The sequence below is a fragment of the Toxorhynchites rutilus genome, chromosome 2 (genome assembly GCF_029784135.1).
Source record: "Toxorhynchites rutilus septentrionalis strain SRP chromosome 2, ASM2978413v1, whole genome shotgun sequence".
Taxonomy (NCBI): domain Eukaryota; kingdom Metazoa; phylum Arthropoda; class Insecta; order Diptera; family Culicidae; genus Toxorhynchites; species Toxorhynchites rutilus.
The window spans coordinates 162,389,207-162,533,385 of NC_073745.1; the positions used below are offsets into that span (position 1 = coordinate 162,389,207).

A 144,179-nucleotide genomic window follows, 5' to 3' on the forward strand; every position below is an offset into this window, starting at 1 on the left:
AATACACATTGCGTATTTGAAACAGAAATGCCAGCAAAGAATCAATTTTCTCCAAACAATAACCGGAACATGGTGGGGTGCCCATCCAGGAGACCTCATTCAGTTATACAAAACAACGATATTATCAGTGTTAGAATATGGCAGTTTTTGCTTCCGATCAGCTGCCAGGATTCATATTCTCAAGCTGGAGAGAATACAATATCGTTGCTTGCGTATAGCCATGGGGTGTTTGCATTCGACACATACGATGAATCTCGAAGTTTTGGCAGGAGTACCCCCGCTTACTCTTCGGTTCACAGAATTATCCTACAGATTTCTCATCCGTTGCAAGATCATGAATCCATTGGTGATTGATAACTTCGAAAATCTACTCCAACTGACTCCTCAGTCAAGTTTTATGTCTCTATACCATGAGTACCTTATCCATGAAGTGCACCCTTCACCGGGCATCTCCAACCAAGTTTGCTTCCCATACTTTTGCAATTCCTCTGTCAATTCTGATCTGTCCATGCGACAAAAGATCCATGGAATCCCAGATCATCTACGCTCCGATTACATTTCGGAGATATTTTCGGCAGAATATGGGAAAGTTAGATCTGATAAAATGTTCTTTACTGACGGTTCATGCATAAACGGGTCCACTGGCTTCGGCATCTTCAATGAAAATTCCAGTGCCTCTTTCAAACTCAAAGATCCTTGTTCCGTGTATGTCGCTGAACTGGGTGCGATATATTACGCATTAGGGATCATTGAAACATTGCCCATCGACCACTATTTTATTTTTTCAGACAGTCTCAGCTCAATAGAGGCAATCCGCTCAATGAAAGTTGATAAACGCTCATCTTATTTCCTAACAAGAATAAGACATCTATTGAGTGTTTTGGTCGAAAAATTATTCAAGATTACCTTAGCATGGGTTCCCTCTCATTGCTCGATTCCGGGGAATGAGAAAGCGGACTCGCTAGCTAAGGTGGGCGCTTCAGAAGGCACACTTTTTGAAAGGCAAATTACTTATAACGAATTTTTTCACATTCCTCGTCAGGACACACTCGTTAGTTGGCAGCGCATGTGGAGTGAAGATGAGTTCGGTCGTTGGTTACACACGATTATCCCTAAGGTTTCGACGAAAGCTTGGTTTAAGGGATTGAATGTCGGTCGTGATTTCATTCGCGTGATATCTCGGCTTATGTCCAATCACTACAACCTAAACGCGCATCTCTATCGAATTGGGCTCGCAGCAAACAATCTTTGTGATTGTGGCGATGGCTACCACGACATCGAGCATATTGTCTGGTCGTGTATCCGGTTCCATGCTGCTCGCTCTCAGCTCTCTAGAGCACTGAGAGCAAAAGGCAGACAATCGGATATCCCCGTCCGGGATATCTTAGGTAGCCGTGATCCTGATCTTCTGCTTCATCTATACCTGTTCCTCAGAAACGCCGATGTCAACGTTTAATGATGTTTCCTTCTTTGTGTCCCTGTTTCGTATCCCTCCTATCCGATCTATAAACTTTTACTTAGTCGCGGCAATACATACACACACTCTTTACAGATACACGGGCCAAAGGTTGTGCAGTCCACTGATGATTCAACAAAAGCCAAAGGTTGTACCGCTCATGACAACTCTACACGAGCTGATGATTGCGCCGGCTAGTGACCATTCTATCCTGGATTCCTCGAGAAGACGCACCACGCTAGATATGGGGTACAGACTAGGGGGGCGTTGCTGATTAATGGTCAGCTGCATCCCAATAGGAAGTATCCCGTGTCGGGCACAGGTACAGATAATTGAAGACAGCAACATCACAATTACGAAAACACTTGTAATACTAACCTCGAGCCAACCGCGAGTAATCGGTTACATATTACTAACATAGTTATAAGGCAAACATTGTCGAAATATTGAACTCCCGGCCCCGTCAGGTTGACGCCATATGAGCCTTAATAAAAATATATATTTTGGATAAAAAAAAAAAAGTATGTAAAGCTTTGACTCTCGGATCAAAGGAGAAAAAAATCATTTTTCGGACCAACCTAAAATGAAAATTGTTACCCTGATGGGGAAAATACGGGTCTAATGTTTTTCCATTAAAAACAAAATTACCACTTTTCACGAAAATCTGAGAACCACTATATCTGTTTGACATTGAATGGCTGAAATGCTAAGCAATTGACTATGCCATTAGTATCTGATTGCAGGAACAAAAAAGGATGCATCTTGACGAACGGACGCGAGTGATCGAAAGTTGAAGGCAGTACTACGATGAACACCTGAACAGCGCACAGACTGAAGATCAAGACAGTGTTGGAGAGGACTGCACCGGTGCACTGAACAACGACAACGTACCATCCCTGACGGCGGGTGACGTTAACAAATCCATCAATCAGCTAAAGAACCCCAAACAGTTGGTAAGGATGACCTCACAGCGGAGCTCTTCAAAGGAAATAGTCAGGATCTGGGACATAGCACAGCTATTGAAGAAGTAGTAATCTGCTCCATCCATAAAAAGGAGGACAAACTGGCTTCTGAGGACTATCGTGCAATCACGATCCTATATGGCGCCTACAAAATTTTCTCCCAGATCCTCATCCGCCGTCTATCGCCAATAGTGGCAGATTTCTGGGAAGTTGTGAGGCCAGACTCAAGATCGACCGACGACCGACCAGTTTTTTGCGCTGCGGCAAATTCCTCGAAAATGCCGCGTATATCAAGTCCTTACGCACCACGTCTGCGGCTTTAAACGTATATGATACAATCGACCAACGACAGCTATGGAGAATCATGGACGAACACGGCTTTCCCCGAAAGCTGGCAATACCGATTTAGGCAACGATAACCGATGTACGGTGCAGTGTGCGCATCTCAGGCGATCTGTCGAAATCGTTTAAGATTGAAAGGGGACTTGGACGGGGCAATGAATTCTCCTGTCTGCTCTTCAACGTGGCTCCGGGAGGTGTTATGTGGAATGCGGGCTTCAACTGACTGATAATCCAATTAGTTCATCTGCTTCGCCGATGACGTGTACATAATTGGAAGGAAACATGGGACGATTGCGAACTTGTGTACCATACTGAAACACGACGCAGGCCTGATTAGGTTTGGGATAAATGCGTCTGAGACTAAATACATGCCAGTTATGACTGGGACTGTGATCGTAACAAAATCTTTCTTGGTAGTAGCGTCGTAGTCAACAACGACGAGCTGAAGAGTTTATCTACATACCTTGGCTCGTTGATAACTACTGACAACAACAACAGCCGTGAAATTTGAAGAAGCATAATCAAAGGAAGTCGTGGGCTCCATATATCCCTAAGATCCAGCAAACTCCGACCCCGTACACCATGTATACCCTAACTAGCGTTGCCAGAAAACATTTCATCTCCGACAGAAAAAATGCCTTTTCGTGCCCTGAAATGAATAAATAAAATCATCTGTCTCTAAAGCTTTAAAATGTTTGTATGTATGGCACCCATTTCTTTCTTTTTTTTATCTCTTTTGGGATTGCGACGGGGATCGAACCAAGGCCGGCTAGAATGCAAGGCTTTACACGATCACGCTATCCACATAGCTACTGGTGCTGTTGCGTAAATGTGTGAACCTCATTATAAAATTAAGTGAAAAGTGTTTTCTAAGAGTAAAAAGCAGAGCATAAAGGAGATACTATACGAACTATATGAAAAGCTTTCATATGCTTTCATTTCAATGTGTCTCCTGTTTTGCTTGCTCATATTGGCTCTAGCATATATATTATACAAATGATATACACGTATTGGGGAGTAGCGCATTTTTCTGTTATTTGTAGGTTCATTTAATGGAATAAATCGGGATGACAAAACCTGCGCTAAAAATAATTTTGGGTGTACAATGTAAAAATCTCTTATACGACTGGCAGTCCTCTACCGATACGAAGCATGAACCATACTCGAAGGGAACATGCAAACACTTGGTGTTTTCGAACGCCGAATGTTCAGAACAATATATGGCGGTGTACAGAAAAACGGAATTTGGTGAAGGAGAATGAACTACGAACTAGCACAACTCTACGGCGAACCCAACATTCAGATGGTCGCCAAGGCTGGACGAGTGTGATGGGCGGGGCATGTTGTTAAAATGCCGCACAGCAGCCCCGGAAAGATGGTGGTCTCATCGAATCTGATGAATCTGGGACTAGAGGAAGTGAATCTTAGCTAGCGAGGTGGTTGGACCAGATGGAGCAAGACTTGGGAAAAATAAGTGTCGTGCAGAGTTGGAGGACTGCAGCCATGGACCTGGTTTATTGGCGAAACGTTGTCTTATCTCAATTCTATCTTATCTCAATGGGATGTAGAATCATTATAATTGAACAAAATAATAGTTTTCGGTTGAAACCCATATTTAGGATCAAGTTGTCACACGTTTCAAGTACAACACATTCAAAAAAGCTGATGCTGGGACCGACACTGATATTGAAAAAGAATTTTTTTTAACGAAAGCAATTCTTAATCATTGGCTTAAAGTAACCTCAATGTTTAAGAATTATTTTTCCAACCTTCCATGTTACGGGAAATGACGAAAAGTCTAAAAATATAGAAATCGAGAATTGGCCAAAACGTGCATTTTTATTTTCTGTAGGAGGTTCAATCGACTGTTTTTTTTCCTTAAATCACATTGTGTGTTTTTTTAGACGTGGGACTACGTCAATGGGGTGTTCGAATCAAAAAGTGGTCAACATTTTTTCTAATCATTCATATAAAAAACCTGATCACCCCTCATTTTGTAGGTGTGTGTGTAGAATGATGCCTCTATTTGGATTTTGACATTAGATTTTGAGTTATCAAAATGGCATCAAAGCAAGAGGAGCGACGAATCAAAATTTTGTACATGCGTCGTGAAAATCCAAACTACACGCACGCATAAATAGTAAAATCGTTGAATGTGGCCAAATCAACCGTCACCAAAGTAATAAAAGTGTTCGGGGAACGTTTGTCGACAACTAGAAAGCCTGGATCTGGGGGAAATCGAAAGCCGGAAGCCGCAGTGAGAAGAGTGCATAAATGTCTAGCGAGTGGCTAGCGCTTTCAAGCACAACCCCAACCTCTCCGTTCGAGATGTCGCAAATAAGTTGGGAATATCGTCTACAACCAGGCATGAAGCTAAAAAACGATCCGGACTATCGACTTATAAGAAGGTAGTGACTCCAAATCGCAACGATAAGCAAAACCTCACCGCAAAACAAGATCTCGGAAGCTGTATACGACATTGTTGACAAAGTTTGATTGCGTGGTAATGGACGACGAAACCTACGTCAAGGCAGACTTCAGACAGTAACCGGAAGGGGAAAGGTGGCAGACATTTTCAAGCGTATTAAATTATCAAAGTTTGCCAAGAAATATCTCGTTTGGCAAGCTATCTGTACCTGTGGCTTGAAAAGCGACATTTTCGTTGCAACCGGGACCGTCAACCAGGAAATTTACGTGAAAGAGTGTCTTCAAAAGCGTTTGCTGCCTTTCCTGAAGAAACATGACATGTCTGTGCTGTTTTGGCCGGATTTGGCATCCTGCTATTATGGAAAAAAGGCCATGGAGTGGTATGCCGCTAACAAGATGCAGGTTGTACCCAAGGATAAGAACCCTCCCAACACACCAGAACTTCGCCCAATCGAAAAATATTGGGCGATAGTTAAGCAGAACCTTAAGAAGACCCAAAAAACTGTTAGCAGCGAGGAGCAGTTCAAAGCTAACTGGCGTTCTGCGGCGAAGAAAGTGGATAAGGTGACTGTACAAAATCTGATGGCAGGCGTCAAACGAAAGGCTCGCCAATTTGGCCAAGGTCGACCGGAATCTTAACTGAGTATTTTTTCCGTCTTTTTTACATATTGAACTTCAAAAAGAAAGATATTTTGATTTTTTTAATAAACAAATAATCGATTTACACGCAATTTAGTTTGACCACTTTTTGATCCCTTTATACGGGGGGACACAGAACAAACACAGAACATGCAGGAAAAAATTAAAGATTTCGAATGCTTATTACTCGAACATTTCTTTCTGGATCGGAAAGATGTTTGCATCAATTGATAGGGAATGTTTCTACGCATCTATCGCAATTAATAAAATGTTATTTTTCATTAGAAACAATTGAATAACTGTAAAATGTTAAAAGTTATCTAAACGCCCTAACTGCCTCGTTTTGGTTGGCCCAATTTACGGTTTCCCTAACAAAGCCATCTAAACCAAGCAGCCTTGGGGAAATCGGCATTGCAAATACATGAAAGTAGGGGTAACACAGACCAAGGTGTCTGGGGAAATCGGCTTTGCAAATAAATGCAAACTGCGGGTACTTTTGTACTCGCTTGCCTTTGTGCAGACTAGAATATGTTTCCCTAAAACTGTCTTCTAAACTTAGGAGCCTGAGAAAATCGTGCAGCCACTAGAGGCGAGTGAACTTTCAAGTTTAATGTCTCTATAGTATAAAAAGTAGAAGTTGAAGTTGTTGATTCAGCAAGCCGGGGGTACTTCTGCACCCGCATGTTTTTTGCACTCCGAAAAGTGTTTACCTAACACGGGTTACAAAAGCGGGTACGAAAACAATGTGTTCGGTTGGGTTAAGAAAAACGTCCAGATAGCAGCTAACTCGCAGCTTCAAAGCTGTAATGTATTCGTTTAAATTCATGGTTCACAATATACAAAGTTTTCACTTACATTTTCGTTTTGTTCTTCGTTTTATCCGAACACCTCTTTTATAAATCCTCTTGATTAGTGACTACTAAATGACCGTACTATTAGTTATAAGTCTAGCTAAGTTTATAAATTCATTTACCTTTAAGGTCACTCTTGATTATAGAAGATATATTAGGAAAAGGTTTTTATTCTAGGATAACTAATTATTTTTCTTCTCAACTCGTTTGCCACTCTTTTGCCGTATCACGTGAGATTGTTTTGTTTTTGCTACTGTGTTTTGCTGTCTGACGTTTCTCGTTATTTATTTGTTGTTTTTACGTTGGCTGCTACGGACGGGCTGAGCTCACCCTCCTACTGCACGAAACTGCCCTGTGGTTTCGTAACATCCCCCTGCCCGTGTAGTTCCGGACCGTCCCCAGGTTTCTGAAGATCCAGAAGTGCCAATTTCACTGCAGGTCTGTTGAGTATTCCGTTTTTAGTCCGCACAACTGCTCGTCGAACTTGCCCATCCGCTGCCTTAACCACATCTAGAATTCTGCCTCTCAACCATCCGTTCCGTTTACTCTCTTCTACCACGAGTACCAGGTCCCCAACTTCCAACGGCTTAGCCGGTTCGAACCACTTGGTGCGTCTGGTTATAGTTGGAAGGTACTCTCGAATCCAACGGTTCCAAAAATGATCCACCAGGCATTGCGCTAGACGCCAGCTGTCACGCAGGATTCCTCCTTCCAGCCTTGTCGACATCTCCGGCTGTGTGATACCCTTGGTGCCAAAGAGCAGGAAATGATTCGGCGTAAGCGACTCCTGCTCAATCGATTCCAAAGGGATGTAAGTTAGCGGCCTGGAGTTGACAATGGCCTCAGCCTCCAGCACTACCGTCTCCAGAACTTCATCGTTCGGATGATGTGGATGGTCCGCAATTGCTGACATGGCAGCCTTTACGGAGCGCACCATACGCTCCCATGAACCGCCCATATGAGGTGCTGATGGTGGATTGAAAATCCAGTTGGTCTTGCTGTTCGTAAACGTGACCGCACAGTCCTCATGGATATTCTGTATCTGATTCTTCAATATGTTGCTCGCTCCCAAGAAATTTGTGCCGTTGTCACTATAAAAATTCTCCGGGGAACCACGACGAGCCACAAAACGTCTGATGGCCATTATACATGACTGGGTGGACAGACTGTGCACCACTTCTAGATGTACAGCACGTATAGTCAAGCAGGTAAACAATGCCACCCACCTCTTTACCAAGCTGCGACCTTGCTTGACCTGTATTGGTCCTAGATAGTCCACTCCAGTGAACGTAAACGGTCTGATCATTCCTGTAACACGAACTGCAGGCAGAGCTGACATCAGAGGAGGATTTGGAACAACCTTTCGAATACGACACGTCACGCACTGCTTTGCCACCTGCCGAATCAGAATTAGAAGTCCGGGTACGAAGAATCGTTGACGCATTTCATTGCAGACTGTCTCCCCGTTCCTGTGAAGAAACCTCCGGTGATAGCTCTCCGTTAGAAGATAGACTGCATATTCTTTCCTTGGCAGCACAATCGGAAATTTCGTGTCATACGATACAGACGGCGAAGTAGATATTCTACTGTTCATTCGGACGACACCTCGTTCATCCAAGAATACCGAAAGTCGATAGAGTGGACTAGATTTCGGGAATGGAGCTAAACTTGTGGGATTCGTCAGGTTATGCTCCAGAATCGCGTACTCGTCTGAATAGGTTCCAGCTTGCACCTGCTTCCATATCACTATTTCCGCATCACACAACTCTTTTTGAGATAGAAAATCCGACTGGGACGCCGGTTCCCCTCTAAATCTGCGTACAGCACGCAAAGCGTAAACGGTCGCCCGCAATAGACGATTCCAGTTTGAAAACCTGGAACAATCAACAACGGCTTTCGGCATCATGCCGTGGAATAAAAATGCAGAACGCAGTTCGACTTCTGTTTCTGCTTGTTTCCGCGGGGGTTCTGAAGGCCACTGCTCCTGTTCTTGGTATAAAAATTCTGGAGCATTGTACCACGGACTGGTCGGATCGAAGCTTGGCCCCTCCTTCCATTTCGTGGCTACGTCGGCTATGTTCATTTTTGATGGTACATAGTGCCATTCATCCACTGTAGTTGTTGAGAGGATCTCTCCTACACGAAAGGCAACAAATTGATGATACCGCCGGCTATCAGACCGCAACCAGCAGAGAACAGTTGAGGAATCTGTCCACAAGAAGCGTTTCTTTATTTGGACATCCAGGGATTTCAGGACGAAGTCCATCAACCTTGTCCCGATCATCGCTGCTTGAAGCTCAAGACGTGGAATGGAGAGAGGTTTTAGTGGGGCCACTTTAGTTTTAGCGGCTACCAGAGCACACCTGGGCTTACCGCTGTCGAGGACTCGGAGATAAAGAACCGCCGCGCATGCCAATTCACTCGCATCCACAAATAGATGAACTTCCGCCTCTTTGAGTGCAGAGATGTTCACCCCTTTAAAGAAACAGCGTGGTACTCTCACTTCATCCAAACGCTGCATGTATTGGCACCACTGCTTCCATTGATCCCACAATTCCTCCACAATGAGTTCGTCCCAGTCCGTTCCGGTTCTCCAAATCTGTTGCATGAGAATCTTCCCATGCACCACGAAGTGTGAAATGAGTCCCAATGGGTCAAATAGGGACATTACAGTTCGCAGAACCTGTCGTTTGCTAGGAACGGTTCTACTCTCGACAAGTTCCCTAATCTCCTCCTTCATATTGCTCAAGTCAAAGCTAAAGACATCGTCTGCTGGCCTCCAGATCAATCCCAGCACCCGTTCAGACTCTGGTGATTTGTCCAGGTTCATGGATACCTGCTGGCGTTCTGTCGTTTCTCCGATTCTCGCTAGGACTTCGACTGAATTAGAGCAGAAGTTACGGATATCGAATCCTGCTTGAGAATGGACGAATTTCACTTCGTTAACCAACTGGACGGCCTCCTTTTCTGTGTCTACGCTGTCCAGAAAATCATCCACGTAGTGGTTATCTGTTATGGCTTTCACCGCTCTCGGAAATGATCTCGCGAACTCCGTTGCATTTTTGTTCTTTACGTACTGTGCCAGACTCGGCGAGCATGTCGCTCCAAACGTCGCAACGTCCATAGTATATATCTGGGGTTCTGACCCAGGGCATGATCGATAAATGAATCGCTGGGCCTGCTTGTCTTCGTCTCGAATCCAAATCTGATGGAACATCTCTCTTATGTCGCCTACTATTGCGATGTTCCCTTGTCTGAACCGTAGTAATACCTCCATCAGGGCTACCAGCAGATCAGGACCTTTTAATAGCATGTCGTTGAACGACACTCCTCCTGCTCGTGCTTTAGCGTCCCATATCAACCGCAACTTATTCGGTTTCTTCGGGTTCTGTATGACTCCCAAAGGTAGATACCAGACCTTATTTGGGTTCGTAGATCGAAGTTCTTCTGGCGTAGTTCGATGAGCATAACCCTTCACTTCATATTCCATTATCTGGTTTCTCACCTTTGCTTCAAGAACTGGATCTCGACTTAGTCGTTTCTCCAACGCATGCAATCGCCGCAATGCCATCGGATAGCTATCGGGAAAGCAGATGTTGTTGAACCTCCAAAGCAGCCCTGTCTCGAAACCACCTTTGACACGTCGTGTGGTTGCTTCCATTATTTTCCGCGCTCGTTTGTCTTCTTCCGGTTCGGGTTTAACCGTTACACTCGACTCTTCAACGGCAAAAAATTGCTTCATCCACTGATGCAGATCGCGATTTTGCACCTCATCAGCTAGATGTAGGTTCAACTGCTCCATCGTTGTTCCGCTGTCGGAGTTTTTCCCGAATATGCACCATCCGAGACGTGTCTTTGTTGCTACCGGTTCATTGTCTTTTCCTTCTCGTGTTCGCAATGCAGTTAATAGTCGTATGTGTTCTATACCGATGATGATGCCCGGGATCGCACCCTCGTAACTGCGAACCGGAAGTCCCTTCAGATGATGGTAGGTTTGGACTAGATCCTCATAGCGCATCGTTTGCGCAGGTAACTGGAGCTGCTGAACCGTTCTCACGTTATGGAGTTTAAACTTCTTGCCATCCCCGCAGATTACTATACTGATTCGTTGAGATTCTTTTTCTTCCCGCGAGATATTGCCTGTCCAACTCAGACAGAAACCGTCGGTTGGCCCCTTGATGCCTAGAGCGGACGCGATTTTGTTTTCCAGAAGGGTAGAATTCGATCCATCGTCCAGGAACGCGTAAGTACTGACATGTTTTCCATTTCCATGTATAGTAACTGGCAAATAACGGAATAAAGAATAAGACCTAGAGCGATGTAGATTTTGATGTACAACAGTGTCTGTATTCCCTGTAGTTCTCGCTGTGTTCGTCTTTTCCGAACTACTCGTTGGATGTAGAAGACTGTTGTGATATATTCTACATCCGTTAATGCCACACTCCTTTTTGGTACGACATGGCCATTTGCGGTGTGGTACAAGGCAACTCCTACACAGGTTCTTCTCTTTAACTGCCTTCCACCTACCGTCAACATCGAGCGCTTTGAATTGGATGCAGTTCGCGATCTCGTGACGTTCTTTACCGCAATACACACAAAGCTTCTTTGCCTGTTCCATTGGCGTCTTCATTTTCTCGGCAAATTCAGAGTTCTTCTCCCGCTGATCCTCAGTATGCATGTACAGCTTCGGTTTTTCTTTAATCGATTTACCAGTCTTCGAGTTCAGTGCGAGGGCGTCCATCGGAAGCGTAACGTCAGAGGCCATCATCACAAGCTCGGACATGAAAGCACTAAAGGTCGTTAGGTTGACACAAGAGAATCTGCTCTTGTAGTAAGACCACTGCATCTTGATTTGAGGTGGCAATTTCTCTACCAATTCGTGGAGCAGCGTCGGATTCCACAGATGATCAGGAAGATTGGCGATAGTCATATGATCTACGACGTTTTGTACCGCGAGACCGAAGTTAATCTGCGACTGCAGGTTATCAAATTTTGGAGAAGGTACCGTTCGCAACTTTTGGAGGAGAGAATGTATTAAAATTTCTGGTCGACCATACAACCTTCTAAGTATATCGATAACGAAAGGCACAGACTGTGGCATCAGCAAACGACTCCGAACTGCTTCTAACGCACTATCCTTTATACAACGCTGCAATCTTGCCAGGTTTTCCGAATCCGTATATCCACATGCTTCTGTGGAGTTGCAGAACGAGCTGTAGAACAACGGCCAGTCCTGCGGATCGCCAGAGAAGTTTGGCAACTCCCGTGGCATCACTTGCCTCGCCGCCATTTGTTCATTAGATGGCCCATTTCGGACTGGAGTAACGGATTGTTGCTGAGTCCCAAACTGGGGAAAGGTTACACTGGATGTAGGTGGCATCGATACATTGGTGAGTCCTGGAACTTCGCCGACACTGTTCAGAATCAACCTTCTCTGCGATGAAACCGGAATGTGCTTCATGGAGACCGACTCTATTCCACCGTTCGTCCCAGCGACGCTCGTACTGGTAATATTCGCGTTGCTCCACGTTGGTTGACATCCGAAATTCAGCATAGATCGAGAAATTCCCATCGTTATTGATGAAGCAGGATTTTGTGAACTTACTGGATACCCGTTTGTCAAGCATCCAGCGCCCCCATTGAGAAACGACATTGTTGGATTAGTAGCGACGATGTTGTGGAAGTTTTGCATTAAACTGTTTGTGTTATAATTCTGACCCAGCCTTGGATTGGAAGTTGAGAACATAGGATTACAACTGGGCATAGGTATGTGACTGGGCCCGTAGTAGACGGGAAAAACTTCTGGTACACTTTTCTCGGTGACCGGAATAAATCGCCACAGTAAACAACTGCAACAGAAACAACCGCTTAGAAAAAGTGTAGTAGGCTAGAAATATTTGGCGCGGGAAAAACATCATGTGCCTCACATTTCTATTATAAATTTATTCTCTTGTTCTCGTTTTTCGAAATTTATTCTGAGGACAATGTAATGGGGACGAAGTCCCCATTTGGCGAGGATAAGGAATCGAGGCGGCCCATGCCGCCAAGATGACGCAATCCGAGTCCACCGCCGACCCGCCGTCGGAAGCGGCGGTGTCTCGCACGCAAACCTGGGATCCACTGATTGCCCGGTTAGTTTGAAACATAGGATACGATCCTTTAGCAATGTCCGACCGAGCTCTAGCGAGCGTCGGACGGTATACGTCTGCCCGGGGCGTTACGTTTGCCTGGGGCGATACGTTTGCCCGGTTAATTCTTGTTTTGAAATACAATACCGCGCCACAATATTTATAGCCTACTACACATTTTATAAGCGGTGGTTTCTGTTGCAGTCGTTTTCTGTGGCGATTTATTCCGGGAACCACTTTTCTCTACTAATCTATCGTGTAACATTGGCCCTACACTAGTCGAAGACGCGATCACATTATCACATCCCGATGACCTCATATTTATTTGATTATTATTTTCTGGTAGACGATTGCGACCAGCTACAGAAGAAAAGTCGACAATCGAAGGTGGAGCACTTTTATTTAGTGGAGCCCTTTCTTCATCCATTGGCCCGCGGGAGTTGATCCCGATAGAAGAGAACCATCTAGTCATCGACGAACTTACTTGCGATCGAGGGGTAGTTTCGATGTGTTGTCTTGACATCACCGGAGTTTGCACTTGAGGAACGATTGTTCCATCAGCACACTCGACGCTCCTGGAAACGTCCATCGAAATTGGCGTAGAAGTTGACGCTGGGACAGAAGTTGCCGAAACAGGGATGTTCGACACGATGGGACTTGAAGTAGCAGGAACAGGAACGATAGACTGCTGAGCTGCTTCTGAGACTACGACCGTTGGCATGATGCTACTGGATGGCACTACTTCCACTTTATGTGTTGTGCCGACTTCCTGGTTGCTCAGCCACGATTGGACCCTCTCCCGACTAGCTCGACTGCTCAGTCTCGATCTCCTACTGGCTCCATCTTCCGAATCCTCCGTCTCTGCTAGAAGAATCTCATACTTCTTCTTGAGAAACTCCTCCTCCTCCACAGCTAACTTCTTCCTTGTAGCAGCCCGAGCTGCTTCTTCTTCCAGAATTCTCCTCATTCGCATGGCCTTTTGTTCCTCCATCATCCTCAGGTTGAGGTCTACCCTGGACGAGCGCTTGCTCGAGGTGGAACGAGTAACCGACCCTTGTGGTTGGATTATGGAATGCAGCACGACATTGATCGCATTTCCAACTGCGATTGACGATCGAATCGCTCACTTGTGCACATCCGAAGTGTACCCACGTCTCGCATGTATCGCACCCGACTAAGTTGTCGGCCGAGTCCGGTCGGTCACACTTAGCGCAATGACTCACGATCTGCATTTCTGGATTCATAGCACCAGAAAATCTTTGAAGAATGTTCGGATGGGTTAAGAAAAACGTCCAGATAGCAGCTAACTCGCAGCTTCAAAGCTGTAATGTATTCGTTTAAATTCATGGTTCACAATATACAAAGTTTTCACTTACATTTTCGTTTTGTTCTTCGTTTTATCCGAACACCTCTTTTATAAATCCTCTTGATTAGTGACTACTAAATGACCGTACTATTAGTTATAAGTCTAGCTAAGTTTATAAATTCATTTACCTTTAAGTTCACTCTTGATTATAGAAATAGGTTAAGATTTGTTGTAGGAATGTAAATGTAAATAGCGTAGGATATAGATATATTAGGAAAAGGTTTTTATTCTAGGATAACAAATTATTTTTCTTCTCAACTCGTTTGCCACTCTTTTGCCGTATCACGTGAGATTGTTTTGTTTTTGCTACTGTGTTTTGCTGTCTGACGTTTCTCGTTATTTATTTGTTGTTTTTACGTTGGCTGCTACGGACGGGCTGAGCTCACCCTCCTACTGCACGAAACTGCCCTGTGGTTTCGTAACACAATGCTTTGGCTCGGTTATTCAAGATTGAATTGAAAGATATGCCTTCATATCTTCTGCTCACCGAATTTCTACGCATATCATTTGATGATCAGGCAAAATGTTGATAACGATTTGCTGCGATTGATTAAACAATATGCGTTCGACATATATGTCAAAATCGAAACTGGGTGCCTGGAGTTCATCAAATCAAGCAAATTCGCGGTTCGAGAAGTACGTACACTTGAGAGATGGAAAATTCAGAGAGAAATGTAAAATAAAATAATCGTTTGATAATTCTTCCGTTCACATATTTTTTTGCATCATACCTAACGTAATAGGAATGTCATTGAATTCATTTGTAACGAAGAACATAATCTATCTCAATGCATGAATTGACCTTACATGGCATTTGTCCAATCTTTTTACTCACAAAGCAATTATATTGAATTCAATTGATTCGGAAATTGTTTCATTCAATCCATAATTTAATCAATACAAACAAATGATTGTTAAGCTAAGGTAGACCCACGTCAACTTTGCGGTAATATAGATATAACCCACCCATTTTTTATCAAAGTATTTGTGTCGAAAAGTTCACATGTTTTTGAATTTCATTAGGAGTTGTTATTCGATAGGTAATGTTAGGTTATGCACTTTTCGCACATAGTTGCTTCAAACTGAATTTATTGCCCAATAGAGTTATACAACATTGAATGAATTTGATGGCAAGTGGTAACTAATAAACTAAGCTATCATTTGATGCCAATATACAGGGAAACTTCGATATAAGGTACATTTCACGAATTTTACGTTATATCGAAGCATAACAAAGAACTCAGTAGCATAGATCATATTACAGGGTCTTTCAGATTAAACGCTCACGCAAAAAAAAACCGGATAGCTCCTTATATTTTTTTTTCGCTCCGTCGATGGTAACACTGAATTTCCCACTTGGGGACGATAAACGGCTACTCGTTCAGTCTGATCGGTTGACTTTTAGTGTCAAGATGTACAATTTACAAGAACGTGTATTTTTAGTGAAATCGTATTACGAAGTTTTAATGAAACTTTGTCCTCTTATGGTAAGATTTTCAACATTTCTCGTCGTCGATTACTTCCACTGGGGGTACTTTAGGACCGTTGCTATGTTAATAAGCCACAAAATTTGGAGGAACTTCTAGAAGAAATAACTCGGATTTTCAACAGCATCAGGCGCCTTGAACACATTGATACAGAGCAAAGAAAATAGAATACCAGGTATGTTATATCGCATGTGTCAAAGAAACAGAAGAATCTAATTTGAAAAAAATCTCAGTGTGTCCGACGTCGTAAAGTTTTTCAAATATTGTGCTTTATCACTTGTTTGAAAATTAAGGAAAAGTGACACACTTCAAGCTGATCTGACGACAAATACGATAGTCAGATTTCATTGCAGGTAAGATTTTATGTGATCTTTCCTTAATATCATAGTGATCCCTTTTTGTTTACTTCCGCAAGATAACGAAATGCAACGTCCCACGATGCCGGAACAATAGCAGAACTCAAAGTGACGAAGGAATCAGGATATCTTTTCATCGTTTCATCGAGATGCATTCAATCGATGGTCAGATGATTCAATTGCTTTTTGATTTCCTCCTTCGCCTACCACTACATAAACAAAGCAGGGAGTAATATACCTGGTATTCTATTAACTTCGGATACAGAGTTCTTCCTCTTCTTCGAGGCTGTTGTAGTGAATACGAATGAAAATACGCAGCCATTTTGCAATATATTCCATTCTTTCCATTCCTGTATCTGTGTGTGTATGTATGTGATATCAGCATTGGGAATTGATGTTGTCCATTCGTTGTGCTGTGCTTGTTTGTTCGCTCGAGACTGATATTTCATATCGCCGATGTCTTATTTATACCAAACTATCTAACCCGGCAAACTTCGTCCCGCCCACATTTTTTTTTTGTTATCAATATCTTCAAACATTCACGTTTTTTACTAAGCGCAAATTCAGTCCAATCGCAGAACTTTTTTTTCGTTATCACATCCACGTTTTCTTACTAAGCACACGTTCATGGGTCCTATTGCAAAACTGTTCATTGATTCAGACACAATTCTCGGTCAAGATTTTTCATCCACTGGCAAATAACATGTTTCTCCGTTACATGGAATAAATGTTTGATACAGAAAATATGATAGAATGAAGACAGCCCTAAATCGGACAATTCCTTTCTCGAGTTTTGCTCTTATCAATACATCAAAACATCCATTTTCATTTATATAGATAGAACAATACATAGGAGTGCGTTCACATTAAAATCCTTTTCCACTTTCGAACGAGATCAATTTCGTTAGCGCAAACATCAAATGGACTAACAACGCTTGTCAATATGTAATTGTAGAACACATGCGAATTGTATTTTTCGAATTTTCCCATTTTCCTTCAGAGTTTTCCGAAAATTCTCAATTGTCATGTTTGGTTGGAATAAGTTTGGTTGAAATATGTGCATTATTTTTATGGGACCCCCTCTCCTTTCCAGAGGAGGAAGAGGTGTCATACCATCATAGAAACATTTCTCGTACCCAAAAACCCTCACATCCCAAATTTGGCTCAATTGGCTTGATTAATTCTCGAGTTATGCAGAAATTTGTGTTTCATTTATATGAGAGCCCCGCTTCAGAGAGGGGCAGGTGTGTTCATCTGCCATAGAAACATCTATTGTGCCCTAAAACGTTCACACGCCAAATTTGGGTTCGTTTGCTTGATTAATTCTCGAGTTATAAAGAAATTTGTGATTCCTTTTTATGGAAGACCCCCTGAAAGAGGAGGGAGGAGTGTCTATCCAACATAGAATCATTTATTGCACCCTAAAACCTCCACATCCCAAAATTGGGTTCGTTTGCTTGATTAATTCTCGAGTTCTACTAAAATTTGTGTTTCATTTCTATAGCAGCCCCCCTTAGAGAGGGGATGTGTCTATCCACCATTGATACATTTATTGCACCCTAAAACCTTCACACACTGAATTAAGTTCTGTTTGCTTGATTAATTCTTGAGTTATGCTGAAATTTGTGTTTTATTTGTATGGCAGCCCCCAATTTTCATGTCGATCGGTTCAGTAGTTTCCGAGTCCAGAGGAATCAGACAGACAGAAATCCATTTTATATATATAGATAATAGATAGATATGTTAGGAACGGGGTGAAACGAATGTATTAGTTGCTCGTTATTGACGGTACGGGTAGGTAAGCACACAAATTGGCAAAACAAATGTATGGGAAAATGGCAATGCTTCCGGTTTTCATTAATTTAAACCATTTAGGGATTAGGGAATTGTATATCAAACAAATCTTAGAGAATTGGTACGCAAATCATCAAAATTCGTTCGTAGTGAAAATAGTTATTAACGTTAACTTTATTTCATAAAACGTGACTTGTGTTCTGATTTTGTACCCTTCCTGAAAGACGTAGTCCTTTGTCAAAAACTGGCTCTTCTCAAAAAGTAGTCTAAGTAGTATTTTTTTCAGAATATCAAGTATGCAGAGTTGCTCAAATGACCAATGTCTTTACACCCACAAAGTTTCCCTGCAATCTGAGGTGGTGTTGCTAACTCCTAAAACGAGTTAGCATGAAATGCGTCCATTGAAAATGTGTACGTTATAACGAGGGTACGATATATCGAAGTTCTCCTGTTTTATCATATATATGCCTTCCCAAAGCTATAATAAATTATCAAAGTTCGATTTTTCGGACACCCTGTACGATATGGGTTAAATGAGTTTTGCACTTACCTCACAGCCTATTTCTAGCTCTCGTAGAGGACATAATTTCGATGAAAAATTTAACTGCTCGAAACAGCATGCATAAAACTATGTTCATCTATCATATGACTAGTCAGTTTCGGATAACACCAATAAAATCTCATTGTAATTCTCACATTAATTTTCCTGTTTTATTATTTCAATAGTGTCTTTCCCTATATAAATATTAACACGATTTTCCTTTTTGTATTATTCTCTCCTCAGTGACGCTTCTTTTCACCATCGTTCGACATATAAATACATAACCAAATTTCTTTCCATTTTAGTTGTTCGCTCTAATAAGATTCATCCTTCTTTTATTTACAACCGCCTTCAGTGGTACATTACAAATACTCACTGCCTACCACACTTCAAATACACACGTATTTTTGATGATGGTCTTACTACTCTGTCAAAATAAGTCAAAATGAAGAAGAAGCAGCTTTTTATGGGCTTTCTATTTTTCCTTTCAATAATTCTCTATATTTTTTCAGGTTATTATCGATTCTATTATCATGGGCCGATATTTTTTTCGCTTCAGATTTATCTAATTTAAACTAATTTCTCAAACATCTCGTTTAGGCTCCGTTATCGCTATTGGGTCGCAATTTTCTCATTCACTCACGTTGTGTTTTGTGTTGGTTTCTGTTTTCCGCTTACAGGCTTAACTCTTTTTACATCCGTTTTTTCAGTTCCTCTCTTTTTTGTCACGAAAGGTGTACTATTAAAATACTATTTACAGATATGATTCTATAAACATAAAACGTAAAGTTTGTTCGAAACATTCATGAGTGTTTTGTGGACGGAGCTGCGGGGGGTGTTGCCCCCACAGTTCCCCGTCTCCAAACCATGATGGATTGATTTACGGGTTCTGTACATTCATAGGATGGCTAGCCTTCGGGTTTTTTTTCAACTAGCATACTGTTTGTGTTAGAAAGTGCCACTTTCTCCTTCGCTTTGGAAGATGTGTTGGTTCTGTTTATATTTTCAACAAATAGCTAATAAAACTTGAAGCTGGTCTGAAAAAAATGAAATGAAAAAATAACAAAAAAGACAAGATTTTAAAATTTGCTTCTCGAAATCTCCCCATCGAGTTTCTGTTACAATATTCTAAAACTGTTCTCTAGAATTGTAGTTTTTTTTTGTTTCTTATTTAATAATACTGATACGAGGACTGATTTCAATAATAGCCTTGTCGGAGAAACCGTAAGTAGGAACAGACTGTTGGTTGGAAAAAGTGAAATCAAGAGATTCATCACCATGAATGTTGTTGTTCAAAAGGATAACTGAAATCCTCGTAAACAATTCTCGAATGTCTGAAAATAATTCGTAAAGGCAGGACCTTATGACATAATTTCGAATCATTTTAACAATAATACCAGCGTTCATCATTGGCACGAGCATATTCGAATCCATCTAAGACGACATCTTCTCAGCTTTCAGTATTTTGCGTGATGTTCAACGAAAACATATCAGCAAACAAACACTTTCTGGTGATAGAGCATAACATAGCAATGTCAAAACTTACGAAAGAAATAAAATGCAATATTGAGCTTGACGCCAGATTGTTTTGGTCTCCTTTGCTGTTGCGGTCATATGTCTGCGGCAAACAATAAACAAACCAACATTTGAAAACAACATTATGGTGCTGTCTGATAGTTGTTGTAATGGCAGCTCCAAATACAAAATTCGTTTAAATGCAAATATTCGAGGACAATTTGCTCTAAATCGATTCACTCTGTTGTCTTGACTTATTAAGAAATAGTTAACAAAAACAAATAAATTACTTAAATTTAACTATCATTTAACAATGCTAAAATAATTCAGTAATTTTTACCAAACTAATCCTTCGTTTTGCATGTTCTGAGGTTCGGAGAAATTTCCAGAGGTCATGAATTCGGGGCTACCGGGTCGTGGACCGCCAATCATATTTTCAGGTGTGTTTCCAGCGGCAGCATTGCCCGGCGGTGCATTCGATTGGTTGAGGAAGTTGGCAGCCTCTGGTGTCATACCACCAAAGTCACTCACCATGGGGATCGGTCCGGAGTGGTCCATGGGTCCTCCTGCATAGAAGAAAAAGCTAAGCGTTAATCGTGAATTGATTGCGTCCACTTCGGTTGATTTTCGTCTTACCCGGAGCGTTGAAAGGCATTGGTCCAGCGCCAGGGTGACCGGGGAAAAAGGGCGCATCATGGGGATGAAACGGTGGGCCACCGTAACCAAAGTCGAATTTACCATCGGTTGCGAAGTAGGGAAATCCTGGCTCATCCAATCCACCGGGCGACAGATTCATTGGAAAACCTCGCATCTTCCGAGCACCACCAAAGAATGGCCCTCTACCCATGCTTGTCAGCTGCTTTAATCTTCGTTCCTTCGAGCGTTTGTTTTGGAACCATACCTATGAAGAAAAAACGAACAAAACTTGAATCAAAATTTTTACCCAAAACTCGGCTCTGCTGCTCATTCTAAGTTAGCATATCTCTGTCTTGCGGCACACTTAAATTAGAACACGACACTCCAGCAACGATTCTCTAAATTGTCGCACAAATCAAACTTTTTTATTGTTATTTTAATAATTTTATCGACAACCGACCGGTGAATCAACCCGCCATGAATCGCCGTCGGCTAAGACTCTTTGAACATGCCTTCCTTCGTATTCTCTGCATACGAGGCACCCAAACCCAAACCCCGTACGTTTTACGTTTCGCTCGAGATAGCGTGTGAATAATTTTGTCTCCTTCACACTTGTTTTTCTCATGGCCTGGAGCTGCCTGTGGGTTCGGGGGCTTTTATGATGTTGCCTCTCGAAACCCAACAGCGAGAGAAATGAATAACAATTGGAAAAAGTAGTTATGAGCGATTTCCCCCTCGCTTCTTCTTCAATGACCGCTTCAACAGATCGCCGAATGCCCGAGTGGAACTGATTTTTACGACCCATCACAGATTGGATCCAAAGATATTTATGTACCATGTCCCGCTCGATCGGGCGCAATATTAGCATTCGTGAAATGTTAATAAAATTTCATGAAATGATCTATTCAGACGAATTTTGATGGTTTTATGGGTGCTGGATTTCGTCGTTCCCGAATCATAATCTGGTGGTAAAGTCGTTAGCGAACATTTCAAACATCAGAAGCTCAACCTAAACCGGTAATCGGTACCCGGCGAGCGGTGGTCGAACAATATCGTTGTTTGAATCCAAGGTCGACAATAGCAAGCTATTAGGATTATGAGATGCGTGTAAAAGGTGAGGTTCGAAGGGTACGATCAGCATAGGTAGAGAACGCGTCTGATAGAAAAGGAATCAACGAAAGCTGACAACCTGTCGGAATCTCAAACAGAGAGGATCTCCTGTCGCGTTGCGATCGTGTGTCGGTGTTTGACTTTAGTGAGCTGCTTTGATTATAGTTTTCAGTGCGGCTAGCGCCCTACGGTGAAATTAGGCTCTAATCTGTATGTTTTACGAGTTCCCGGTTGGTTCAGGAGTTCTCGCTTTCCGCTTTGGGTAAGCATTTGACAACATGCAATAACGATCACACGATTATGCTGATTATTTCGGTGATGACGACGGTAATGATGCTAATGACGCGATGGTTTGAATTGGTCTTTTCCATCTAAATCAACTTCAGGAATGGATATCGGAGCACTTTGAATATCTGTTTTACGGAAGAAACTGGCCGACTAATTGGCAAATTTCCACGTCGTAACACTTGCACCTTCAAATGGAGCGCTCTTGAATATAACACATGTTTTTTTACCGATGAATATAATTGTGTAAAACTCGTTACTGTATCTTTGTAAATAAATCACCAAAAGTAAAGTCGCCAATTGTCTTGCTAACCATAGAACTCTAGAGCGAATAGTCCAATTCTAGCTGTCTCTAGTGCGTTACAAAAAATTCGAGGGGTTGTATCCGAGATACGACCGCTTAGGACGTAGGACTACGCAATCTTTTTTGTTGGATTATTATTTCGGATATTATTTGCGAATATGTCGAAATTTCATAAATAATTCTATAGTAAAAAGTTCCGGGAACCCTGATAAGGTTTGATGGCTCGCGTGGTTTTGTAGAATCATTTCGAGAAGTAACGATTCTTTCTTACCTTTGCGAGAACAATACACTAATTGGTCATACGTTGCAGTTTGTTTCTTTATATCAATGCACACATTGCACTGAGTATTTAACGAGAGGCATCTTCCGTGCTTCGCCATTCAACAAGCATTAAACACGTGTCTAACAGGTGCACATAGTTGCAGCGATAAAAATGTAACATCCAAACACACTTCATGTGAAATATTCGCTAGCGTTCACAGCTCGAGGGGAAACATGACTTATACGCTAGCGACAGCTTACTTATCATACAAGGGTGGAGTTTACTTCGCAAGTATTCTATTTTCGCTATCCCCCTTCGTTGTTTCTATTCTAGCGGCTGCATAATTTGCTTGATATTGACAGCTCTGTTCGGGAAGGCACACAAATGGACAGAACAGATGTACGGGGAAATGGGAATGATTCCAATTTTCATAAATTTAAACCATATTCAGACTATGTGATTGTAATGTATAGCATATCAAACTAATCTTAGACAATTTCCGATTCGATTGGTATGCAAATAATTTAAATCCGTTCGCAGCAAAAATAGTTATTAAACTTAACTTTATTTCATAAAAACGTGACCTGTTTTTTGATTTGGCACCATTAATGTAAGACGAAGTCCAACGTTAAAATGTTATGGCTGAAAAATTGGAGATTTTTTAAGCGAAATAGGGAAATTCCGAAAAAAACAAAATCTCATATGGTCAGCTAAAACGAATCAGGCGGTTTTTTTTAAATGATTTTGTTTTTGAATTTACGCCACTGGATGCAAAAACTGAATTTATATATTATAAAATGACCATGTGATTCGGACAGTAGACAATGGTTCCAGACATAAATTATGCGTAGCAGACGGAACCATTAACCAACCAAATGGCATCGGATGAAAGTGATCGTTTTCACCAAACGATTTATTGGAATCTAAATCAGATTTTCCAGTTTTGGACAGCTGTTGGACACATTGGTTTTTGGTTTTTAAATCAATTTATCTTCGTTAATTACTACATTATCTTTTATAACCAGCAAAAGCGAGACAATACTTTATTATTTATGAAATTAGTCAAGAGCCGTTACAAAAAATAACTAATGTGTTTTATAATTATATTACGTTGATTGTTAGCATGTACTTGGTTCACTCTGGCTGAAAAGAGTACAAAGTTTTGCTTGTCTACACCCAAACTAGCATTGGCAGAGAAAAATGCTTTTTTCGGGAGATGAAGGGTGAAATGCACAAATAAAAACACCTTTTTGAATAGTGTGAAAATGTTTGTATATATGAAGTAGACTTCTTATACTCTCAGACTGAACGTCAGCTTGGAATTATACCCAAAAAAACGATTCCAAATATGGATCGAACCAAGGCTGACTGGAATGTAGAGTTGTTTTACACGATCACGCTATCCACATAACCACATGTGCTGTTACATAAATACGTGAGAATACGAGGTATGGCTATTAAATAACGGGACTGGTTACGAAAAAGGGTTATATTTTAAAAATTACGGTACAACGATATGCTCCCCTTCAATATACTCCCCTTGGCTCCTCACACACCTTTCCATACGTTTTTTTCATTGTTCGCAGCAGTGTTAAAACTCTTCTTTTGTGATGGCGTTCAAAAGCCGCGTCGCTTTTTCCTTCGCCCCTTCTACGGACTGAAATCGGGTATCTTCCGAGCAACGTATTTGATCTTGGGGAATAGAAAAAAGTCGCATGGGGCTAGATTTGGTGAGTACGGGACATGTTCGAGCACTGGAATGCCCTTATAGGCTAAAAATTGCTTCACCGACAGCGCGTTATGGGCAGGTGCGTTGTTGTTCGTGTTTTTCGTCACACATGATTTCCGACGCGCACTACAAACCACGTTCCATTCAAACCACTGCTGCTCGCAAACTACTATAGTGACAAAAACGTGTTTTCGTACGTTTATAGCAGACACTTCAAGCTACCGAACGCACTATTCGTTTTTCTCCCCACCCCTCTAGGGCGCCCTCCAGGCGTGCAGTCTCTTTATTTAATAGCCATACCTCGTATTACACCACATTATAAATGAAGTTGAATCTCAAAAGTATACATGGAAAGTGTTTTGTAATAGTGAAAAGAAGAGCATAAACAACGTTTCGCGACGGGAGCCGTGTATGTGGGAAAATATGCGGAAAGGGTTAATGCGTGCTTATTTGCAATGTGTCTCTTGTTTTGCTCTCTCATATTGCTCTTATATTGCTATATATTATACACAAACTCACCTCTCGCTTGAGTAAATGCTGTACCAGTATTAAAGAGAAGCACATTTTTTCGTTATTTTAAAGCTCATTTAATATTATAAATGAGGATGCCAAAAGATTTGCTAGAAATTAATTTTGTATGTAGATGCTACATAACTTTTTTTCATTTTTTAAAGATTCTGAATCCGAAATTATCGAAGATGTAAGCTAACAGCACCGAAAATTGAAGAAGCAATAGTACTTTAGATAATTTTTCTTTGTACCTGGCTCAGTTTGGCTGAACTTTTTTTTTAATTTTTGCCGACCATAACATTTTAGAACAGAATAATTTTGAATCTATAAAATAAATTTCTGATTCTCATAAAAAATATGTTGTAACAAAATATCTTTTGAGCAACGTGTGTCAATTTTTTATGAGAAGCTTCATGGGAAACACAAATCATTGTCAAATCAACCTCTGTTTCAATAGTTCTTTTTTAGATGGCGAAGCAGGAAGCGTGCCACAACATTTGTTTTAATCTACAGAAAACCTATCTTCTGGCAAAACTAAATACAGGATCAGCATACTAGAAACGCCAATTGCCTGTTTGTGATTTTACACCACATAATTCAGCAAGGATTTAGAAGTGGATCCCAATTGAATATTCTTGAAATGTTTCGGTATTTGGATACGCTTTTCCAACTCAGATCTACACATAACTTATTGCACAGTACCGTATTCGTATTGAATGAGCAAGTAGGAGAGCACCGAATGCGTGTACCAATTGACCAATGAGGAATATTCGTTATTTACTGCTTGAAATTTTTCAATATTCGATTGGTAGTTTTATAAAATATATAATTTTTTTCATTATATTAAATTATTGAGGACTGCCTAAATCGATTATATAATTGAATTAGGCGCTTGAAATAGGATATGGCAGATTTTTCGTTTTCCCATTTGTACCCCAATATGTTCCCGCAAGACGTAATCCTACATCAAAAAGTTTTAAGTCAAAAGCAAAATACAAAAAAAAAATTAATGAAAATGTGTCAACAAAATTGAATTTCTTATGAAAATCATTAAAAATGCTAGAATATGAAACAATAAATCAGGACGCCCCAAAAGTATCACAAAATCAGGAAATAACGGAAATAACGGATGAGAAATTCTGGTTCATCCGCCTTATAGCCCAGATCTCACCCTTCCGATGATCGATAAAGAACGCTTTGAGTGCAACACGCTTTACTTAAGGACAGAGTATCAAATAATTGGATGGATTGTTTTTTGGCTTCAAAAGATGAACGCAACGAAATCCGTAAATTGGCCAATAGTTTGAATAATATTAATTCATGTTCTTATTTAAATAAATGTATTTTTCATGCAAACAAACCGAACAAATTAAGTTAAATACCCAATAAATCGCATGACTATTATTTGAATTTACCATTACTGATAGGAAAATAAACATCACTTTGATGAAGTATATTGTAAGCAGGGTTTGGGAATATTGAGCTTGTTAAGTAATATTACAAATATATTTTTATCAGTGTAACACGTTTATTTTGCTTGTCGATGCTGCTATCACTCACTCGACGTCAAACAAATTTACAACTATGTTCATTCATATTAATGCTGTGCTATCTAAGCTTTCCTTGAAGCTCGAGTCATGAGAATTCATTCACATTTATTCTTCATTGACATTGAAATGTCAGGAATGTTGTGACTGTTCATTTTCAATATCCCGATAAGTTTGTGATTTTCTCATTGAGTCAGTTACTACGAAAGCGCAACGCAAATCGGTGGCGCAAGCGGAAATGCCAACAAAAGAGCAAGATCTGCACACACACACAGCTAAGGATTGCATAGGCTTGGACGGCGAGGAAGCATTCTGCAGAATCGATCCGAGTAGTGAATGCAAACTTCGTCAGCCAAAGCTGAATTTCATCCGATAATTCTATAGCACAGTTTGATCCGTTTGCAAAAGAAAGCTCGAAATATTCTCATTGCGGTAGTGTCTAGGACACCACCATTTTATGTTCGTGTGTTCGGAATTTGAATATTATTATTAATTATTACATGCTTCCATTTAATTTCTTGTCACTATGATGAGCATTCTGTACTTTGTTATCTTTCTCAACGAATTTCTCCGTTTCGTCAGTGTCCGAGAACGATGCTGGTAGTAAATGAACTGGTATATTAATACCAATGAATGAGAAAACCTGATATGATATTTCCTTTTGCTCACATTTCGTGAACGAAGAGCAGAACGAAAAAGAGAATGAACGAAACTGGATGAATCAACTGTGAGTGGCTTGCTGTGATTGTGAGATTTGGCGTTGGTTCATTTTCGGTATCCCGAATGCAATGGTATAATGACCGAATGTGGTCGGAAATTCAGCTGAAAAGATTGATGTGAAACAGATATTTCCAAGCACTGATTGTAAGTATAATGACCAGGGATGGATAATTTTGTTTACATGATGTATGTAAACTTGTTAAAATTGAGACGATCTGGCGTATTGGTAACATCCATACCTCTCACGCTAAAGGTCACGAGTTCAATTCTCACTCCCGACATTCTTCCAGAAATGACGAACCAGCTAAAATGTATTGAAAGTCACTATAATAGAGAAAAAAAACTTGTTCAATTGAATTTTAAAGGTTAAATATGTGCTTGATACATGATATCAATTTCACAAAACCAGATGCCGAGACGAATGTATAGATTAAGGTTTAAGGATTAAGGCGCTATTATTGAATAACTTTGTAGATCCGAAAGTACGCGTTCGTTTGTACATCATCATAGTGGCCGAAATTGACTGGCATTCAAGGCGTTAGGCTTATGCTAACAAAAAGAAACCCGTAGGAAAGTTCAAAGACAAAATTAAATCTGAAATTTCAGCGACATCGTCGGAGATTGAGATTTCGATATTAAACACGATGCAAAATGTTAGCTCGCTTCTGTCTCAGCAATAACGGCGTGCGTTTGATGGATAAAGTTTTTGGAAAATAAGTTAGAAAATCGTGAAACTCAATATTTGCCTCGAATTATCATTGTCCAGATTTAGCTGGTTCACCCTCTACATTACTTGACCGCTGAGTTATTTCAGTGGAAAAGTATATTTATGTTAGATTTTATTCAGTTCTATATGAAACATGTAGATAATGTTTTTCTCGCAACAATGTATTTTTTTTTTTTAAACAAACGTAAGCGTAAAAAACTAATGAAACTAACAATTCAATTGATCGGTGATAAGTCATTTTTTACTGGAACTCGTAAAAATTTCGTCCCAAATACGCATTGTAAACCGTGTTTTTGATCACCACTAGTTTTGTTACTCTGCACTTGGCACTGCAGTCGTTGCCGTAACTTTGTTGTCGGTGAATAGATCGTTGGAACAACTGAAGAAAACAAAAAAAAAACACCAACAAACCAACTATAAAAATCCCATGCAGAAGAAAAACAGCCTTTGGTCGAGAAGGCACATACACATTTCGCCCAGTCATCGAAACATGATTAGATTCGACTATGACTGCCGATTGAACTCGACGCCATCGTCATCATTATCAGAGCTAGGTTTGCGGTCCTTGGAAGGGTGCCCAAGAGAAACCGTCGTCGTGGTGGACCAAGCAAGAGCGCGGTAGGGGTGGATACGGTTACCATTCCGACCAGCCAGTCAGCCCCGCGTATGGAACATCAGGGTGGAGGTGAGTACAAAAGAAAGCCTTACCAAAAGAGAAACTGACAGTGGCTGCTTTGATGTTTCCTTTCATCAACAATTTATCAGAAAAAGAAGGATTTTTTTGCCGCCTATGTACAATTGGAGTGAGAAAAGCGAGCTGAAGTTGAAATATCATTCTGCAACCTCAAGAAAGTGCTACTCACTAGAAAGAATGTAAACCAGAAACACCATCGAACAGTGTGCTGTGTTACTATCGATCGCGCAGAGCAGCGTTTTATGCTCACGTAGCGTAACAAATTTTCCGTCAGACCACCTCCCGATGAATACACCGATACAACAATTTTCTCGCTCTCGCTCTGTGGCCGCTAGAGGTTCGTGCTCATTTCGTCGAGCAGCGTGTTGTTTGGGTTGAGTCTTGATGGCCATGACTGCCTTGTCAGAAGCCGTCGGTGAAACAGTATGAAATAGACCACATCCGACAACAGAATAACACGGGCTGTTTCGCGATTGAACACAGAAAACGCGGGGTAATAGTTTTTGATATAGAATTAATTTTGAGAAATTAAGGCTTTTACTACGCTCCTTGAACTGTACACGATAACATTCGTCTACTTGTAGATCTGGGCTACTAAACTCTTCTGTTGTGAACAATGAAGCGCAAACGGATTTCAGAAAAGTTTCGTGCATTCACTGCCCATGTTTGTAAAGGAGACGTAAACGACAAAATATAAAAAAATCGATTTTGAGATCCTTTTGGAACGTCCTGATTTATTTTTCATACTCTAGCATTTGTCCTGATTTTCATAAAAAAAAACATTTTTGTTGGCGAATCACATTTTTTTCAGTGTATTAAGTTTCTTAGTTAAAAAATTTTTATTGACGACTGAAATTTTACGTCTTTGCCTTTGAATGGTGGGGTGAAGCATACATACATAACATTAACTATTTTTTAGCGATAAATAGTGTTATGAAATTGAGTTTATGTGCACCATTTCGACCACTAGACTGAGGAAACTTGTTCACTGGAAGGTGCATTGAGACTTCGCAAACTTGAACCATTAGTTCTGTGTGCAGTTTCTACAATCATAAGAGTAAATAAAATCAAATTTCACGTGCGTGTGAAGAGTGATAAATAGTTGCATCTTTCAGAAAATCAGTACTTGTTTCTCAGAAAGACGTAATGATTATGAGGTTGAATGCTGCATATGTGATTCATACGTGTCAGTGGAGTGTATATTTAAAATATGTATTTTTTTTAACAGAGGTTTGAAATCAACAATAAACCATTATAGGTAAATCTGATTTGCATCCACGTCCAAATCCATGCTGAACTATTTGGTGCATTAATCAAATCCAGCCGCTCAGAAGATTTGGGCTTCAGAAGAAGCTCTTGCATTGCATCATAACAGCTTCAAATCCATGGATTGTACTCTGGCACATGATGTTTGATGACTCGGAAGCAGCCAAAAAAATCTCCTATGCTTGTACAAAAACAAAAGCCATCATCTACGTAATATTTTTCGCGCTTAAATCGTCCGAACAATATGTTAAATAAATAAATTGAGGTACTTTAGTCTCTTGAAGTGTCAATCACATACAATGTGTTTTTATACATATGTAGTGCCATCTGAGATACCGTTGCAGCCCCTGTGTGACATCCGAAGTGCAACACTTTTTGTCGCACACGAAAGTGCTTTAGGTTCCATACGAATGCGAATCAATTTGTTCAAATTGAATATACAATTGTTCTGCCTTACTATAACCCTTTTGATGGTCAGGACTATAGACGAGAATTCCATGATTGTTCCAATTTCTATATAAGAAGAGAGCGTGTAGAAAATAAACCAGTTCTTTTTATCTCGAACATTTACGCGTGTTATTACAAACGATTTCCGATCCCACGAAAGTCTCAATTAAAATAATTGAAGCCACAATTGGTGACCCGAGTTCGCGCAAAATGTCATTGGACAAAAGGGAAGATGAGAACGACCAAGAGATTGGTAACATCGATTCCATTAGCTTGCCTCGTCTGAATCCGCCGATAATGACTGCATCGAACATAGAATCATACTTCTTATCATTGGAGTTCTGGTTCGCCGCATCTGGATTAGGGAATCAATACGACGCCAGAAAGTATAACATCGTGATGGCGCAGGTACCCCCGAATAAGCTCACGGAACTACGGTCCATAATAGACGCCACACCAGCAGATGTTCCGTTCTCAAAGAAACTCGCGGGACCGATCACGCTCGCGTAACCGAAGCAGAACCGATCAACGTTTCCGTAGCGGACCGCCGTATGACATGTGCTGGTACCATCGTACATTCGGAAGAGAAGCACACACATGCCGAAAGCCGTGTTCTTTCAGTCAATCGGGGCAATTATCAAATCCCAATCAGCAATGACGCCATGTTGCACCTGTGTTAGAAATTGGTGATCTTTCCGACACAGCAATGATTTTTCGCCTGAAAATTGCGGATACTATTACGAATAGAAATTTCCTCATCGACACCGGGGCCGATGTATCCGTCATACCAAGAGATTCACGATTAACCCGTATGAAACCTACCAGTATCAAGTTGTTCGCAGCAAATGGAACGCCAATTAAAGTTTATGGAGAAACTCTGTTAAAAGTCAGCCTCGGACTCCGACGAGAATTTTTGTGGCATTTTCTTATTGCAGATGTTACAACAGGCATTATTGGCGCCGATTTCATCTGCTATCACGACCTTCTGATCGATTTGAAACGTCATCGTCTAATCGACAACACAACGAAACTCGAGTCAATGGCTGTTTTAACACAAACCAGTGAGTTTTCGATCAAAACTTTCAGCACGACATCTCCGTACTCCGAGTTGCTGACCGAGTTCCCATCCATCACAATACTAGCACCACCCGGTACGTTAAGCAAAACTTCTACACTTCATCGCATCGAGACAATTGGTCAACCAACATACGCTCGTCCGCGACGACTAGCACCAGAAAAACTCGTGGCAGCTCGTAAAGAGTTTGAGAATCTCATGAAGCTGGGAATTTGTCGACCATCATCTAGTAGCTGGGCTAGTCCGTTACACATGGTAAGGAAAGCTGATGGAACATGGCGCCCCTGCGGGGATTATCGATCACTAAATGCTCAAACAATCCCTGATCGATACCCTTTGCCTTACCTGCAAGATTTTACCGCCATTCTTCAAGGTAAAACGATTTTTTCAAAGGTGGATTTGCAGAAGGCATTCCATCAGGTACCTATTCATCCCGACGACATCTCGAAGACTGCGATCACCACACCGTTTGGATTATTCGAATTTACCCATATGACATTTGGACTTCGCAACGCTGCTCAAACTTTCCAACGTCTGATTCACGAAGTACTTCGGGGACTGGACTTCGTATTCCCATACATAGACGACATTTTTATCGCTTCATCGTCACCAGAGGAACACCGAGATCATCTTCGGCAGCTGTTCATCCGATTACATGAATATCATCTAGCGATCAACGTAGCCAAATGTGAATTCGGTCGGAAAGAAATCGTTTTCGTTGGTCACTCAGTCTCAGCTGCCGGTATTCGTCCTCTGCCTGAGCGAGTAGAAGCAGTACAAAATTACCAACGCCCAACTACAGTGAAGGAACTCAAAAGTTTTCTAGCTGTTATCAATTTTTATCGAAGATTCATCCCTAATGCAATAGAGGCACAAATACCATTACTCAACATGGTTCCTGGAAACAAGCGCAACGACCAATCTGCCTTACTATGGACAAATGATACGATGTCAGCATTCGAGGAGTGCAAACAACAACTCGCAAACGCAGCTCTACTTGCACACCCAGCGCAAAATGCGGAGTTTTCATTGTGGGTTGACGCTTCTGATGTAGCAGCCGGAGCGGTGCTACATCAGGTAATTAATAATGACGTGCAGCCTTTGGGTTTTTTCTCGAAGAAATTCGACAAGACTCAACTGAAATACAGCACATACGATCGAGAGCTCACCGCGATATTCATGGCAGTTCGACACTTTAAATTCATGTTGGAAGGACGGAACTGCCACATATACACCGACCACAAGCCGATCGTGTTTGCATTCCAGCAAAACCCCGACAAAGCCTCGAACCGTCAAGCTCGTCAACTCGATTTCATCGGCCAATTAACCACTGATATCCATCATGTCAGCGGTCAGGAGAATATTGTTGCCGATTTACTCTCTCGTATTGCAACTATTCGTGCTATCCCATCGATGAACTTCGAAACTCTCGCTGCCGATCAAGAAACCGATGATGAATTACGAGCGATACTGGAAGGTAAATTGAAAACGTCGTTAAAATTGAAGGAATTTACTGTTCCAGGTAGTTCACAACAGTTGTATTGCGACTGCTCTGGAGACCGGGTCCGACCATTCATCACGAAAAAATTCCGTGAACAATTTCTTCGAGCAACACACAACCTTGCGCATCCAGGCACTCGTGCGACAGTTAAATTGATGACTCAGCGGTTTGTCTGGCCCAACATACGGAAGGACAGCATCAATTACACCCGAAGATGCTTAGAATGTCAACGCTCGAAAGTTGCTCGTCACACACAATCACCTTTTCGTCGGTACCCTACACCGGATGGTAGATTTTGTCACCTCAACGTCGACATTGTAGGTCCATTTCCACCAAGTAATGGAAACCGGTACTGTTTTACCATTATCGACAGATTTTCGCGCTGGCCGGAGGCAATACCAATTCCAGATATGACAGCCCCTACCATTGCTCAAGCACTAGTTTCTGGGTGGATATCACGTTTTGGTGTACCAACACACATCACCTCTGATCAAGGACAACAATTCCAATCATCGCTTTTTGCAGAGTTGGTTCGCACCTTTGGGATAAGTCATTTTCGAACAACACCATATCATCCGCAGTCCAATGGTATGATCGAGAGATGGCACAGAACATTGAAAGCCGCCATTCTTTGCCATGATCCCGACCGTTGGACCGATCACCTACCGATGATTCTTCTTGGCCTGCGTACAATCCATAAGGAGGACATTGGAGCATCACCTGCAGAAATGGTTTATGGGACAATACTTTGGATTCCGTCTGAATTTTTCTCTGACAATCTTCAAAACAGTACCAGCACAGATTTTGCGAACAATCTTCGAAACGCAATGCGCAAGCTTCGTCCTCCTGATACAGCTTGGCACAAAAAAAGTGATGTATTCATTCACCCGAATCTCAGCACATGTAAGACGGTCTTCGTTCGTAACGATTCAATAAGGCCTTCGTTATCACCGCCATATGCCGGGCCATATCCAGTTTTGGAACGAAGCGACAAATACTACAAAATCAGGGTAAACGGCCGGGAGACTAATATTTCCATCGACAGATTGAAGCCTGCATATACAACAGAAGACTCACAACTATCTCAACCAACCACTTCGGCTACAACTACATCATCAGAGCAGCCAGTAACGATCACCCGATCTGGACGACACGTCAAGATTCCACAACGCTACAAATGATCGTTGCCTTCTCTTGGAGGGGGATACTGTAGTGCCATCTGAGATACCGTTGCAGCCCCTGTGTGACATCCGAAGTCCAACACTTTTTGTCGCACACGAAAGTGCTTTAGGTTCCATACGAATGCGAATCAATTTGTTCAAATTGAATATACAATTGTTCTGCCTTACTATAACCCTTTTGATGGTCAGGACTATAGACGAGAATTCCATGATTGTTCCAATTTCTATATAAGAAGAGAGCGTGTAGAAAATAAACCAGTTCTTTTTATCTCGAACATTTACGCGTGTTATTACAAACGATTTCCGATCCCACGAAAGTCTCAATTAAAATAATTGAAGCCACACATATATTCAAATGTCAGGATATCAGAAAGAATGCAATATTAGAAAGGAAGATGTAATATTCACAAAAATCTCCTATTGAACGTTTATTTTTTCCGAGCATGCCGTATTCCGTGTTGATAATCTCTTTGCACATTTTTTTCATCTAACACAAGTGGTTCCCGTGGCTAATTGGTTAGCGTTACACATATCCTGCCGAAAACATCGGGTTCGATTCCTGTTCTGACCGGGATATTTATCGTTAAGGAAATTTCTCCTTGCTTGGATAAATGGTATTCGCGAACTTGCTACTCAAGATGTAATCAACACGTGTTATTTGGCATTGAAATATGACCTCAACTAATTTAAAAAAAAAAACTAGAAGTGGGTTGGCAAACAGTCAATATGTAACAAGCGTATAACTCTTAGAAATTTCATCTTTCGAATAAAGTGACTATCATACCACTTCGTTTAGCAAGAAAAGAATTATTAACACTCAAAGAAGGAATCGAAAACCTCGAAAACCAATCGCTTCCTAAGTGTCTGGCATAGGCTGACCAAACTTATCGTTTTTAACGGGACAGTATCGTTTTTTGGACCGATTTTGATTGTCCCGTCTTTTTATTTGTACCGTATTTTGAGTATACAGAAAGTTCATATATTCCTCAATATTCCACTATCATTATTTTCAATAATTTTATTCGAATGAACATCTGACGATTGAATTGGGACTCACATTGTTGTATTCGCAGAGATTTTTTGAAGACAGCCTACAACATGCAATCGATATTGAAAGGTCCGTTGTAAAACTTTTAAAATATCTTCGTATTTACATGATTTGTGTACAAAAATTGAAGAGTTTTGTGGTTTTGTCGGTGAACATGCTTTCAACCGGAGATATCAGTTGATAACATTTCAAACATTTATTCGTGGATGTATCTTCCACTGATGTTGCCGTTAATTTTGATGATTTTATTAGAACTCATATGAGCGTCAAATCTTCTTCAACTCGATTATCCCCAAGGTTTGCCTCAAATCATGGTTTAAAGGTCTGTACTTCAGTCGGGGCTTCATTCACAATTTCTCCCGACTCATACCTAATCAGTGTTCGTTAGACGCGCTGTTATTTCGTATCAATCTTGCCAACAACAATCTCTGCGTTTTTGTGCCGGTACGGGATGCGTTGGCTCGATTAGACCAAATCTATTTTTTACTCAAAACTATCGATCTCCGCGAGTAAACATCAAAATTGTCCAAATCTCCTTATGTTCCCTCCTCTCTATGATAAAAGCGTTGGGCATCTCTGTGATGTCGTTGTGGCGAATTTTGCGAAAAGATCTTGGCCTACATCCTTACAAGATCAAATTGACGCCAGAACTGAAGCCGCTTGACCACCAGAAGCAAGAATATGCGTGATTGGTCACGTGCTCCGCCATTGCATCCCGAAAAAAACTACGGTTTGGTGCGATTTATGGTCCTGCGGCGTCATTGGGCCATACTTCTTCCGTGATGATCAAGACCGGTACGTTACTGTGAATAGGAATCGCAACCGCTCAATAAACGATTTATAAAAAATAGAACTCTTCAACATAAAAGGAATGAAATATTTCTGACTAGTGAGTACCAAAGGTCTTGAAAGTTCAGTTGAGTCAAATGAAACACAGTAAACGAAATCTATTAAAACTGTGGATAATTTTACGCTACTGCGTTGGAGTATATTGAAAAATCAAAGGTTAGTCTAGTAAACACATAGATAACGGTACTCGGTATGAACAAAATATTATTAGCGTAGAAAGACAAGAGGATTTTTTTCAAGGTAAAATAATTCCGACCGCAAAGGATTAAAGTAGTGTATGAGGATGTCAAAAAAATGTGTGCATCAAGCTAGGTTTCCTCAGAACAGATTATAATTTTAATTTGTGGATTTTCGGTTTAACCGTCTCCGTGGAATCGTTGTTGGGGAAATGACGCTTGAGGTCATCTTAAAGAATCCGTTTTCCGTCTTCAAACACACAATTTACATTGAAAAGAAATTGAAATGTCTTTCAAACATCCGTTTACAAGCGAAAAAACACCGTTCAACATATCTGCATTTCAACGTGTACAACACCTTGTTCGCAAATTATTCCAACGGCATTGAGATGTTTAAAATGTCTTGGAAGCATATCTTTAATTCTACATCTTCGAAGTCCTTTGCATGACTTTGATCATTTGTATCGTATATTTATAATTTAAATTGAGAACAACATATCCGGGGATGAGAGCAACATGAAAAACGTACTGTTTTGAACGTGAACGGGCAGCACCCATCCACGAGCGGCATCAGAGCTATGTTTCCAAATTCCTCGGCTAAATCTCACGTTTTGATCGGCCCAATTTGTGTTCCTCAAGTTGTACCGACCAGAAGGTGCAACGTGAGTAATAACGAAATAAAATATGAATATATCACTATCACTGAAAAAACAATCGTAGCTATCCACTACCTATCTATCCAAGAAGAATATGAAACAAAACATGAAATTTAATACACGTACAAGCTAGCGAGCTGTTGTCTGCTTTCCTTTACTTTCCTAAAGCTTCTGGCGCATATAGCGGTTTTACTCGATACAATGAAAGCTGAATACAAGCGAAATTTGCGTCGTAAGCCCCACCCCTGTGTGGCTCTTCAGCTAGTTAATTCGGGTAAATTTCTGGCTAAACTCCGAACCGATCTTTGATATTATAACTGAGAAGCAGTTCACACCCGAAGAGGGATAGCAGAGCAGCAGCCCTAATATCGTCAGAAACGGTAACATAGCAGGAGGACAAAATATTCAGCAACGGCAGCAGTAGCATCACCAATATCGATAGCAGGACTAGCAGCAAATGAGTTTCCATTTTCCTGGCATCCAGATGACAACTGCACAATATGAACCACCTGCTTCGTTCCTGTCGCAACGCATCATCACGATTCCGAAAGCCATCCAGCTAGCAACCAGACGACGGCGCATCGAGGTCGTCCAAAATGGCTTTTTCTAAACTGGCTTTTTTCGAGGAGAATCATGACCGGCGAACATAAGTCCATTCATGATTTGATTCGTAAAACTAAAATTTTTATCATCCTATAAAATCTAATATCCGATGCCATGAGAACTACCCATTTAATTAATCCTCTACGAGGATTCTCTTTTCAAATTATTCAGACATTATTTTCAATGTTCACCCCCACTAGAGCGTCTTTAGAATATTTTCATCTATCACACATACACATTGTTTTTATGCTGGCGGCTTTCTGCTAGGAGTATTTTGTGTTGATAGTCGGAAATTCGATAAAAAAGTGGAGTAGGTTTTTTTTAGATAAGTAATAGTTGCAAATGTTTAGAACAGGGTTTCTCAAAGTGGTCGATATCGACCTCCTAGGGTCGATTCCGGTTTCCCAGGGGTCGACAGAAACGTAAATTGATTTTGGGGGTCGACGAGGTCTGAAAATCGACCCCTAGAAAATAACACAAGCTCTTATTTCAATATTTCAGGAAAAAGGAAAAATATTTCAGGAAACTTGAGATGGGTCGCGAATAGGATTGGGCGAACTTGGATCGATATTCAGAAGATCAATATTTTCCTATCCGATTTTTTGGATCGATGCTTTGTTCTTAAAAAAATCGCGAAAATCGATCTTTTCCTCTCGATCTTACCTATCTTTTTGATCAGCGAACATTGATTTTAATCTCTCCCAACAACCTGACGAATTTCATAAACATTGGATCCCTTTCAAGGTTGTCAAATTAGTGGTCGTAAATTTAGCAGAAGCAGATTGGTAAATTTGGTGATACAAACCAAGTGATCATAAGTTATATTTACACCATCACGAGACACATTTACATTCTGACAGTGGAAATTGTGACGAAATTGGATGGTGACGAGGGGCTGGAGATTTCGACTAAATGCCGCCCATATGGCACGGTTGAATTTTATGATATAACAATCATATCATAAAATCCAACCGTGCCATATGATATTCATCCGATTTATTGGAGTTCTGGATGAATATTAGCTGTTGAATTTCTGATAATAATTTTCAATTAATTTATTTAATTGAATAATTCCATGACAATTCAAGATGAATGCCCTAGGAAGTACTGTTTTTCTGAGCTTTCAAGCTTTTTGTGACCTTCATTCTGAGAATTTTCAATTCCCTTGATGTTTCAATAGAAATGTGAAATGTTTATACCATTGTTGAAGAAAATACAACAGTTATATTGAACAAGTAGATAAATTGGAAAAAGGCAGATTTTCTGGTACCAATTTAATCAGTGAATCAATCCTTACTCCGTTTAGAAAATCGATCCGTCAAGATTGATCGCCAAATCCTAGTCGCGAAAAGGGAAAAATGTTATTCAATTTATTATAGACCAACAGATTTTCTCTCCAGCTGGACGAGTCTACATTACCCAACAATGAAAAAAAAACTTAGTTATGTATATGTTGTTGAGGGAATGTTCGAGATGTTAAAGGTGGAGAATCGATCATTCAGGACGTGGAACATTTTTTTGAACCGAGAAAGCTATTCCATGAAAGACTGATTTGGCTTTGGTTGGTCGTTACAGTGGTTTTACAGCTCACGACTGCGTGAGGTACTGGTCTTTCACTGCGTGATTCACAGACAGCATTTAGTACCAAACAATCTGAACCCTAGATCGCATCAGTCTTCACTATACATCTATCCCTCTATACACACTGGAGATAGGTTCCCGATAAAACCGTGTAGAATGAAATCTCCGATTTTGCTATGTAAAACCGTGTAAAACGATATAAGCCCTCCATATATACTCAATTCAATAATTTATTAAGTAAAACAATTATAAAAATCTACTTGTGGAATTCATTATAAATTCTGGATACAAATAAACAAAGAATCGTTCAAGAAGCTAAATTGTAATAAGTTTATTCGCCATCGCCACTTTAAGGAACTACCAGTATTTTTATTCTGATTAGTATAATGTCATCCTTATCACTTGAGCATTCCTGATGCGATTCTGGTTCAACAGTCGACGAAATCGGGAATATCTCAGATTAGACTTCAGACTAAGTGATAGAAGATTCAATTAACAGCTGCGTAGATTTGTTTTGCTTTATTTATCATTAAATTTAATAAAGAGTTTTCCAGTCGAAAGCCGAAGATATAACTTTCCTTTACTTTTAATTTTTGTCGATATTCTTGGCATTCTAAGAGCTTGAAAAATTGACACAAATTACACATCAAGACTCCAAAAATGCTAGTAAATTGATGACTTGCCAGCTCTGGCACATAAAATCGCACTTGTAGTCAAAACTATAATCCTATTTTACTTGCTTACGTATGAACTACAAACATACATTTTTCAAGTTTTTCAAAATTTGTTATTTTGTCGAAATCGTGTAAAACAGGTACCGTGTAAATAGGGGGACTCGATTATTTGCTCTGCTATATGAGAAAAAACGACGAAATCTTTACTCGGTTATTTCTACACGCTGGGGCTCGCTGACTATCCTGAGGCTCTCAGCAAGATTTTCAGCTTTTTTGAACTTGTGTTTCAGTTGCAGGGTGACGATTTCAACACGATTCAAACAATATCGATAATATAGGCCTTTCTGACAAAACTTTAGAAACAAGATTCAAGCAGAAAAGAATATTCACAGTTTTCGCATTTGACAAAATTATCACAAAAACTTCAAGACCATGTTGTATTATCATATGTCACTCACTTGGACGCATTACACAAAGATTTTACTAAGATGTTTCAGGATTCAAAATTTTCATATTAAAATGGAATGGAATGAGTCATAGTGATAATGCAAGAAAAGTTGATTATCATCAGCACAGATTAGGAGCTCAAGCAAGAGCACAGCCAAGATTGTCATAAGTTCTGGTTACAACGCAACATTGAAACACAGTATCCTGCGATGTGGGACATTGCTGAAAAATATCTTCTCGTTTTTCCATCATCATACTTTGTTCATAAAGGCTTCAGTGTAGTTACAAACAACCCGGAACCGGAGGAACTATTTGAATACCAACGAACGTGGAGATTTAAGGCTTTAACTAACCAACATTGAACCGTATTTTGATATTTTAGTGGTTGCGGATAGATTGGTCTGCGATTTGAGTGTTATTATAATTTGTGAGTAATTTATATTAGTAATTATTAATTACACTTGATATATACAAAATTTTATGTACAATTATTTTCTGTATTATAGTGACTTTCAACACTTTTGGCTGGTTTGTCACATTACTTCAAATTTTTGGGAATAATGTCGGGAGTGTGACTTGAACTCTTGACTTTATGCGCCTCCATCAGAAAATAATGTTAAGTTTACTCATTTTACTAACTGCAATGTTTTTAAATTGATAATTATTCAGTAAGAAAAAACTAAAGATAGTGTTTTCGAAGAAACTTGGCTATGGGGGTCTGAGGTACGACTCCATTCTGGAAAAGGGGTCTCTTGCCCAAAATAGTTTGAGAACCCCTGGTTTAGAACATGGGTCGTTTGTCGACATTTAGATTAATTCTGCAAAATTGGTGTTCCGAGAAGTCACGCTAATTTGACAAAACTGCAAAATATTTGAAGTTTGTGGTATTCAAAATTGTTTGCTCTTGAGAGTTTACCAAAATCTAGACGAAGAAAGAGACCAGTGGACCATAGAAACGAAATTGTAGCGATGTGCCTTATGCTATTCATCAAAAACTAAAGCTTGGATGATTCAGAAATAGAACAATTCATTCTGGTGATAGCGACGCTTCCAGTGGTCGAATGTGCAAGCGTTTGACAGCGATGTGTTTTGTGTAAACAGTTCTGCTCGGACAGTTTTTTTCGCAGTATAAAACTCTCGTGGTTCGGATACATATGTACATTAGGAAAAAAAGTGACATACATTAGGAATCACCTGCGACATTGGTCAGAATCGGTTGGCCACGACAGCGATTGAAGAATACGCTGGGTAATCTTCAACAGTGGTATCGATAGTAAAGTGAGTAAACATCAATAAACCATCGATAACTCTTTGATACGAGGTTCATTATTATTATATTTTGAGCAACAGTCACTATCACATATAAGTTGGTGTACAAAAAATGATCCCTTTTCACATATATAATAAATTCCGTTCCAACTAGCTCCCACACACTGCAATATGTACAACAGGTACAGAGGCCAACAAAACGGGACGCTATGCGAAAATCATAAACCAAACATGTATTGCTCTAAAACCAGATATATTGACACCTTATATAGTTCCGCGTTTTATGTGGCGACCCTTTTTATATCCGAGTATTTTTACTAGCAGTGCTTCGGCGAATTATTGCCTGGAATCCTTGACATATTTGACTAAATGGCTCCGCTCCAGGTTCAATGCTGCAGCTCTCTAAAGGATCGCAAAAAGTATCCACGGGAAGACTTCCCCATCACTCGAAGCGGAATTTTGCATGTCTAATGATGATTTAATGCTCGCGCTCTTCCGAGAAAGGAGGCGCGTAAAACTCATATTATTTTGACAGCCTATAATAACGACCGATAAATTATGTGCTCCAGGGGCTACACATCGTCGCCGTCGCACCTCCGCAGGTCTCGTACTATCTCGACACATCTGACCCTCTAGGTCGCTTATCGATTATTTGCTGGTTTCTACCCATCATCACCGGATTACCACTTTTGCGAACTCCGTTCGTCAAAACAAACAGTTCACAGCCGACATCCAAATGTGACCTAGTGGGATAATTATCATACAGTTTTGTTTATTTTGAACAAATTATTGATTTATTGACCTCACCACAATAGACTCGGCCAGAGGGGCTCCAAGTTACTCGAACAGAACGGTAATTTGGTTTGTTCATTTTCGACCGTCGGGCTCAATATGTGCGTGTAGCTCATAATATAATAATTATACTGTTTCTTCGCGCACCTATCTTTGAATAAACCATAGGGACCAACCAAACAGAACACAGGAAACACTACGGCAAACTATATCGCGGGAAGGGGATAGACAGAATGTTTCCCAACCGCGTGTTGTTACCTTGAAGGCATAGCTAGAGACACCTCGGGCGAACCTCAGCGAGCGAGCGGAGTGGGGAATTCAAGCTGCGCAGCGTGATGTTGTCTGGTGAGCTGGAAAGAGTGACATGTGTCGGACCCGCCCCTATCAACAGGATATCGATGTTTCAGTCAGTTTCTTTGCCGACGCTTCAATTTCGTTGGGCTTTACTTAGAGCTTCGCTGGGCACGTTGTATGTATCGAGGCACTGTTTTTTTCGCTACGTGTTGCGAACCGTTTTTATGTTCAATGCTGTCACGACCAATGCCGATCCACATTCACGACAAAATATTTTACCTTGTTTTGGTGATTTCAGGAACAATATATTATTGTAATTTTAAAATTATTCAATATCCTTATAACATTCATTTTAGATAAAAAAAAACAGTGCGTTGTTAAAGTATTCTGAGAACATACTGGTTATAATCTATTTTAATGATTAAAACCTATCCCAAGCGTGACATCTTACTGATTTTCTCGGGAAAATATTCTATTTCTTCCGACACAATTGGGAGTTCGCTATATTGCATGCTGAACAATTTCTCGCGAATGTGGCACCCGTGTTGGTAATCATCGTTGTTTTTGTTTTTGATTCGCAATATTCTCTTTAAGGTTTTTCTTTTTTTTTTTCAATTTGCAACAACACCGCCCATCGCGGCTTCTCTGTGCCAAAGCTATATTATATCCTTATAGGAGCCTTTCACGTTCAGTCTGCCTCTTTCTCTACCGTTGTTTTGCCGTTGCATAGAGTTTGCTTTTTCTTACACCAGTTCAAATTTTTACCACAATCGCTTGCTCTCCTTCATCTGAAGAATAGCGAGTGCCCCATTCCCATTCAACAAGTAAATTGTATTGGTTATACCCCACAAAACCTACAAACCCACCAACCACAACGACGTGGATGAGCATAGAAGCAGAAGCGGATGAAAAAAAAACGCTTCGCAATCTTACTCTCAAGGATCGTCTTCCCCCCTTAAAGGTGGATGCTTTCTGTTGCTTGGGGCAAGTTTTTGCCCATTGAGCTCCACCAGAGCAATGGCAGCCAATACGGTAGTAGTTGGGAGATACGATGCGAAGGATGTAATTATTGGGAAGCCAGCTTTCATTTTGATCGCAAAAAGAATGATTTCTCTCTTTTTTTCTCTATCTCACCAGCGCTTTTCAATCTAATTGACGGCCGGTAGAAGAAATAGTTCCCACTTCTTCGATGGTTATTTGTTTGGTCTACCACCGAGTCACAAGTGAATGTGGGGAAGGATTGTAAGGCTGCTGCTACTGCTGAGGATGCTCTAGAAAGCGCCAGAGCAAGGCATTCAATTATTGCAGCGTGAAGATTCCAAGTTGATCAACCACGGTTCTTTGGGTCATAATGCTCGGGCATTTTCCATAACTTAGATGAAATCAGTTTCAATATTAAAACCATGAAATGGTTTCAATTTTGTAATTTTTCTTTTCCTTTAAATATATTGAATTATATGCATCTCGCAAAGAAGATTTTGATACACGTATATTTATATATTCTGCATATGGTTTAGGGGTAGTGGGGGCAAATTGGTCATGGGGAGCAAAGTGGTCACCTGCTTGTTTGGTAATATAACTATTGACTGTACATGCCGTATTAATAGTCACCTTATGTTTGAAGAATTTATTGACTTTTGAGTCATCCTGTACTTCAATAAAGCTGCCGCATGTCAAAATACAAATAAAAACAGAAATTATTCGCTCGATAGCCATTCGGCCGTAGTTCTGTGCGCATGATATCTATGGTATTTCTCGTGAAATTTAGTTTATTCAATCTGATATGTTGGACAATTCATCACCTTGGACGACTGTTCACACATTCTAGGAGAGGTGAACAGATATTTTGTTTAATCTCAGCGATTAATTAGCATAGAGATTGTTTTCATGTTTTGGGACAAAGTGGTCATAGGTGAATAACAACTTACAATGTTCTGTTTACTAAAGCTGATATACCTCATCACATTCTGCTCTTGAAAAAGATCCTTTTGCAGCTTTGACCCTGGATAAATAGGCCACTCCAAGCCTCATTATGCGGAACGTTATGTGTTTCTTACTACACTTTTGTATGCAAGAGAAAATTTAAATTGAGACTCTAGGTGAATAGGCCAAGCTTATTTCATGCATGTACCTATACTATTTTTTAAAATTTGAACAAATTTGGACGAAAAACCTCTCCTCCTCCTCCTCCAAGCAAAAATAAGTTCGATTTTCACCTTTTTTCTAATGATGAAAAGTGTACTATTTTGAATTTTTATAGTAAAAACCGTTTGCTTTCTTGAAGAACAATGAGTTGAACTATAATATTCTTCGAGAAACGGTAATTAAATCGGTATGTGGGCGCTGGAAATGGGCATATTCCTTAGGGTGACCACTATGCCCCCACTTCCCCTATAACTGATCCGGAATACTTCAGTAGATGATAGAGGATCATATTCGAAAAAAAATCGTTATGTACATATGGTCATAGCTGAGAACTGGGTTATAGAGCATCAATTAGACTAACTTTACTTCCATCAGGAAGATGAGAAAATTTGGGAGTAGATACAGTTATAAACCCTCTAAATTAGTGGAATTAAGTAATATTTCCCTCCAAAATTCATGATAAAACTGATAGTTTCTAATAACAAAATTTATGCTCTCCGCTCTACAATTCCATCTTTGACACCAACTTCTATCTTCGCATCCTGATGACCCTTCAATTGTAATTTCCAAAAACTACGATTTTTACTACACCGTATTCCATCTGCATAGTGGTCACCGTAAGGAATATGCCCATCTCCTGCGTCCACATACTGCTTCAACCCCCGTTTTTCGAAGAATATTGCAGTTCAATTTATTGTTCTTCAAGATAACAAACGGTTTTCATTATAAAAATTTAAAGTGGTACATTTTTTATCATGATAAAAAAAATTGGCAAATCGAACTTTTTTTTATTTGGTCTGGAGGTAAAGTGGTCACTCGCACATATCATGCTAAATAACAGTTCGGCTGAAAAGTTTATAAGATAACACAGCAAAACAATTTTTTTGCAAAATTCAATTTTATTATTCAACATAATTGCCTTCGAGGGCGATACAGCGATTATAGCGATCTTGCAACTTTTCGATACCATTTTTATAGTACTCTTTCGGATTTTCCTCAAAATAGTCCTCAAGTTCGCTGATCGCTTCATCATCGGTCTTAAATTTCTTGTCAGCGAGCATTCTCTTCAGGTCTGCGAACAGAAAATAGTTGCTGGGGGCCAGATCTGGAGAATATGGTGGATGCGGAAGCTATTCGAAGCCTAATTCAGGCAATTTTACAATCCATACACGGAATTCGGATTTTTCCATTTTTTTCACAATAACAAAAGTTGCTTCACTCTCAATGATCTAACTCACGAACCAATCGACCGATTGCTGTCAAATTTTGAGACGCATTCATTAAAAGATGGTGCTTTGTGGTAGTCAAGTAGATTTTTGCAAGAGGTGCCATCTATTTTTTTTATCCAAAATATATATTTTTATTAAGGCTCATATGGCGTCAGCCTGACGGGGCCGGGAGTTCAATATTTCGACAATGTTTGCCTTATAACTATGTTAGTAATATGTAACCGATTACTCGCGGTTGGTTCGAGGTTAGTATTACAACTGTTTTCGTAATTGTGATGTTGCTGTCTCGAATGCTCTGTACGTGTGCCCGACACGGGATACTTCCGCCATCTAGACGTCAACCTTATGAACTTTTCAGCCGAACTGTTAGAATAGATTATTTTGTTCCAATTTGTTTAAATTATTTTTGAAATAGTAGGCAAGGTATGAAATAAGTTGGGCCTATTCACCTAGAATCATTGTAATCAAAATTTTCTCATACACACATAAACGTAGAACACAGAACACACATAAACGTAGAAACACAGAACGTTTCGCATAATATGCCTTATGACATGGCTAGCGTTACAATAAACGACACTTCCTACTATAAAATATCCAAAGGTTATATATTTATTATATATTATATATTTATTATATATTATATATATGTTTAGAAAATAGAGAAAATCAGTCTAGTCTGTGTTAGGAAAGCGTATTGCGGTCTTCTTGTTTATAGTTATCTTTAACCCCAAAGCGCCCAAAGAGCACAAATAAAATTAACTCAATTCAAGGAACATTGGAACCTAGGTTATTGAAAATACTGATGATTTCTAATGATATATCAACATTGTCGAATTCATGACAACTATGCCAATCACTGATACAAAAGCTGAGATTATGCTTCAAAATTGGACTCATAAATTTGATACAAATTTCAATAAAGATTTTCTGAGAAAAAACTGAGATGAAAAAGAATTTTTAGACCAAAAACGCAGATTTTATTGTGGAACTCCTGGTGCAAATATGCTGTTGCTACGCTTTGAGCTCTCTCTCTCTCTATCTCTCTCTCTCTATCTCTCTCTCTCTCTATCTCTCTCTCTCTCTATCTCTCTCTCTCCCTCTCTCTACAAAATCATATTAATAATTTAATGGATGTGAACATGCCAGTCACGTTGTGAAGAAATGCTTTAGACAACCCCTTTACATGTGCTTTCATAAAAATTATGAGGATCTCTTCCACCTGAGGAGGGTTTTAAACAAGCATAACTTTCTGTATTAGGTATCTGTCAATTCAAATGAATCCAATGTACTACATTTACACTTTCAAAAGGTTCCAATTCACAAATTTTGAACCGTTTTAGTATCGGAAACTGATGTAGCGCGTGGAACGATTTCACTTTTGAAGTTTATATCGAGCAAAACCGTATGAGTGAGACTACTGACTGCTCGTTACTTGGAACGAGACTCAGTATTAGAAATCGCGAATGGCTTAGCTAATAATTTATAAACGAACATTCGCATTGGTATATAAAAATCATACCTCACGGCTACACCCATTTTTCGGAATAGAAATTACTCGTAGATAAGGACAGAACCCCCATGCATGCAAATCAAATGTCAATTTGATATGGGTTCGTTCGTAATTCTTCGGATCGTTTGACGTTTACTCGCAACCGAGTAACTAACGACGTATAAGCCCGGCTTTAGTGGAAAAACTTCCTGTTCATATAGATCACAGGAATTATAACTAATGAGATAAAAAATTGGAACAAATAATCCTTACTAGTTGCGAATGGTTTTGTGCAAATATTTTCAGAAATGGAGAACAAATTTCTGGAATGTAAGGAATTCGTGAAGCTTTCCTATTATATTTTTTGTTTACCTGGAAGATGCATTACTGGTGATGGGATGATTCTCAATGATCAATATTTGGACACAATATTGTCGCGACTAAATGTACAAACCATTACCATTTCAACGGTATGTCCTCGGTTATTGTGACAGTTAAGTGCAGTTATATACTCATTCATATAGATGCCACAGCGATGCGTCGTACCGAGAGATTGTTATTATTTTATGGTATTAGGCATTAAGTTTTACTAACTCAGAAAAACTGGAAGCAACTCGCGGTGAAATAATCACATTCAAGATTATGTTCGTATGCAAAATTATCTGTTCGAGCTTGGTATCACAAAGAGTTGCGTCTTGTTATAAATTGAAAAACAATGTTACTAATTTCATTAGAAAAATATCAAGCGAATCTGATATAAGAATGGGAAAATCGCTGATGATTTTCTAACAAGATATATCTAGTAAAAGTTCTTGACTTAATCTGAAACTCTGTTCTGCCGAGAGTGTTCAATTACATCCATGAAATCCTTTACACGATTCCGGTTTTAGCGATTTGAAAAATGTTCGGTTAAACGTTGGCCTATGTGAACGTGACCGCAGCAATGTAATATATTTCAAAGCACCCGGTACACCGAGCTTCGGAGAATAAACTCCCACATCCACGCCCATATGCAGACGACCACATCAGTCACGGTGAGGAAATCCTTGGCGGTGAAATTGCAGCCGCCCACAGTCACAGCATATTCAATTGAAGATGATTTCAGTAGCGACGACGGCTTGCATATGCATATCAACCAGCCGGGACTGTGTCTCAGGTCACAGCGTCACAGTAGAAACGCTTCGCTGCACATCTCCAATGAGGCATGTAAGATTAGAATTGGTTGAAAGTTACCATGCTTTTTTTTACGTTAACCGCGCTGAAATTATTATCCTTCAAACCCTTCGTAATAAAGCACCAACGTGAATTGGAAAGAGGCAGTTGCACATATTTTCCTAATGTTAGCTTGTGATATTGTAAAACGTATTGAATTTGAGAATACAACATATTCGTTGTGAAACATTTAATTATGAAGTAACCATAAAATAGTACGCTTTTTCGCACGTCTGTGCATCGGAGATCAATTAAAACAAGCAGAAAATTCATTGCTATCCAGCGGCATCGTTTCACGAGCATTTAAACAACTAATTATTCATGATCCGCATCGCTCTGTGGTCAGCAAAGAAGCAACGTTTTTTTTTGCCAAACAGGGGAAAAACACGAGAAGCACTGACAAACAAGATTTGGAAGTCAAAATAAAACAAAAAAAAAACTGTTTAAAATTATGTGGGAATGCATAAAAAATTGGAAAACGTGCGTGGCAACAATTATTCATGCGTCTAGTTTCTGACTGACTGGACTGCCCATCAATCTGTGGGCTAGTACAGAAGCAGCAGCAACACCACATCAAGCGAGACGAACCGCTAACCGTGGCAGATGCAGTTGTATGCAGAAATTGTGGCCTTAAGTTCATCGTTTCTTATCTCGACGCCGCGATGGAGAATAAGGAAAAAAAATGTTTCAGTGAACTACAGCATCATTAACGACCAAACTCTTATTGATCAGTTTTGAAACCTTTCCGCACGTACAGACACCGGCGTTTGAAATGAAGACATCTGGTCAGGGGAAAATTTGACCGTTCAAAATTGCGCTAACTGAAAATATATAATTCACATTAGAGGAAGAAGTGGTCTGAGATGAACATTCATGGTTTTGATTGCAACCTTTGTGATTTTGGATGCGTTGAAAATTGTTCCTTTTTCCAAACAACATGACGTTGAATATTTCTCGTTGTCTGTTTTTAAGTGTTGATAGTCATTTAGACAAGAATTTAAAGTGCCATTCCAGATTGCACGAAAATTACAATCATGAATTTTGTTCCCTTTTCGACATTTTATTCACAAATTACATCGTGCAGTATTTCATCCTCCAATTAGCCTGAGAAAGGAGAAACTATCCATAAAAATTGTTATACACTGCGTTTCAGTAAATAATATTCCATCATGACAACGCTAGGTCTAATGTCATGTGTTCGAGTTTAAAACTATTTGGAAAATAGCGGATGGGAAATTATAGCCCAGACCTTGCTCATTCCGACTACCATTGATGTGTAGTATTATATCGTGTATCGTGTTGTCGGTATCGCATTTTTGCCGCAACATATCCCCGAACGTAAGCCCATGTAGAGCAGCAGGATGAATGAATTTCCAGCTACGTGTGAACTAGAATACGGCACGAGATCCTTGAGGTGCAATGAATCGCCAAGCCGACTGTGCACTACCTCCAAGTGTACAACTCGAATGGTGAGGCTGGTGCAAAGACTCACCTAACGTTTGACTTGATTCCTACCAACTATTACGAGCACTGGCCAAAATAATTCAATCCAACAAATGTAAAAGGTCTGACAATGGGCTTACTGGAGCATCTGGAAGTGAATATAGGTCTAGACTTCGGGTTGGTCTTCGGTTCTTTTAAAATGATTTTTTAATTACAATGGTGATGATATCAGTCAACTGTGTAGCACCAATACGATTCCGCACTCCTCGGTCGTCTACAAATGTCCAAGTTCACTATATGGTCCTTGATTTAGCAACGACGCAGGGTACAGCTTGAAGTGACCCTTAGGTCTTCTTCCGAAATTTGACTTCTTCAAAAAACTCTCACCCGCAGAATTTCTTCTGTCCCTTTAATTTCCTCTCGAATCAGCAGCCACCGAAACGTTGAGATTATTCACATATTATGCCGACGCGGGAAAACAGTGGACACGAAAATGGCTACATCCATAACATTAACTGGAGTACTACACCACAGAAAACGCTTAGATTACTGATCTGACTCACTTATTTTCATCGAATGTCTCCACAAACCGCAACGATAAATTGACGAAATTGACTTAGACCTTGCGGAAGCGGCGCCAACAGATCAGGACCTTCCAACAAAAGAGAGTTTAAACAAACTCCATCGGTTTTGGCAGTATCTTCAAATGATCCCCTAAGGCGAGAACCCACGTAGTAACGGGTGTTAAATAAAAAATGAGAATTTTTTCAATCACAAATAAATTTTTTTTTTCATCGATTTCAGTAATTTTTTATTGATAACATAATGGGGTCTATTCTGAGAGTCGCTTCACGAAGTGACAGTCAATTTGCGCACGTGTTTGTATGCTGAAAATCGGCGTAATTAAAAAAATGCCAGGTGCAATGAACTCTTTTCATTTCTCATTGTACTTCCGAGTCACTCGACTCTTAGAATTGGGTGAGAATTGTCATATAACTCCGAAGAGAAAAATGTCACTTATACGTACTTGACTCTCAGAATAACCCTCAATGTATTTTCTTCACAAAAATGTCAGTGAATGTTTGAGTAAGGGCCGTGGTCTGCTGTTCGACGCAACTTTGTCGCGATGCTCTCACAAGAACGTTGTACGGCACTTACGTCCATTTTCCGGATACAATTACGGATTCTTGTAGTCAGTTGCTTCGTGTCCTTGGCCCTCCAATTGTTTTTATACACTAGTGCTGAGTGAGCCAAAGAAATCCTCTATTGGCGGCACTGGGGCAAGTTTGTTGGGTTACGATCTTTCGGCACGAACGGTATCTTTTTCTCCTCAAGATACGCCAGCGTCTTCTTGGCGTAATGGGAAGACGCCTTGTCCGGCCAGAAGACGTACTTCCATCCGCGTGATGCTCGTTCAGGAACGGCAGCAGGTTTTTATCGAGGCACTCTTCTCGATAGATTTGTTGGTTGATAACCAGACCGCTCGGCTTAAACCAAGGCTTTGAAATGCCCCGGTCGGAAATGGCGATGTACAACATAACTTTTTTTTCAAACTTGTGCTTCAACTTGTATTTCACTTCAGGCGGTGTGGATGACTTGTCGCTGGAGTAGTAATTATCATTTCCTGGAATATGCGTTTCAGACAGTGGAAAATAGCTTTCGTCGTCCACAACGAAAGACGTCCCGCGGTATTTTTTGGTCATCCACCGACACTGTGATTTAACCGTCTTAATCTGCTCCTCCGTGTACTTCGGCGACCTCGCCTTCTTCCTGCAGACGATTCCTTCCATCTTGTGGGTCCGATGGATCAATACGTGGGAGCAGCCATATTTCCGACCGGCGTCACGCAGGCTGGTTACGTCCTTGTTGACAAACAGCTTCTTTTTTAACGATGTCTTCCTCTGCTTCGTCATTATCGTCACCGGACGACCACTTCCGACCTTCCGCTCTACGTTCAGGGAACCTAGGATACGATATACCGTACTGACAGGTACATTTTCTTCTTTAAAATGTGCCACAGTGAACTTTTTTCCTTGCTGGAAATGCGTTTCGTAGAACCGTACAACGTTCTTGTGAGAGCATCGCGACAAAGTTGCGTCGAACAACAGACCACGGCCCTTACTCAAACATTCACTACATTTTTTTGAAGAAAATACATTATGTTATTAATAAAGAATACTGAAATCGATGAAAAAGAATTTTTTTTTATATGTGATTGAAAAAATTCTCATTTTTTATTTAACACCCGTTAATTTTGGTTGTATAAACTCGAAGTCTTCTAATGGCAGTTCACGCAGGTGAGGAAATCGCTGTGAGGGTTCACAAAACATAACTGGTTGAGCAGGTAGACACCTATCTGTGAATATTTCCAAAATACTCGACGAGATTTTCTTTCTTCCCGTCTTACATTTCCATTTCCATAGCAATGTTAGTGACTTTAGTATTCCGACCACTCTCCTAAATGTTTAGCAATTTATTTTTCTAGTAGAGTGAGTGATGAACCTCGCCGATGAAGGCAATGATCGCCTTGGTTCATTCGTTACATACTTCAAATGATTATCAAAAATATCGTTCATTTTGCCAATTTTACCAATTTAAATGCAACAGTTAAATTGGGTTGGAAAAATTATCCTCCTGGTTTGCTCCCTCTCGATCAGCGGTATTCAATCTTTTTTTCCACAGGGGCCACAAATACATGTTAATCATGGCGTCGCGGGCTCTGACTAAGTGAGGGTCGCGAAGCAATAAAACCACGCAGAACGGTAACAAAAAATCGGAATCGAATCGGTTGTGTAGTGGTGGTAATGGCAATAGCAACCGCTGCGCATTCTGTTTTCCAGCAAAGAATACAGCTAACAACACTGAAAAATACATTCTTCACATCCGGCTTGAAGTGCGCTACAATTTGACGCCACTTTCAACCAGGAAACAATGCATGAATATACGAAAATATAATTGTTGATCGAATAAGAGCCACCAATGAGTCATCCAGGCAGAAAGGCTTTCCAAACGGCCTTCCACAAAGACGAGTATTTGGTTCATTTTTCCTAATTGGCCTTTCTCAAGGCTAGAGGCGAATGAACTGAGAAATTTTGACAGAACTGATGAACAATGAACTGAAGAAATGTAAAAGTCTCTACAATTCAAAAAATCATGACCATCATTACCAATAAATGCGTACATATACCTAATTTCACGCAAGCACTCTTCCAGCGAAAAAAATATAAACATCAATCCGCGTTTTTTATTTCACGGGATAAATTTTTAAAATAATGATTCAGTCGAATATTTTAGAGGCCCTGAAAAAGATGGGTGCTTCATTGTTGTTCTCTCGAGAAGAATACACGATTGCCAATGCACGTACGGTACTCAATATGCGGTCCAGGCGATTATATGTCTATCCCAAACCACCGTTATCTATTTGATAACGCATAAAATCAACAATTTGTACGTGTGATACAATCATACACAAATAATCTCCAACTAACGGTATAAAAACCAACGCGATCCGTTTTATTCAATATTTCTCTTCTGATTTGCTTCTGGTCATCAGAGCAAGCTCTGCACTACGGTTCCTTTGTGCATATTCTGATAATGAATTCTTAGGCGAAAAACTTTGCACGCCCGTTCAACACAATAACAAAATAGAAACTGAGATTGGTCAAGACGAGCACAATATTTATAGTGCTTTCACTGCCAACCGATGACTATTCTGAAACAAGTTTTAGAGTCAATAAGTAAAAAACATCACTCATAAGTCATTCATATTTTGAATTAACTGATTTTCACACCACTTCGTTCAGTCGATAAAGAGGTATTAACGCTCAAAACCGTGCACCCCAAACGTAACGCTCTCGTTTTCGAATCGTGTATGCAGTGATCTGAAATCGCAAATTGATTGAAAAAACGGGCGGAGCTTAAATTGCAATATTTTATATAAAAACCCGATTTCAATCAGCTAAACAAACAGCCAGAAAAGATCAGCGAAAAAAATTAAAATAATGACCAAAAACATGACAGAAAACGCTCTCATTTTCGAATCGTGAATGCAGTGATCTGAAATCGCAAATTGGTTAAAAAAACGGGCAGAGCTTAAATTACAATATTTTATCTATCCACATCGTCCGTAGAACGAACGCTGAATTTCCATTTCGGGCGAGCAATCCATACACGCCGGATTCACAGCGGTATATAAATAATGTTCCTTGCTGATACATTAATTGCTCCTTATTAACAGCATGGATAGGTAAGAACACCAATGTTATGTAAATGCTTATACAAATGTTATAAAAGTGCAAAAATAGTTATTAACATTAATTCTAATTCATAGAAACGTGCCCTGTTTTCTGATTTGAAACAATAGCTGAAAAACATAATCCTACGTCATGAAACAGGTAATTTACTATATTACACATACAAAATATTTAAAATAAAGTAAAACCAAGTGAAGAACCCAGACGACCGCGCCCGCAGGTTGAGTGTAGCTGCTCTAGGTAGTCTAGAAGATGCTGTACTATCAATCCGAATTGTACCAATGTTTCTAAATGTCTCGAGTTGGAGGTGTGTGTTTCTTGCGCCTTTTCCAATAATACCCGTATCAACAGATCAGGTCGACCATACAGTGTACGAAGAATTATGTACACTCGTAGGTGAAACCAAACACAGGGTTACCATCTGTCCTAATTTATTTGGGGCGTCCTGATTTATTTTTCATGAGAAATTCAATTTGTTGCAGAATCCGAGTTATTTTCAGTATATTGTGTTTTTGAGTGAAACCATTTTCATTGAAGACCAAACTTTTGTGAGTATATAAAGAGTAGCAGTTGGATCGTCCACGAGATCTTTCAACTATTGTCATTAAGAGATTTTGTTTCACTGGCCACGAAGATGTTTTTGTATATTATCTCGATATTCCAAGTTGATTTTTTTCAACAGTCTAAATGAAAGTCAGAAGTACCCTATTTTAAAAAAAGAATTTAAGGATTATGAGGCCAACGCTGCATATGACGTTCATAAGTGTCGGTAGCTCATAGCGGTATTTAGATTAAGCCATTTTGTTGAAACAGAAGTTTGAAATCAACAATGAAAAAATATTCGATTGGCATCCACTTACAAATCCATGCTGAACTATGTGGTGCAGGAATCCAGTCGCTCAGAAAATTTGGGTTGCAGAAGGAGCTTTTGCGTTCCATACCCGTGGAATTATTGCACTTAATATTTGATTACTCTGCAACCGCCAAAAATCTCCTGTGCACGTGAAAAGACAGAAGTCATCATTTCCGAAGTATTTTCACCGCATGGAGCGCCCGAGAAATATGTTAAATCAATAAATTTAACGTATTTTTATTTATTTATATCTCAAAGAATCACAATGGTTTGGTCATAATCGTAGCTGAGACAGGTGTCCTGATTTTCAATTCCGATCAGGTATCCCTAAGCGATTTTCTGCGATCTAAAGCCGATTGTTTAAAACTTGCAATGAACATCGGGCGTTCTTCGGGTTTTCGGGAGAAAATAATTTTTTCCCCATGGATTGACGGGACGCCATTTGAAATGGATTTAATGGAGGACCGGATATAGAAAGACAAAACTGCTGAAGGAATGTCATCGTGGGCTGAGATGGCGTATGGTTTTCTTGTATACATGCTGGGTAACTGGGAACTATAGGAACATTGTTTGAATTCCTCATTTCGAGTTGAAGAGAATGGACCTATGATAACGACCCTGGACAACTCATTAGGCATGGACTTTCTAACTTGAAGTGTCACAGGTTTGTTTTTACAACAGAAAAATAATAATGTGCAGTGTGAAAATCCCAAGTAGGTTCCCAAAACAAATTTATGAACGATTGTTAGAAGTGTACGAAAATTTTTAAGCTTCAATGAGAACAGCATAAACTGTCGGAAAGTTTGAAGTGTACTAGAACATCTGAATATTTTGAACAGGATGTACTTTGGAAGATCGTCAATTGATCCTGAAAGAATTGATAGGATGCGCGAAGGTAACGTGAGCAATATTCTGGCTACAATTTTTATTTCAGAGAAAGTGTTCTTTCACAATGTGTGCTGCGTGTTGTGTGCACATTGGATGACGTAATCGCTAACAATAGACTTTCCCAGTGTTTTATATAGGAAGAACAAACCTAACTCTTTGTTGTCGTATGTCTCCTCTCAGCCATCGAACCTTTTTTACCGTTCTGTTTGTATGGTGACTCTTAGTCACCATAGCAAAGAACTATAATAATCTTATACTTTATTCTACAATGTATCAGTTCACATTCTTTCTAGACGAATTTTATTGTCTAGTGATCCTGTTCACGATTCAAAACGTATTTGATTTCGTGTTTGGGGTTACTATGAATAATAGATAACGGTACTCAGTGAGAATAATAGTCGTCACCCATGCTTGTGGAAAGGATTAATGGAAAACTCAATGATGTTCTGTAGCTTCAAACAGAAAGGTAAAAGACGGAAGAAACCAAACTAATTATTTTCACGATACATGTAGTCAAAAACCTGGACTACATGTTGGGCACTGTTTCGAAAGATACCACACGAAGCAGAATTATAGAACGTATTTTTTATAAAAAAAACGAACACACATTGTTCAGTAGATATGTATCTACAATACACAGAAAAAAATCAATAAATCTGATTTATCATAATCTTACAAATTATGAATCACTGCTCTTTAGAGGAAAAATTCCGACCAGTGCGACCCATGTCCAAATATAATACGACCGCAAAGGGTTAAAATACGAAGCTAATGAATACTGTACTCCCGGCACATTGCTCCCGAAGTGAGTGAAGGTCCAAAAATCCAGCAAGAATGTGTTAGAATCAGTTTTTTGGAATGTCAAAATAATGTTGTTCTTGGATTATCTCTGAACTGACAAAACAGTGAATGTATATTAAAAAATATCTCTATAGAAGAAAATAAACCGATTTCAAACAGCTAAACAAACAGTCAGAAAAGATCAGAGAAATAAATTAAAATAATGACCAAAAAACATATGACAGAAAACGCTATTTATTTTTGAAAAAATAGTAACAACCATGAAAGCGTATTTCGAAAGCCTTCCTGATGCTTGGGGATATAATCCATAAATTACAAGATCACTGAAACAAGTGTATTGATGTTTAGTGAGATTATTTTGAATAATAGAATGTATTGCAAATCACAAAATCGATATTTTCTTGTCAAATGACAAAACTTATTGATCAATCTGGTATATTTTCAAAGTTCAGCAGCAAAAAAAAAACATTTCTCTATAATCAAACTAAACGACTTATATCACTTGTTTAGAAGCTCAGCCTGAAGACAAAGAATAAATGATGAGTTATCTATATAAAAAACGCGTTCATTACCAAAAACTCCAAAAGGTATACAGGTCGGACTCGATTATATATAGTCGACCTTTTTTTTTCAACAATTATTTTCAAATCCTATACATAAGTGAATCTCAAGAAAACAATTTTTTCATTAATGTATGAATGTCAAACATTAATAGCAAAATAGCTTTTTTGTGATTCGATTATGTATTGGATTCGAAAATTAACGTTGAAAGTGAAATTGCAATTATATATATTCGAGTCCGACCTGTACTTGCGAATCGTTCAGTGCCCGAAAGAACTGTATCCCACATATGTTGAACATATATGCAATAAATGAAAAAAACCTCGCACACGTACATTCTCCTCCCTTGGTTACGAGTAATCAATCATATTGAAAACGACACTAGTTGATTATGTTGCGGTGCGTTTCTGTCCGTGGCTATGTTGCCGTAGGTTCACGTATGTACGTATGAGAAGCCAGCTGTAGAAAAAAAAGTATATCGTGTGGTATAATTTCCAACCCACCATCCATTGAAGGTTGTGGCTTAACGTGGTATTCTGATAGGAATGCTTCGATAAACGGGAGAGGCGAAGAGATATTTTTAAATACATCCATCAAGGTCGTTCACGGTGTGTTGACGGCACGGAACGTTTGGAATTTCTCACCAGCAGATCGTCAAAATTTGTAGCTTGTAAAACGTGTGCCCACGAAGTTATGCGCCAATTAGCATGCAATTTGTCTTCATTCACATTGAGCGCGGACTGTACAATTAGCGTACAGGGATCAGGAGCAAAGTACCCCGGCAAAAGGAAAAAATATGAAAAGATAATCTGATGTGAGAAAAACAATTTTATTATGAACGATAGTTTTCACATTGAAGATATTATCACCGCTCTGTAGAAATTATCGGAACAATCGGGATCATATTCAAATGTCAATCGCGGCAGAAACTATAGATACTATAACACTTACAGTATGGGCAGCAAACCAATCGACGACTGTTTGTAACAATATCAAGAACTACGGCGCGCAAAGGTTAGCATTCTGATTGTTATCGAGCGAGAGAAGTGGACCGTACCGACCATTCATTTTGCCCGTTGCCTATTAATCATCGTCAGTTCCAAAGATAACCATAAATCATCCAGCTCTTTCTACAATAGTTTTTTTCGTTTCGAATATTTTCAAAGTTTTTCTTATAGTCGAAGAGTTTGTAAAATGCAGCAATGCAGTTTCTATATTGCCGATTGTTTCTAGAATGAAAGACTGGCACTTGGTAAACAAATGTGGAATATCCCTTGTTGTTTTTGTTACTCGATTAACCTCCACATAACGGTCTATTCAAACATAGAAAATCATTTGTTCTACAATTTCCTACCCTAATTGCCGCCGATTGTAGGGCAGAAGAAAACCATAATTCATATTGATCGACGGACGTTTTCTTTTCGGCCTTTTTCGGCACGATAATGGTCATGTCGAGCACGCACAATATCATGTTGAAAGGTGTAACAAAAAGTTGTCATCATCATTCGTCATTGGCTAGCATCCGAGTTTTTTTCTTCTTTCTTTTCCTTTTTCATTACGCCCATTACCCGGCTCTCGACGTAACAACTCAAGGAAACCGGTACAGTATAACTGAATTACTCCAAACCGCTTTACTCTGCAGTGCAGTCACTAAATAAGCGGAAACTTTGCCACATTTTACGACAATTCTCTTGCGGTTAGATGACCTTTTAAGTATTCCGCCCTAAGCTAGCAAGTGGCAGCCGGTGGCAGCAAAGCAAACTTTTTCGGTGATGTGTAAAATCTTTGTCTTCTTCCCTTTTTGTCTGCCTTCCTACATCGATTTCAGGTAGAAGAAAAGGGAACGCCTTCTGCCTTTTTGTTGAAGGAATAGGACGAAGATAACCATGTCACACGAGAAGGTGTAAACAGTTTGAAGTGTGCTATGCTATAAAGTAGTCACACTTGATTAATATACTCTATCTCTCTTATAAAAAATTTTGGTTGTCGGTTCTAACTTTGCGAAGCACATTTTGAGTGTTATCAAAATAAGGAATTCTCACCTGTATCACACGCATCGGTAGTCCGGTTTCCTTAGCAAGTTGTTCTCTAATGTGTCTCGTTGGCTTAGGCGTTTGGCTAAATGCAGTTTTTAATACTTCTAACTGTTTGGCTTTTATCGTCGTTCGGGGACCCCTCCGTTTCGAGCCTCCGCCATCGTCCGGACTTTTGTTTTCCGCCTGTGAGTCCCCTCTACAATCGGGATCACCGTCTAAGGAGCCCTGATCACTATCGTCGTGTCCTGTTTTACTATCAGTGCTCATACTCTGTACCGACAAATCGGACGCTCCGAGGGGTCCATCGTTTGGCCCGAGTGGGCCTATTCCGATACCAGCCCTTATGTGCTCATCGTCATCTTCATCCTCCGAACCCGATCCCATCAGTGAATCTGCAAAAAAAAGAAAGAAAAATTATTATTCAAAATAAGTTTAACAAATATTTGTCCCAATCGACGCAAGTGGAATCAAGGGTGTCGGGAGAGTAAAATCGTTTTACCACAAGAGCACTTCCTGATCAGGATGCTGAGCACTCTTACAACACCGACTGTTTTTGTCATCCCTTTATTTTTATTTGATATGTTTTCCACTCAGTCGTTTCCCGTTCGCCACCATCCATGTTGTTGCACTTGCCCAAAACCCACCTTCTCGTTTCGGAGCAAACTCAAATAGAAAAACAAAAACCGTTTAAAATCTCTTTACAAACAGCCCCCAGGGCCTACAGGCGCAAGATGTTCTCCCTTTACCGTTGTGCACAACGAACGATTCGGTTCAATTTTCTGTTTTTCCTACGACCCGAATTCTCCCCTTGCTGTGCAAACTTCAATGATACTCCTGACGTATTTCTTACTCGTGCACCCCTCAGCTTCTTTCGGCACACAGCAAGCCATGCACACAGGCAGTCTGGTTACATCAGTTGCGTGCTCTATCAAATGCACATGGCCCACTGCGAATATGGTTCTGTAAATATTACCCTACTCAAACACCCGCTCTCTCTCTAGTGGCGCTCCAGGTTCTCGTTGGTTCCTCTGGGGTAGTGTTTATTTGCACATGAATTGCTTGTATATTTTCTTTGTAATACTACACTATGTTTTGTTAAGGTAATTGTTTAAGTGAACAATAACAGACGACCAGTCAATTGAGAGGAAGCCTTCGTTTCCAATCCTTGATTGAGAAAACCATTCGTTCTTTCTCGCATACACACATGATGTGATATTTGCAGAGTGTTCTTTAAAACCGTTCAAGCTGGTCAGAAAAGATACGTGCACTAAATTTAAGCACATGTTCAGTCACCTGTCAGCGTTCTACTCTGATCGGTAAAGTGCGAAATCGTGAAAAGCAATACAAACAAAACTCTGTATTACTCCTTTTGGTGCATTGATACCTGGAGTCGGACACGAAAACAACAAAAATAGACGGGAGAAACCTGAAAATACTGATATTACACGACGGACACGAAACATTTTTTGACACGTTCCAAATCAACCTACATTAACTGACAGGCTGTCAGTAAAGGTCCGCCTGTACGCGCATAAGTTTTTCTCATCGCTTCAGAACTAGTATGAAATACACACAATCACACGCGGGGAGAGGGAACATAAGCGGGTAAGCATACGAAGCACGTGTGTCTCGAAACTTGCCACAAACACCGGAACGCGGGGGAAGAATGTTTGATAGTACAACATATAGGCAACCTTCAAGAGCTGTCGGTTGCAGTTGAGTAGGATCAAGATATCACTTCGACCATATTGTTGTTGGGGGTAATAAACTGCTCCGATCGAAGTAACCGAAGACTTTAAAGAATATTTTCGAGCAATGCAATGATATGGATTTACGATGCGGTGATTAGGAATAAGTTGACAAGAGTGGTCATGAATCGAACATTGCGGAAAACGAATAGTTCATTTTTCGCTGAGATGGGCATAAACGAGTCGTCTCTGCCAATAAATCACCATTATCCTATCGTTTGAAAGGTAACCCATAAAAAGCTGCTGGTGAACATACATTACACTTCCCAAACCGGTTTCGTTGTTGTTTCTCATGTTCATGACTTCTAGAGCTTGTTATCTATTCTTCACGTTGCGCCAGCAATAACACGTTTCATTGTAGCTCATGAACACACCCTGTTGGAGCAAGCCGTAACATATCGTACACATGCTCATAATCCTGTGCGCGAAATTCTAACTTACAAACATATTTTTCTTCCACCGTGTCAATCGGTTTTTAAGTGGTGTACATACTGTGTTGCATAAAAGGGTTACTGTTTATATTTTATGCTTCATAATAAAAAAAGTATTCTGTCATTGACATTTTTTATTGTTTTAAAAATATTCTCCTGCATGATTCATACTTTTTCGTTGAAGCATTTTCACAACTTCTCTTCTAATACCTTCAAAACAGTATTTTTAATGTATTAACGGCGTCTACGGCCAAAGAAAATCATTGTCCGCGTAATTTTTTTGACATTTGGAATCATTTGGTGCCAATTCAGCACTTTATGGCGGATGGCCCATCAATTTAATTTTGGTCGATTTGTATACTCGTACATTACGCCTGAACTTTTATATTTTGACGTAGGACTACGTCTTTCTATGTAGGGGGGTCACTCTACGAAAAATGTAACGAAAATTAAGAGATTTCAAATACATATTACGCAGAATCGTTCTCACGATATATGTTACATCATACACCATTAGACGACAAATTTATCCAGCAGTTTCTTCACCTGAGACATCTACAGTGGAAATAGTAAATCAAGTGAGCAATTTAACGAGCAAAAGAGGTGTGTTCTACGAGTGAATGCTAAGGTAGATTAAGTATTATTCATTCTTTCTTTCAACTTGGTTCCCGTGAATGTTGTATGCAACACAATATTGAGTGCAATATTTCGTTCTATCAAACAAATTAGACATCAAGTCAATGTGGGTTAGCATAGCAATTCCATGGGAAATCGTTATTTCAGTGATACCAAAGTGATGTTGTCATGGCCCACAGTGAGAGTGTGTATAACGTGAAATATAGTCTACAACAAACGAACATTTTTTCACCGAAAAAGCTACTATTCCTGATGCCTTCGAATAAGACTAATATTAGGAATAAGACAATGGAAAGAACGCACAATACCATCATCCATTAAAAAAATGAACTTTATGATTTCATGTGTACTCTACCTCAAAATATCACGAAATCGCAAGTATTTTTCACATTTCTTTGTTTCTTCCCCATGAACTTAACATTCAATGTAATCAATGACGACATTTTTTTTTTTTGTTTACCGATCCAATTCCACCCTGTTATGTGTCACACTGTTATTTATTAATCATTTTCAGTTAGATAGTTGAACCTCCTGCCAAAAGTTTTGTTTTTTGTTCGTTACAACCTGTTCGACGGCTATGAGTACATATAACAAACAGCATTTTTCATGGCCACCGTTTGGAGTTTCAAAAGAGTTAAAAAAATAGATTTCTGAACAATGAAAAGAATTAAAAAACTGAACAATCACAGTCCTACGTCAAACTTTCGTTCGTGACCGTCCTAGGCTCAGACCCTTCTACTTTTCGACATTGAATTCAAACAGATAACTTTACCAATATACTGAAAATGTTTTTTGGCGATCGACCAATGCTGTTCAAAAGTGTTTGACAGTCTCTCAAAATAAATAACATTTCGGATGTGCACAAGTAACTGATTCAATCGTTGATCGCTGTGGGGAACAAGACAAATCTCGTGCTGTGAAATCCATGATCCGGTCACAAGCGCTCGTCCAGGATAGTACCAAACCTAGGAATGACGGAAGAGAGGAATTATTGAGGAAAAAGCAATTCGGGTGGCTACAAGGAAGAAACAAGCAGAGTAGTAGGAGCATTTGGCATTCTGGCAGAGGCGGAGGATTCGGAGGAAACAGCAAGTAGAGGATTAAATCCGGTCTCGCCAACTTCGGCCCTAGCGTTAACATCTACGCCAATTTCGATGGACTTTTTCAGAAATCTCGAGTGTTACAAACTCCGGGGACATAAACAACGCGTTGAACCTATCCTTAGATCGCAAGTAAGTTCCCCTTCGCTACTTAAAATTCCAGCTTCGGTTGACGCCTTCCTTGTATACTAAATAGCAATCATCTACCATAAATGAGTAATCATATAAATTAAATAAATATGAGTAGGTCAACACGATGTGATAACGCGATCGTTCACACGAAAGCATAGTAAAGAAACGTGGAGTTCTTTCCGCATGTCTAATCCTATTTGAATTCTATGTAATCCTATGTTTTCAACGCCCGATCCAAGCCTGGGTCAAATCAAGTTTGAATGGTTTAATGCAAAATTTCTACAAACATCGTCGCTATTAATCCAGCAATGTAGTTTATAGTAGTTAAAAGGGGCTAAGGATGCCTGGCAAACGAGTATCCAGTAAGCTCATAATGTCCCTCTTTATCTGTAACGATGTGAATGTCTTGATCAATGTTAAATTTTATGTGTCAAGTAATACGGAGAAATGCGAATATAACCAGCACGAGTGTCGCTGGGACGAACGGAGGAATAGATCCGGTCCCTGTAAATCACATTCCGGTTTCATCGCAGTTTCAAGTCCTGAAAAGCGTCGGTAAAGTTCCAGGGACTACCAAGCATCTAGTTTCTGACTGAATAACAACAACACACTTCACCTGTCCGTAGTGGGCCATGTAGTGAACAAATGGGGCGAGACAAGACACGGGAACTTCCAAATTTTCTTGCGATCCGCAAGACTGGCATTCATTCTACAGTTCGTCCTGCAAACCCACGTGAGATGATTTCCAATGAACACTCTTACTCTTAACTAGACGCCTGACAAACCGAGTAAACCGAGAGGAATCGATACTGTGCATGCATAGTAAGAACCTGCGGGGGAGAAAATTTGAGGTTTCCGAGAAAATATAAACGAGGATGATGGGTCAAACTTCCGGAACGGGACAAAATTGCGTCCGCTCGAGGCATCACGGAACCAAGGAACTGTTTCTGTTCTGTAACCTCTTGATATGTTAAATCCAGGATATCTATGGAGACTGTCCACATCAGGAGACAGTCACAGGAATCGCTTACGCCAAACCATTTCCTACTATTCGGTACTATGAGCATTACGCAGGCGAAGATGTCAATCAGGATGAAAAGAGGTACCCTGCGTGACATCCCCATCCCCATCACATCCCCCCAAACCTCATCGGTTTAGTGCAATGTTTGGTGAACCATTTCTGGAGTCGCTGAAGAGTGACTGCCAACAATAATCAGACCTAGCAAGTGGCTTGAACCGTTTAAGCCGTTGGAAGTTGGGGATTTGTTTATTTACGCATTTGGATAAACATCGCATATTTTGCGTCACTACTCATGTTGAAATCATAAGGCATACGATACTGGATACGTAACTTTTCTAGTACGCCTGTTTTTTCAAGAGAAGTTGCAAGAAAAATATTATTTACGAATAAACAAGTCGCTCTAGCCCTAAAATGGCTCGACTGTGTACTTCAAAGTCAAAAGTTCATTAATGAGAACAGAATATCGACATGCGCAGAAACAACTTTCCGGTTCCCGTAATACTTATATAAAAGAAATGCTCTACAGAAATTTTCGAAAATCTTCTTTACTTCTATGACCAATAACCCTACTCTAGAAGGTCGAAAAATAACGGATTTTCGTTAAAAGTTAAGTTACAAATGCTTTGAACGTGAGCATGTTAGTCTTGGTTGAATTCTAAGCAGTTAACTACTTACATTTTCCGGCTCATACACTTTTTTCAAAATTTAATCGGAAAAAAGATCATAATAAATCTTCGCACAAAAATTGCGATTGCATTTTCAGTAATGCACAATTTTTAAATGGCTGTAACATCACCAATCGCGCACGAACATCGAAACATTATGAATGGGATTATGGAAAAATACCAATCTCTCTAATGAAATCAACAAATGGCTCCCAAAAAATACTCAGTCAAGCTCAAAACTCGAAAATAGAGACATTTTTAGAACATTTCCTTCAAATTTCATTCAAATCCAAATCGAATTGGACTCGAATATGTCTAACACGTCGCAAAAGACAGCCAAATGTTGTAATCATGTATATGTGAATCTTGGGACAACCAAATTGTGATTAATGGTGGGTTACACTGACCAGAAAATTAATTTATAATTCCGAAGTTTAGTTTAGCTTTACCAGTTAACTAGAGATGTGCGACAGATTTGGAAAACCACAAAACATTAGATTTAATAAGACTACGGGGGTAAGCAATGTGGTTATATCACACAAGTCAATTTCCAAATCGTCGCTGACTTTTTTGGGTCAAATACACACAGCGTTTCTCGTTCCATTGCCACATACACATTCATTAGAAAGTTAAACCTCTTTCACCCTAGCACCCTAACACCCAAGACTGCTTGACTATTCTACCCTTAGATTTAAAAGATCATTTAAGGAGATATGCTGTGACAATGGTGACTGCATTAAAAAAGGTCCATTGCTGGACGAAAGCAGACTCGTGCCTAACGTAGATAAGGATATTTGCTCTCGTTATCTAACAATGTGGCACAGCCACATTCACACTCAGTAGAGATGCTGTGGGGAGAGAGGTTGGATCTTATCAACACATCACAATATTTTACGTTAGCATTAAAAAAAAACGCGGAATTCGGACGGAAAGAGGGGTTCCTGGTGGTGTCTGGTTTTGCTCGATAGGAGAATTTACCGAAGAGGGTGGCTTATCTCTCTGTGAAGCAATAGCAGAGAGCGGGACGCATGAAAAAAGGTTCACAGTTGGCAGGGATTCCGTTCGATGGATATATAAGCGGGCATCAAGGATGCGACTTAGGAAATTATCTATAGAAGCGATTATTTTATACAGATAGATTGATGGATCTGACAAAACTTATTTTATATTGTTTCTATTCCTCCGATGCGTCCGAACGGATGCTTCGATTGTGGATGACAACCAGATTTTTACTCAGCTCGAACCGTTGATTGTGGGACAATATTAACAATGAACAAACGTGTAACAGGGTTTTCATCATTACCCCTTGCTCTATGATACACCACATCCCGGAATCTCGCCATTTGTGATTTCTATTATAGTGCGAAATTTTCCAAATAAACAAAAGGTACATAACATAAGATCATGACTTAGTCTGGATGGAACACTACCAAAATTTTCAAATTAGAAACAACGTTTATAATTTGGAAAGGTTGATATGAAACTGTAAATATTATCACGACTATAACGTGGAATGATCTCTTAACCCTTTCTCTACGGAAGAGTGCTCCACCGGAGTGCTACCGCTGAACGGATCACTGCGCCGAAAAGTGTGCATATCGCGCTGGTGTGATCGATGTTCAGTATCACCTTGATGTCGTCTAAAGACGACATCTCTTGCTTTCAGGGATCGATTTTAACGTTCCTGTTTTGACAACCATCTGTCCCAAAAAGCGCTATACTCTCGATCTTTTATAGTCTTGTTATTAAAAGTATTAGAAGCAGTGATTTTTTTTATTAATTCATTTATTTTTTCAGGCTCAGTTACTTAAGTTTAAAGGAGCCGAATTCTTAAATATAATTTCAAAACTATATATATGAACAATTTTCTTACAGCTGTGGTTAGTAAGGTGGAAATCCGATTACTCGCGGTGTACTCGAGTTTAGAAGGGTGACATATTTTTAGGAGAAGGTGAACACTAAATTCTTAAATCTATTCGTATATCTATAATGTATTTACATTTCAACTTATTCTACTATGTATAGCTAGGAGACGAGAAGCAGTGATAACATTGGTAAAATAATTGTAAATTCATGATCATTAGGACAAAAATGTTAGGCCTGCTGATATTTGTTCAATATATAAATCGAAATTAGAAACATTATCGTAAGTTACACATATTGTATCATCTAAAATAGTGAACTGGAATATGACTTATAAACTTGTATATAAATCGTATTTCATCACATCCCTCCCTCGTTCGATACAAGCGAATAGTGCTGTTGCATTGAACTGCGTAAAACGAACGTAGCATTTCCACAGATTCTGAGAGTTCCCCATGTATCCAAACATTCAATAGTTCCAGGCAGAAGCGTGAAAAATCGATTGACATCATTTATCCAATTTCCTTCTGAACGTTACTCAGCATTTTAGGTATAACTAAAACTCAAACAAACCTGTACTCGTCTTCCTCCAAGCAGAGTTTCGTTCCCAACAAATAAAAAATTATATACGGTAACGTATCGTAGTTACATTTTGGTTCTTAGATCTTACAATGGCCGTGATCAGCTTTATCACATTCTCAGCCCTGGTTTCGATATAAAAAATATGCTATGAAACTACTTCAATATTATTATTGATATTGTTAGCAAACTAAAGTAAACATACAACTTCAAATTTTTAGTTTTTTCTAGAAACATTACGAATAAGCGCCCGACACATCTCGTACCCTATGCAGATGCAGCGAAGGTGAGATATTTCTCAGTAAACTTCATATTCACGGCCCCATTTTATGCATCGTTCAGTATTGCAAATCATTTTTTGTTTGGCCAGGCTGAGAAATGCATAAAATGTGGCTACACGTTTTATAACACTTCTTTCTAGGTCTTCTCCGCCCGCCGCGCGGGTAGCTCCGTATGATCTCTCACGGGAAATCAAAAATTGCAATAAGATTGCCGAAGGAACGAACATCCATGCGAGTGGCCGATATAGAAATACAATACAAAAGTCCATAGCTAATTATTGCTCGTATTCATTAACAACCATTCGCTCATAACCAGAACTAATCACTGGGACCCCTGCTGCTAGTGAGGAGCCCTGCGGGGTCTCATTCAGGGCTTCTTGTAAGAATGAGAGGGAACAAGAGAAAGAAAAAAAAGTGTTCGCTTGTTGTTAGCATCTGAAGAGACATTCTCCGCTGTCGGAATGAAAGGCATAAATGTTGATAAATAAGAAATAAGAGAATTGTTACCTCATAATATAGATAACAGTCTCAACAATTGCCCAGTTTTTTTTTAAATGCTTTTAAAATAAATGTATATATGATCCACATGAGAATTTATGTATTAAATTTTGTCAGTTTGATTTTCCGAATCCATTAGTTCTCTGAAATTTTTACAAATAATACCTATTTATTGAAACTGGTTAGAATATTTTGAAGTCTTTTTTCACGTCAGTCTTTACTCTTAAGGTAACACGTTGTGTAGTAGTTTGAGCGAGTGGTTCGTGATGACAGCACCGACACAACATGGAATTCATAGGTCCAATGCACATTTAGGTTTCAATTTGAGGTATTCAATGCCGTTTACATTGGCGCTAGTTGTTATGATTTGTAGTTGAGGCGACATTCATTCCACACTAAAATCTCTCGAACATCGACTATCCTGATCTTCATCAATTGATCCAATTTCATCATTCAATATTTATTCTTCCATTTATTGGAGTCGTTTGTCGAACTTAAAAAAGGGATTGTTTACATAAAAATCTCGTAAACCAGTCAGGTAATAAGCGCTCGAAATTGGACTGTTTTCGCGTTACGAAATATGTTCCATTTTTCAGATTGCACTCATAATATTTTCTCGAAAGACATAATCCTACGTCAAAAAAAATCAATATGACTGATCGCTCTGCAACAAACGTCCAACGTTGTCCTGTGGATTGTCAGCAGCTTCGCATGAATATAATATACTTGTAGAAAATATAAGGTATTGCAATGAATTTAAAGAAATTAAGAGATTTTCAAATATGCTACAATTTGGAAAACGTTATGTTCAAATCGGTCCGTAGTTACTAGAACTCGTAGAAACTCCGCATTCTCCAACAACGACACAGGCAGTACAAGGCTGCTTGTGAGTAAAAGAAATTCTTATAAAATAAAATATATAGCGAATAGACAATGAATATACATTGTTCACAAAGAAAAAATATGGGATTCGAATATTCTTGCTCTTTATTTTTTATTTATCTCCAATAAAAATAATCCAGAGGAGTGAAATCCAGAAATTCCAGTAATTCCAGTAATTCTGGTAAATATGATGGGTGTTGCGATCAAAGTTTGGTCAACTTGAGCTTCAATGATTTTAAAATCGCATTTATTTCCTCTTATTGAGTAGGCGTGTGCCTGCCTACAGATTGATGCCTCTATTTTGATTTTGATTTGCTCTACAGTTACCAAAACGACGTCCAAACAAGCGGAGCAACGCTTAGAATTTTACTCGCGTATTTCGGAATTCTGAACTGCTCGCTCGTCGAGTTGGCGAAATCCTTGAAGGTGAACAAATCAAGTGAAACCCCAACCTAATCATCTGAGTTGTCACAAAAAAAGCTGGTAGTGTCATCTACAGCCGTGCATCGAGCTAAAAAACGAATCGGATTGTCGACTTATAAGAAGGTAGTGGCTCAAAATCACGACGAAGGTCGATTGCGTGATGATAAACGACGAAACCTGGCAGCCTATTTGTATTAGTATATAGGGACATTGGGCCATCAACAGGTGGAACCCCAAGAACTTTTGGATACGAAAGCAGTTTAGGGTGAACTCGCGTTTTGCGGCAAACATGGATGAGGTGGCTGTACAAATCTGATGACAGAAGTTGAATGAAAAACTCGACATTTCGGATTCAATCCACCGGAAGTTCAGCTGAATTTTTGAGTATTTCATACTATCTGAACTGAAACAATTATTTTATTTATGTAATAAAAATAATCAATTTACATGCATTCTTGTTAGACCAAATTTCGACCGTAACACCCATTTTGGTATCCAGTTGGAAGCAGTGGGTTTATATCGGGGATTAGTATCCCCAAATGATTATTCAAAACATACTTGATATAGTAATTGATACAGATTTTTACCCCAATTCAATTACGAAAATCGAGAACATAATATTTCATGACATGATTTCATGATATACCAAAATATCAACCTCGATATTTTTTTTTCGACATCTGAAATAAGTACTACTTCTTAAATAAAACAACGCAAGCAGTACAAACCAGTGTTGCCACATTGTCATCTGTATCGTAATGGGAAAAAACACATTATCATCTGTACTTTTACTTCCAAAAATCTGTACCATAGAAAATATTCGTTGTTGAGAAAAATCTGTTTCATTAGCATGAAAGGAATGCTCATATATTTTCCAACAATTATTACATTTACTTTTTGTTATCCCTTTTGTTTATTTTAGGCTCATTAGCTTTTTAGCTGTAACAGAGCCGAATTTTAATCGTGGACATGTCACATATGTTTATCGTATATATAATAAGCACATTACACAGTTGCCATTTTTCGGCGTTAGAGTATTCCCTTCTATAACATTGCATATGGTACATTTGCACAGTAGCCATTTAGGCGGAAGAGTTTTCTTTCTGTTCTTCCATTATCCAGTTAGACCGGACAGCGAAGACAGTTGATTGATCATTGCTTATACAGTGATAGACATTCGTTTAGCTGCACTTGTAAAAAACTTGAAACACTTACAAAACAACAAGGAATGTGTTTTTTATCGGGATACTTATTTACTGTAGTGGTAGTATATTTAAAACAATTTTATTGAAAGGACGCGCGTCACAATCACACAAACACAAGGCGGCATCGGTGGATATAAACATTCAAACGTCGTTTTTTTCCGAGACATGTCGCAGGGTATAAAAATATACCAATAGTATAAAAATCAGGATAGTAGATGATGTTGTTGGTTGGCCAGCGAAAGATGTCAATTTTTGGATGAATGTGAATGTAGCAGACAAATGTGATTCTTGTTATATCAATTATAAGACTTAAATATAGAAATTCTTTCTTATAATGATAGTTGTTAATTTTTCGAGTGTATGGTTCGTCGGAGGTAATGTCACATAATGGTTTGATAGAATTTGAGAATTGTAAATTTATTTTGGATAAATGAAATTATGAAAAAAATATTATAGAAGCGATGTGGTAAACATTACAATGTTTCCGTATTTAAATTTCAATATGGTAATAGGTAGCTCGACTTTCAACAAGAATAGATGATTTCCAAAGAATTCAAAAGGAATATAACATAGCCCATTTGTGATGACTATGACTTAAAAGTTTCCATTGCTGAACCTCCTTGATGTTGGAGTTAAGTATTTCGAAAGCAAGTTGTTTGATAGAATGTAGCAGATTCTACTCTAAACAATTCCAGCCATGGGAAAAATGAAATGTTCAACCGTGAATGTTTAAACTTCTGATGTTATTTTTGAATTTAACAAATTTCAACTGATATCAAGTTGAAACAATTCGTTCACAAGTTCGTTCACAAGTAAAACAAGTAAGTGATTTTCAACATTAATATCCAATCTTTCGTAAGAACCATTTGTTCAAAAACAACAAGCGCCAAACATAATTTTGGTCGGTCATTCTCCGCATGACTCAATTTGGTGCAGGCGGTCAATAGTTGTACTCTCTGAACGCTACAGCTTCGCCTCATATCCAGCGCGAACAAGGGTGTAAGTGATAAAAGATGAACGCAGCGCAGATATACGCTTCATTTTATTCTACAAATTGATCGTTACCGAACGAACTCAGACATTTTTATCTCCGCCGTCTCATCAGTTTCTCATATACGCGGAGCGAAGTCTGGTGATTAATTGCCGCAATGATATGAGACGAGAGAGATTCAATTCAGTTCGCTGAGAATTGTGTGAATTCTGTGATGCGTACATTACTTGTTTCGGACGCTGTAGAAACGTTTCATTCATCTTCGTTTTTTTTATCTATTTTGTTCCATATTTTTATAGCACCAAATACCCATCGTTGTAAAATAATAAATGTAATCGCTACTATACCCCACTGAAATAATTTCTCTACTACCCGCTATAATCTCCCAATCTTCCAATTTCCAACAGCTACGGAAGCGTTTATTTTTCCATTTTTTTCCATCAACCCTCGGTGACATTGATCTGTGGCAACGAAAACAAAAGAAGGGAAAAGTTTGTTGAGTTTGGTTCGTCATGGCGTGAGCTAAAGGGCGGTTTTCTCGGCAAAATGTCACTCGCACACCGACATCGCTTCCCTCTCAAGAGTGACAGGAATCGAGCGTATCACAAACAGATCCCCTCAGACCCATGGCACAGATAATCCTTACACACCATTCAAACCGGATTTTATTTTTCCACAATTATCATAATAATAGATAGTTCACGGCTCACCTAACATAAGTACGACCGGCATTAGGCGTTGAACGAACGAAATTGCATGTATGAGAGAAAAAAATTCGGCACACCGCTTTCTGCAAATGAAAGGTGAACCAGATGAGAAGAAAGAAGCATCCTAAAAACACACACCAAAGGGAATATCTCTTTTAGCTTAGCGACTTTCGGTGCAAAAATAATACCGACAACCCTACTTATCGGATATCACAAATCGTGTGATTCTTTCTGTGTGTGGCTGAGGCTGAGCAAATTTTCAGAATGAAAGCAAAACTTTTTGAATATCCGACATAAATGCGGATTTCTTTCATTTTGCCGTGCATAAAAACGAATTGAATGTTGAGGTAGCACACGGTAGAGATTAGTGGTGTTTCAGATTTAGCCATTTAGAAACTATACGGACAGAGAGGGAATATTCCTAACGGATCAACCCAAAAAGGAGCATTCATGAAAAGCTTTTCGAGAAGCCAAAACAAAGGCAACCGGACATACTTCGTCCGTTTAGTACCCGAACGTGAAAATGCTCATATGCATATATGTTAGCTTGGTAAAATTGGTTGAGCTGGCTTAAGAGTGCATAGCAGATTAGCTTGGGGTGTATTGTTTACCTAACGAATGAGTAACGCCGACCAACTCTGATGGTTAACCTTCACTTTGCTAATAGGAAAAAATGAAATCATCGAAATCTGGTTAAAAAGAAATATGATTAGGGATGACTGCAGTCGTGCAATGCTATTAGCATATTAAAATTTATCGGGTTAGGATAAGACTGGGGGAAACTATTCCGAGCCACAGTAGAACATATTAATCCTTATGCCATGTACGTGTTAACATGTTAACGGTTAAACACATTGAGCCGCTTAACTTAACCGTCACATCAGCAAATTGTTGGTTGTAAACGGCGATTTTCGAAAAAAAAACTTCAATTTTCTTCGTGAATATTTACCGAGGGAGTTTTCATGTTAATTAATGTCCGCAAAAGGTGGAATATTGGACTCAATAATCACAGTTAAATATACTAGGTGGGTGAATCACGCGGGAATATTCTGTAATACATTTAAAATGCTCGTTTTCTTGAAACTACCATTCAACTCTCTCGTGTCATATACAGGAATTGCATTGTAAGAGCCTAACAAAATTGATGTTTTAAGGCTAATACAACCATTATCTTGTTTGTCATCCATGGCACATTAGCATACATGGGGTCGTAACTTGAAGCTGGGGGAGGAAAGTTGCACGCATTAACCGGTTTTGTATCGCGTGCGGTTTTGTCGCATTTTGGGTGGCTCATGAAAACTACCACAGAGATGGATGGGGAAACAAGTTGTTCGAGTGGAAAGAAAACGGCAGAAAGAGCAACACGATAATGATTGGACGACGACAGCGATGTTAATGTTTCGGCCAGCACTGTTCAAGCATAAATTATGATTTAAATATGCTAATCCAATGTTTTGGTCTGACCGATCGGAAGGTACAATGGGGATGTGCAATGTTCGGCATGTTTTCGCTACAGCACACAGACTAGTATCCAGTGTGGCATCCCTAATCAGACCCACACCAAATGGACTGAATTGAACCACGAAAAAGAGCGGTACTGTGCAAAAAAAAATTTGTCTGCTTCTACAAAGTTATACATTATGAGTTTTTACTCGCCAAGATGCTCATATGCATATTACTCATGCACGGCATCTAAGTGCGGGATCGTTATACAGTCAGTACTTCCACTTCTTTTCTGCGTGTTGTGGAAAATGAGGCAACGGCAGATTTATTGTGCTTTTGAATAGTTGTGTTTTTATTTTAAGTTATTTTCACTTTAACTCCCCTGAAGTAGCCTGGCGGTATGCTGGAGCTGGCTGGAGCGTCTAAAGATTTATGTCGAACAAAATTTATAGCATAAAATCAGTTGTGCATACGGCACACAGCGAGGCAACCAGAGAGCACATTAACGGGATGGAAAGCCTGATGGAAAATCTGCGCTGCGAGAAAACTCTCATAACCGATTCATGCAAGCAGAGAATTAATCATTCCATACATGATGATAAGTTTAGCTGTAGGATATTGGAAGTGCAGAATTTGTTTCTTCGCACGACGTCCACCATCGCTCTGAGGTTCTCAAATAAGACCGTCCACAAAATTATGGTACCTCACCAAAAGCTACGCTAAAAATAATCACATGGATGAAGGAAAAAAAATTTGGGTATAGTAAGATTTTCTACAAGAGTTTGAACAAATACGTGAACTTTTTTCCGTTATTGCTTCTCATGAAGCATTGCGCAGTAGAAGGCTACCATTCTCAATACTTTTCAACTCAACTGTTGCTATTGTTATGATTGCCCAGTAATGTTCGATTTGCAATTTTTTCTTAGTACAGCGCGGAATTGATTATATACAGTTTTCGATTTCTTTTCAGTGTATATTATCGAATCCTGTATACAATCGAGTCAACAATTTTTTTTATTCGTTTTTCATGCATATATTTCTCGTTCGTTGAAAATAAAAGAAGAATTTAATTTTTGATTCATCCCCTTAGAGTCAGAAAACACCTTTCTCACATGAAAAAAAAAATTTTTTTTCAGAATCTCTCAGAAGGTGATGATTGATGAAAAAATCCTTCTACGCATATGTTCGAATTTCAACAATGAAAGAGTTATAGAACCTTTTTTTTGTTTCGGACTCTGTTGCCTCAAACTGGCTCTACACTAAAAAGTACGCTGCGTAAGCCAATTCCGTTGCCTTCATTTGAAAGACAAGAAAATTTAGTACAGGATATGGTAGTGGAACATCTAAATTAGTGGATTTAAATAACTGTTTTGGAAGCGAAAATTTCAAAGCTAGTAATTTTTAATGTGTGATTATTAATTTTATCCCAAAAATTCATATTGAACATGATTGTTTTTATCAATCAAATTGAAGTTCTGAAATCACTCTACAATTTGTTTTTTGACACCCAACTTCTATATTTCTTAATTTCGCTGCAATATCCATATAAACAATTCCTGGTGAAAATTCAAGAAAAAATCTTCAAAAATCATGATTTTTACCCCACTGCCACTTGAATTTTAGTATTTTTTTTTTCAAAAAAGACCAGGTAATTGGCTTTAATTTTATATGTCGATCATCTGAATCGGTTTAATAGTTCAAAAGCTATGAATTTTTGAAAAAAGTCATTTTTGGAAAAAAGAAGAAAAAGTTGATTTTCCGGACAACCCTAAAATGGAAATGGTCACCCTAATGAAAAAATAAAAAAAACGGGTCAAATGTTTGCGATAAAGAACAAAACTACAAATTTTCACGAAAATCTGAGAACCACTATATCGGTTTGGCATGGAATGGCTGATATAAAGTGTATATGAAACAAAAAAAACAAATGTTGAATATATTCTTGACATTTCAAGACAAAATATTCATTAAATCATAAAACAACTTGATTTTCAACGAGTGGCAGTTGTATTGTAATTTATATAGTATGCATGAAAAAAGCTGCCCCGAAGTGAAGCGATCGCAATTACGATTCGATAAACATCTAATCAGCAACCAATATTCGGTGTTCGAAAAGATTTTTCTCAAGGCCTAGAGTATAGGTTAGGTTTTTTTAATGGACCCAATTCAACTTATTTTTTTCAATTTATCAGTTCTTTATCAAACTATTTCTGTTCGGTGAAAGTGCTGCGCCGATTTTCATGTCGTCTAGTGGTGAGTGCTTATTTATTTTTGCATCACACGCACACACTGTTGTTTTTATGCGTAATTAACTGCAAAGATGATCGCCGCATTAGCGTTCGCCATGAATGAAATGCGTAAATTGACATAAGGAAACGAATCACGACAAATGGACAGCTTTGGATTTGTTTTCGCGAGGGCAATAACGAGTTATCAATTAATCATCTTTCACTGCTTCTACAAAACCACGCAACTTCTCGGCGCTTTTCAGGATTACCAATTTAATTATTGAGTTATTTATAAAATGTGCATCCCAGAATAATACCTTAAGTGGTAAGCAAGCAAAAGATGCTAATTTGACTAACTATTAGCACATTGGGATATTCTCTTGGCGTAGGACTACATCTTTGATTTCTACATAGGGGGTTTATCAGTTATCGGTTATCGTGATATATGTTATGTTGTATACCATTAGACCGGAAATTTATCCATCTTTTTTTTTTGCCTAAAACATCGACTGTGAATGTAGTACAAAGGGTAAACAATTTGACGATTAAAACTGGTATGTTATTTTAATTTTACTAGCCACTTATTTTCCCCCACAACTCAACGAGCAATCTCGCCTACATACGGGCGTTAGCTTGTGAGTCGATGCGTATTATGAATTATTCTCCATTTGCCGATAATAGGCATTTATCAGTTGGCAGAATGAATGGAGGGATGATCTTGGAATTATTTTGGAGATGATCTTGGATGGTTTTACTCTATTCTCCCCAAACTGGCTCAAAATGTTGACAGATATTTTACCAGATTAGATTAGATTATGGGGGTCTTCGTAGCCTAATTGGTTGCGTGTCCGCTGCTAAGCGAACGATAATGAGCTCATAGCTCAGAGTCCTCAACTGACCATCTTTGTGTGTTAATCTAGCTACTATAGCCATGCAATAATCATCATGTGACGGTAATCCCAGCTAACAGGAGAAACTAAAGGGCTAACAGGAGATTGGGGCAATGTTGACAATCACTCACGGAAATGTCGCAAACCTAAATTTAATCTCGATCTGACCTAGCATACACATCACTTGCCGCCAATCTGGATTGTTTTCCTGTGGCCTACTTTTTCGATTTGTCGACAAGATGTACCTCCAACAACAATAAGGTATTCATAAACACGCTTATTGGCCATTGAAATTGAAGCAAAATATGTATCTTTAAATGATTTACGATAGGCATTCTTCACATTCGTTTTCAATTGAAACGTGACTTTGAATTTTTATCAGTTTAAATCACAACATTCGCTAGTTGATTGATCCAATTCCGTAAACATTTTCGATGTTCTCTTGGATCTTAGAGAAAACCTGGATGTAGAAATAGTTTTTTTTCCACATCGTAAAAGCCATCGTAATTTCCATCAAAGTTCCGACCAGCATTGCATTGTGATGACAACATATTTTTGTCTCTGACAGAATGCAATCGTTATGAGCCAACGTCGCAGTTGCAAGCCGCTAACCGCAAACGGTAGCAAAAATACATAAATACTTTGAATGTCTGCAGACGGTAGCGAAACAACATCACCCATTGTACCGTGTTTCGATGCAGAATAACGAAGATAAATAGTACCTAGCAAATGAAAGCTGGAAAAAAATGAAGAGGTAGACTGCAACTTGAGGAAAACTAGTCCCCGATCGGCATTGTCAACTGTGTGTTGATACTCGTAACAGATTATTCCATGAATGGCATGCGCAGAAGCACTTCACCTCAACTGAAGGAATGAGGCGTTATCTTTCCTCCGTCACTATGAATAGTATAATATGTCATTCCGAAGAAAAGTCACCTTTGTGCAACACTTCAGTTTTCAATCACAATTCAGTGTTGGCTCAGTTACCTTGTATTCGGTATCAATCCTGAAAAAAAATCGATCGATTTAATATAACAGACACATGAGAAACGATAGCAAAACTTTGCTGGTGTACACATTTTTCAAATTTATTCCATTCTCAAAAAGACAACACGGAATCAGAAACTCCCCGCCTGGTTCGTTTTCAAGATCATAAGTGTTATCTCAGTCACAAATCTCTCCCATTGGCTGTTTGAACCCCAATGTATTTGTTTGACGACCCTTAAAGCGTGTCCCAACCACGTTGAAGGAAAACTCTATCATAAGATGGAATGGGTAAACGATAGGATGTCCGGGGGAATTCTTATGTACACCAAACGGTTCCAAGTGCAATGGAGTTGGATAGAAATTTGGACTTCTCTATGTATCATCTCGGCGCTTTTATGTACACTCGTGAATTATTTATTTACCCCAAAAATTCACAGACATGTTTGCCTGCCAAATTTTGACGATGGTGTTGACTGTAGACAGACGCACTGGACTGGAACAACGAGGAGAAGGATCTTTGAAAAGGGATCCCGTGTGAATGTATTTGAATGTAAATCACGCGTCGGCAACGCGTACATTCGCAAAAAAAAACAAGACGTCTACTGCGCATATACACATTCCGGCTCATCTCACAAATATATATACAGAGGCTCCCCCTGAAGGAAGGTACGACGCTTGGGGGAGAGAAACCCAAACCTAGGAACGGCTTCCATGGGGCGAGGATTTGCTGCCAGCAGCAGATTGCGTTTGTTATTATATGTGCTTGAAACGATGCTATTATTTTTCTCTCTATAAATAGGTACTCATAACTTTTTCATCATATTTTGTGTCCTTGCGTCCCCCCACCGGAAACTCTAACGCGATTTGTTTGAGAAATGGAAATTTTTCCACTACTCGACTATACAGAATGTCACATTATCGTACAATGTATTTCTGCAGAGAGTAATCTTAAAGATGCATTACCTGTCATCGATGATGAATGAGGTCCTTTGCCCAGCAGATAGTCGTCCTTGCAAATGAATTTATTGTCATCTAAAACATACAGCTGCTCACCGGTACTCAATTGTTTTCTACAGATACAACACGTAAAACAATTCAAATGAAACACTTTATCACGCGGTTTTCGCACTAGATCCGACGGGGCGATACCCTGACCACAACCACTGCACTTCGTGCCGTATCGCCTAAAATGAGAGAAACAGAACAAATAGATAATTAAGCACTCGTTCTGATCACTATGGTATCATACAATGTTATGATTTAGTCATGATTATCATTTGTGACACGATTACAGATTAAAACAACCAAGACAGTCAGACTGGCAAATTTTTTACCATCCCAAACTTTGTTCAACAGAATCTCCACTCCAGAACCGTATTTTCATCCCATTCAAGTTTTCATCCCTTCAGGATGGAAGTAAAACCATATGTCTCGATTCATGTGTAGCTGAATCTGGCAAATAGCCTCCAGGTGGAATGAATTATTAGTCAGAATAAAAATTGATTCATATAAATCAACCGCCTAATAATGCTGGTCACCTCTTTAAATCACCAAAAAAGTTATTGAAGAAAAGTTACTTTTTGAAAAATTCTATCGGCTTTTGTTAGTGGAGCAAAATATATGGCGTCTACAAGTGTTTTATGTACTGTGGAAGTTTGATATCATGAATATCATGAATTTTATATTAAAATTGATTCTCCACGATGCAATTACCCCACATAAAATTTCATCTGACTTTAAGAGATGTTTGCGCTGAGCTAACCCTCAATTGTAGTTCAGTTCCACATTGGACACTATGAACACGTTATAATCACGTATAGCCACGTCCATAAAGACCGTGAAAGCTTCACATAGTAATGTGATTTTCACAGTATGCGTGAAACTAACGAATTTCATTTGTATCGCTCGTCTCAAACGCTAGAGTTTTTTTGATCAAACGCCTGTACGAGACCTGCCCTTTGCATTTGTTCGAACTCGTCTAATCTCGATCTTCTTCGTGGATCTGTTGGCCGGCTCCACACTTGGACTCTAAATTTCGATGATGTACCCATAAACCAAAATTTCGTCATCATTTACATTTTACTCACCGTTGCTGTTGTATTGCAAACAGAAGAAGTCCGAAATTTAACTATGAAAAAGGCTAGCTCTTATGGTTGACAGAAAAGATGTACCTTACCTTTTCCCATTTCGGTGAATGAAAAAACTAGAAGGGTGGTGTCCAACACACGAGTGCATTGTTAAGGTAGGACCACAAAATTGGTGCCGACACGAAACAATATCACGCAAGTTTGGAAATGATAATCTCTGGTACAAATATTCGGTAACACTGACAAGGGCCGATGAATGCTTAAACTAAATGAGGGGCATAAATAGGCTGACCAAATGGTTCAGGAATAAAAACGGGACACATAAACCAAAAACAAATGTATTATTTAATATTTTTTAAAGAACTTTATTAAGTGAATAAAACCAAGAATAAATCCAATCAATCAAACATTCCTAGAAGTATCTTTTCAAGTTTTATCATAAAATATAACTTCGGATCAAATTTATGTTTGACAATCATCATCGCGACGGCGCCAGTGGTTGTATGGTTAGCGTAACAGCCTCACAATCCGATCGGCCTGGGTTCAATCCCAGCTGGCGTCGTTGGGATTTTCTGAGGCGAAAAATCTCTGGTTACGTCTTCCTTCGGAGCGGAAGTAAAAGAAGTTGGCCCGGCTCATGAGTTGTTGAGTCTGATAGGTAGGAACAGGTGGAGTCGCCTCCCTGATGTCGGTGATTGGCACTAAAAGTGGCGGAAATAGGCCGACGAAAAATAAGCGAAGATAAAAAAAAAAAATCATCATCGCATTTATACCATGACTATTGACATTTGTCCAAATATTGATCATAGTAGAAAAATCCTTTCGACTAATGCTGATACTACCAGGCAAACACAAAATATAATTAGTAAGCTTCACGAATCTAAACATTTGTTTTCCTTTTCTGAAAATATTTGCCCCTAACGATTTTGAACTGTTACGGATTATTTGCTCTACCTTTTTATTTCATTAGTTATAATTATTCTTTTTTTTACTAATGCCACTTTTAACCTCCGGAATTTAATATAAGACTGTTATGTTTCTCCTAGACTAGCCTTTCATGTTTCAATGTACTCTAACGCAGTATCATGAAAAAACTGCACAGTTGTAAGAAATTTAGCCTCCAGTATTTCATCTGAATCAACTAGTCCTACATCGGGGGTCTCCGTAGCCACATTGGTTGCGCGTTCGCTTAGTAAGCGATCGATCGTGAGTTCAAAACTCAGGGCCCTCATTGATCATCTTTGTGTTGTTACAGAATAGTTACGTCCACGCAACAATCATCAGCGATGGAGATCGATCCACGGTCGAAATTAGATCGATTCATCCATACAACTGCTCTGCTCTGCAAGACACAATGGGCTGCTGTTCTATAAATAACTCAACAATGATCAATCAACTGTCTCCGCTGTCCGGTGGTCTAACTGGATAATGGAAGAACAGAAAGAATACTCTTACGCCTGAATGGCTACTGTGTAAATGTACCATATGCAATGGTATAAGAAGGAATACTGGCGAATGGCAACTGTGTAATGTAATGTGCTATAATTATAGATATGATAACCATGTGACATGTATACGATTAAAATTCGGCTCTGTTACAGCTAAAATGCTAACGAGCCTAAAATAAATAAAAATGGGATAAAAAAAATCGTATAAAAGCAACAGTTCTTATATGTGATTCAATCATACACAAACACTTTTTACCTACACTGATACAGAAATGAAATACCCACCTCATCATATTTTTTATTTCTTTCATTTTTGATTCGTTCGAATTTAAATAAATAAGCACTGTAATCTTTTTTGATATCTTATTTATTTTATTCTTTAGAAGTTTGACTTATTGAATACCGGAAAAACGAGATTCATTTGAATGATAAAAAAAACAATTTGTATTAAGAAAAACAGTGACACAAAAACTATCCACTTCGAAAATTGATTTGTCTTTGAATCAAAGCGTAGCGTCTCGTCCGCCTGTTCAAACTGTTCAAATCAGTGAAAAGTTTTTTTTATTAATTTTCACATTTGTTGCATGGATGTGGAATTATCTAAGACAATTTGTTCGTAATTTCTATGTTATTCCGAATATCTTCATTTTTTTCTGTTTGTGGAAACTTCTCCTCCGTGAAGAATACAATCTGATGGCTACATTCGACTACACCACACGACTCGCACACAACACAACACTACTAAATATGCTGTAATGACTACCGGGTTCAAACCTTTCATCTGAACCCGCCGTCATTCGAACACTTTTTTGCATCTTCAAGTACGAGATCGGACACCAGTATTTGGTCAATCTGTTGGTCACCGTTTCGCGAATAGCATAGTTGCTCGAAAGCACTCAATTATCAGCAAGTAAAGAAAGCCAATCGGCTTATGCTTGCTAAGGACCACTCTGATAAGCCTCTAGAGCTCTAGAAAACGGTTCTCTGGGCGGACGAACCCAAATTCGAGCCATTTTACCGGAAACGGCGGGCTCGTGTTTGGCGCAGCTCGGGTGAGAAGCTTCATGAGCGCCACATACAACCCAAATGGAAGCCTAGAGGAGGAAATTCGATGGTCTAGGGTGATTTTCCTAGGGTGGATGGCAGAAACCTCCTGGGAAACCTTTCACTTTCAGACGAGCCTTCAACGAACTTGAACACAATTATTTCAGCAGGACAAAAAATCTTACTTCCAGTCTTCTCGGATCAAAAAAATAAATTCCCGCGCACCCATATGCTTGAGCAGCTAACTTCGATTCTAGGAGCGAAATAGGTGTGTTTCCTGAGTCAAGATGATAGATCACGTGTTGTAATGGACTTAATAGCAGCCAGTAAGCAGGTACTGATTAATGCATCTTGAATATCGCGTTAATCTATCTAAAATTAAATTCGAATTCGAGGTTATTCGGTATCGTGAAATAATCAAGCCAGTAATGATAATTTATGTGGAAGGATGACCGATACGAGAACTTGCAAAAGGTCATAGATATTTTCGATTTATCATTGAATCTTGATTATTCTTGATGCAATATTCGTTGATACAAATTCTCCAGGACGCCGTTCTTTTAACCGAGTTGACCTCGGATGGCTCATCTTTCCCGGGAGAACCTGCTCAACACTTTCTCATGGTTATGAGAGATCTCACTTGGATGAAAACGAAACGTTTTGGGTATGCAGGGAAATCGTTAGCCGATGTATGGAACAACCTATCGATCCCATCGAAGTAGAATATATTGGGTCTCCCAATATATTCCCAAATCAGTAAAGCGGAACTAGAACGATACTAAGCCGTGTGCTTTGCTCGTCACGTAAGGACATCCCAGTACCTTTTACAAGTAGTGAAATGAGATGACAGTAACTGCTGGATTGAAGAACCAAGAAGTAGTTACGTTTGTGTAAATCGACATCAATCTATACCAGCCCATGTTTCGCTCAGCTAAACGTTTGTTCAAAATTCTATGAAATTATCGAAAGTTCTCTCGAAGTCACTACTTGCATATGAGGAACTTCTGTATGAACATTTGATTCCGACATGTCTGATTTTTAACGTTGATATTTTCATTACTTAAAAAAAATTTCTGTAGGAGCATTGAGTAACAGCGACCATTAGTTTGATCTATTGTGGTGACTAAAATATTATGAAAATTATTTTTCAAACGACTTGTCTTTGTGTACAAATTATGTTACCGTTACGTCGCATAAGGGAGAAAGAGGTTTGTCTTGCATTACTAATTGTTACATAGGAGGGAAAGGGTCCAAAAACCGCATTTTAGCGTTAGTAGCCCAGTACAGAAATAAAAAACGTAGTCCTGCGTCGAAACAGTATTTGTTGGACTGTTCAAATGAAACGAAAGATAGCCTCAATTTCAATTTCAACAGGTTCGGTAAGAAATCAAACATTTTGAGGTTCATTGGCCCAACAGATTAATATATTACAAACTATAAAAACACAAAATCACCCTGTTTTTTTGGAGTATTGACCGTCATTATGGTCATTACAACTAGAAAACCACAACATCCCGAAATAGGGTAATAATAATAGTCAAAACGACTACCCATTTTCACACCGTTCCCTCCGTGATTGAAATCGTCATTTCAACGATCAAAAATCATGCTCAACGCCATTCGGGTTAGCATCCATTTCAGCGGGAGAATTTGTTGTTCGGTGATCATTAAGTTTCACCCAAAGCCCCCATAGTCATTACCTAGATCAAAGTCGACTCAACCAAATGTCGGTGCATAAAACTTTTATTTAGTTTACGTGGAGAAAGCAACATCGCGTAATTACTGTCCGATTTATCAGAAACAATGTGTTTGCTTTTTTGTACCAAAAAGGCCGCGCTACACATTGAGACAATGAACCGCGTCTTTTGTAATAGAAATTTCAAAATAAATCTTCGAACCGGTAATGACACCGACCATTTGTTATGATCCTCCAAAAAAAAAAGGGTAAGACAAGAGAATGAGCTAACATTTGTATGTCCCTCGAATGGAGGCACAATTGTGCGATGATCAATCAAAGACAGAATCATAACATTGTATTTCCTTGCGTAATCGAATTACAGTTGTTTTAATTTCAACTTGATGATGACTATAAAGTGCCATTATGTGTACACTTCTGGTTGTAACATAAATACGAATGCCTGGACACAGAAGCTGGGTCAATCAGTTTGTACCAAAAATACGCATTTCTACTGACAATCTAAACAAAATAATTATACTTTTCAGCAACATGATGGACTCATTTTTTGTTGAATCTTTTTTCAAGATTTCAGTTCGCAGTTGATTTATCGCATATTCAAACGAATTTTTGAAATATTGCCTCTCTTCGGAAGAAGAAAAAAACCCTCCCAAATATACGGTATATCATTCTGCAACGAACACACCTCTTTCTGTCTAGAGTGATTTCACTCCTCCCTTCGCTCGCCAGATTGAATGAGAACAGACGAGAGCATCCAAGCAGAATATAAATTACCGTACAAGATCAATCTCATCATCCAGATCTTTGAAGTTGGTGTATGCGCCAAAGTCTTGCATTTTTTGGAGCTCGCGCAAGCACACCACACTTTTACGGTTTGAGGCGTTCAGAGCCGCAGCAGCAGCAGCAGCAGGAAGATGAATGCGCGATTTCAAATACCGATAATTATAATCTTTAAGCCCATTTATTTTCCAACCACCACTACCGGATGAGTACATATTGTATGTAAATCATCGCTATCGGCGAACAAGCTTCTGAATGAGTTGTTCCTTTTTTTCCCAAAAAAAAAAAGTCTGATCAAACTTGAAACGAGAACACACACGCCTTACCTGAAAAAGTCATTCCTACAGTATAGTTTTGATTCCCGGCTGAAGCACTTGTCGGACAGGGGCTGGTGACACTCGCAGCATCGCACGCACGACGCATGCCAGCCCCGTTCGAGAACATTGAGAAGGAATTTGTCTAGGATTGGCTTGTTGCATCCGGCACACGGGTCCGCGACCCCGGATGGCGGCTCGCTCCGACCTGCAATTACACGAGATAAACAAAAGAAGATAAATACGGTTGGAATGAATAAGAAGTTGAGACAAACTGGAAAACGAGCTATCAATCAGTTCGTTAACTAGCTGGAGCTACCGTATTTAGCAATGAATGAACAAAAGTTGCTCATTGAAGAGTTTATGATTGATGAGAACAATCTGTTTGTTTAACGAACGAATGAAATGTCTGACGATAACTTGACAATAAAATATATAGCACTAATGGGAGGCCAGAATACTTAAAACCTCCCATCAAACATCTGTACATAAATGAAATTAGATCAGTCGATTATAAGACTATTTCATATATATAATGATACATTCTGAAATTATCAAACGTGAAGCTTTCGTTATAATGAAGCCACAAAAACGTTGGCGCCTCTTTGTAGTCATCTACTATTTTGTACCCCTCCGAAGAGATCACTTTCTCAGTTCCCCTTAAATAAATAAAGTCGATCGAGAGAGAGAGAGGAGAAAAAAAAATCTCACAGGCTGTTTCCTATTTTGACACCTTTATCCCAGCTGATCTACAAACAACAAAACGGCGAGAAAATTTGTAAAAATATTGTAACCGTGTAAATCGGTAGTCAAAACGTTCAGCTTTGTGAGAACAATTGAAATACCATTTGTGGATTTTGAACCCATATCAATTTCAAGGCCAGGAGGATATATTTCACTGTTGACAGTCGATCGATATGGGCGTGTTTTGATAGGTGTCAGTTTCACTGTTTGTACCATTTTCATTTCCATGATTCGCCGTGCGGAGTGAGGGAATTTAGCGCAGCTTTTTTCTAGTTATTTTGTTTATACGTGTGGATTAACAAAACAGATTATTTCTTGACGTTTTTTTTTATTTTAGTATTTGTGTGTTTTATTTAAAAGGAAGGATATTGACTAAAAGCCGCGTTCCAAAGTTACGGATTCTTCCAAAAACCTTTGCTAGTGGAGCCATACATCTCCATAGGAATTTATTCTATTAAAATTTTCAAGAATACGGATGTTTAAAAATGTAATCATGTGTTTGCAGCAACTGTGTTTGTTTTTAAGCTTGGAGAAACTGTGACCCTGAATCGACGGAAAAAACTCTTGGTGATGGATGTCGATGGCAATCGATTGTACTATTGATAAATCCAAAATTAATTTTCAGCACATGTTTTGACATCCTGATTTATTACATCAAATGAGCTTAAAAATAACATAAAATATGCTTTTCTCCCATACTGGTACAGAATTTGTATAATATTTATATGCCAATATAAAAGCAATATGAGAGAGCGCAATATATGTAAAAGCAATATGAGAGAGCGGAACTAGAGACACATTGCAAATAAGCACACATTAACCCTTATCACATACTTTGCCACATACACGACCCAGACCGAGAAGGATATAGGTTCACGTTTATACTTTCCTTTTTACTCTCAGAGAACACTTTCCAACTTCATTTTATAATGTGATGTAATACTATCAAGCATTTATGCAACAGCACCAGTGGCTATATGAATAGCTAGTCGTGTGAAACTACCTTGCATTCCAGCCGGCCTTGGTTCGATCCCCGCTCGACATGAAATGAAGTCTCATGGTATGGATTGGATTTTCCAATAGCCATAATTTCGACAAAGAATGGAATGGGCGTTGCAAAGCTGTGTCTTGAACTCATTTACGGAGAACAGAACGGAACATACAGGTTATGGAGTGGTCAGCTCATAGTCCATACCTGATTCCCGTTTAAAATCTTTGATGGCCGGCAGTTTGGAACAGTTCGTGAACTGCAAGCATGCGTAAGAGACTAGTGGAATAAATTTTCACAAGCAATCCTGAAAAATACTAATTGACTCAATGTCGATCCGAATTTTTGAAACTATTCTGAAAAAATGGCAAATCTACCTTAAGGTACATTTTACGGTTTCATTGTTTGAAACACTACAATCGTTACGTTGATAATAAAACATGAAGTGCCCTTACGACCAAAAAAGGTCGTTAGGATGTCTGATGATAAAATAACCTTCATCACATCAAATTCCAGATGATTCTAAAATCACAAAAAAATTCTCGAATCATTCGCTCACAAAGTTCCAATTGGCTCGAGAATTAAAAGCAAAATGATCACCAATTCGTTTTTGCCTTTTGAGTTCAAAATTGACGATATTTACTCAAAGATCTTTTGTTTCCAGATGCGGTGCGCTCCCACCCTCTACGAAAAACAAGTAGAATAACCGTGGTTGGGTCTTGGGAAATCCATGAAATCATTAAAAAATAAATGCATTCTGAATATCTGACATGGGAAGAAAAATAATGTTTCCGACTTTTCTTTACTTATGTTAAAGAGGCTTTGAACTTAGCAGTTTATTTGCCTCCAGAATGCTACCAAGCCAGGATCATCAATATTTACGGCCATCATGCATTTTGGAATAAAATTCACACACTGCATATATTCTGGATAAAACGTGTTATTCCGAGAACCCGTATAAAACAAGTCGAGCGAAAACAAAGTTGTGCAAAATGAGAACCGGCCTGTAAAGTTTCCTATATTCATACACAGATGCCATTGTAGCTTGTGAATGATATTTTATTTTGAAAATAAATAAGCGTTTCTGATCACAAACGTCAAATACTAAAAGAACAACACCAGAAATGATAGGAAAAAAAATTATAGGAGGTTGTGTCCAAGACACGACCAAAATGTTGAATTAGAACGCTGTCTACACTAATCTTCGCTTTACGCTCTTCTCAACAGAAGCCCTTTCTATTAATATTTCTGGTCTCGATTAGCTTGCCATCTTTGGTGGAGATAGTTTTGCTACTGTCATGCAAAACCAAATGACAGATGACAGAACAAATGCATGGAAAAAATGAAATGCTTCTAGTTTTCATCAATTTAAACCATTTACACATTAGGGGATTGTAATATATAGCATAAAAAACAAATCTTAGGGAATTTCCGATTCGTTTGGTATTTGAATCGTTAGAGTCCGTTCGCGGCAAAAATAGTTATTAACGCAACCTTTAATTCATAAAAAAGTGACCTGTTTTCTGATTTGGCACCCTTGATGAAAGACGTAGTTCTACGTCAAAAAATCTATGATATTGAGTTAAATTATCAAAAATTTAAATAAAGTGGAATTGTCAACATCGTAAAAATCTCATAAGAACACATTGGCAATATCTGACGTTAGAATTTACATATAAAAAAAACTTCAAGCAAGATGAGACCATTTCTGAAAACTGGAAACTTTCCAACTCATGTAGTCATGACGTTTTCGAGTTTTTATGAAGTACTATTGAAGAACGATGCTTGACGAACAATCCAGAAATGACTCTGGCTTTCAAGCAAGCATTGTTCAAGTAATTTGTGAGATAAGAAATTCGTGAGAAAAGAAAAAGTCCTCGAAAAAATGACGGTGAATAATGTTTTTACGGTCTTTCTAGGAACAAGTTAACAGTTCACAGATGTTTCATTTTCCATTGGAGAATGCATACGAATGATCATTTCTATGATGCTCAAGTCAGATATATATTGCAGAATTTGCCAATAAAGTTCGAAAGTATACAGCATCGCTGGAGAGAGTATGGCACAATTTTTTTACTAAAGTAAGCATCTGCGTATTAGCGAACTTTTATAGGATTACCGGTTTCTCATCGTTGATTATTTTCCCGGTAAGTTCAAGTCACGGGACCACACATTACATTATCGCTGAAACTTCAGCACGACGAAATTGAACTTCTTCAAATTCAATTGTAATTGTAACCTCTGAACTTCTGATCAGAAAAACACCCGGCTAATGACGCAATTCAAATTCAATCTTAAACTCCTCGTGATGACGAGATAAATTAACTTCCTAACACTGAGAGAATGGTGTATCAGTACAAAAGAACTATATTGATGGTCAACAAATTATTTCTTCTATCGTTCTCAGAAATAAACTACATAAAAATACCCATTGTTGTTTGATTGCTGTTAGTAAACGATCTGTTGGAAAATAAATCGGGAAGAAGATGTGTTTCGAATCACAATTGTGCTTCAAACACATTTAAATTAACATTATTTTTAAGAACTCGATACTTTCATTTTATTTGTTTTATTTATTTTATTTATATTAAATCATATTATGATCCTAATTGATTGAAGTTTTTTTTTTCAAGTCGGAGTTGTGCATTTTACTGGCGTTATGGTGTAATTGCCGGGTGCTTCCATGGTTCCACGCCCGGGGTATTCCAGAGCATAGACAGAAAATGTTTTTGCTTCCGCAATAGATATGTGCTAATGAATGCGGAGCTTAGAGTCAATGGCTGCTCCAAGTAAATCTGATTTGGTAGCTGAAAACATTCAAAATCTAATCGTGAATTCCTCAATAGGATTAAGTCGTACCAAACATCCGAATAATATTACACAGTGTTTCAATAATATTTCGAGACTCCTCCAGTTTCGTCAAGTTTTTATTCATTTTTTGTATGAACTTAATTTTTAGCGATTAAAATGTATGCTCTGCTTCACTCCGTAAAAATTGGGTTCAACGATTCGGTTGAAACCACTCGAATGGCCCTAGTGTCTTCAGAAAAATGTGTTCCGAAAGTTGTCTTAAATTTTGGGAAGAGAGAAACCATGTAAATATGAGAGATGACTTAGGACTAGGCTGACCAAACGTACCATTTTAAACGGGACAGTACCGTTTATTCGACCCTTTTTGATTGTCCCGTCTTTTTACCAATTTGTACCGTATTTTGAGTATAAACAGTAAACAATTCTTCTATACACTCTTATCTGATTATAAGCGAAAGCTGAAGATATAATTCCTAAAAATTAAATTTCTACAGCGTTTTTTCCGTGATGCAATTTGATGTGACACACCCTTTAGTTGTCCCATGTTCCAAAATCAACAACTGAGAAAAACGAAATCAAAGTTTTCTCGCATATTTGTCTACCAAAAGCTTTAAGCATTTCAATTTAGCAATACACCGGGTTCTTTTATAAGCACTATACTATTGTTTAATAAAATGTGATGAGATCCCCTCACTGAATCATTCAAGCTTGATTACGGGTTTGAAAATTCATGGTGGGACTGTTATGCTTAGAGTATCGACATGAAAAAATTGAACTTGATGTTGTTTTTTGATATACTGGGAAAAAAACATTTTTTTTTTTTTCGAAAGATTATAGAAACATCGTTTTATGAAGAAATGAGTGAACACCCTCGCAGAATATAAATCTCATTGTTATTAGGCATTCGCTAACAAGGTGAACACGTGTTCTGTAAAAACTTTTTCTTATTTGTTTGAGAATTAGTTCGTTCTTCCAAACCAGAAAAGAGTGCATTAGGCCTGCTGAAAGTGTGACATGAAATTCTTGTACTTGCACCGACTTATTCGATATGGATCTACAAAAAATACATGGTGGGACAGTTATGAATAGAATATCAACATGGGACAATTGAGCTTGATGTTGTTTTTTTTAAAGTTGGGAATAAACTATATGTTTTTTTTTGTGTTTTCCGTAAGATTATGCATAAAAACAACGTTTTATGAAGAAAAGTTAAAATCGTCAAAAAGTAACATGGGACAACTATGCGTAGAACGGCAGTATAGTAGAGCCAACATTCCGGATGGTGATACTCGGGTCGAATGCGGCGGATTCTGACCATCAAATGCTTGAAAACTCTAAGATATTTAATTCCATCATAATGATGATGGGATATGATCAGTCGCAGTTAAAACTAGTAATGGAAATTGTAATTTCGAGTTGTTATACAAAGTTATTAGAAAATTAATAGCGGAATGGCGTGGAATTGCTCTTTGGAACAAACCAATAGCTTCGTAGTCGAGTCGAAATTCTTCTAACTGGCACTGTCTCTGAACTTTTTGAACGCAATTAAAAAAAGGCACCATTTCAATATGGTGATAGAATTATTGAACGAATTTGACATGGAAAGATGAAGAAACCTTTAAAAGTTGTGTTTTTTAAATTTGTACAATACAATTTCTCGGATATTTAATAAAAAATACATCTATCAAATAACCGCCCTTATCGTTACGAAAAAGAACCACATATGTTGTGCATGATCAATTGAATGAGCAATATTTCTGCAAATTCGGATCTAATATTGTTTTTGAGTTCTTCTGGGTCGAAGACCACAACAACATAAACTGAACTATTCAAAATTCCCTCAAAGAGGAGTCCGGATCTCGACGGCCAACTTCATCAACATTTGTTATCGCATGCTGTAAGAAATTCCGATGGAAAAAGTTTATGGGTTGGCCTACGATGTAGCATGTCACACTGTCCTGAAAGAACCCGAAGTCCTAAAAAGGTTTATTTTCGTACATATGGAACACAATGGCCCAGATAGTCACTTTATGATCGAATCGCGTTTCATAACTGATATGAGGATTCCTCGATTCCTCTGAAGCAATCTGGCTCAAATAGTTTAATTTAAAAGGAGACTAGGACATTTTCGAACATACGCACGACACGCACTGAGTTTGATTTGTTCTGAAGCGAAACGTCAGTACTTCGGCGCGTTCTTTCCGTGTATACCGATGCATGGTCGAAATTGTACTAAATTGGGTTGCAGCAAGGATTTTACGTCATTACCCAGAGAAGAGAGAAATAAAAACGCTGCTCCTCGATCTTCTCGTAGAAAATTCGCGTCTAATCGAAGATTGATAGCTTTTTCGGACATTGTGGACTTCATACTAAACACGTTCAAAATTCAAGACCCCCTCAGAAGCCTTATTTCTGCCTTGCTTCCATCTTTAAAGTCTTATCTTAAGCAATTTACTGCTTCATGGCCCCTCCTTGCATCAATCATATCTTTCGATGGATAATTCATCTAACGTAGTAGAAGATATGATCAATGTGCTACAATGGAACTGCCGTAGTCTAGTGCCTAAACTAGACTCGTTCAAATTTTTACTTCAAAATTATGATTGTGATATATTCGCTCTTTCCGAAACATGGCTTTCTTCTGACACAGAACTCAACTTCCACGATTTTAATATTATTCGCCTGGATAGAGATGATTCCTATGGAGGAGTACTTTCAGGGATCAAAAAGTGCTACTCTTTCTATAAAATTCATCTCCCAGCTCTATCAGACGTCGAAATCGTCGCTTGTCAAATAACTGCAAAGAATAAAGAACTCTGCATAGCTTCAGTATACGCTCCCCCGAATACTTCCATTAGCCGTAGTCAACTTTGGAATCTAATTTCGATTCTCTCAACCCCAGTTCTAATTTTGGGTGACATGAACTCCCATGGTACTGGGTGGGGCGATCTTTATGATGACGCTAGGGCGGCTATTTTTTACGATTTATGTGACGATTTCAACTTGACTATCTTGAACACTGGTGAAGTGACACGAATTGCAAAACCTCCGGCTCGGGAAAGCCGACTCGATCTATCTTTGTGCTCAAACTCGCTATCATTAGATTGTCAGTGGAAGGTCATCAATGATCCCCATGGTAGCGATCACTTGCCAATCAATATATCAATCAAGTGTAGCCCGCAATCCACTGAACCATCTCGAGTTCCATTTGATCTAACAAGGAACATCGACTGGCAAAAATTTGCAACGGCGGTAACAATTGGTGTCGAATCAATAGATATACTTCCACCATTGGAAGAATATCGATTCTTCGTCGATTTATTGTATAAAAGCTCACTGGAAGCACAAAAAAGAAAAGTTCCAAGTGATTCATTTAAAAGAAAGCCACTCCTGGCTGGGACGATGAATGCACAAAATTGTATTTGAAAAAATCTGATGCTTTCAAAGCTTTTCGCAGACATGGAACATCCACACACTTCGAGGAATATTCAAAGCTTGAAATACAGCTGAAACAATTAGTTAAAGCAAAAAAACGCGGTTACTGGCGCAATTTCATCGAAGGTCTGTCTCGTGAAACCTCAATACGCACCTTGTGGAGGGTAGCTCGCAACATGCGTAACCGCTCATCTACCAACGAGAGTGAAGAATACTCCAACCGATGGATATTCGATTTCGCTAAAAAGGTCTGTCCAGACTCAGTTCCAGCCAAACATATTCTTCGAGAAACGTCTCCGAGCGGTGGACCTCTGGACAGACCATTCTCAATGCTGGAATTCTCTATGGCTCTTCTTTCATCGAACAACTTTTCACCCGGAAGCGATATGATTAAATTCGTTCTTCTAAAAAATCTTCCCGATATCGCGAAAAGACGCTTGCTAGACTTATTCAATACCCTACTAGAAAACAATATTGTGCCACCCGAATGGAGACAGGTCAAAGTGATAGCAATTCAAAAGCCTGGCAAACCAGCGTCTGACCATAACTCATACCGTCCGATTGCTATGCTCTCGTGCATTAGAAAATTGCTGGAGAAAATGATCCTTCGAAGACTCGATCAATGGATCGAGACAAATAATTTGCTATCAAGTACACAATTTGGGTTTCGCAAGAGCAAAGGAACAAACGATTGTCTAGCGTTGCTTTCTACAGATATTCAACTGGCCTTTGCGCACAAGGAGCAACTGGCTTCAGTATTCTTGGATATTAAGGGAGCTTTTGATTCAGTTTCCTAGAAATTCTGTCAGACCATCTGAACAGATGTGGACTTCCTGGAATTTTGAATAACTTCTTGTACAATTTGTTGTCAGAAAAGCAAATGAACTTCACCCTCGGACAGCTGACAACTTCCAGAAATAGTTATATGGGTCTACCCCAAGGCTCATGTCTCAGCCCCCTTCTTTATAATTTTTATGTGAAAGATATTGACAGTTGTTTGGTAGAACAATGCACGCTAAGACAACTTGCAGATGATGGTGTGGTTTCCGTCAGCGGTCCCCATTCCGAAAACTTGCAAAGACCATTGCAAAATTCCCTAGATAACTTGTCTTCTTGGGCAAGGAACTTAGGGATAGAATTCTCGCCGCAGAAAACAGAACTGGTAGTGTTTACTCGAAAGCGGTCCCCAGCCCAATTGCAACTTAAGCTTTTGGGCAGAAACATTACCCAATCATTGACCTTCAAGTACCTTGGTGTCTGGTTTGATTCTAAATGCACTTGGAATACCCACATTACGTATTTGAAGCAAACATGTCAAAAAAGAGTCAACTTTCTCCGCTCGATTTGCGGCACGTGGTGGGGAGCTCATCCGGGAGATCTCATAACGCTTTATAAAACAACTATTCTATCTATTCTGGAGTATGGCTCTTTCTGCTTTCTCTCAGCAGCTAAAAGTCACCTTCTAAAATTGGAACGAATTCAATATCATTGTCTGCGTATAGCTCTCGGCTGTATGCACTCAACGCATAACATAAGTCTCGAGGTTCTGGCAGGAGTAACTCCTCTACAGAACCGATTCTGGGAACTTTCTCTCAGAATACTGGTGAAATGCGGTGTCACGAAAACACTTGTGATTGAAAACTTTGAAAAAATGCTTCATCTAAATATACAATCTCGGTTTATGAGATTATCACTATATTTCATCAGATATTTGTCTTCCATCGTTTACTCCAGACCGTGCTCACTTCACCATCAGCAGTTCCTCAATTGAATACGATCTGTCGATGAAACAAGCAATACTTGGGATTTCAGATCAGCTTCCAACTTTCATTCCCCGTATTTTTAACCGAAAGTACCAAAAAGTCAATTGCATGAAAAGATACTTCACTGATGGGTCTCGCCTCAATGGATCCACTGGCTTCGGTGTTTTCAATGAAAATTCAAGCGCCTTCCGTAAACTGCAGGAACCTTGTTCCGTTTATGTTGCTGAGCTGGTAGCAATCGACTTCGCATTGGGGATGATCTCCAACAAGCCTGCAGACCATTACTTCATTTTCTCGGATAGTCTCAGTTCGCTTGAGGCTCTCCAGTCGATGAAAACTAGTAGGCACCCATCTTATATCCTCACAAAAGTGAGACAGCAGATGAGTGCACTGATCGAAAGATCTTATAAGTTAACCTTTGTTTGGATCCCCTCTCATTGCTCAGTTCCTGGCAATGAGAAGGCGGACACTCTCGCAAAGGTGGGTGCCCAGGAAGGCGAATTGTTTGATAGACAGATTTCATACGATGAATTTTTCCAATTACTGCGTCAGAGTTCCCTCTTGAGTTGGCAAACCGATTGGGACACTGGAAGTCTTGGGCGGTGGTTATATTCAATTATTCCAAAGGTTTCTTCGAGAGCGTGGTTCAAAGGTTTGGACGTAAGTCGTGACTTCATTCGTGTAATGAGTAGACTTATGTCCAACCACTACTCGCTAGATGTGCATCTCCACAGAATAAATCTTGTTCAAAGCAACGTCTGTCGGTGTGGAAACGGTTACGATGACATCGATCACGCAGTTTGGCAATGTACGGATAATTACGCAGCCAGAGAGTACCTTTTGAATGAAGACAACCCTATGTTCCTGTTAGAGACGTGTTGGGAACTCGCGACATCTGCTATATGCAGTTGATCTATATGTTTGTGAAACGGTCTAGTATAAGTATTTAATGCTTTTGTGTTTTTCTTTTTCGTTATTAGTTTGTTTGTCTTGTCCCCCCATCTCACCGTCGCCCACCCTCGACAGATAGTCGAACACCAGATGCTATCACTGGTCATTATGCACAATGCTACAGTGCGTGCGGCAACTCTCGGTTGAGACAACGATACCTCATATCCATATCCCCAACCTGACCCGTCCCACAAAAATGTTGCCCTTTTAACCTCGAGTAAACCGCGAGTATTCGGTCGAATCCTACTAAACATAGAAATTAGTTGAAACTTTGTATAAACAAACCTTGAATTAGCGGCTCCGCAAAGCTTATGCGATTGAGCCTTACAAATAAATGAACTGGATAAAAAAAAACTACACAAACGTAAACTATAACGCCTTTGATGGTAACTGCCAAATTTAATTATTCCATTATCGATGCTGAGATAGGGCAAACTGTTATAGGGTGAGGATGCAAAATTATTTTAGATATATTGGGGCCATTGAAGATAACAAAAAACAAGCAAATGAGAAGCAGACATCAGAATTCTACTCTTGAAAAAATTGGCAAGTTTTTTCAAACACATTTGAAATGATTTTCGATTTATATTTCTTTAACCTGAGAAATAATGTACCGACGCCCTAATAAAAAAATACGAAGTGTTGTACAATACCAAAAAAGCGCATACCGTCGGGAAGCATCGCGTTTCCGTTAAAGAAGACGATAAGAAAAACAACACCGCAAAGTGGAACCGAAAATGTATTCATAAATAATTTGTTCTCAACTTGTATTTATCAAGCAGCACGAAGAAACACATCGATATTAATTACGGCACCCCCAGTTAGGCGCTATAAAATTTGCATTTAGCGTGAAAAACTTTAAGCCTAATGAGATCACAAATGCGATTTCCCGCCGTTTGCCGACCTATTCGGAACGTTTGGTCACTCAGTCGAAGTTGAAGTTCTCTGGCTCTTTATTTTAGCGTCGTAAATTTGTGAATGAATAGCGCAAATTGAATGTAAATATTTTTCTCACGGGTTTCGAACACGCACCAATATATTTCAAAACACACACGAGTACTAGCTATATTTACCATACTCTGCTTTCTCAATAATTGTAAACTCGTGTGCAAAATCAACTAAAATTTAATTTTACGCTTTAAAGGGAATGTGAGCAAGCAAATCTTTCCCGACAGTGCGCATGATTTGGCTGGGGCTGAGTTGCCATACTACACTAACATAGCAAAAACCCCACGTAGAATTTCCCGCTCCACGTTATGGTAGACGATTTTCTTTATTTTCTCCCGAAATTCTGTAGCAGTAGTCGTCGTCGTACACGGTGGTGTTACTCGACAAAGAAATGGAAGCATTTTCTTGTTGCCTTAGAAACATTGCCACGCTGAGTAAGCCATCTTGAAAACGATAAATCTTGGGAAGTCCTTGACGAGCTGCAACAAAGCCACGAAACGGGTAGTGCGCTGCTACCGCAGCTGAGGGAGCAGCGGAGAAGCACAGTCATAACATAGTGAGTGGTTTATTGTTAAGGAAACAAAAGGAACTGTTGTTGTACTGGTGGATACCCCAGAGTAACTGGAGGGATACCGAAAAAGTTATTCGTACTTCATGTCTCCCTCTCTAGAAAAAAAAGCTCAACCCGAGACGTTAAAATTTTATGGCCATTTGCACTGTTTACAACCGGTTATCCGTCTGTCCTACAACGGTGCTTTGTTGTGCATAGTAAACGGCTTGGCATCAAGTATAAGGCTGCCAAATTTGTTCCAGCATCTTAATTCTCGTGCGAATAATGAACGTTTTTGTTTTCATATTGTCAAATGTCCTTCACGATTATATCTTTTTGGTTGACCGTTGGTATGTTTAGGGATAAAACTTGAAAAAAATATACTTTTTCTCTACATCAATTTCTTGATCACGTTATGATCCATATCTACCGCCGGGGGAGACAATCGATGATGACGACATGAAGGTAGCAGTCTAACGTCAGCATTTTGAGACCAAAATATTGAAACCAGACAAGGCAAATCGATCGTGGTAATCAATTTGGCTGGTTCGAGTTTGAGAGTTTTTCACAAGTTAACTGCGAGTCTTACGGGCTCCTTATAGGACTTGTACCACATCACACTTCTGTCGTTTTGACTGATAGAACGACAGCCACTAGAACGAAAAAAAAACCTGCAGATGGCAGCAGGAACAAATTGCCCGAGGATGTTGTTATTATCCCTTCAATGGGTTCCACTGGTTGTGCGTGAAGAGTCATTGAAGAACGAGCGTTCTACGATGAGAATTACGACCCGAGCGCGCTTTGATTGATGAATACATTGGCCAGATATATGCTACTCCGTTCCGACGAGATTGTACTCGGCTGATATTTATTGGGTAACTATTGAAGACGATCACCGAGACATATCATCGAACAGTAGCCAAATGTTTTCCGTCTTGTAACGTCGAAAGAAGTAGAGACTGCAGCGATTTTCATTCAAATCTTTGGTCCACTCGTGAATGAATTGTTGAATAATTTTGACCGTACTCAACCGATCAATTCGACAACAACTTTAACCATTTAACCAACGCCGTAGAAACGAAAAAATCGATCAGATTTGTTGTTAGTTCTGCTGATCGAAAATCTGTTTGCACTGCCTGGTACCGTCAACAAAATGAACTGTCGCTTTTGATGTACCGATAATATTTACATCATTCACAAAACACCACGGATCGACCCAAAAGTCTGAACCAGCGTTTGGTCAAAAACCATAATTAGGCCATTTTTACAGAGCTGGCGAGACAGCCAAAGACGATTGATATCTCTTTATCGCGAGTTCCAATAATTCTCCTTCCCAATTTGTCACGCAACTGTATTTCGTGGTATCTTAAACCTAACTTTTGTAGACGCTTCAAATCTCCTATTTCACACCTTGTTCATTCATATGAATTGATCCTGGTTAGATCGCAATTCAATAATTTAAGATTAATATTCTTTGACAACAACTACGAGTGCTATGTGTGAAAAGTTTTCAATGTGCAATTTTTGACGTCTTTTCTTCACATACGCAGTTCCTTTGCATTCTTATCATATTGGTTATACGTAAAACTTATGCCCCGGCAATAATTGATGAATCAAGTAAGTAAAGTCAACCACATCCGCAAACGAAAACGCAAATAAGTCAAAAGCTGGCACTTCTTGTCTTTCCCAAATCTTGCGCACTTAACGGCCCAGGAGAAAAAAAAACTCCAAGTAGAAACTGAACGCCATACTCCGTAATCAATTTATCACGCCAATAGGAGCATTCAAAATGTCAAGCCACATTACATCTTACTGTCACTCGCTGAGGGTTTTTTTGCTGCTTTGCTCTCGCGTCGAAATGTGGTCCACACCGGATGAGCCGATTATTCGGTTCAGAATTCGTTTAGCAGGCGCGTCGGAATGAAATATTCATGCGAGTAGGTACTGATAGCGAAACTAATCTCGAAACAGTCACTGAATAACAGTCTTTTTTTTTTTTGGAGTAACGCAGATGATAACTACACTCAGACGAACGATTCCGACGTAATTCGGACCGGCCATGTTCGAACGATCTGTTAGCAACAGAGCCGAGTGTTCTTGGATAACGTTCCTGACAAGTAAATTATGCATCGTGGATCTTAAGACACAAATACATCTCGGAATACCTGAAAAATATGCACTATTATTTTTGCTTTTTTTCGGTTATCAATTTAATATAGACATTATTTAGAATCCCAGTTCAATATAAGTATAACATGTCAGTATGAAGTTAATATTTGTGGAATCACGTCGAAAAAAAAGCAATAAAAGTGATATTTTGGTGTGTTATTTTCACTCCCTCACCTTCATTATTTTAACGATACCAAGATGATTTTAAGGCTCTAGGTGTCGATGTGTGTGATGTTGGAAAACAGTCTGTAATTAAACAGCATTTCGTCGCAAATGCTACTGTTTTCGAGGACCGAACATACGACTTGGAAAAAAAAAACGAGTTTTATTCTTATATTTCTGAAAAATATTGCTATCGCATGAACCAATAATTTTTTTTCAATTTCACGATTTAAAAAAATTCAAATAATGTTGAAAAACTTACTAAAAACTTGTTTTTATTTTCAAACTGTTGGCATTTCGGCTAAAACATGTTTTTGACCTGTTCGAGGCGTCGTCTTTACTGAAAATAGAATTTAATGGATTTATTTAGAGTCGCTTACGCCCGGGCACTGTTTTCTTGGATCCTGCCCACTTCAAACGTTTGTAACTTTTTTATTTTGAATATTTTTTTCGTTTAATTATTTTTGTATTCCTAATTAACCCTCTAAGACCCAAATTATTTATTTGTCTAAAAAAAACCCGTTCCACTTTTATCTCGAATTTCCCACTTTCAATATGAAATACTCCTAGCGCAGCCAACATAAAACAAATGTGTATCTGTGATAGATGAAAATATTCTGAAGGGGTGAACTTTGAAAATAATGTCTGAATAATTTGAAATGAAAATCCGTGAGCTCGTCTAGAGGCGGGTTTTGGTTATAGAGGTTTAAATTCCTATTTTTATTATTATTTGTTTAATCACAAATAATAATCATAAAAATATAATTTGTATTTTGTTCAGAGCTCGAAAAAAATTCAGAAACTCATGCCTCTACACTAAAATAATGGAAATAAATTACAATAAAATTGTCAACAAACAGTTGCAAGATTTCATGAGGATTTTTACTCAAAACATCATGGAATTGTGAGTATTATCAACATTATTTTGTTTCTCCCATCTACACTTCATGTTGAGTTCAATTAATTACGACGCCATTTTTTTCCAATCCAAGTATACTTTGCCTACTATTCCACCACGATATGTATCTCACTTTATTAGTTACGAATGTTCCCGTTACCGTTATGCATCAAAATCCGGACACTTATGCGCTTACGATGATAACTTCAACTACTAAAAATATTGTCATATCATAGCATGAAAAATGACCGATCCTTTAGAGTTAGAAGACATTCTGAATTCCACAAAATCATGATATGTTTGTTCAAAATTTGTAAATTTATTTTTGTGGCGTGATTTGAAATCCGAACACCTTTTTAATCATGATTTGAATTCCACTTTGGCCTCTTTGGACTCTGGACTCATTTTGTCAGCAGCATTTCTTAGGGAGAAATTAGTTATTGTTTTTAGAGCATATTAAGCCTTCTTCGTTGAAAAGAATGCTGCTGCATCTGTTTTTTGTGAATGAATAGCGTTCCTTAACCCGTTCTTCTAGTGTACTCTTTAATGTACCGGAGAGTTGGTCTCACGGATCGGAAATCTTTGCTCCATACTTTATATGGCTTGTAACATAGTCTTATGCCACTCCTTAAAAAAAACATCATCGTAAACGTTTGATTCGTCCGAATTTAAAATCATCTCTCGAAGGTGTTTTTTATTCCCTACATGGGATTGTAAAACAACAATATTTGTTTTGACATTTTTTGTCAATTGATACAATAGTAACTATCAGCCACATTAATTCAACATTCTGGTACCATATTGAATATAATGAAAATGTTTCCGGATTAAAAAACCGTCTGGATTCAAAAGTATTACGGTACTGTTTTCTTTATGTTGAAGTTGGCAACAAGTATTTGAAAGGAATTTAATTCAGCTTCGGGACGTAGAACAATTAATTTGGATGGAGTGTAAACAACCAATATTTTTGTCGCATTGAAAATGTCGAGTTTTGTAACGGAAAAACGCAACATGATTAAAACGATTCAGAAGCTATGATTTTGATTTGGATTATAAAGCACATGGAAGACCACGAAAAAGAATCAAGAGACACAATTGAAAGATAATAAAAGCCACGTTAAAAATCATCAAAAAACAGGAAGTGGGTTATATCTATGGTATAACCGCAAGGGTGACGTAGGATTATCGTTGATTTAGAGATCATTTGTTTGAAGTTGAATCTGAATTCATTCTGAATGAATGAATATTTGGGGAACTTCGAAAACGAGAGCGTTACGTTGTAGGCACAAGGTTTTATGCATCCAATATTGGATACGGAAATATCCTACTGATGGGGAAGAATAATCTTCAGAAGCTATCCTGTTAATTGCGATTGATTGAAAAATCACAAAACCAAATATATTTGGTCACAGTGTTACATGGATAGAAAACATTAAAATAAACTCTTTCACATGAATGTATTTTTAAATTCCCAGAGGAACTGGCAGATTATATTCAGTAACGATTAGATATTTCCACATTTTCCTCGATACTGGAAGTCCACCAGTGGTTTATGCTAACTCGATAACCACCTGTTAATAGCACTTGATTGAAACATATTTGGTCATATGGATAGAAAATATTCAAATAAACTCTTTCACATGAATGTATTTTTAAATTCCTAGAGGAACTGGCAGATTATTTTCCGGATCTTTCTCGATGCTGAATGGCATCCAAACGGAAAGAATTCCGTGCGTGTATGTATGTGTGCAGCGGCTGCTTCGATGGTCACCTTCTCTTCTCCTGAAGGATCGGCTTCTCTGTGCTCCTCACGGTTTCAAACAAACTGCTTGCGTTTCAGGGCAGATCTCGATCCTTCGCCGTCCAGCACCCTCAGCAACGATGTTGTCTTGTCGATGTCCTCACGAAAAATGAATGCGTCTCACCACCAGAATATCGCTTAAGTATGCTTATTGTGTGTGATTGAATCGAGAGAAGGCGTGGTTTACGATGGCAATTTGGAAGGCAAACTAGAGGGGAATGAACTCTCTGAGCTCGGAACTTTCGGCGACTGAGCAATAATCGATTGCGGGCGCATACAATATTGGATACGGAAATATCCTAATGATGGGGAAGAATAATCTTCAGAAGCTATTCTGTTAATTGCGCTTGTTTGAAAAATCATAAAACCAAATGTATTTGGTCACAGTGGTACATGGATAGAAAACATTAAAATAAACTCTTTCACATGAATGTAATTTTAAATTCCCAGAGGAACTGGCAGATTATTTTCAGTAACGATTGGATATTTCCACATTTTCCTCGATACTGGAAGCCCATCAGTGGTTTATGCTAACTCGATAACCACCTGTTAATAGCACTTGATTGAAACATATTTGGTCACAGTGTTACATGGATAGAAAACATTCAAATAAACTCTTTTACATGAATGTATTTTTAAATTCCTAGAGGAACTGGCAGATTATTTTCCGGATCTTTCTCGATGCTGAATGGCATCCAAACGGAAAGAATTCCGGGCGTGTATGTGTGTGTGTGTGTGTGTAGCGGCTGCTTCGAGATCTTCCCGGGGAACCGTTTGTGGCATCACTCTCCTCCTGATGGATTCTCTTCTGGCCTAAGGTGCACAAACAGGCTCTTGGTGACACCGTTCATCCGCGCTTATGATAAATGAAGAGCTTCACCACAACAGCGACAACATGCTCCAATCGCTGTTCAATTAGAACTGAGTGGATTTCCGAGCGGCGCTCGCTTATATACCGATTGGTGATTTCAATAGCCTGTTTTGAAAGCAAATTTAAGACTATTGAAACAAGTTTTTGGATCAGAAAGTAACAAGTATAGAACGCGTAGACATTTTATCTTTCGAATGAAGTGTTTATCATACCATTTCGTTCAGTTGTTTAAGAGCTATTAACACTCAAAATCTCGGTCTCCGGCGTAACGCTTTCGTTTTCGAAACTTTGATTTTACACCCCGGTATAGAAATGAAAGACGTAGTCCTACGTCAAAATATCAATATCGTCTAAAAATATCACCGGTAAACGAAACCGTCTACAATTCATATGTTTAAACTGAGCTCTGGATGAAAAACAACTGGAAACGGAGAATAGACATGAAAAGATAATTTTACAGTATGACAACGCCAGACCACATGTTCATGAATCTGTCAAGAATTGTCTACGAAAAGTGGATTGGGAGGTTACACTTCACCCGCCGTACTCCCCAGACATTGCTCCCCTCGATAATTATTTGTTCCGGTCCATGGTTTCGGTCCTTTCAGAAGAACGGTTCCGACATCATGAAGAAATCAAAAATTTAGTATAAGTTTAATGGAAACGCAATTTTTTTCGAAACCTCCTTTTATCACCTGGCGAAACATTAATTTCAGAACCTATACGACAGGTTTGGCAAAAACTTTGTTATCATCATGTAAAATTGTATTTCCTATCACGTAGGATAGTGGTTTTTCGACTTTGTATGACCATTCTAAGTGACGAGCTTCAAAAATTGGAAAAACATATATAGCCGGAACTGAAAATATTTGAATTATAAAAAATAGTACGTTGCGCGTTAGAGAATACTTATTACGTATCCAAAATTTCAGCTGAATCGGTTGTGTAGTTCCCGAGATTGATGTTATGCCAACTTTCAGAGGGTACACTATCGCACAACTATCACCCTAATTCTGAATTATGGACAAGAGCCAAAGAAAAAGTTGTGTCTAATAGTTATCTAAAAGGATATACAGAGGTATACCGAGATTTGAGCAATATCAGAGTTATTTTTTCGATAGATCTTTCTTTCGTGTAATCGCTGTGTTCTGAAATCATTCTGCATAAGCTATTGTTAAAAATCAGCCACCACTGCATGCAAACATTATCAAAGAAACCAGGCTACTCTCCGCAAAAGCTGTAAAACGACAGTGGAATGAATCTCTAATGGCGCGTTTACATTAGGGAGATCTATAGATGGATTTATTCACATGAAATTATATGTAAACGGATGAGAATACACTGCGTTTCACAACTATAGAACCACTTTATTTTTCTGAGTTTCCAGAGATATGCAAGAAGTCGGTTGAATTGAAGTATATAGTGTAGAATACAATAACTATCTCCATTTATAAGACTGGCCATTTCAACTTTATTGTTGTATTCAGACGCAAAACATTAAAAAAAAAACTAAAATTCCAATGTTTCTTAACTATATAACCAGATGGAAAAACTCTCACTCCTTTACAAAATTATCGCCAATTTAACATGAATTACGATATGTTTCTAATTCGTAGGTCATCTTTAGTTCTCAATCAGTGCAACTAACCCATTCGGGATGGTTTCGACCAAGCTGCACCATGTTGTAGTGTGTATCTCGTTCTATGCAGAGGATACTGCTCATTTAAGCTCTTCAAATCACTCATACTGCTTATAAGCTGCATCTACTATTCGACCGATCACTCCTCATAAGTTCCTGACAGGGTGTTGATTTGGTAAACAAGCTGACTAGTCCAGAATCTGAAGCCCCTATTCATTAAACCATGCCATAACCTTCAGGAATTTATGAATTGATGCCATATTACCCAATTATCATATTGTTTTCGATGCAAAAATAGTAGGAGAACTAGTATATTTCATTTTTTTAATGTACTCCAACGCAGTAACGTAAAAGTATACACAGTTTTTAGAAATTTAGTCTCTTTGTTTTACTTGAATCAACTAGTTCTGTAAGGGTAAGGTTTCAGTAAGGGAGTCAAATCAGAAAACATGTCACGTTTTATTGAAATAGTTTTAACTTTAGTAATTATTTTTGTTTCAATCAGATGTTGAAGATTTGCATACCAATCGGATTGGAAATTATCTAGGAATCGGTATGTTATACATTACGATTCCTTAATTCGTAATGGTTTGAATCAGGGGTTTTCAGATCTTCATCTCAGCGGAGCACTTTTTATAACCTTTTTATATATTTTTTTATTTGACGGAGCATTCACTTTTTTAATTTAAAAAATGTATTTTTTGAAAACTTTACATTTCTGTGTCGAAAAAGGTTGTTCCACCGAAGCCATTTCTTCGATGATAACTATCCAACAAATTCTGCAAATTACATGTTCAAAGTTATCGAGGAAAACTGACACAAATCCTGTTTGCGTTAACAGCTGGGAACAGCTCTATTTCAGTAGCGCATCGCAGTTACACGACAAATGACCCAGATGACCCAGAGTGAACACGGTATATTTGCTCTTTCTATATGCCTAGCACTTGTGATAGCTTTGCGGAGTATCAAGTGTTCCACGGAGCACTGTTTGAAAACCTCTGGTTTAAATTGATAGAAATTGAAAGCATATCCATATTCCCTTACATTTGCTCTGGGCATTTCTGTTACTATTTCCCAGTGCTTTCTATACCGAGGAACAAGTGCAGATATTCCATTTCCATTTGACTATTGAGTTGATATGTTTTTTGTAAAGATAGAACTTTAAACCAAAGCGAAGCAACAACATATTAGGCTGTCAAAAAAGTCCTGCGGTATTTTTTTTTGAATTTTCATTTGTTCATAAAATTAGTTACAATCATCTGTTTTAAGTCAAATATGCGCCGTTTTGTTCGATGTCTTGTTCCCAACGAGATGCCAACTTCATAATACCCCTGTTATAGAAGCTCGCTTCCTTATTGGCAAAAAACTCGGATAGTCAATTTTTACAGGCCTCTTTTGTGGCTAACTTCTGACCTAGCTCGTTCGCCATGGACAAAAACAGGTGGTAGTCACTTGGTGCAAGGTCCGGACTATACGGCGGATGCAAAAGAACCTCCCATCCGAGCTCCCGGAGCTTCTGGCGCGACACCAAAGAAGTGTGTGGCCTGGCGTTGTCCTGATGGAAGATAATGCGGCCTCTGTTTATCAAAGATGGCCTCTTCTTCATGAGTGCTACCTTCAAGCGGTCCAGTTGTTGGCAGTACAGGTCCGAATTGAGCGTTTGGCCATAGGGAAGCAGCTCATAATAGATTATTCCTTGACAATCCCACCAAACACACAGCAGAACCTTCCTGGCCGCTAATGAGGGCTTGACTACCGTCTGAGCCGCTTCAGCGGGCTTCGACCACGACTGTTTGCGCTTCACGTTGTCGTAAGTGACCCACTTTTCATCGCCAGTCACCATCCGCTTCAGAAACGGGTCGATTTTGTTGCGATTCAGCAGCGATTCACATGCGTCGATACGGTCAAAGATGTTTTTTTGCGTCAACGTGTGTGGCACCCATACATCTAGCTTCTTCAAATGGTTAATAACGGTTTGATGACTTATCCCCAGCTCTTGACCGATGCTACGGCTGCTACTATGCCGGTCTTTCTCGGCTAATTCAGCGATTTTGTCGCAATTTTCGACGACAAGCCTTCCGGAGCGTGGCGCTACACCAGAACGAAAACGTTGAAATCATTGTTGTGCGGTGGAAATGGAAACTGTATCGGGTCCATAAACTGCACAAATTTTATTGGCAGCTTGAGATGCATTTTTGCCTTTGTCATAGTAGTACTGTAAAATATGTCGGATTTTCTCTTTATTTTGCTCCATATTTGCGACACTATAACTCACGAACGACTTAACCAAACAAAACACTCTCAAGGACAATATTATAGCGCGCAAAAATAACTTTCCAACAAGCTATAGTATGACTCGATACAAGGAATACAACTAGAACTACGCGCTTACAACGACACCTCGCGGAAATACCGCAGGACTTTTTTGACAGCCTAATATTTGCGCACAAAACGTCTCGGGAACGGCACAGTTGAAACTCTTACTCGTTCCACATTTTCAGGTGTTCCTCAATTCCTATGCCACCCAGTCGAGCTTCCTGTAGCCTATATATGAAAATCTAAATGACAGATCTAGACAATCGATGAATATGAGCAGATGAACTTTTGTGCTTCAAATTTTTTTTATTCATTTTTTCACCTGATGAATATGACATCTTTCTCATTGAAAATGTCAAAATTAAATTTAATTTTGGGGGAATGAGGACCAATCTACTTTTAATGCCTAGCACACAGAAGTCTGAGTCTACTTCAAGTGGCATCGTCAGCTACAATAACTGGTTCTATTCATTTTGAATATGCCATTGTTACCGTCTCAATGAATAAAATAAAGCGCGATTTCTTGCAGAGCTCGTTCCATCGACCTCTGGTATTTGCCCTCTAATTTTCGAAAATTTACTTAAATTTACTACCAGGAACGATATCCGAGTCAGTGGTAATGAATTTCAATTTGTTGCGTTTGACATTCAAAGTATAAATAACAACGAATTTTTGAATCCCACTCAATGTTGTATTCGAATGTACAGTGTCGACTTCTAGTTGCGATATCCAATTAGAGATGAAAATTAAACTTTATCATATTAGTAGGTCCTAAGGCAGTTTTATACTGTTAAAGTTTGGATCAAAATAACTAAAGGGTTACTCTAAAGAATCATTTGTGATATTAATTTAATAGTTATATGATCAGGGCATTAAGCATTTCAAGTTATTGTTACAGAGTGTCCGAAATATGAAGCTGTCCAAAATATGATTCGGAACGGTAATTTTCGACGAGGCATCCATGAATTTTCTGGAAGGTGGAAAAATGTGCCGCTTCCACTGGCTATTACTTTGAATAAAGTATTTTCAACCATTCGAGAACAATAAAAAATAAATAACAAGAGAATTTTTAATGAAATTTTATATGAATGCACTTCGTATCCACGTTGAATCGTCTCAACGCAGTATTACTCGCGTCTTTTTAATAGTACTTGGATGAGGATTTCTATGCCAATAAACATGCCTTGGTGGAATCAAAAATGCCAAGTTCTTTGTTTAATTCCCACCACGATCTGCACAGGCATCGCATCGACTACGGAAGTTCTGAAACAGCCCTGGATAGCAAATTGTACATAAGGGCTGTTGATAAGCTCTAAACTCCAGGTACTTGCAAATTTGTTGACTACTCATCCTATGGTTTAGCTAAACTGAATTTGATGAATTTTGGTTATACCCAGTCGTTTTTTTTATTTATGACAAAGCAAAAATGCAGTCATAAACATTCATTTCACAATCCGAACTTTTTCATCAAGGATATAAGACCTCTACATCAGATGTCAAACATATATTGGAGATCATCGGTTCATTCAATCACAATTATCGAAAGTATTGAATGCAACTTAATCTAGTATTACCGAACGCAGGAAAAAAATGCACTTGTCTTTCAATCAAAAAAATCCAAAAGTCAACGGCGATCGCCCGCAAAAAAAAACATCGACAGAAGAACTTCAGGTAACAAGTCCATCTCTTGAAAATAAATTTATGTTTAGAAAAACACACAGTCATCGATGACAGCCACCAATATCGATTTCAAAATCAAATAGTTTTAAAATAGAGAACTCAATAACGATTTTTTTTTTCCAAAATATATATTTCTATCAAGGCTCATATGGCGTTAGCCTCATGGGGCCGGGAGTTCAATACTTTGACAATTTTTCTTATTATCTATGTTAGTAATATGTAACCGATTACTCGCGGTTGGCTCGAGGTTAGTATTACAAGTGTTTTCGTAATTGTGATGTTGCTGTCTTCAATGCTCTGTACGTGTGCCCGACACGGGATACTTCCTATTGGGATGCAGCTGACCATTAATCAGCAACGCCCCCCTAGTCTGTACCTCATATCTAGCGTGGTGCGTCTTTCTCGACTCGAGGAATTCAGGATAGAATGGTCACTAACCGGCGCAATCATCAGTTCATGTAGAGTTGTCATGAGCGGTACAACCTTTGGCTCTTGTTGAATGATCAGTGGACTGCACAACCTTTGGCCCGTGTATCTGTAAAGAGTGTGTGTATGTATTGCCGCGACTAAGTAAAAGTTTATCGATCGGATAGGAGGGATATAAAACGGGGACACAACGAAGGAAACATCATCAAACGTTGACATCGGCGTTTCTGAGGAACAGGTATAGATGAAGCAGAAGATCAGGATCACGGCTATCTAAGATATCCCGGACGGGGATCTCCGATTGTCTGCCTTGTGCTCTTAGTGCTCTAGAGAGCTGAGAGCGAGCAGTATGGAACCGGATACACGACCAGACAACATGCTCGATGTCGTGGTAGCCATCGCCACAATCACAAAGATTGTTTGCTGCGAGCCCAATGCGATAGAGATGCGCGTTTAGGTTGTAGTGATTGGACATAAGCCGAGATATCACGCGAATGAAATCACGACCTACATTCAATCCCTTGAACCATGCCCTCGTCGAGACCTTAGGGATAATCGTGTCTAACCAACGACCGAACTCATCTCCACTCCACATGCGCTGCCAACTTACGAGCGTGTGCTGACGAGGAATGTGGAAAAATTCATTATAAGCAATTTGCCTTTCAAAAAGAGTGCCTTCTAAAGCGCCCACCTTAGCTAGCGAGTCCGCTTTCTCATTCCCCGGAATCGAGCAATGAGAGGGAATCCATGCTAAGGTAATCTTGAATAATTTTTCGACCAAAACACTCAATAGTTGTCTTATTCTTGTTAGGAAATAAGATGAGCGTTTACCAACCTTCATTGAGCGGATTGCCTCTATTGAGCTGAGACTGTCTGAAAAAATAAAATAGTGGTCGATGGGCAATGTTTCAATGATCCCTAATGCGTAATATATCGCACCCAGTTCAGCGACATACACGGAACAAGGATCTTTGAGTTTGAAAGAGGCACTGGAATTTTCATTGAAGATGCCAAAGCCAGTGGACCCGTTTATGAATGAACCGTCAGTAAAGAACATTTTATCAGATCTAACTATGCCCCCATATTCTGCCGAAAATATCGGCGGAATAGAATCTGAGCGTAGATGATCTGGGATTCCATGGATTTTTTGTCGCATGGACAGATCAAAAATGACAGAGGAATTGCAGAAGTATGGGAAGCAAACTTGGTTGGAGATGCCTGGTGAAGGGTGCACGTCGTGGGTAAGGTACTCATGGTATAAAGACATAAAACTTGACTGAGGAATCAGTTGGAGTAGATTTTCGAAGTTATCAACTCAATAACGATGTTTATTATGAATTTTCCTGATCCGGTAAAAGGCTGATTCTACCCGCTACTGATAATAAATTACTCATTTGACGTCCGTAATGGCCCGAGGGACGAGAAATTAAATGTGTTACATGACAATGCGCCAATCCAGATGACGAATATTGGCGACAAAACGTTGATAGAACAGAATTAGGACTTAGGACTTCGACCATAATATTAGCACAAAATTGTTCTAAACTATGGCAGATCGTTTTACTTATTGTTAAAATACAATGTAACGGATTCTACGGTGAATGCGTATTCCGGAAAGGTAGAAGTGCTTCGGTGCTAGTACTGTTCCTTGCAAAGTAAGAACACGACTTCTAATTTTCAGTCACATTGTGTCACTCTGTTGCACTCTACTTTAATCGGAACAGTTCCAACCATTCTAAGGTGTGGAACAGTGTATTTCATTCGATATTCATATAGCAGTTTAAGCCCATTCCATTGTAACTCATTACCCAATACGAGCGAAAAGGCATATGGTTTTACCGGTATCTGCTAAGAACGTACTCTTTCTGATAATGTTATCCACATTTCAGTATTTCTATATTCCTGGCGATTTCACGAATGTTTTTCTTTCACTTTCCTAACTTTTTCTATTTTTATTTTAGAGACTTTCAGCCTCGTGGTCTGGTTCGCCTTTGATTTTCCTAATTAAAAATTATAATTTATTGGCGCTCATGTTAAAAGGTCCTCCTTTATATTTAATGATTCACAAACTATAAAAAACTAAGCGCTTCTTTTAAATAAAATAGCCAGGAATAATGAAGAAGAAACATATTTTGAGGCGAACAATTCAACTCCAGAGTGGCAATGGAACAGAAAACCAAAGCTGTCACACTCGGAATTGATTTATTTACATATTTGCACGAAGTTCCATTGATCGTAGATTTTTCGTCATTCGTTCCAACAAATTACCGTTAGAAATCGAGGGGGCGTTTCAAATAAACATTTGTAGTGCACCCTGAAAGCCTACAAGAACATACCTATGTTGTGTTGATTGTGTTGTAGCACAGAACCGAAAGCCATCAGATCTTTTGCCGGTGGTGCCCGGGCACCCACTGCCGCAAATCCGTCCCCCAAGTAGGACGCCAGTGCGACAGCCCTAGGGGGTGCTTTAGTGTTTTCCGTTAAAATTTTGAAGCGTATCTTGTCACTGGTTGTCGATGGAAGGTAGGAGGTCAACTCTCTTCACCGCTGTCTACTTTATGTTTTCCGGAACTGCAATTATTATCACCCGCGCTGCCAATAAATCGTCGTCTATATCAGTTCCATGCTTTTTTTCCGGAAAATTATATCCAAGATCCTCGCGTCCTTTCTAGTCGGACTGATTGTTCCAACTCTTTGCATACAACGACAGAAACAGGAACATTCGCACTACTACGCACTATGTTATCCAACAGTGATCGATCTTCATTCAAAACAAAAATTCGATGAACACACCACCATTTGGTTTTATAAAAATACCGAAAAACTTTTCTCGCTGCTGGAACGCAATTGCCAAAGTCAACCACTTTATTCCTGGCAGAGCATAGATAAATAGCTTCCACTATCCGCCGCACATCAGCACTGCTATCGCAGCAGCAGTCGCAACCAATCGCGCAGTAGCAGTATGTAACGGGCGCACGAAAACCCACTTGGGATAAACCTCACCACTCAACACACACACACACACACGCACAGGTCACCTAGAAGAAGTGCACGTGAATTTGTCAGCAAAGAGGAGATCGACAGCCACGCGTATCACACACCCGACGCGAACAATACATGAAACAAGACTGACGATATTTTCCATGAACGCCATGGTGTTTGCTGAAGCGCGCGATTGCTTTCTCCGGTCTTAGGAAGAAAGAGAAGAAGAGCGATAATAGCTCGCCGAAAAGGGGGCGTTGCTTAGCAACTTGGAAGCTGGTTTGAGTTTGTTTATTCTGTCCAATGGCAGATACATATGGAATGAGTTGTTCACACCCCCCTGCTTGAATTACCTTTTGAGGTGTGACTCTGTGAAATGACTACTACGTTTTTATGTCTCATTCATCGAAGTCCTATCACTCTCGCTCTCGCTCTCTCTCTGGTTTCCTATGTTTCTCTTTCGGTGGTTTTCGTTTTTTTGTGTGCTTTGTATCGCTCATCGCTGTCGACTGGAATCTGTTTTGCATTTGATTTGAGGTGTGAGTATGCTCATGCTGTGTCCGACGTTTCAGACTTTGTCGTTTCCAAGAGAAGAGATATGCTCTCCGTGTTTACCCTCGTACTATATGGCCCAAATAGACCTTGCATCAGAAGGATTTAGCCAGGCATTGCACAACAGAATGCTTGCACGGCGTTCTCTGCTGAATTACACCATCTCTTTCGCACTACCAATATGATTACCTTACCGTGGAAGGCGCTCGTGAGCATGCACATCGTGTAAAGATGCATCACAAGATAAGAAGGAAAAAACGAATATCGAAACCGCGTTTCGTTCTTAAATTTCATGTTTTTCGCTGGAATAGAAAAAGGTTTGAAGTATCTTTAGTGAATTCTGTCTACTCGTGAATTCAGTAGCATTACAATCGGAAAATCTTTCGTTTGAGTGATAAGCGGGTAAAAATCAATTGTCATGTAACGAGATTAAGAAAAAAAATCAAACAAAATGTAATACAATACCACCTAATTGTAATATTGTATCATTCAAAAATTAGACAATTAGCGATTCAAACATTCGATAACTAGCAAAATCTCAAGAAAATCAATTTTAACTATGCCTATTTTTTATTTGAACAACATCCAAATATTGGGTTGGGGAAAAAGAAATGTCGTATTTCTGATCAAAAATTGACGCTTTATTTAACATACTTAAAATTATCCAATTTTAGTCAAATATGCGCCGTTTTGTTCGCAAACTTGTTGTCATTTAGAAGGCAACTTCATTAAAATGGGTAGAGTTCGCTCCGTTTCAGCAGTGCATCGCAGGCGTTGATTCGGTCTAAAAAATTTTTTTGCGTCAACTCGTGTGGCACCCATACACCCAGCTTTTTTTGGAATCCAATCTTCTGCAAATTGTTCCAAACGGTTTTATGGTCTATACCCAGTTCCTGGCCAATCGAGCGAGTGCTCACATGCTGGTCTACTCGGATGATTTCAACGATTTTATCGGTTTCCACGACGATTGGCCTACCAGTACGGGGTGTATCTTCGACAGCCACTACACCAGAACGAAATCGATCAAACCAACGCTGTGCTGTGCGAATCGTTACATTATCGGGTCCATAAACTACACGAATTTTTTCGGCCGCCTTCGTTGCAGTTTTACCTCACAGGTAGTAAAAACGTAAAATATGGCGAATTTCTTGCTTGGTGGACTCCATCTTTGACGCGATAACTTGAGACTGAAAAGGACAATTACAACACTGTCAAAACGACACTTGTAGCACAGATTGTCGTCTTTAAAAAGCCGTATAGTATGAGCCGATGCGATAAGTATAACACAAGATATGTTTAAGTGTTGCCATGTATTGACAATATAAGACATTTCTTTTTCCCCAACCCAATATAATGCAGGAGGAAAATACCATTATTACTAGGCTTCCTTCATAGAAACCCTCGTCCCTGATGGCAAGAAAACTGGGACAGTCAATTTTCACAAGCATTTCTCGACGCTTTTTTTTACTTTAAAAAAAATTCGTCGTATACCGGAACAGGTGATAATCAGGTCGAGGCTATGAGGTGGAGTCGTTAGAATCTGCCAACAGTGTGTAGCCTTGCTTTACGTTGTCCTGGCGGTACGCAATTCCTGTTCTATTGGCCAAAGCTTCGAACAAATTTTGACCTCGATTATTTTACATAACATGTTCAGATTTTATTGGTTATTGTTATAATTGAAATGTAATATTATGTTGAATATTAACAGCATGTTTTTCGGAATAATACCGCCTTTAACATTTTTTACCAGTTTTGAACGCTTTTCAAACCTGTCACTGACTCCATCGACACTTCGACCCCAATTTGGAGGATCACGGCCTTGAACTGATCTAAAGTAGATCCCTTAGTATTACACATTATAGGCTGTATCGACTGATGTTAAAATGAAGCCTGTACCCCAAAGAAATTCAGGGGTTTCTTTATTAATTTATTTATAACATAAAAGTTTTGTAAATTTACATTAAAAAATTAAATGTTCGAAATTTGAACCATGCGATGTAACTTTATTCAAATTCGGTACACAACTTAAATACTAATTTTAATAAATATTTTTGCATAAAAAATCATTTATTCATCCATTTATGGTAGATTCTTTACCTTTTCTAGCACTTAACATGAAAATAGCAAATAAAATAGTTGAAACAACATTAAAACTGAAAAATTGACGATGCTTGTTTTTTACGGAATTTGCTTACGTAAACATTCTATCACTGGGAGGCCTTCTGGCGTAGTGGTAACATCCATACCTCTCACACCAAAGGTCACGAGCAACCTTCCTGATTTTTCAGGATTTCCCAGACTTCTTAGCACGTTCCCTGATATCCTGACGAACACTCAATTTATCCTGATTTTTCTGAAATGATCCTGATTTTTCCTGATTTTTGTACTCTTTACATTATTTGTAATAAATATACTGGTTTCCATGCCAAAGTTTTTCTGTCATGATAGTTCTCCGGTTCGCACTTGTATATATCTTACATTAATTTAAACTGTGTACTTAACTTTTTTTATCTCTACCCTCAACTGTTTCGTGGCTTCCCAAAGCAATGCTAGAAAATTTCATGAAACCAGATTTTCTCACGAATTTATGAAATTACAACGAGATTAAGTTTGAGGAACAACATTGCTTTATTTAGGATAATGTGTATGTAGATGTATCCCCAGAGTTATTAATGTAGGAATACGTTTCAAAGTGTAAAATTAAAATTACTCAAGAGAAAATTTTCGAATCCACAGTCAATATAAAATGATGTTATATGTTATTTGTTATCTGATTCAAAGTAGAATAAACTTCAATGATGGGACTATGGTAAATATATCTATAACCGTACTAAATATCATAAAAATTAGGAAAAATTCAATAAGTCTTCCACATCTGATTTGCTTTCCTCATTCGTTGAGTAAATATTTATTCCAAAGCATGGATGACGAATTCAGTGAAAATTTGAATATTGATTTCTCTGCAATTGACTGTAGTGATGCTGTAGGTTTTTCGGAAAAAATATAAACGATCAAAAAGTCAGGCGAAACATTAGCATTTCCGCTTATGCGAGGATTTATACCATGCTTATTAATCCTTTTACATATCCGGTCTTCGCCGAAGGAAGATATACTCTGTTTCTGGTGGGATTTGGAATGGATTCTGTATTATGAGCTCTTACCAAGCAACCTGTTTCTCACATGTATTGCTCGCAGTAGTTTTCGACGAGGAAGCAAACATGTTCTGGGAGGATAGAATATTCAAGCTGTGTGAAAGATGGTGAAAGATTGTGAAACTTTGTGAAAGATTGTGAATGCTTTGATTGAAGTTTTCCCAAAAATCGACATTAACTTTTCGGACAACACAATATGAGCTATCCTGATTTATCCTGATTTTTATTTTCATTCTTCCTGATTTTTTCAAATTATAGTTGGCAACCCTGATCACGAGTTAAATTTTCACTCCCGACATTCTTCCGAAAATGAAAGTGAAAGTGACGTACCAGCCAATATGTGTTGAAAGTCACTGTAATAGAGAAAAACATTATCACTGGTTTTGAAAGTCATTTTTATTTTAAATTAAATTAAATTATATTAAATTATATAAATTATTATAAATTATAGGATGTATCGATACATGTAAATTATGTTAAAATGAAGCCTGTACCCTAAAGAATTCAAGGGCTCACATTATTCAAATATTTATAACATTAAAGTTTAGTAAATTAACATTTAAAAATTAAGTATTCGGAATTTGAGATAAAACGGTATTTACAGAATACTAACGGTACGTGAAAATTTATTAGAACATTCATGGATTTATATGAAGAACTTAAAATCGTGCTTAGCCTTTTCATGGCGCTTTATTTGTGTCTATGCCATCACAATGTAAAATCAAAATGTTGAAAAACTCAAAGTTTGTGTTGAAGATTTGATACATTATGTATTTCACATGCTAGAGTTGTAGTTATCTAGAAATAAGAAATTTGTATTGCATAAATATGAAATGATCGAAGTTCCTACTACTGATTGTTTCAATTACACTTTTATCGCCACTTGGTACCATAAGGATTGGGAGATCTTTATAAAAAAATCGATCTCGAGGAATCGATTTTCTAGACGACCGATTCACTTATTAAATCGGTACCAGAGTCGATTTTTCCCGAATCAATCTTTGAAAAATCAAGACATTTTCCAATTTATCTACCTATATTATATGAATCTTTCTATATTTCATATTTCTATTCATACATCAAAAGAATTTTATTTTGGTTCTCAGCATGAAGCCATTTAAATATTTCAAATACGACTTGGCACAACAGTATTGATGGACGATTGACGGTACAATGGTTTCAAAAAGATCTCATGTTACAATAAACGTATTCTTACGAACATTTAAAATGAACTCCGACAAATCTAGTACCGCAATAAATTTGCTAGCATTGGTTAGCGTGCGCCGAGAAATACCCAATAATAATCCTCACAGAATGGATACCGTTCACAGCTTTTGAATCCCGCAACATTCTCGCGCACCCTGAAATGTCTCCGGACTTCTGAAGTAAACAATGATCTTCTCTTGCGCCATGATGTTCAGTGATCAGTTTTACTATGATTAGTTGAGCTTCCTTCCATTGGCAACAAACAAAGTTTTGCTACAGAACGCTTAAATAGCCCACTTGATGTCCACCCGGTAACTACTATACTACTACACTATACCATCCTTTCCAGGGTGTAGCTCTTCAATGCGACCTTTCTTCCATTGCATTGGTGGTTTATTTCCATCCAGCATGATTACCAGTATTCCTATATCCACTTTTATTGGTGACTAGCTAACCCGGCAAACTTTTTCTTACTAAGCGCACGTTCATGGGTTCAATCGCAGAACTGTTAATTGATTGATCTTCTAATCTACCCTTTAAAATTACTTTTTACTACAAAATTTCTAGTACTTCAACCAAAACTCGTCATTAAAATATCAGATTTCTTTTCAGACACAATTCTCGTTCAAGATTTTTCAACCACTTGCAAATAACATGTTTCTCCGTTACATGGAATAAATGTTTTCTACAGAAAATATGATAGAATAAAGACAGCCCTAAATCGGACAATTCCTTTCTCGTGTTTTGCTCTTATTAACACATTCGGCGATCCATTTTTATTTATATAGATAGAGAAGTGAGTTTCATCACATTCAAATCAATTTCCACTTTCGAACAAAGATCAATTTCGTTAGCGCAAACATCAAATAGACTAACAACGTTTGTCACTATGAAATTGTAGAACATATGGGAATTGAATTTTCGAAAATTATCCCATTTTCTTCAGAGTTTTTCGAAAATTTTCAATTGTCATGTTTGGTTGGAATATGTTTGATTGAAATATGTGTATTATTTTTATGGGATCCCCATCCATACCAGAGGAGGGAGGGGTGTCATACCATCATAGAAACATTTCTCGTACCCAAAAACCCTCACATCCCAAATTTGATTTCATATACTTGATTAGTTCTCGAGTTATGCAGAAATTTGTGTTTCATTTGTATGGCTTAGAGAGGATGGAGAAGTGTCGAACCACCATAGAATCGTTTCTTGCCCCCTATAACCTTCACATGCCAAATTTGGCTCCATTTGCTTGATTAGTTTTCGAGTTATGCAGAAATTTGTGTTTCGTTTGTATGGCAGCCCCCCTTTAGAGAGGAAAGAGGAGTGTCTAACCACCATAGAAACATTGATTGCACCCCAGAATCTCCACATGCCAAATTTGGTTTCATTTGCTTGATTAATTCTCGAATAATGCAGAAAATAGTATGTTCCGAAAGCTCGTTTTCGACTTTCAAAAGAAGGGAAAAGAAATCTGCATGGTGGAGTACAATTACAGATTTGAGTCACTGTATCTTCTTTGGCTGCCTTCGCCGCTAGTAGATATCTTTCACGTTTATCATATGCCAGTTGTTTCAAAATTCGAGTTGCCAGGAATGGTGCGGGTTTCGTCCCGTAAGTCACTGTGGACAATTCGTACATTGCAAGCTCTTAATTTTCGTCAGTCCGCCACAAAATACTCTGCAGTGGTGCATCCTTGGGATCTATGTTTATCTGGCGAAACAATTTCTCAATACTAACCACAATCATCACTTGATAAGTTCGCGCCATCAGAAATGATTGGTCCAATAGCGTACGACTTGCCGATGTTCCGAACCGTTCGTTCACCAGTAACAGCGTTATTGTATCCAAGAAATTTCTCCGATTTTGATTATGTGATGAACGATCGCCAGTATGCGTCATTTAAGACATGCGATTGAGAGATTTGTGTGTTTGTAGTGATTTGTATAGGTTTACTAACCTACACGACTGTAGAACCGTTCCTGGTACAAGTCCAATATGATTCATTTGATTTGAAATCCTCTATTTTCCTTTGATTGAGCCATAAGATGCTCGATAATTTTTGCAGTGAAGATTCCCAATTCAAATTGAAATTCCAATGATGTCGACAATAGATCCTTTTATTAGCGATGATCCTTTTAATGGCGACGATCCTTCATCCTCATTGATCCACTAATCCAGGAACCGGATCGAAGGACCATTTATGTAATCCACAGTGTATTTGATTTTATTTGAGTGACGAGCTACATTACATTTACTTTACATGTATTAACTAATTAACTGTTACTACAGAACATTTAAACATTTCAAATACGACTTGGCACAACTGGATCGATAGACGATTGACGGTACAATGGTTTCAAAAAGATCTCTTCTTACAATAAACGATACCCTATTCTTACAAACATTTAAATTGAACTCCGACAAATCTAGTACCGCAATAAATTTGCTAGCATTGGTAAGCGTGCGCATCCTCACAGAGTGGATACCGTTCACAGCTCTTGAATCCCGCAACTAGTACTGTTCATGAAGTAATAATAAAATTAAAACAGTTAATAAATTAATGATATGAATAAATATAAATTCAATTTTGATTTTCAGTATTCAAACTGTGGTGAAATATTCTGTCAAAAATTTAACATACTATCACAACAAGTTCCTGAATTTGAATTTGATTCAAATTAATCCTTTCATTGCATGCGATCCGCCAAAAATTTTCACAAATACTTTGAGAGCTGGTGATAAGGATTCCAACTAATACTACCTGTCACTAAAACACTCGTGTTTGATGATGATGATGATGTTGGATTAAAGAGGCTTTAAACTTTTCAGTTCATTTGCCTCGTGTTTGTCATACGTTAACCGTTTAAGTACGGAGGGGCGCTATAGCGCTCCTCTTGTTACATGCCAAAACTGCGAGAAGCGTTGGATTTCGTCCTTCGAGGAAATATTGGAGGTACAAATTGACAAAAAAACTAGATTATATCGCTTATTGCTCATCCATTTTTGACGATTTTTGTATCCATCCCTCAGTCCATATGAATATACCCAAACTCATTCGCATTTTTGACATATGCTAACAAAATTTGCTCCGCACTAAAACGGTTAAAGTTTCTCAGATAGGAACTGTGGCACGCGACTTTTAACTATTTTAAAATAAATCATACATGTTCGGTACACATAAAATTTGAGGAAACTACACTCTATTAACGTGCGATTTAACTGAGAAACACTGGAATATCTGAATTAATTGTAAGCATTTCTGACACATAAATTCGAAGCTACTCGTAAAGGTACATAATAATTGATTACAACACATGCGAGTTAATATGGTCAGTTTGAAATCGTGCTTAACCTTTCCATGACACTTTATATATGTCCTTCATTGCCACAAATTAAAAACAGAAAGTGGGTTATATCTATGGTATAACCGCAATGGTGACGTAGGACTATCGTTGATTCAGTGATCCTTTGTTTGAAGTTGAATCTGAATCCATTCTGAATGAATGAATAAATGAATATTTAGGGGACTTCGAAAACGAGAGCGTTACGTTGGAGGTACAAGGTTTTATGCATCCAATATTGGATACGAAAATATCCTACTGATGGGGAAGAATAATCTTCAAAAGCTATCCTGTTAATTGCGATTAATTGAAAAATCACAAAACTAAATGTATTTGGTCATAGTGTTATACCAGGGACAGACATACAGCTGTAATTGCGTTGTACGTGTACAGCGTTGTACAGGTACCATCGTACCATGACAGACATACTTTGGTTGTACATTGTACCGTATGTCAAACTGACAATCAGATATTTTTCCAATTTTCACCACATATTTCAATGAAAAAGGTTTTTATTTAGTGTCTAAACTATCCAAGACAACAAAAAAGTTTCCAATCTGAGTTATTAACTTAAAAGAAAGTCAAGAAAGAACGTTTATCAAGTGATTTGATTCTGCTTGTTCATGCTACCCACCACTAACCGTCTACGGCGCTGCGCACAGTACAACTGTAGCCATGTACAGCTGTAAAATAGGTCGGTACAGGTACAGCGATTGTACCGAGTTGCTTGCATGGTTCTAGCGCTGTACATGGTGACAGACATACAATTTTCGAAGTACAACGCAAGTACAGCTGTATGTCTGTCATAAGTATTACATGGATAGAAAACATTCAAATAAACTCTTTCACATGAATGTATTTTTAAATTCCCAGAGGAACTGGCAGATTATTTTCAGTAACGATTAGATATTTCCACATTTTCCTCGATACTGGAAGCCCACCAGTGGTTTATACTGACTCGATAACCATCTGTTAATAGCACTTGATTGAAACATATTTGGTCACAGTGTTACATGGATAGAAAACATTAAAATAAACTCTTTCACATGAATGTATTTTTAAATTCCCAGAGGAACTGACAGATTATTTTCAGTAACGATTAGATATTTGCACATTTTCCTCGATACTGGGAGCCCACCAGTGGTTAATGCTAATTCGATAACCACCTGTTAATAGCACTTGATTGAAAAATATTTGGTCACAGTGTTACATGAATAGAAAACATCAAAATAAACTCTTTCACATGAATGTAATTTTAAATTCCCAGAGGAACTGAAGTGCAAGACAGTCACATTTACAAGGCGCCAATCGTTTCTGTCCCATGACTACATAATCGGTTCTGCTGTTATCGATCGCGTTACCTCCATTCGAGATCTCGGGGTAATTCTCGACATCAAACTAAAGTTTACCGAACACATCAACAACGTCATCGCAAAAGGATACGCTGTTCTAGGGTTAATCCGGCGGAACACGCAGTCCTTCCGTGACCCGTACACGCTGAAGGCTCTGTACAGCTCAATGGTTCGAAGTGTCCTTGAATACGCAGCATGCGTGTGGGCTCCTTATCATACAACGCACATCATCAGGATCGAAAAAGTGCAACGCTGTTTTATTCGCTACGCCTTAAGACAACTGCCATGGAATGATCCCGCTCATCTTCCTGATTACGAAAGTCGCTGCATGCTTATTGACATAGAAACGCTTTCGGCGAGGCGGAAGAAAATTCAACGTCTGTTTGTCTTCGATTTACTGTCCGGAAACATCGACTGTGCGGAGTTAATCAGCGAGATACGGTTTTACGCTCCCACCAGACAGCTCCGCGAAAGACAGCTATTGGCGATACGGCCGCATACTACGTCGTACGGGCAAAACTGTCCTTTGTCCAGCTGCTTCCGTGCGTTTAATGAAGTTCAATGTCACTTCGATTTTAATGTATCTAAATGTGTTTTTAAACGTAGAATTAGGAATATTAGGTAGTATTTAAGATTTGTCAGTCTGTGAGATGTTTTTTTTTTTAAATCTAAGACGAAGTGAAATAAATAAATAAATAAATTATTTTCCGGATCTTTCTCGATGCTGAATGGCATCCAAACGGAAAGAATTCCGTGCGTGTATGTGTGTGTGTAGCGGCTGCTTCGATGGTCACCTTCTCTTCTCCTGAAGGATCGGCTTCTCTGTGCTCCCTCACAGTTTCAAACAAACTGCTTGCGTTTCAGGGCAGATCTCGATCCTTCGCCGTCCAGCATCCTCAGCAACAATGTTGTCTTGTCGATGTCCTCACGAAAAATGAATGCGTCTCACCACCAGAATATCGCTTAAGCATGCTTTTTGTGCGTGATTGAATCGAAAGAAGGCGTGGTTTACGATGGCAATTTGGAAGGCAAACTAGAGGGGAATGAACTCTCTGAGCTCGGAACTTTCGGCGACTGAGCAATAATCGATTGCGGGCGCATACAATATTGGATATGGAAATATCCTACTGATGGGGAAGAATAATCTTCAGAAGCTATCCTGTTAATTGCGATTGATTTAAAAATCACAAAACAAAATGTATTTGGTCATAGTGTTACATGGATAGAAAACATTCAAATAAACTCTTTCACATGAATGTAATTTTAAATTCCCAGAGGAACTGGCAGATTATTTTCAGTAAAGATTAGATATTTCCACATTTTCCTCGATACTGGAAGCCCACCAGTGGTTAATGCTAACTCGATAACCATCTGTTAATAGCACTTGATTGAAACATATTTGGTTACAGTGTTACATGGATAGAAAACATTCAAATAAACTCTTTCACATGAATGTATTTTTAAATTCCCAGAGGAACTGGCAGATTATTTTCCGGATCTTTCTCGATGCTGAATGGCATCCAAACGGAAAGAATTCCGCGTGTGTATGTGTGTGTGTGTAGCGGCTGCTTCGAGATCTTCTCGGGGAACCGTTTGTGGCATCACTCTCCTCCTGATGGATTCCCTTCTGGCCTACGGTGTACAAACAGGCTCTTGGTGACACCGTTCATTCGCGCTTTCATGATAAACGAAGAGCTTCACCACAACAGCGACAACATGCTCCAATCACTGTTCAATTAGAACTGAGTGGATTTCCGAGCGGCGCTCGCTTATATACCGATTGGTGATTTCAATAGCCTGTTTTGAAAGCAATTTTAAGACTATTGAAACAAGTTTTTGGATCAGAAAGTAACAAGTATAGAACGCGTAGACATTTTATCTTTCGAATGAAGTGTTTATCATACCATTTCGTTCAGTTGTTTAGGAGCTATTAACGCTCAAAATCTCGGTCTCCGGCGTAACGCTTTCGTTTTCGAAACTTTGATTTTACACCCCGGTATAGAAATGAAAGACGTAGTCCTACGTCAAAAACATAACATTGAACAGTATAATCTATGGAGCGAGGCTGTTACTGGTTACATTACCGATCGTGGATTTTTTTTTAACGATTGTTTATGACCAAGTTGAACAGATAGATTCAATAATCGCAACATATAATTGCATGTATGAGAAATATTTTATATATTCATTCCAAGTTTTTTAATTATTATTCATATTTCAAATATTAGAGTTTTTGTCAAATGGATGAGAAAGTGTATTAATTTCACAACAAACGAAGTGAATATAAGAATTAGGGGAAGGAAGGTAAAGACGGACACCTCAAGGAAAATTTTTTTTTTTCGTGAATTTCACAAAAATATATAGCTATCTAACCATAAATTAATAGCATAAGTCTCTTTTTTATTAAAATTTGTTAAAAAAAACCAAAATGAGTAGGGAAATGTTATATATTTGACATTCAAGTTGATGTACTCAATAAAAGGAGGATTGAACAAAGAGACTTGACTAAGAAGGGTCATGTAATTTTTCTCATTTTTTTCAGTCTAGAGTAATTTCCGACTTCCAGGATGACAGATTCGGATTACGTTTTAAAAACCGCTAAGTTGGTTTATTGAACGAATGTTGGTTTTTTCAGTTCAGTTCGTTTTTTTTTCACCAGTTCGCGAGCCAATTTTCTGACTTCCGTCATGGACTTTCCGTAGAATCCAGGTCAAAGAGATGTCACACGAACTCCTGTTCCTACTGCTGACTGAAAACTATCGAAAGTGGACCCAACTGTGATGAAAAATTGAGATTTTAAGGTGCAGTACGAGTGTTGTTCTTGGAATGTTGGAATTCAACGCAGCTGTGTTCACGGGGGACCCTTCCTTAACAAGTTTTACAGTCTTTTCCATCCGATGGCTCGTCCATAACTTCCGGTTGCTCTTGCAAATGCAGTTAGTGAGCATCTGTTGAGAGAAAGAAGGAGGAGATAATCAATTGGTTTTCGAAACAAAATGTTTGTTTTTCCCTTCGATGGAGTGTCCGTCTTACCCAACTTGATTAGTATTTTTTTTTCATCAATATTTCTGGAGTAAAAATTAGAACCGCTTACTCGATAAACTAGAAAGAAAGTGATGGTAAAACACTCACGTAACGAAAAATACCTCAAAAAATTACTCGATAACAATGAGATTCTTATTTTCTGCAGACGAAAATTTACATCGGGCTGCTCTTTGTAGATTACTTTTTTGTTTTTATTTAAAATTTTAACAGAAATCCAGCTAGGTGTACAGAGTTAGTATCAAAGGTAGTAATAAAAATGTAATTTAACAATCATACAGTGGTGTCCGTCATTCCCGACTTCCCCCATCAGACTAAGATGTCATAGGCCAGAAGCAACGACTGAGCAAAATAGTTCAAGATTTTTTCAAGCCAATAATGACGATAATGTGATTCTGGATGAAGAGATCTATTTGACGCTGGATGGAAATGAATGGAAAGAAGCTTCCTATCATTCATCTCCCAAAAAACTGAAACCGACGAACTGAATTGCTATTCGGAAGTACCGTGCGAATAATACCGAATAATAGTCTTTTAGCCTGACCTTGCATCATCCTATTCGCGAAAAAGTCCTTGAATATCAGTTGTACCTGAGGATTCAAACCTCTTTAATCTTTTAAACTACACCCAAACTAGCGTTGGCAGAAAACATGTCATCTTTGACAGAAATGATGCCATTTAGTGTGCTGTTGAGTCAAATGCGCAAATAATGAGCTATTTCGAAAGCTTAAAAATGGTTTGTATGTATGCGTGCAGACATTTCTTTCTGTTTTCTTTTCTCGTTTCATTTGGGATTGTGCCAAAAAAAAAGTCCCGCTGGCCGGCTGGAATACAAAGTTAATTTACACGACCACGCTATCCACATGCCTAATGATGTTTAAGAAGCTTTTCAGCAAAAACGTGATAATATTACACCTGATTATAAAATGAAGTTGGGAAGTGTTTTCTAAGAGTAAAAAAGGAGCGCATGAAGGAGAACAATATCTATCTCGGTCCGGGCCATGTATGTGGCAAAACATGCGGAAAGCTTATTTGTCTTTTGTTTCGTTGCTGTACCATGTATATTATACAAATGCTTACCCAGTAATTGTGAGTCGTTACATTTTCTGTTATGTTATCTCTCATTTAATGTCATAAATTGGGATGACAAAACATGAGCTAAAAATCTATTTTGGGTGTACATTCAACAACAAAAAATAGAGGAACAGAGTGCGAAGTTGATGGGATCGATTCGATGTACAGTATTTTAAAGCAAATCAAATTAACCTTATCAACCAGCTTTGATTTGGTTCCTAGAACGATCCTGTAGGACCTTTCATACAAAGATATTTCAGTTTAATTGAAAATTTAACCATTCGTCTTTGATGATAAATTATTCAATAAACATCTATCGCAACGCAAATCGAAAGGCAGTTTTGAAAACTCCAATAAATTCTGCACAAGGATAATTTGATACTCTGACGAAAAAAAAAATATTTAAATTTTTTGCATCGATTTCAAAAAAGTGCCCAAAACAGGATTTTAACAGTTAACTATATCTGCTGTTATTCTGCCAATATCGCAGGAAGTTCTAATGTTTGCAGGGAATTTTTAGCCTAGTGTATTCCCTAACCATCTGGGAACGTTTCATATTGGTACGATTAGCCGATTTTTCAAAGTTTTGAGTAAATTAGAGGAGGATTTAAACGCAAATCGTACCAGGTGTACAAAATGCTACGCGGCTCTCAAAATGAACGATTCATAACTTTCGTTTTCATAGGTTTGTAGGTTCGAGGACTAATACCTGAAAGTTGTAGCTTTGAAATGATGTACATCCCATCGATATACGTTAATTTTTCACGAAGTTACAGCATGTCAAAAATCGCTTAAAATTTCCGACTTCGCACTCTGTTCCTCTAATTTTTTTTTGTCGAGTGTTTTTTCGGCTATTTCGCCAACTTTATAGCAAATTTCGATAAAAATAGTATAATTATCCCATCATCTTACTTCTCAACTGCCATGGCTGAAAAAAATCTTATAGGAAGAGTGTAAATGTATTTCGTAAGATAGATAACAAGGAATCCATGCGAATTCAAAAAGCCAGATGATTCTATGTTGCGTGGTTTTTTTGGAGTTTTTTTTTCGCTGAGCACGTTATATTCAAATTAAATCCGGAAGGGGACACATTTTTATTACATTTTTCTTGAAGATAAAATATTATAATATCTTGGTTTTTCTAGAATATAATGTCATATAATCACAAAATTCCTAAATATATTATTTAATACACAAAAACAAAAAAAACCGGCTCGTATTTTCAACGACTCAGACTGCAGTGGTCTTGATTTTTGTACAAATATTCTACACATATCAGTCATTCCAGTAGACAGACATCCAAAAGTAAATTTGTTTTACTCCAAAACGCTTAATGAACGCCTATATGCTGTAACATAATACAATTGTGTAAGTTAAAGAGTCAATTTTTCATTTCTCCAAATTGAGGTCATGCCAGAGCGGTGATTTCGTGAGCAGGTATAGCTACTAGTTTTACATGATAAATAATCCGATTGACAGACGCTTCGAGTGATTTATCTCCATTTGACGCATCAATTTCCTCACGAGCACTTTTTTGAATGAGAACCACAGTCATGAGTTAATTAATTTTTTTTCCTCATTTCCATAAACGAACTGTCTGTCATTCCACGTCCACGGAAATAAACTATCTGTCCGCGGTACAAAATATGTTGGAAGCAGATCACTAGAGAAACAACAATGCACCATCATCGCCGGAAAAAAGATCCCACACTCATGTAGGCTGAATAAATCAGAGAAATGACAGTGCACCGAAATATACGGAATCACCCGTGAAATACTATTTCAATATTCACATATGCGTTAAATTACTCCATTTGAACCGGCGTCAGTCTTGTGCCGAATGCTGGGTATCGTCGTGAAACGGTTTCTTCGTACCGTTCTGTGAAGTAGGCAGACGACGTAATTCAAACATTGGACCTCTTTCTTGCTACCGAAACATCATGTCAAATGATCCATTGGAATTGGAAGCAGAAGCAATGGAGAAATCTAACATGTGGAACTTTTGAACGCCTGTGCTAATTACACTTATTAATCATGCTCACTAGCATGAAATTATAAACAAACTGAAAATGATGGCTTAATAATGAGTTACTTGATGGGACATCTCGTTGACAAATTTACTATAAGCTCTAACAATAAAAATGACAAACATCGACGAAAGGAAACAGCGACAAGGAAAAGGCAGCAAAAAGTTCATGCTTATCCGCACCTGGACCTGCGAGGAAGAGGAAGAGAAAAGATTATGTGTGTTCTCTGCCGCATGTCTTAATTCTATCGAAAAAGGCAACAACTACAGAAATAAAAAAATCCATTTCTCAACAAGATAATCGTATAAGAAATCGGATTAACTGACCAATAGTTTAGCAAATCGGTTTTAAAATCATCGCTATACTGCTCATCCGTATGCGTTGTTACCTGTACCTTTCGTGTGCCAGAATACGGGCACGAATCTGCAAAAAAAACGATCCTATATCCGACACTAAATAAACATCAACTATCCTCGCTGTAACAGCAAACGTTTGCCTCCTTATGTTGCTTATGTCAGAATAACTTGTACCAACTTCTAGAAGACCACGATATATTTCGTTGTAACACAAACAGTTGAAATTTCAACAAAATATTTTCGTACATTGTTGAATGCTTAGAATATTGTATATTTAACGTCAACTTCGTTAAAAAAAAGTGCTTTTTTATTTATTGCGCTTAAATATTATAATTTCAGATGTTCAGTTTTTATAAGACCATTTCTCTATTCATAAGTAGTATCAATGAAAAATTCAAAACTATCGGCAGATTTACACGCCAATAATTGACAACCTTGCCATTTCGGTTAACAACCTGGAAAATTCGTGTTGGCATTTACCAAATTCTGCAGAACGAATTTCTCGATATTCTCCCATGTCTTCGAAATTGCGGCATTGAGTTCACCATAGTGTGGTGTACTGCTGTCCCATAGCGTAGATTCTGCGTACTAGGATCGCCCAAAGATTTTCAACAGGATTCAAGTCTGGAGTCAAGTTTTTGATCCATAATCTATTGCTATTGTTTCCTTTCTGGTATGAATAGCCTCGTCTTGTCTTGTTTTACTGGAATGTGATTTTTTTTGCGAAGATATCTACGCAAGGAGAGATGTGTTCCTTGCTATTCATTTTTAAAGATGTGAAAGTTATCTTGAGTTTTCCGGTTGCACAGAATCCCGCCCAAACCATGCATGAGCCTCCACCAAAGTTCCTGGTTGAAAAAAATGCTGTTCTTTCTTCCGTAAATCACGCCAGTACCCATTAAAACCATCAGGACCATTCAAAAAGATCATTTTCTCGTCTCTGAAAAAAACCTAGCAAATTCAAAAGTGAAAAAATTGTCGTCTTACATTGAAGAACTGTTCGTTATGATATATAGCAAAATGTATTATTTTGTAAACATTCTTTGTCGTAACATACCATGTCCCACTGTCGGTTCATTTGGGCCTTTGGCAAAACTCTCTTCTCTTCTTACCGTATCCTTGAGGACTCGTCAAATAATTGAGCGCTACTTGATGGGAACGTTCAATCCAACGAGCAATTTTTCTAATGTCAATATTTTCTTGGTGAAATGCATTGATTTGTTCTTTTTCTCTCCCCATGATCACTTTTCCTTTCGTAATTTTCCAGATTTATTGATCAAAACAACAGTTTTATAGAGTATATACTGGACTAGCAAATGGAAAGGAATTTGAACATATGACAAAATATATCTCAATGATGAAAAGAATAAAATAAATAATGAAATTTTCCAAACTGTTTACCTAATTGGCATGCAATTTACAAATTATCCTAGAAATTTAGTTTAAATATTTTTTCCATATGCAGTGAGAAGATCTGAATCGAGAAAGCGATTCAAACGTTAAAAAAGTTCAAAAATGAGTATATTCGTCGAAATCAGTGAAAAAAATGAAAGAAAAATAAATATATCAAAAACATCAAAAATCCAGCAAGACATTTTTTATGTTATTAAGAAAACCATTTTCCAAAATGATTTAAATCTCTTAATATATATCTCGACACAACAAAAAAAAATAAAACTATGGATGGGTTATATCTATGATAAAGGGTGTGTCACATCAAATTGCATCACGGAAAAAACGCTGTAGAAATTCGCCCAGTAGACCGATCCTTTTGAAAATTTTAGACAGTAAAATAAAAAATATTAAACAACTTTTGGCATTTTCTTTTTATTCATACTTCGAGCCCAAGCCCGTATGCTCGCACCTTCCTCTTTACCCCGTCCATAAGGTTCTGTACAACGTCAGGTTGTAGTTTTTTTAACAGAAATCCATTTTCTCTTGAAGTCCGCCTCCGATTTGACAACTTTTGGGTTCTTCCGGAGGGCCTGCTTCATAATCGCCCAATATTTCTCTATTGGGCGAAGCTCCGGCGCGTTGGGCGGTTTCATTTCCTCTGGCACGAAGGTGACCCCGTTGGCTTCGTACCACTCCAACACGTCCTTTGAATAGTGGCACGAAGCGAGATCCGGCCAGAAGGTGGTCGGGCCCTCGTGCTGCTTCAATAGTGGTAGTAAGCGCTTCTGTAGGCACTCCTTAAGGTAAACCTGCCCGTTTACCGTGCCGGTCACCACGAAGGGGGCGCTCCGCTTTCCGCAAGAGCAGATTGCTTGCCACACCATGTACTTTTTGGCAAACTTGGATAGTTTCTGCTTGTGAATCTCCTCCGGAACGCTGAATTTGTCCTCTGCGGAGAAGAACAACAGGCCCGGCAGCTGACGAAAGTCCGCTTTGACGTAGGTTTCGTCGTCCATTACCAGGTAATGCGGCTTCGTCAGCATTTCGGTGTACAGCTTCCGGGCTCGCGTCTTCCCCACCATGTTTTGCCTTTCGTCGCGGTTAGGAGCCTTCTAAACCTTGTATGTACGCAGGCCCTCCCGCTGCTTGGTCCGCTGGACGAATGAACTTGACAAATTCAGCTTATTGGCAACATCCCGGACCGAACTTCTCGGATCACGCCTACACTGCTTAACTACGCGCTTGTGATCTTTTTCACTGACGGAGCATCCATTTTTGCCGCTCTTCACCTTCCGGTCGATGGTTAGGTTCTCGAAGTATCGTTTTAGTACTCTGCTGACCGTGGATTGGACGATTCCCAGCATCTTACCGATGTCTCCGGATTCTCGAAATGAGTGCACAGGATTAATTCACGACGCTCTTTTTCGTTCGACGACATTTTTCCAAATTTACGAAAAATTGACAGTGAAGCATGGCCAACGTGATCTATACACTCTTATCTGATTATAAGCGAAAGCTGAAGATATAATTCCTAAAAATAAAATTTCCACAGGGTTTTTTCCGTAATGCAATTTGATGTGACACACCCTTTATAACCGCAATGTTGACGTAGAACTGCCGTTGGCTTAGTAATAATTTGTGTGTTTTTTTTAACTAGCAATAATCACACCTCGGATGCACCTCATTGGGTACGATATATGTGTGTATTGATTAAATTATCGAATGAGTGAATGAATGAAGCTATTTACAATTCAATGCCGATTTCCTCAGACTCCATCATTTTGAAGTCTGTGTTAGGGGACACATTCCAGCGATCGCTGCGCAATCACAACTAAATAGATGTCTGAACGGGCACCTGCTTATATGCAGATTCGTGTTATTTCAATACCCTGTTTTGAAAGCAATTTGAAAGCTATTGAGTAAAGTTTTTCGATTCATTTTTGTTTGGGGGATTTAGAGACTCGCTACTACTCCAGTTCGTATTCAAATGTATTCCTACGCTTTTTCTAGACACGTGTGATTTTTTTCAGAAATTGAACAGTATTGCGCGGCACAAAAAAAATATTTCCATATTGTGATTTATTTTTTTTAGAATTTTGAGACCCAGTACTGGTTTAATTTATATTTAACTATGTTCGTATGTGGTTCGTGATTTCTTTTGTATCTAAAAAATAAAAAAATATTTCATTTCTATTTTTCATTTTATTTTATAACTTTTTTTTACTTTCCTTAAATCTATAATGGAGTTATATTCATGTGTTTGTAAAAAGTTCCCCCAAATCTAATCACCATGGATGGAAAATATTGTATAAGGTACCAAAATTATGCATTTTTTCTGAATATGATTCTATATGGTTCACTATAAAAAACTATAGTGAGAAACGTCGTTTTTCTTTTTTTTCATTCTCAATAGGCTTGGGATTGAAAATTTGAGAAAATATTATCTATGTCTACTATGGTGTACCGTGACAAATTATAAAGAAAATCTATAGAAAACAACATTTTGAAAATTAAAGTTATTTCTTTGGTATTTCGAAATTTTTAATTTTATTTTTATTTTAAGAACCATTGAAACATAATTTACATTTAAATATACGTGTTTTTGATATGTGATTTTTTAAGAGTTTTAAAGTGTTGTGCGGTTATTTTTTTTGTGATTCGAAATTTCAAACTTCTAATTGGGTTTTGGAACACGGTACTGCTTTGTAATCTGTTGAACAAGGTTTATTTTATATTTATGTTTTTTATAAAGTTTCGAGGATTGAAGGTACTGTTTTTTTTTTCATTGATCCTATGGTGAACCACAAAGGGGTTCAAAAAAAAAGTCAACATTTCTTATTTGGTACCCTATACAATATTTTCCATAGAACTGGTGATTTGATTTGGGGCCACTTTTTACTCCCTTACCCAGCCATGCGCTTTGTTGAAAGCATTCTTGAAATAGTAGGCTGGGGAGGACGGGGTAAGACGGCCACCCTAAACATGGGGTACAATCAAACACAATGTATACAAAATTGAAGCATTTCATTGTGTCAGCATCGATCTTTAGGATGTTTTCCACAATCACGTTAATTTTCAGAAGGTTTACTTTTTATTTCATGGTGTTATATAATAAATCAAAAAAGGTATAAAAATGATGATTCTAAAATCATACGAGGTAGCGTTGGCCACCACTAGGGGTATGAACACCACATGATTCTAGCCCAGGGGTTTTCAGATTTTCTCTATGGCAGAGCACTTTTTATAGCAAAAACATTCGACGGAGCACCTGCATTTTTTATTCAATAAAACAAATCCTATTGGCATTACCCAACTGATTACTATTTTGATATCTCGTCACAATTACACGACATCTTACCCGGAGTAAACAAGATAAATCATTATATGCCCAGTGAAATTAAATTAAAGAATGTTGTTTTCAAGATGGGTTTTCAAATGGAAGCATTTGCTATAACTTCGCGGAGCACAAATTTCTTGCGGAGCACCCATGTCATAGCCGTATAGAGAACTATTATTTCCGACAAAATTGTACTACAGTTCAACGCCATTGTACTATAGATCAAGTGTGACAAGATTGGGAGTTGTTATTTTCCTTGAGTTACATATAACGTGTTTAACACGCAACCCTTGTGATAATAAAACATTATTATGTGGCATCTGAAAACAAATAAAATTTATCATGAATGCACCTTGAGTTATGCAACCAAAAATACAAGAAGTGTGATTTCCTCAATGAATTAGTCAATCACGTGCGTTCAAATGATATTTTTATGGCAAATCACATCTCTCACAATAGTGGTCAACTTAACCCAGGTATGAGTCGAGTAAAAGTGCCTCTATAATTCTACGAAATGCTTTAAAAACCTACCGTTTTCTATATGCATACTTAACAGACCTGTGTGTTTACTATTATATTATTGGTTTCACGAGACATGTATATATTAGTTTATTTTTGTTGTTTTATCATAATACTGTTTCAGCTATACACACGCAACAAAGGGTATAAATAATTGAGGTAATGCAATACACTAAAATAATGTATTAGAACTATCCAATGATTGATTGTTTCAATAATCTAGAGAGTGGCCATCTTGCCCCGGGTGGATGTCCGCCGCCTTACCCTTACCCCATCAAAAAGTAGCTAATGCATCTCGATGATCTCAATTCTGTTCATGGTTTATCCGATGAACATAAAATGTTGGATAATTTGAAAGCCTCATGGTATTCTTAGCAGCTAGAGACTTGGGACTTTTCAACAAACCCAAACTAGTCTTGAGTAGGGGAAGCGTGATAAAGACGGACACCTTAAGTAAACGTTGATCCCACCACGACTTGATAGTCTATGTCTCTTTTTATAATAGAATTTGTTTTTAAGGCAGAAATTTAGCAAAATTAATGTGTTCTGCAAAAATTAGAATGAGTCGGGAAAGATGGATAAAGATGGATATTAACTTAAAAGGCTTAAAACAGAGTAAAACAAAGAAGTAAAATCACCTAGAAGGGCTTGTAATTTTTCTCATTTTTCATGTCTAAAATAGCTTCCGGCATTCGGAATGACAGATTCGGTTTACGCTTTTGTAAAAAACGCTTTGCTGATTCGTCGATGATATCTGGCTGCGCATACGTAGTTAGTTGGCTTCGGTAAAAAAATGGAGGAGATAATCAATTTTTTTCCAGAACGAAATGTTTGTCTTTCCATTCGGTGGAGTGTCTATCTTACCCGACTTGATTGTTTTTTTTTTCATCAATATTGTTTGAGTAAAATGAGGAAACTTCACCACTTATTCGATAAAATGGAAGAAAAGTTATGGTAAAACACGTAACACGTAACGAAAAAAAAAAATAAACGATAACAATGAGATCCCTTTTCTGCAGACGAAAATTTACAACGAGCTGATCTTTATAGATTTTGTTTTGTTGTTATTTACATTTTAACAGAAGGTCTGGTAGGTGTACACAGTAAGTGTCAAAGGTATTGATACAGTTTTTTTTTATTCTTTATTTGAGAGGCTTTCAGCCTCCTGGGCTGGTTCGCCTGTATTGATACAGTGTGTTACACGTTTGTTCATCATTAAAATGTAATATAAAAATGTAATTAATCAATCATACATAGGTGTCCCACCCTGTCCGTCTTTCCCGAATTTCCCCTATATGTTATTTTCATGAAGAAAAATCGATTTGCATTTACTAGTTACGTTACCCTAAAGCGGACAAACTAAAATCGGTTATTCTTCCCCTTTTTCAAAACCAACATGCGACGAAAATCCTAACGTAATCCTGCTTCAGCGACGCTATCATGTCTTGGACACAACCCTCCAACTTTTCGTTTTGGATTGCAAACAAGGTTCCGTGATACATATCGATTTGGAATCGAAACCTAATACATAACCACATCGAAATCTCCTTAGCAATAATTCTAATTTGGGAACGCTACAAAAAGCAATTATTCTACCATTATTTTCACATCTAATGTAGGGGTTTTCAGTTTGTTTATGGCAGATCATTTTTATAGCAAAAACGGAGCACCTGCATTTGTTAATCAATAAAACAAACCATGTTTGCATTAACATTAGGGGTAGTGGGGGCAAAGTGGTCACGTGGGGTAAAGTGATCACCTGCTTGTTTGGTAGTATAACTATTGACTATTAATCAGTGTTTGCCGATTGATCCTTTTACTGAATAAATCGCTCTCGTTCGTGCTAATATGATTTAACAGATCGTTTCCCCCAGTGGCATTCTTCTGCTTTTACGTGCTACAAATCACGACACAAAAGAGAACGAGATAACTCTGCTTCGGTTCGCACTTCATGATACACCAGCACGCAAGCAAAACCGTCATGTATGCTTTCGGTGCAGAAAGTTTATTTTCTTCTTTGCCTCTAATATATGGATGCTTCAATTGTCAATTCGATTAACTCCATAAAACAAGATGTTGAGAAAAATGATAAAATATTATATGTTTTATTATTATTTTTTATTCAATGGCTAAAAAGATTTTGTCATTTTGTGGTGTTAATACTTATTATTAAAGAAATTTATTTTGAATATATATAGTTAGGGACTAATCAAGTGCTTTGATACTAAAATTTAATTATATGCAAAAAATGGAGTTAATCGAATTTGCAAGTAAATTAATGTGTGAATGTATATGAATGAATCCATATACATGTCGAACCTCTCCATGCATCATGAGACAGCAGGATGATACGGACTATGCAAAGCGAATGATTCATATTCAACTAATGTAGCGAATCCCGATCCATTAGTCTCAAAAAGTACCAACTATATGATTATTTAGCTATATAGATGCTCAGGGAAGGAAATTCAGATTATATTTTTTCATTTTTAACGCTGCTATCCCTTTAAATGTATGTATTCATACAGACCGCATAGTTTAACTAGCAACACCGCTACAGTGAGAAACAAAAACTCTCATTTTAGCTCTTTTCCCATTCGCTGCTCTCCGCCAATGACGACCGAATGATGACGTAATTTTTCTTGTGTCATTTATTGCTTTGCTTGTCTGTGCAGCGGTTTTCGCTAAAGTAGAACGGGATAATATATGCGGTTCAAACTTGTATGCAGGCTTCGAAAATGGTGTGCGATGTTAGGTACAGCTCGGAAATGCAATTAATAGGCTTTGTTCTCTCGCTTCGTATAATCATTTAGTGTAACACAAGTGAGTACTGTCATTCATACAAGTTGAACACTCGTTCGCTAACTGGTACTGGTTTAACTGGGCGAACGTTAACTGGTTCTTGGGACAGTTAAAAATCAGAATATCGTAAACAATCGACGCCGATAACTGGTCTTCCCTTTTCGCCCAGTTAGCGAATGTTTACTGTATCTCAATGATCCACTCATGCTTGGTTATATATTCGTAAGAGGTTACTTGCATGAGACATTGAGCATCATTTGATATTGATCGATATCCAAACACTGCTATTAACACCGTATTGATAGTTTGAAGAATCTCATGACTTTTGAGTCACCCTGTTCTTCAGCGGAATTGTCGCATGTCAAAATATAAATATAAAAAAATATCGCTTATTTGACCAGTTATTTCCGCCAAACCAGTAGTTTGGACGACTGTTCACATATTCTAGTAGGTTCACCTCTATTTTCTTCAATTTCAGCGATTATTTCGCATAGAAATTATTTTGTTATTTGGGGGCAAAGTGGTCAGTAGAGTATTACTACTGACAATGTTCTGTTTTCAAAAGCTGATATACCAGTAATTTTCAACCGGTGGGAAATTCCCCACTAGTGGGGAGTTTGGTCATCAAATAGGGGGGAATTGTGCAAGCGAATATTGCATATTTACTTCGCTTTGAAAATCACAATTATTAGCAAAAATTGCCACAAAACCTTCTTGAATACGTCCAAATCTGAAATGTAATGTTTAATTGAACAACTTCACAATGTTTGAAAGACTTTCGTCAGTGAATGATGAAGGAACAAACGACGAAACAGTACAGAAGACCATTAAAAAGGAAATAAAACAGCATTTGTCAAGAATTTTTACAACAAGTCAACTTGAAACATATTTTCCTTATATCAAAGAACAAAATTTGGACAAGGTTTGAAATTCCTTCCGACTGGCAGTGACGAAAGTTTCGGATCAATTTCAGAACAAACTCATCGATCTACAATGAACCGATTTTTATTCTGATATGCGGAATAAGCGTTACGAGCGTTATTGTCTTTTGTGTAATATTTTGTGAATATGGATTTCCTACAATGTTGATGAAAACAAAACATCATAACAGAGTGGATATCGAAGATAATACGAGGTTTGCTTTTCAAAAACGAATTACGATTTTGGCGGAAATCGTTCAGGCGCAGGTTACCATACTGACTTTATATACCTTTTTTGTTATCAAATATAAGTATAAACTTAATTTTGTTGCAAATATAACTTGAAAACCGTTTGTACAGACTTGCACAGACTTTCTTTCAAAATACTGATAGGGGGAAGCACTGGAATTAATTTTCATAAAGGGGGAGCAAAAAACAGGAAGTGGGTTATATCTATGGTATAACCGCAAGGGTGACGTAGGACTATCGTTGATTTAGAGATCATTTGTTTGAAGTTGAATCTAAATCCATCCTGAATGAATGAATAAATAAATATTTGGGTGGCTTAAAAAACGAGAGTGTTACGTTGGAGACTCAAGGTTTTATGCATCCAATATTGGATACAAAAAACCTTGTTCTGAAGAATAATCTTCAGAAGCTTTCCTGCTAACTGCACTTGATTGACAAATCACAAAACCAAATGTATGTGGTCGCAGTATTATATGGATAGAAAACATTAAAATAAACTCGCTTGAATGTAATTTTCAATTCCAAGGGGAACTGGCAGATTATTTTTCAGCAACGATCATTTCTTTCCAGGTTTCCTCTCGATAACCAGCAAATGAAAAGAGTTGCGCGCGTGTATGTGTGTGGGTGTGGCGGCTGCTTCTATGTCTTCCCGAGGAACCGTATTTCGATGCTGATACTCTCTTGGTCACGAGAGTATCAGCATCGGCTTTTCTGCGCTCCCTCACAGTTAAAACAAACTGATTGCATTTCAGGTCAGGTCAGGCCAGGTAATGAATCCCTCGATCCCTCGCCGTTCAGCTCGTTCAGTAACGATGTTGAATATCATTTCAGTATGCTTTTCGTGCGTGATTGAATCGAGAGAAGGTGTGGTTTACGATGGCAATTTGGAAGGCAAACTAGAGGAGAATGAACTCTCTGAGTATGCAAATTTCGGCGACTGAGTCGATTGAAAATTATATAATTTTCGCGATACGAAACATTTTCCGTTTTTCATGTTATGCATCCAATATTGGATACGAAAATATCCTACTGATGGGAAAGAATAATCTTCAGAAGCTTTCCAGCTAATTACACTTGATTGAAAAATTACGAAATCAAATGTATTTGGTCGCTGTGTTCGCCATATAATTTGAAAACATTAAAATAAACTCTTTCGCATGGATGTATTCTTCAATTCCCAGGGAACTGGCAGATTATTTTTCAGCAACGATTAGATCTTTCCGGAATTTTCTCGATGCTGTATGGCATCCAAACGAAAATTCTCGTTTTAGTTTGGCCTGTAAAAAACTTTTCTAAACTCTAATCCATCAAATTTGGAGCCCTGAAAAGGGCCGTTGATTATATGCTAAGCTAATATAGCACCCTTTCCTTGGATTCGATGGGCCAGCTGAATGTCCTTGGGCATGATGTGACGCGTTTTGCGTGGATAGCACACAAATTGGTATCTTCGAATAAGCCTCCTGCAGCGTCATAACCGCGGAACTTTGGAAGCGCAAGTCTGTTTTGAAGTCCTGAGCAATTCCACGATCCAAAAGCTGCAAAGGTAGCTTGCGGATCAGCAATTCGGTCGACTTCCGATAGCGATGAATTTCACGCAAAGTTCCCGGTCGATAGCGATGTGGCTTCTTCACCTATCCTGCGGCTGGTGCGCTTATCCGAGCTGGTTTCATGTGCCTTACCACTGAAAGACTAACTAGCTATCTGCTTGGTCCCAAACAAACGAGTCGTCACGGTGCGAGAGTAGAGTAAGAAATGAACGAAAGCAAAGGAATCGTCATTTTATAAACCATAAAAGTATAGAATCTAAACCCCACCCTTCGTTGCTTACCCTGAGAGAGAAACGAATAACATCGAAGTAAGTATACAGTAATGTATTTGAATCCGGACACTTTGCGTTACATATAATACCATACCGCAGCCACAACATTTTCTGCATGTTGAATTAATGCGATTGATTAGTAACTATCAAGAAACTATCAGTAACTATATTAGCAACTATTAATCGCATAAATTCAACATGAAAAAAATGTTATGGCTGTGGTATGATATTGAATGTAATGCAAAGTGTCCGGATTCAAAAGCATTACTGTAAAAAAGAGTTAACTCGACTGAATTTTTTTCGGTTCGGCCTGCAAAAACGAAATTAAGAGCCCTCGCCGACTGCAGACTGACTTGTCGACCGATAGTTCGGTCGGCTTCTTAATCAGTACGGAAAAAAAAGTCTGTAGTGTACAGCATAATGCATAGACGTAAGTATGAGCTTCCCCATCTTACATTCCAATAAGATTAATGGGTTTCCAAGTGGGCGCGCTACATACGGATACGAATGATTTCAATAACCTGTTTCGAAGCTATCATTAAGCTATTGAAACAATTTTTCGACTCAATAAATAGCAATCATATAACTCTTGGAAATTTTATCTTTTGTACGAAATGATTATCATACTGTTCCGTTGATCCGAAGCAGAATGAATCACGCTTAAAGAAGGAATGGATTTTTTCTTGGAATTTAGTCAGCAGAAATAATGCCCTTTCCCAACAATTAAAAACGACAAACGGTAAACAGTTTCATCAAAGTGATTTCTTCGATATGGGGATATATTCACTACATCATGTCATATATTTCATATTTTTCATTATGAAATCCATATCCATGGCACCTATCGGTATCGAATTATCATCGACACCACGATTTTCGCTAAATACTCCTTTCAGTTCGGCCTGTAAAAAACTTTTCTGAACTCTAATCCATCAAATTTGGAGCCCTGAAAAGGGCTGTTGATTATATGCTAAGCTAATATAGCACGCTCTCCTCGGATACGATGGGCCAGCTGGATGTCCTTGGGCATGATGTGACGCGTTTTGCATGGATAGCACACAAATTGGTATCTTCTAATAAGCCTCCTGCAGCGTCATAACCGCGGAACTTTGGAAGCGCAAGTCGGTTTTGAAGTCCTGAGCAATTCCACGAACCAAACGCTGCAAAGGTAGCTTGCGGATCAGCAATTCGGTCGACTTCTGATAGCGACGAATTCCATGCGAAGTTCCCGGTCGATAGCGATGTGGCTTCTTCACGCTTCCTGCGGCTGATGCGCTTATCCGAGCTGCTTTCGTGGTGCCTAACCACCGAAGGACTAACGAGCTGTCTGCTTAGTCCCGATGAAACGAGTCCTCACGGTGCGAGAGTAGAGTAAGAAATGAACGAAAGCAAGGGAAGTGTCATTTTATAAAACATAAAAGAATCGAATGTAAACCCCACCCTCTTTATTGTATAAGCTTACTGTATACTCACGAATATAATAAGGGTGGGATTTAGATTCTATACTTTTATGGTTTATAAAATGACGCTTCCTTTGCTTTCGTTCATTTCTTACTCTACTCTCGCACCGTGAGGACTCGAGCTCGTTAGTCTTTCGCAGACAGCTCGTTAGTCATTCGGTGGTAAGGCACACGAAGTCAGCTCGGATAAGCGCACCAGCAGCAGGATAGGTGGAGAAGCCACATCGCTATCGACCGGGAACTTTGCGTGAAATTCATCGCTATCGGAAGTCGACCGAATTGCTGATCCGCAAGCTACCTTTGCAGCATTTGGTTCGTGGAATTGCTCAGGACTTCAAAACCGACTTGCGCTTCCAAAGTTCCGCGGCTATGACGCTGCAGGAGGCTTATTCGAAGATACCAATTTGTGTGCTATCCATGCAAAACGCGTCACATCATGCCCAAGGACATCTAGCTGGCCCATCGTATCCGAGGAGAGCTTGCTATATTAGCTTAGCATATAATCAACGGCCCTTTTCAGGGCTCCAAATTTGATGGATTAGTGTTTAGAAAAGTTTTTTACAGGCCGAACTAAAAGGAGCATTTAGCGAAAATCGTGGTTTCGATAATAATTCGTTACCGATAGGTGCCATGGATATGGATTTCTTAATGAAGAATATGAAATACATGATATGATGTAGTGAATATATCCGAAGAAATCACTTTGGTGAAACTGCATTATAAAATTATTTGTGTACGAATGCCGTAATCGATAGTCGACTCTAATTTGCGCTGGGTAATTTCCTCGGAGGACTCGATTCCTCCTTTGAGCATTAATAATCTCTTTCTGGCAAAACGATGTGGTATGAATCACATTATTTGAATGATAGAATGAAGAAGTTTTCTGCCAATTTCCTTCAACCTCCAAACGTATCTTTCTCCCGTTTGTCGTTTTCGCGTTCGCTAATCCTTTCTCACAACACCCATTTCTCGTTTGAGAAATTGTTGAGTAAACATTGTTTGCCAGTGCGCGTAGAGCGGGAATTCCTAAATATTCATTGCACCTCTAATAAATTGCCGAAAGACGTGGTCTTACGTTGATCGCACTTGATTGAAAAAATCCAAAACGAAATGTATTTGGTCGCAGCATTATATGAGTAGAAAGCAAATAATCGCTCGAAAATGACTTGATTTTCGCGATGTAAAACATTTTCCGTTTTTCATGTTATGCATCCAACATTGAATACGAAAATTTCCACTGATGGGGAAAAAATATTCAGAAGCTTTCCTGTTAATTGCGATTGATTGAAAAATAACAAAACCAAATGTATTTGGTTGCAGTGTTATATGGATAGAAAACATTAAAATAAACTATTTCGCATGAATGTATTTTTCAATTCCCAGGGGAACTGGCAGATTATTTTTCAGCAACGAGAATTCCGCGCGTGTATGTGTGTGTGTGTGGCGGCTGCTCCGATGTTTCAAGCGGAACCGTCGCATCACTCTCCTCCTAATGGATTCCCTTTTGGCCTTAAGTGCACAAACAGGCTCTTGGTGACACCGTTCATCAGCGCTTTCATGATAAACGAAATTAGCTTCACAACAACAGCGACAACATGCTCCAATCGCTGTTCAATCATAACTGAGTGGGTTTACGAGCGGCGCTCGCTTATATACCGATTGGTGATTTCAATAGCCTGTTTTGAAAGCAATTTTAAGACTATTGAAACAAGTTTTTGGATGAAAAAGTAACAAGTATATGACGCGTAGACATTTTATCTTTCAAATGAAGTGTTTATCATACCATTTCGTTCAGTTGTTTAAGAGCTATTAACGCTCAAAATCTCGGTCTCCGGCGTAACGCTTTCGTTCTCGAAACTTTGGTTTTACACCCCGGTATAGAAATGAAAGACGTAGTCCTACGTCAAAAGGTTTACATCCACTGTGATATACCTTATCACCTTCTGCTCTTAAACGTGTCCCTTTTGTACTTCTGACCCAGGAAAAATATGGCAACCCAACCAAAACCAAGTCTCATTATGAATAACGTTATGTGTTTCCTATTATGCTTTTGAGAAAATGAGGAAATTTCAATAACGATTCTAGGTGAATAGACCTAGCTCATTTCATACATGTACCTACTATTTCATTAAAGATTGAAACAAATTTAGGCAAGTAAATTGGCATAAATCACTTCTAGCATGATACGTGCGAGTGACCACTTTGCCCCTCACAGGTGCACACTTTACCTCTCAAAAAAGTTCGATTTTCCAACTTTTTTTTTCTAATAATGGAAAATGTACTGTAATTTTCAGTTCTCATAATAAAAACCGCTTGCTATCTTGAACAACAATAAATTGACCTATAATATTTTTCGAAAAACGGAAAGTAACAAGACTAAATTTATTTAATTCTTCTTTTTTTCGTATACAAGCTAAAATTTTTCTGTTTACCCCTTGTTGGTCGTTTTCTGCCCCCAGCCACCACAGCAAGAAACCATGCTAATCTCATATTTTACTCAACCAAGTACCAGTTTATGCGTTTCCTAAATGAAGCTTGATGTGAACCTGTTCACGAATCAATATAGTGCTCCTACGAGTAATAGATAACGGTACTCAGTATCAAACAAATTAGTCACCCACACAAGACAACGTAGAGTGCGTTGAATGCATAGGAATATGGGACAAAAATCATAACAGCAAAATTTTGCACTTTGTAACACTTTGGTGTGATGAAAAAATTGTTCATAAGTATCAGCACTACTGTTTGCATAAATGTCTCATGTTATTTGAATAATCGCATAAATGTCTCAAGCGACAAAATATTTTCTTAATAAAAACATCACATCAAAATACATTGTTAAGTTAATACAGGTCGGACTCTTTTTTTTATTCTTTATTTTTGAGACATTAAGCCTCGTGGACTGGTTCGTCTCAGACAGGTCGGATCGATTATCCAGGAGTCGATTATCCGGAATTTTAAACTCGATTATCCAGAGTATTTTATTTTTGATTTACGGAAACTTTGAATAATTTGTATAATAATTCTATATTGAACAGCCAATATGGGTATCGAATAAAAGCGCTTGACTAGTAGAACACAGTCTCATAATCTCCAATTTAAGTAGGAGCGGTTATTATATCGTTGCGAAATATCAACCAATCGCGTCTTTAATTTTTCTATTGAACCACCACAGGTCAACGACTTTTGACAAAACGAAA

At 38.6% G+C, this 144,179-nt stretch overlaps 3 protein-coding genes and 1 long non-coding RNA gene across 6 annotated transcripts; 1 reads left to right on the forward strand and 3 right to left on the reverse strand.

Annotated features, from left to right (window-relative positions):
• Nucleotides 1–7,011: 7,011 nt before the first annotated feature.
• Nucleotides 7,012–10,338, reverse strand: LOC129766290 (uncharacterized). Its single transcript, XM_055766812.1, has one exon. It carries the CDS (start codon nt 10,336–10,338, stop codon nt 7,012–7,014), a length of 3,327 nt encoding a protein of 1,108 aa, XP_055622787.1.
• Nucleotides 10,339–10,382: 44 nt separating this feature from the next.
• LOC129766291 (uncharacterized) lies at nt 10,383–13,799 on the reverse strand. Its single transcript, XM_055766813.1, has 4 exons — nt 13,290–13,799; nt 11,205–12,111; nt 10,447–10,958; nt 10,383–10,394 (listed from the first exon to the last, which is right to left on the reverse strand). Exons 1-4 carry the CDS (start codon nt 13,797–13,799, stop codon nt 10,383–10,385), a joined length of 1,941 nt encoding a protein of 646 aa, XP_055622788.1.
• A 4,706-nt stretch (nt 13,800–18,505) lies between these two features.
• On the reverse strand, nt 18,506–112,504 carry LOC129769661 (LIM/homeobox protein Lhx5). 3 transcript variants are annotated; one of them, XM_055772054.1, is made up of 7 exons: nt 111,728–112,504; nt 85,252–85,447; nt 78,834–79,054; nt 59,167–59,552; nt 20,501–20,765; nt 20,205–20,430; nt 18,506–19,386 (listed from the first exon to the last, which is right to left on the reverse strand). In XM_055772054.1, coding segments are annotated over exons 1-7 (1,338 nt in total). In that variant the 5' UTR covers nt 111,771–112,504; the 3' UTR covers nt 18,506–19,385. The 3 variants fall into 3 exon arrangements, with proteins under 3 accessions (XP_055628029.1, XP_055628028.1, XP_055628030.1); XM_055772053.1 differs by having other exon boundaries at nt 18,506–20,430; XM_055772055.1 differs by lacking the exon at nt 18,506–19,386 and having other exon boundaries at nt 20,244–20,447.
• Nucleotides 28,041–67,837, forward strand: LOC129769662 (uncharacterized). The gene is made up of 3 exons (XR_008741936.1): nt 28,041–28,379; nt 67,557–67,621; nt 67,757–67,837. It is a non-coding gene; the product is annotated as an uncharacterized LOC129769662 (long non-coding RNA).
• Nucleotides 112,505–144,179: the final 31,675 nt, after the last annotated feature.

What these genes read in the sequence shown, in the direction of transcription:
- LOC129766290 (XM_055766812.1), bottom strand. Translation starts at nt 10,338, where the DNA reads ATGGAAGCAACCACACGACGTGTCAAAGGTGGTTTCGAGACAGGGCTG.
- LOC129769661 (XM_055772053.1), bottom strand. Translation starts at nt 111,770, where the DNA reads ATGGCTTTCGGTTCTGTGCTACAACACAATCAACACAACATAG. An exon ending in TACCGATGCGTGTGATACAG is followed by an intron (nt 20,766 to 59,166) that starts GTGAGAATTCCT and finishes TTTTCTTCATAG; the next exon opens with GTATGGTTCCAAAACAAACG. An exon ending in AATGCCTTTCAACGCTCCGG is followed by an intron (nt 20,431 to 20,500) that starts GTAAGACGAAAA and finishes TCTTCTATGCAG; the next exon opens with GAGGACCCATGGACCACTCC.
- LOC129766291 (XM_055766813.1), bottom strand. Translation starts at nt 13,799, where the DNA reads ATGATGGAGGAACAAAAGGCCATGCGAATGAGGAGAATTCTGGAAGAA. An exon ending in AAACTACCCCTCGATCGCAA is followed by an intron (nt 12,112 to 13,289) that starts GTAAGTTCGTCG and finishes GTTTCATCGCAG; the next exon opens with AGAAGGTTGATTCTGAACAG. An exon ending in CAAAGCGCTCGATGTTGACG is followed by an intron (nt 10,959 to 11,204) that starts GTAGGTGGAAGG and finishes GTTATTTGCCAG; the next exon opens with TTACTATACATGGAAATGGA.